The sequence below is a fragment of the Atractosteus spatula genome, chromosome 24 (genome assembly GCF_055471065.1).
Source record: "Atractosteus spatula isolate fAtrSpa1 chromosome 24, fAtrSpa1.hap1, whole genome shotgun sequence".
NCBI lineage: Eukaryota > Metazoa > Chordata > Actinopteri > Semionotiformes > Lepisosteidae > Atractosteus > Atractosteus spatula.
Genome location: NC_142729.1, coordinates 5,061,487 through 5,205,665, shown reverse-complemented (window position 1 = coordinate 5,205,665; position 144,179 = coordinate 5,061,487). Strand labels below are relative to the sequence as shown.

The 144,179-nt window shown below is 41.3% G+C and overlaps 1 gene segment (V, D, J or C); it reads right to left on the bottom strand.

The window, feature by feature from the left end:
* Positions 1–49,894: 49,894 nt before the first annotated feature.
* On the bottom strand, positions 49,895–126,096 carry LOC148815804 (Ig kappa chain V-III region MOPC 63-like). The segment is given in 4 exon segments: positions 49,895–50,448; positions 52,348–52,385; positions 125,391–125,700; positions 126,030–126,096. Coding segments are annotated over 4 exon segments (720 nt in total).
* Between the last annotated feature and the right edge of the window lie 18,083 nt (positions 126,097–144,179).

Genomic DNA, 144,179 nt, shown 5'->3' with positions numbered 1-144,179 from the left:
ATACCAAAACTCAGAGTTACACACATACATGCCGGCACACAAATTCATAAAACACACATACACATCGAGAATATATTTTGTTCTCTTCGTACCACAATGTGCTGTATTTTGTTTCACTTCTACATGAATCCTTTTTCCTTTTAACAGCGTAACTTCTCATAAAACTCGACATCGCTTATTATCCGTCTGTTTATTTTTTTTCTTCACCACTGCTCAGACCAAACACCGTCTGACAGTCTGTACCCCTTTTTCAGCTTTCGATCCTCCTGCACAGCCTCTTTTCGCTTTTGTTCTTACTCTTCATAGCGAGTAAAGTATCTTTTCTTTCATTTATTTCTTTCAGGTTTTTTTTTCTCCCGTAAACACACTTTTTAGTGATCGCATTCCAATTTCTCTTTCTTTTTTTTTCTCATGTATCTGCCACCACTGGTACCGGCCACGCACCAGGGTGGCAGCTACATCCTTGTGCTTTTGCCAATACTGATATGCTTTCTTTACAGGCGTCTTCGCCCCAAACTCCCTCTGACAAACTCAGCTTTTCCCATATTTTTCCTTCTTTTCCATCAACTTACACTTTTCAGATATATAAATGGACCCTTACACTACTTTCTTGCAATAAATAGAAGCTATGGATGGAAGCTGAGGTGTTTACAGAGTTGTTGGGCATCTTTGAGAGGCAAAGATCAAAAGGAATTGAACCCAAGTTAGTTAAGTTTTTGGTAAATTATGAACAGTCCCCAACAGTCCTGAAATGCAGGATAAAAGACATTTAGGCAGAAGTATAAGGACACATATAGAAAGAAGAAGGAGGAAACAAACAGAAAAGGAAGAGAGCAGAACAAGTTCGAATCAACCTCTAAGACTAGATTTTAACTAAGTATTTGAACCTTGTTTAAGGGAGCTTACCATTCTGTTATTGTAAGAAACTGATTTCCTTTCAGAGGATTTCATAGGATAAAAACATTCTATCATGGTTATTGGATGCATTTTTAGAATAGGGAGATAGATTCCCAATCACTTTGGAGCAATCCAAATTTTAGGAAGGGATACTTAGCTCTGGGCTGCATTCTGCTTTATTAGGATGCAGGTTTCTCTCTTGCGGGCCAATTTAGGTATTTTTTTAGAACTAAGGTAGCAGTCTGGTTGGGAACAGTGTAAGCTTCCATGAGGCCTGCAACTTGTATGTCATGTTTTGTGCTTTTTAGTGTGTGTTATTGTCATTGTTAATAAAATTTTGCTTACCCTACCTTGTGTCACGGAAGCTGTGTCAGATTCCCTTGGGGTGTGTTGTAAAGACCCTATGCGTGACGGTGTAATCTGGAAGAGACTGGAGACGGACATCGGGGGAAAACACAGCAGGGTTTATTCGGGTTGACAGATGGTGGGCGGTGACTGTAGTGAGAACTAGGCACTCTGAACCCGGGCACGGAGGTCAGGAAGTCTCGGAATAAGGCCTATGCCCTTGGGCTTCTGCAGAGCCCGGTGGTAGGCGGGCCTTCAGACGTCCATCTTCCAGAGCTGAGCCCGGAACAGCAGAGATGCTAGGCTTATAAAGCCAAATATAAACGAGACACACTGGGAGATAATAGAATCAATAACAAAAACAGGTAGGAGCACCCTCTAAATGAGGAATGTAGAATGTAATAAAGAACAATAGATAAAAAGAATAAAGAATAGTAAATACCTCTTTTATTACTCCTCCGCCACAGAAAAGAAAACAAACTCAAGTGCCTTTAACTATACCAGTCATTCAGGTATATTCTTGGCATATCTCAAACAATAGAGGGTTATTCTTATTTTATTTGAATTATTGATTATCTCACTTAACATTCTATATTTTCTTAACCTTAACCTTTCCATTTTATTTTCTAGAATTGCATTCTATAATATAACAGATATAAAATGACACTTTTTAAGATAAAATATCCATAATACTGTAACTCACCTGTTTGTTAGTTAAGCCTATCTTTTTTTAAATAATCAGGCACAACTCCAACACAAAGTTCAATTCTGTCATCAGCTACAATCCTTTCCTAGATGGTATTTGAAGCCAAGTCGTTTTGTTTAAATAAAATACATGAGGAAATGAGATAGATTCACTCTGAATAGATATTTGAAATCCTTCTCCAAAGTGAAACTGACACACTGCCGAGTCAGGTATGTTTTAGTAACCTTAATTCCGTATGCTTTCAATCTCTAATCATTTTCTTGTAAAGTTCCCATGTAACACATCCAAGTGGAATTATTATTGTATGTCAAGTGAACATCTTTGACATGAAAGTATACCTCACTGTATGACCAGTACCAGCTGATGCTAAATACCTGAGGTTTAACAACCATTTGTCTGTTATGATGAATCAACCTGGAGTCTAACCTGTAGTCCCCTGGAAGTTTACATGAGTAAATAACAAAGAAAGCGTGCCATTGATTTAATCAACACCAGTATTTACAGTACGTACTGTATATATAAGAAGACATACGGGCATCTAGTCTAGGGTACAGATGCAGCCATTCAAAACAAGTGGGCGATACCGCATTATTTTGCGGTGCGCTTGACGCAGCCTACCGCGAGTTACCGTAAATTCTTGTATAGTACCTCATAATACCACGTGGTACCGCAAGTAAAATAATAGTATCCGGAATTTCCACAAGGTGGAGCTAATAAAGCTCAACCTCTCATGTTTGAGCTGTCGCCATCAAAATCTTTACCGAAGATATTACTAATAGTATTAATAATGAATGACCTTGGACAAGCTGTAAACTCAAAGTATTGCCCTGGTCCACATTCTTTTTTTCATTGACCGTCTTTGTAAAAGTAACACCACAGCATTTTGCAATCACGCATTTGTTTCCAATCATGCAAAGTACAGTAATTTTTGAGAATCTCCGATTCACCATGCCTTTCACATGCTCATAAAAGAGATTGATTTAGGAACATAAACATATTACTGTATGCAAACTGTACTGTATACAGTATGTATATGTATATTTAATGTCTTTACTGTGCCCGTTTAAGTATTGAGTATTTATATGGAATTTTACCACTGAAGGGAAATCTTAGTAGCTGAGCATAAAAAGAATAGGAGCATACTGTAACACGTGTGAAGGCCATAAACGATATTAATTTTGGAACATAAACATACAGTATATGGCTGGTCTCAGTACTAATAAAAATACACACCACTATTCCATTTCTCCCTAAACATTTTAAGCATCGAAGTCTTTAACTAACATGATACCGGAGTCAACAAGCATACTTTTAGAATTTGATTAAAAGGGAATATAATATGGAATCGCGTATCTAAAGAAATTAATAATGATATAATTATATTCATGTACCGCAACACAAGAATAGTACACACTGTACGATGTCTGTTGATAATGTTTCTGTAGGGCTTTTTCAACAATCCTCATGTGACTTTGCCAGTGGCACTGTGGGTTAGCTTCCTGACTTACATTTTACATGTTGTGTGTTCGAATCCAGCCAGAGCCATGACTTCGTTTTTAACAAACATTTCTTTGAAAAAATAAAATAGGGTTAGTGTTAGGGTTACTGTCAAACTAAATCAACAATTGATTTAAGGACGATCTGTCAAAGTGCAATGAAATACAATATTGTTGTTGTTGTTATTGTTGTTTTTATCCTGTAAAGCATTTTGAGAAGCCACCTTTAAAGGCGCTATATAAAAGTGCTGATTCTTATGGAATGTGTTTTCTTTCTTCTTTTTTTTCAGCATGGAATAAACCTATTACTTGATTCTTATGGATGCCCGGTTCCGCCGGGGATTCAAAAAAAAAAAACCATGGAATCGCGTATCTAAGGAAATAGCAGTATAACCTTATTCATGCACAAACAGTGGCATGTTACATTATTAATTTGGGTGTCTCCTCTTGCCAGAAAGCTCTAAATTGCATTTTGAGTGCGGTTTTTTACTTTTTTTAAATTACAACCCATAAATAAAGCTGATACTGTTTAGACTTTTAATTATTTAAAACTGTATTACAGCAGCACAATGCACAATGCAACGTAAATCGCTATCTTTGTCTTCTGCGTAATAATGTTCACCTCTCTGTCCAGCAAATTAACAATAGTAATAATAATGAACTTTATTGTATATGTCGCCTTTAAAGGTGGCTCCTCAAAGCGCTTTACAGGATAAAAACAATAACAACAATACTGTTAGGCTGGGCAAACGATTTTTATTTTTTTTTAAAAAGAAATACAAAATGAGATATAATGATGTGTTCCGGCTTAGACATTAACAAAGAGCATAACGAAGGTCATAAAGGTCATAAACGATATTAATTTTGGAACATCAACATATTATGTAAACTGTATGTTGCTGTTATTGGTATTTTAAAGACAAAATACTGTAAAATCCTGGGTTCGGAACAATGTTTCAGGCATTCATGTGAAGGACAACAGAGCTTTCACTGGCCGATTATATATTGATAAAACAAAAACAAAAACTATCTGACCAAACCAGAAAAAGAAAAAAAGAATAACGGACACAGCGCGAGCCTGCATTCTCTCCTCAGCCATCCACACCACACTTTTCCCTGGGTCAGAGATTAAATAAAACTTCACTTGCACCAAACAAATTACCACACACTGAACACTGAACATGTTAAACCAAATATGTCTCACAATACTTTTATGGTACATTACTTTGCAAAAATGTATTTAAAAATAAAAACAATTACAAACGCCAGCAGAGAGAGCGACACACACACAGTTCTTCATTGTCAAAAAGTAATTGTTTTTTACTTTGTCAGCACCCAGACAAACGCAAACGTGTTATTAATGAAATGCTTTTATTCATTCTTAATCGAACTCACAAGTTGTCATCTGCTGTTGAAGCTCTGTGAGACTAAACTCACACATGGCTAGACTTGACTATTTAACCGTGAGATTATGTTTATGTTTATTAATCTTCCTTGTTATGCACTGAGAATGATAAACACCCCAAACACGAGGGCGGCTTAGCGGTCGGCTCTGGCTTTCCCATCTATACCGATGCACTGCAAGTACAACCCCCCCACTCTGCGTGAGTGCTGGCTGTGACGAATTAAACCGGTTTCACAGGTATTTTCAAAGTAGAAGGGGGCGAGATTTCCAGCGAAAGACACCTCCCCCCCCTCCAAAACCCAGTAAGTACAGTTACTTTTTGACAGAGGGCAAAAAACTCTCTCTCTCGCTCGTCCACCCCCCCCACCCCTCTCTCTCTCTCTCGCTTGCCCTCCCCCCTGTGTATTGTCTGTTTAGGGCAAGCGATAGAGAGAGAGAGAGGGGGTGGGCGAGAATCAAAACATGTTTTTCTAGCTTTTAAAGTCGTGCGATGTGTAAGCAGGAACACATCATTATATCTTACATATGAAAAATACATAATATAGCTCCCAAACAAACGCAAACGTGTTTTTAATAAAATGCTTTTATTCACTCATATTCTGACAATTTCAGGAAGACTAAGGAAGGACTAAGGAAATTGTCATCTGTTGTTGAAGCTCTGTGAGCTCGGTGACTCTGAGACCACTTGTTATCCCAAGTTGTTTGAATCGCCACAATTCAAATAGAGAAAAAAGAGCTGACTGACAAGATTTAAGATGTGGCTGTCAATGTTGGATTAAAAAAAACACGTTGCCCGACGTTAGTTACATTGCTTGAAAAATAATTTTATTTCGAGAGACTGGAAAAGCAATTCAAGTGTTTTTTTAACTTCCTGAAAAACAAGTAATAATTTAACAATATGTGCAAAAGTTTTATGATATGTCGCTGTTGTGAATGTCTGTGGAGTGTATCTTATTTGCCTGTCCTGGCTGTACTCTCTCGCTCGCCCTCCTCCCCCTCTCTCTCTCAATTCAATTCAATTCAATTCAATTCAAGGTGCTTTATTAGCATGACAGATGGGTACAATCAGCATTTGGTATTTACTTTGTAATCTGTGGTCCTTTTAACTGTTTTTACATCTACTGTATTGCTTTGAGATGCCACTTTTAAAGGTGATATATAAAATCAAGGCTTTAACTTGCTTTAACTCCGCAAGTCTGATTTCTTGTGTCCGTTCTATCCAAACCCGAAAGTATTACAATATGTATCTTTATAGCAGGTGGTGTACAGCTTTTTAGTATAGATTACACTTTTCTAAAATGTATTTAAAAAATAAAAACGATTACAATCTAATCTTTCCACGTTTGATCCCAAGATCCCAAGAAAAATAAATCTAAACGGGGAGAAAGCTATGCTGAAAGTTTATTAAGATACTTAGAAGACAAAGATATCAATATATGTTGCATTTGTCTGATTGTGAATCAAAAAACACATATATTTAAACACGCGTTTGCGATTTAAATCAAAACGCGATTTAAATCAATATAAATGTTTATATTGTAACGCCTAGGTGACTATTCATTGTTATTAAAATGACTTAAATTCGATCATGTTGTGATATTTAGAAATATAAATTTGTTTGGTGCGAGTGAAGTTTTATTTAATCTCTGACCCAGGGAAACGTTTTATTTTTTCAAAGAAATGTTTGTTAAGAAGAGTCATGGCTCTGGCTGAATTCAAACACCCAGCGTGTGATGTGTGAATCAGGAAGCTAACCCACAGCACCACTGGCAAGGTCACATGAGGAGTCTTGAAAAAGCCCTACAGAAACATTATCAACAGACAATGTACAGCGTGTACTATTCTTGTGTTGCGGTACATGAATATAATTATATCGTTATTCATTTCTTTAGATACGCGATTCCATATTATATTCCCTTTTAATCAAATTCTAAAAGTATGCTTGTTGACTCCGGTATCATGTTAGTTAAAGACTTCGATGCTTAAAATGTTTAGGGAGAAATGGAATACTGGTGTGTATTTTTTCTTTAAAGTACCGAGACCAGCCATATACTGTATGTTTATCGTTTATGGCCTTCACACGCGTTACAGTATGCTCCTATTCTTTTTATGCTCAGCTACTAAGATTTCCCTTCAGTGGTAAAATTCCATATAAATATTCAATACTTAAACGGGCACAGTAAAGACATTTAAATCTTTCTATGACCGACCAACGCACCACGAGTGCCCCTGTCAGTCAACCAATCATGTACCGTGGTATTTTGCATCATCGCGCGTCACGATGCGCGAGGCCGTAGCCAATTACCTCCGGTACGTGTCTGTGCTGCGCACTTTGAATGGCTGCATCTGTATATCCTGCCTTGTGCCCCTGTGACCCTAAATGGGATAAAGCAGTCAGAAAATGTATAGGTTGGAAGTATACTCCACTAACTTTTATTTTCAATATAAACTGCTGCAATGGCTTCAGTCTCCACCAGACTGAGTTAACACAAGGTCTCAGTATGACATCACCGACAATGCATTTGCCCTTCTTTCATCCTGTGCTGAAAGAGAACACCGTCATTTCTTATAGCTTTGCCCAGCCCAGCCGGCGGACAAAGACAGGAACACCTGTGAGACTGCAGTCTTTGCTTAGCATGTATCTGGGAATGGTACATTTCTAAAACCAGTCTAGTTTGTATAAAATACATTGTGTATCCAATTTACACATAAAACATGACCTGGTTTAACAAGCTGAAGAAGGAGCAAATCATTTTAAAGGTAAAGTAAGTAAACATTTGAAGGAGAACTGGAATTTGGTTGCTGTTACATTTTGGACTGAGAATGTCCACAGTCACAGAAGCACTGGTTTGCACCCCTGAAGCCCCATGGCAGCTAACCAAGCTCCCACTTAGCTTTTTGCAGTGACAAAAGATGAGGATGAAGATCAATCCCTGTGCGCAATTAATTACTAGAAAGGTTTTTTAAGACCAGTTATGACAGCGCCTGTCCGCTGAGTTATAGAGTTTTCTCTTGTCTCGGCATTCTCTAGCTTTGTGTTCTTTGCTTAGTTATCTCTGACCTGTGATTGTTTGTTTTGGACCACGTCTTTGTGCTTCTAATTGCTTTTTCTTGGGACTAAGCTGCTCTTGTGTTTCTACTCGGCTGGCTTCATCGGACCTCTCTTGAGGATCACCCTTGGTGCTTTCTCTCTTGTGATTCCTTGGCCTGAATCCTTGCTTGCATAGTTACAGCTTCAGGCTGTCCGTTGGGTCAACCTATGCGTCTTTGCCCTGAGTTTCTTTGGCTTGGACCCCTGCCTGTTTGACTTCGACTTTGGACTGTGTTTTGGTTTGCCTTTCTACAGTACATATAGCCTGCTCAGCTCATGCACCTGCAATTGGATTTAGGCTCCTGCCCCAAAACCTCTGTATTTTCCAGGTCAGTGCAGCGGAGTTACAGGTAACTTACAGTAGATTCACCTTCTGATCCTGTAGTGGGGTCTATGTGGAAAGTCACTTCACCATAATGTTTTTTCTAGATGACAAGCCAAAAGATTCCATAGGCGAAGACAAGTAGTCTCATCTGCTGCATAATTTACATCACTTCATTTTATTAGCCATATACAAATTCTTGCATTAGGAATTCATCTTTTCACATACCCCAGCTTGCTCTCCATGAGACACACAGACAGGGAGAGAAGTTTGGGGTCAGAGCACAGGGTCAGCCATTGTACAGCACCCCTGGAGTAGTTGGGGTTAAGGGCCTTGCTCAAGGGTCCAACAGAGGAGGATTCCTCTACCAGCTACAGGATTTGAACCAGCAACCTACCAGCCACAGGCACAGATCCTTAGCCACAGTGACACCGCTCCACCCCAATTCACATTCACAACACACAGTGTTTCCTCTTTGTACTTTTTAGCATGGAATTCATCTTTGCATATTCCCTTGCAGCCAACACCCCATTAAAAAATCAAAACAAAAATTCGGAATCACATACAATCGCTTTTGTAGCACACATGACTCAGAACTACTTACAGTAATGCTGAGTGGTGTAGCTTACTTGAGAACTAAGTTTTCTTTGGAATGTGTTGACATTGCTAATCATGTCGATGACATTTTTATTTTGTCCCTGCAGCTCAACATTCAGCTCATTCAGCAGTTCAGTCAAGTCTGTGAGGAATGCTAAATCCAGAAGCTACTGGTCATCCTCTAATTGGGCATGTTCACCATGTTTAGATGACTTGAGAAACTCTTTAATGTCAGGCAAAAGCTGTCTGAATCTTGCCAAAAATGTTAGTTTTTGAAATCTCCAATCAGCAAGTCAGCAGCCACAGCAAATGCTTTTTTTATTACTTCTCGATCCCTGAATGACTTGTTGTATTTAGCCAGGACGTGGCTCACACTAAACAATGTGATGATTGCCGCTTTCCCTCTTGTATTAGGCTTTGTGAAAACTGACTGCTGCTAGCTGAGATTTTAATTTTTCCTCTTTTCTTTTCCATAACTCACTATTAGTAGGAAAGTCCACATCATATGTTTTGTGTGCAGTTTTGAAATGTTGTTCTATATTTCCCTTTTTCTAGTAGACACTAGCATTCCAGATTTGAATGCAGTTGTACAAAAAATAATCATGCTCCCATTCCTTGTGGTAACGGTAAGTTTTCGATCTCTTTGCTTCATCATCGCTCAAACACTACAACTATCAAATAGGCAATCAAACTTATCAAACTGCTGGTGAATTTGTCACGGCCAGTCTGTTTTGTTTCTCTGTGCGCTATAATGAATGTGGGGTTTGTGCGGTGATAACCAAGAGAATGTAGCACACACAACACTCTTTATTTACAGAGCTCCTGTATCCTTTTTTTTTCAGTGTCAGCCAGCACTCAGGGAAGAGACTTTTACAACCCATTCGACAAGGGCTAAACACACACAAGGACAGTAAAATGTATGACATTACATGCACAGATCTGAATGAATTTTTAGGCTATGGAAAAAAAGAAATAGTCAAATTGCCCATAAATGTTCTTCCGATTGATTGACTGGCAAGATCGACTGGTTGGGAACCCCTGCTCCAGACCTACCCCTCCATCTGTAATCCAAATACATTTTAAACCCCCACAAACCTGTGAACAGCAGTATGTTAGCCAATATGGCTAATTGCACCACATTTTCAAAACACCTTTCACAATCCAAATAGAAATTTCTGCACTCAAGCAAAAGTGTAGCCTAACCTTACCACCACTGGGATGGACCTTGGCCATTACTGTGGAAAAACAGATGCTAAATTCTATAATAGCTGCAAAATACTTGGATTAGAAATGTTACTTAGCCTCTCAATTTAAAATGCTGACTTCTTTTCTCCAGATCATTCTTCTTTAATGGCTTCAGGATCCCTTCAGTGCTAACAGGTGCAAATGTTTAACGCATTTCAACAGACTACAGAAAAGCTCCCCACACATCTGCTATCAGTGGGGAGGAGAACAGAGTGATGAAGCTAATTTGTAGATGGGAATTGTTAGGAGGCCATGATTGGTAAGGGCCTCGACCTGTTGGTAGCATGAGACTCATAATCTCAGGGTAGTGGATTAGGCTCTCACTATACTGGGACATTAGGACCCACACAGACCTCAGGGTGAGTGCCCACTACTAGCCCCACTAACACCTCTTCCAGCAGCAACCTTAGTTTTTCCCAGGAGGTCTCCCATCCAGGTACTAACCAGGCTCACACCTTTAGAACCTTTTTTTTACAACATAAATCACTGAAAACACAAATTAAGCACAGGCACACAAGTACAACTGCTTTGCTTCACCAAGCCTTGGTATTTTAGGGTAAAGTTAAAAGAGCTGTGTAATTTTCATGCATTTCTAATTTTATTGCAAAATTAAAATACATATATAATTCTATCTTTCAATCTGATTATATATCTTAGATGTAAAGAATTGACCTCCTTCAAGGATTTTTGAAAAGGGTTTTCTGAAACTGCAGTTTCACCTGAGACACAGGCGGAGATGTAGTGTTCATTCACGAGCGAGTGTCCACTCTTGTCTTTCAGAGCAAGACTGGACATGGTCATTAACGATGTCCCTGCTTTTGGACACATTGGAGTGCAGTTTCAGAATCTTCTGCATGAAGTTAATGAATATTCAACAAGTTAAACGGTGTCACGGGAGCCAGTCCTGACTCTGTAGTGCATATTTTGGACCCTATGCCGACAGTATAATCCAGAAGAGACTGGAGAAGGACAACAGGGAAAACACAATGAAGATAAGGATGGGAAGACAGACAGGGGGGCGTGATGACGGTGATCTGGTGCTCGGGGGGCATGGTGAACAAGTCCAAACAGGCCAAAAAGGGAAACTGGAGCACAATCCAGGGTCCAGGTGCTGGGAGATTCATCCAAGACAGACAAGGTTAAAATCCGGAAAGGGATCCGGAACAGGAACAGGGAACCAGGAAGATAAAAGCAGGATGAGCCCCGGTCTCAGACAGTCAGGATGCCATGATGAAGCCTGTGCCATCGGTTGTCTTCTGGACCTGCTGATAGGTGGGCTTCCGGGTGTCCATCTTCCAATGCTGAGCCAGGAATAGCGGGAATGCCGGGCTTAAATAATAACAGGCAAAACAAGGGGCAGGTGCACATAATAAACTAAAATACGAAAGGGTCGGAGCGCCCTTAAGAGGAGGGATGACGATCGTGACAAACTGTGTACAAAAATCCCTTTAACAGCATAATACCATTCAATAATGGCTGCTTCTCAATGAATTCAGTTACACAGATCCGCACGTATTCGTTTTTCTTTATGTGGGAGTTGGGGGTAGTTCAAAGTGAGCAGATCGAACCCACTACAATGTGCATTTTTCTTTGTTGCTAGGCAACAGCTTAATGAACAGGAACTTACACAAGCCTATGTCTGTGTGAAATCACATTGCAGCCTGGCATTAATGACATGGAAAATCAAAGACAGGTCAAGTTAAAATAATATGCATGAAAACACTTCATATATAAGTTAAAAATAAACATTAAGCACATCTCATGGACCTCTCTAAATTCTGGGGCCCTCTTCAGGGATTAATCCTGCCCAGTTCCCCGTTGAGAGACCCAGTGAGTGCAGAACAGACCAGACTGTTTCCTTCCAGCTGTTTATTAGCTATTTATTTTACATTTAATTAATATTTCAATTAATCCCATCACATCGCCTGTTCTTCCCTTACCTCCTGCTTCTCAGGGCTGTTCCACAGTATGAAGAATCAAGAGTGAATTACAAGTTGCTCCCAAATAGACAAGAAATCCAATGTCATGACACTCTGAGCCTCTTAACACAGAAACATGAGGCAGGCAGGAGTCTTGATGAAATTACATATGGATGGAGATCATGAATAAAGGACTTAAAATAACTCATAGGAGCTCAACTAAAGATGATACAGGGCCTAAAAATCTCTCTGCATCAAACCTAAAGTCCTTGGGATTACTGGAGTCAGTGAGGAAACAATGAAATTACTGCTGTTGGATTAACATACTACTACAGAACAGTTCATACTGTATGTCCATTAAATTCTGCATTTAAGATTTGGACTCTTCTTAAGCTACCTCTTGTCCAGGGGGTGCTAATGTCAGAGCTGTTAGTGAACCTGCTGTATCTGAACACACAGCCCAATTACAGAGTCCCCACACTCCACTCCGTTCCAGCTGTGTTGAGTGGAATATGGGCTCAGCTGATTGTGTCTCATCCTCTGCTGCTTATAAAGCTACTCTCTTTCCAGTCCTGCTTTCCTGGGAGTTAATAATGCTAAACTGCTCATCTTGCACCTTGTGGACTTGGACTAAGACAGAGTAGGAAATTAAAATTAATAAATGCATGCTCCCTCATTGTGAGAGCACTGGGAATAGACTGTAATTATAATTTACCAAATCTTCCCTTAATATTTTCAGTAAATTAACATCAGATACCTCTAGAGGGAACACTCCCCATGGGCAGGAAAATAACTCTTCGAATATCAGAGACTGGCAGCACATTGATAGAGTGCCTTGGGTTCAATTCCAGAACAGAGCTGCTATCTGTGGGGAGTCTGTATTTTCTTCCTGCATTTCCTGTTGTTTCCACCCACAATCCAAGGGCATGGGGTAGGTGAATTGGCTTCTGGGAAAATTAGCCCTGCTGTGAGTACGCATGTATCTGTGTTTGTGTGTGTGTCATGCGATGGGCTGGTGTACCTTCTAGTGCGTATCTTTCCTTGTGCTTGCCAGGATAGAGTATGGCTCCCCTGATACTCTGAATTAGAAGTAGTATTTAGAAAATGGATGGATTAATACCTTAAATCAGAGCGAGGAAGGCATTTGGAAGAGTAGCTAACAGTACATGGTGAGAAACCCCTGGTTCTTACTAAACTGAAATATTATGAAAGTGGCCAAAGGGCTGCTAAACATCTAGCTTTCAAAAGAACAAAGAACATTTATCAGGAACAGAATTGGTTAAAGAACATTTTTTTTTAAAAAATCAGGCATTATTATTATAAATACAAGATAAAAGTCAAAACAATCAATTACTAGAAGAACCAAAATAGTTCAAGATTATTTGCCAAATTCTATCAAGATTTATACAGTACAAATGATGTAAAGGGTATGGTTGGTAAAACTAAATCATACTTTTAAAAGCTTAATTAATTTGGAGTATAAGATCAGAATAACATCCCTCTTTCTGCGATAACTAAAGATGAATTTAAAACTACACTTAAAAACATTAAGACAGGCAAATGCCCAGGCAAGTGATGGATATACAACTGAATTCTATAAAGTTCTCTAAATTCTCCAGTAAAAGCTAACTCCCACTCTGTTTACGCTGTGTATAACTAACCTCCTCACTTTTTAGCACAATCTTCCATTTACAATCTGTATTTTGGAACACATTTTTCTAAGCATATGTTACAACCCCACGTGTCTAGGGGTAAAAGGGTGTAACATTTAGGATGGATTTGGATGCAGGTGGGTTTCTGGTGAGGGACTTAGGAAGCGTGACAACAAGGTTGATGCAAAAGAGATTTATTTTAAAGTGAATAAATGACTGGTATAATTACAGGACACAATAACAACACAGGGAAAATGAATTTGAGCAGTGCCAAAGGAAAGAAAACAACAAATAAAATGCAACTGGCTAATAAAGTGAGGGAAAGCTGACCTAACTACCAAAACAAAACCCGAAACACTTGGTCTTCGGCGTCTTCTAATGCCCTAGCTAAACCTTCACTAACTACCCAAAACCATACAAGATAAAAGGCACTCACCCATCCTAAACTAGTGTTACTAATACAGAGACCAACTATGTGTGCACAATGTACCAGACGACCTAAACTACCCCTTTACACAAAAGTTAACACAAATACACAAGTGAACTACGAATACAAATAAGAGAAAACGAGAGTAGACAAGGAATAGGGTACAAAAGAGCACAGAGGTTGATATAATAGGTTTGGGCAAGGTAATGGCGAAGTAAAGATAATACAAACAAACGAAAGTATGAGGAGATGACACAAACCAACTGAAGCTATACGAAAATACAAGAGAAATGAAGCCGAAGCAAAACGAGAAGCGAAGCGAAATTGAAGCGAAGCTGAGACGAGCAGAACCAAAGTCAATCGAAAGGCCCCTTTATTCTGAAAACCTCCAAGTTAAATACTGAAAACGTTGAGTTCTGATTGGCTGAGAAGCTGATTGATGACGTACAGGTATACGGCAAAGTGGATGAATTAATGAACCAATGGGGAGGGAGAACAACCAAAGTAAGGAAGTGTGGAACATGGCAACAAAAACACACATGACACACACTGGGACGTAACAGCATAATTTCTTTCAAAGTCCATATCTGCCTATGAGACATATTGTTATAATATTGTTCCAAATGGGGGGTTCTGAAAATTGTGAAAAATGGGAATTTTTGGGAAGCTGGTCATTAGCGGTGAATTCTTTGACACAGCTTTGGTGAAAAGATTAATAATCCAGACACACTTGGTTGAACAAATATGTATTATTAATGATTATAAAGACAAACACTACACTACACACAACAAAACACAAGTTACTATGTTTACACTATGTACAAACAAGGCATTTCAGAGGCCTAACATCCTAATCACCCAGAAAAACCCCAGACTTCTACTAAGTATTACTTTTAATGCCTACAGAGGCCACATAAAAGATAAGCTGCCTTCTTAAAAGATGCAATACAACCTGCAGTTAAATCTGTCTCAGCACCCCAGTGCCACAAAATAATTGGGACCCTATCTCTCTATTCTAAAAATGCACCCTAAACAGGAAAGACTGAGGTATCTTTTACCCAGGAAACCCAAGTTCCCTAGAAACACAGAATAGCATGCTTTCTCTAGCAAGGTTCAAATACTTAGCTCCAGTCAGGTTTTGTTTGGATGATCATGAAGTAGGGGCTCTCGCCTGTTGCAAGCAAGTTCCAACTCCTCTCTTGTGGTCTCTCCTCTCTCTACTTTCCTGCTTCTCCTTTTCTTGTCCTTCTCCCCTGTCCCCTCTCTTCTTGCTGTCTCTCGCCTCTTCTCTCCTCTCTGTGGTCTTATAAGATGTGTTTACCCATGCCTTAATTACCTAGGTATAACAAGGTAAGCGTTACAATTGTTTTTGATCATTTCAAAAACAAAACGCACCAGAGGGCTCCCTTCTTCAGAGCAGGGAAATGAACAACTTGAATATCAGAGTTGTCACAAGTATTCAGCATCTCACTCTTCACCTCTGCAAACAAAATGCTTTAAATGAGAAGAAATATAATCACTGCTGATGTGAATGCTGTGAGGACATTGATTAATGTCAAATATTGACAAATTAAATATAAAACTATTTACCCCATGTTTAAATCCCTGGTACATAGTTATTCAATTTAGCCTCATAGTCCTGCTGTGTCTGAACACACAGAGCCAAGCGCTGCTTTAACCAGACTCTTGACACCCCATTCCAGCTGTATTGAGTAGAATAAGGACTCAGCTGGTCTCATCCTCTGCTCCATATAAAGCTGTTCTCTCTCCAGTCCTGCTGTCCTGGGAGTGTTAATGCTAAACTGCTCATCTTGCTTTGTCAAAACACACAGCACCAAGCCTGTGTTTCCAGCACTGACTGGCTACAAATGCTGCTGAACCCAGGAAGATGATTTGCATAGAAGAGACACTTTGCATTGGCAGCAAATGCTTCAGTGCTCTGGGAGTGTTTATAGCCCTGTGAGTTTAACACTTCTTGACTGAGAGCTGCGCTTCATGGCAACAGAACCCACAGCAACAATGACCTTCATCACCATCTTCATCTGGACACTCCTCATCTGGGTTCAAGGTATGAATGAATGGGTTTGAAATTATTTTAGAAATAAGATATCTAAAATGAACAGAGTATAGCATGAAAACAGTGAAATCATAAAAAATACCTTATAAAATAATTTTAGTTTTTTCCTCCTCATAGGTTGTTTTATCTTTCCTTTTCAGAATCCAGTGGACAGATTACTGTGACTCAGACTCCACTAATATCTACTGCTCCTGGACAGACACTCACTCTGAGCTGTAAGACCAGTTCTGCAGTGTACATTTATAACTCTAAGCACTTACTAGCCTGGTATCAACAGAAAACTGGAGAAGCTCCTAAACTCCTGATCTATGGAGCAACTAACCGTCAGACTGGGATCCCAGAGCGTTTCAGTGGCAGTGGATCTGGGACTGACTTCACTCTGACCATCACAGGAGTCCAAGCTGAAGATGCTTCAGATTATTATTGTCAGAGTTACCACAGTGGTAATGTTTTCACACAGTGTTACACACCCGTACAAAAACCTCCCTCAGCAGGACTGCACAGTGACTGCACTGCTGCAGCTGGGACCTACTGCAAGTGCTGAGGGTGAAGGCAAAGACACAGGACACAGCCTGTGGAGTTGCACACAAACACACTGGAAATCTCAGACAATTATTTGAATTCAGTTAGGTTAGTGTTGCCGTTTCTTAGTTTCTTGACGGAACTGTTTTTTTCCACTAAAATTATTGAAAACGTAGAGATTATACACTAAATTCCTCCCTCAATAGAAGAATCCACTTTAAAAACCCATCACTCATCCAGTTTAATGTCATTTGTTCTCCACTTTGTGTATCAAAGTCAGTTCATAAACTTTAAAGTAATTGAAATAAGGATATTTTTGTTCTTTTAAAAAATCATCTTGAAGATAATGATGACAAGTGAGCTGCATGTTTCAACCACTTCTTGTTGATTCAGAAAGTTTTCCACAAAGCCTAATGTATTAAAAAATTAGATCTTAGTTTCTAGATACCAGTGTTTCATTCTGATCAGGTGGTATTAAAGCAGGAGATTTGTTACTTTAAGTAATTTAAAGATCAGTTTGGGGAAAAACAATTCTTTCACTCCACAGGGACAGTAGTCCGGCTACACTTCTCTTGTATCTAAATATCTCACAGTCATAACATCTGTTGTGCGAGTAGTGAAGGTCCAACAGCCTTTCCACACAATACAGGCTGATACTGACCTGCAGTCAGCACTGGAGGGCACTGTTTAAGCAGCTTTCACACACACATCTAAGTCTTTCTGGCTGCCCTGTGAAATTTTCTAATGTTTAAGCATAAGTTGACTCAGGTTTTAATGCCTTTTGCAATACTAAGATTTTGCATCATCTCAGATTTTACATCACCTGGACATTTTACAAATATAAACATTACACTATATAGTAAGTCTGCAGATGAGTATTGCAGTTATCATGTTAAAGCCTGCATAGTCAAAGATAGACATGACATTATACAATAGTGATATTAGCAAGTGCATGTTTCCTCAAAAATAAAATGTTTTCTTAAAATTTGATCCTGCTGTTTCTAATTCCTGATGGCAAGCTGAACTGAAAGACCAACAGCTATTTTCATGCCCGATCACTCATCCCAAGAGCAAATACACAACTTCTCTCAGTGAAAGAAGCTGTTAGTCTATCTAGTGTCTGGAATGTGTGGGATGTGAGTGTGTATTTGCGTTTTGTATAGATGTTTACAAGTGTCTATAATCTCTGTGTATCTCTTTGTGTTGTGTGTCTGTGTTGTAGATGGTCTTTTTTTCTGATTCTTGTGCTGGTAGAACTAACATTTTTTTTAAATACTAACACCACCATCAATTTAATATATTGCTTTCTTATTAGTTATAAATCAGTTTTAGGTATGCATCACTCTAGATATTATACATCTATGGGGCAGTATTGTTCTGTAACTGCTGTGCTTTTCTTAAAAAGCTGTTCTGACACTCAGAGAAGCTCATTTCAGGTGTATTAGAATGCCAGACTACTTGATGCCATCAACTCCTCCAGTTCTTCCACACGACAGATGAGTGCTGCTGCTTCTCCTACAGTAAATCTACTCACTCACATGCTTCTCCTACAGTAACTGTGCTCACACACACTCTTCTTCTACAGTAACTCTGCTCACACACACTCCTCTCCTACAGTAACTCTGCTCACACACACTCTTCTCCTACAGTAACTCTGCCCACTCACACTTTTCTCCAACAGTAAAATTCTCATTCACACTCTTCTCCTACAGTAACTCTGCTTACACACACTCTTCTCCTAGAGTAACTCGGCTCACCCACAGACTTCTCACTCAGTTAAGACTACCCCTGGGGTATTTTTGGCTACAAAATCGCAAGATGAGGTGAGAAACTAAAGCTGCTGATGGGAGGATTTGCACAGACAGGATGAGCCCTGCAGGTGGGCCAGGGCAAGACAGCCCAGATGGAGAAGAGTCTCCAGGGGCTACTCTCCCTCTAACACTGCTGTCTTCATCATAACACAAGGGCTGGGTTTAACTCTCTTCTACCTGCTCTGAGAATCTGTCTCTCTTTCTCTGGCACGTAGAACAGCTTACAGGTCCCTTTTAAAGACTCTAGACAATTATTAATATTCATGTGCACTAATTACTCTACTGCAGATTAACTAAACAAAGTCACACTTAGATGGAGACTGAAAGAAACATTAAATCTGTTCACTGGTTAGAAGCTGCTGTCCAGGGTTTGACTGCTGACTCTCCAGCTCAGTATGTATAATCTGCAGCTGATAGTTTGTGCTCTGTCCTGTCATCTTTGAGAAGATGGATAAGACTGATAGGACAGGCGATCTACATTCTGTACTCAAGGGCTCAAATTGAGGGCTTGGCTTTAAGGGAATATTTCCCAACAAATAATAATTAATTATTGTCAATTAATAATTATTGATAACCATCAATAATAGTTTCCATTGTTATTTCACATAAAAAGGAAACACCCCAAAATTACATCAAATTTAATTTAATGCAACACATATAGATGAAGCTCACACTTTTCAATAAAAAGGACAGTGAAGAGAAAGCCAATAGGTTAAGGTCTCAGGAGGAGTCTGCACTTGTACCCTTGACCAAAACTTATCTAATTCACACCCTGCTATATTAACAAGTCTCTTGGTTATCATTGCAAATAGAATTTGTTCTCAATTGACTAATCCTAATACAGGACAAAAGTATTCCCCGCTGGGGAGTCAGAGCCTATCCCAGCAAGCAACAAGCACAAGTCAGGATACATCCCAGATAGGATGCTAGTCCATCACACACAGACACACAGTCACAACAGGGCCAGTTTTCCCAGAAGCCAATCAACCTACCAGTATGTCTTTCGAAATTGGGAGCAAATTTGAGCACCTGGAGGAAACCCACAAAAACCCAGTGAGATCAAACAGACTAACGTGAAGAAAGATGTGAAGACTGGTTTAAATTAAATCCTTTTCTGTATGAGGTTTAGACTTCTAAACAACAAGCGGGATCCAGAACCTTATTCTTTCTGTTAGAACAATTTTGGCGTAGTCGGCGGATGCTCCAGAAGGTGCAGAACTTCCCATCGGCAGGAGAGACGGTCAGCGCTCACATTATTAAGAGGTAAGGACTCCTCTTTTTAAAAAAAAAGTCCCGACTCTCTCTGACCGATTGGGAAGTCTCTGCTCCCCGCGAGAATCGCCCGAGATGACGGAGTAAACGTGAGTTCCTGGATACCTCTGGCCCGGGGAAGACACTGGTGTATGTAATGGGTGGTTTGCTGTAAGCCCAGAATTTGGTCTGGCAGGCGGTGATTCGCGGTATAGTGTACAGGCGTTCGAAACTGGTGTCTGGTGTATGCTTTAATTGCACGTATGAAACTGGTGTCGGGTGTATGCCTTAATTGCACGTATGAAACTGGTGTCGGGTGTATGCCTTAATTGCACGTCAGTATGAAACTGGTGTTGGGTGTATGACTTAATTGCACGTATGAAATTGGTGTCGGGTGTATGCCTTAATTGCATGGGGTTTTTGAACGGGTTTGGAACTTTACTGTGAGGCTCAGGATCGGTGTGGGCCTTAATTGTGCCCCGGGGTTCTGAAGCTGAGTGGTGCCTTAAGGTAGGCACGTAATCCAGGACTGGTGTGGGCCTTAATTGCGCCCGGAGTTCTAAGGCTTGAGTGGTGCTTTGAATGCACGTATAATTCAGGATTGGGTCCTGAGAGTAGCTACGTTTTAATCGTGCACGGATAGGCGTGGCGTGGTTTTGTTTTGTTTTAAAGGGAACAGGAAAGACGTAGATGATACATGTATGTTTTTCGTATTTTCCTCTGTTTAAAGGGAGCAGCAGCGACAAGGATATAGATGTATGTTTCTAGTGTATTTCTTGTTTGTGAACATACTGTATACACACACATGATACATAAACACACCTCATAATAAAAGAGCAAAGCACTAAGTAGCAGGATTTAAAGGACATTGAGACCCGAGAATCGCCCTGATTGAGCTCAGTGTGTAAGTCCACCCCTGGGCAAAAGCAGCGATGCTGGCGTTCTGGGGATGGTAAATTACTGATCAAGGAAGGGGGTCTTCGAGGTCTCGCTCCTTGCCTGTGAACAGTGCAGTGTAAGTCTTCTCTAAAGGCTCTGAGAGGCATTTAGATCTGGAGGTAACAGACGTCCATAGTTGAATAAGTGCAGAGATGCACAGGTTTTTCAAGTGAAAGCATCCCCCTACTGTATGAGCTGTTACCTCACACACGACAAAGTAACTCTTAAAGAGACCGAACATGTGTGCTAACAGGTGGTTTGAGAAAGTGGTGGAAGGGTCCGTTTATATAAGGGAAAAGTGCAAGTTGACAGAAAAGAAGGAAAAATATGGGAAAAGCTGAGTTTGTCAGAGGGAGTTTGAGGTGAAGACGCCTGTAAAGAAAGCATATGAGTATTGGCAAAAGCACAAGGATGTAGCTGCCACCCTGGTGCGTGGCCGGTACCAGTGGTGGCAGATACATGAGGGAAAAAAAAAGAAAGAGAAATTGGAAAGTGATTACTAAAAAGTGTGTTTACGGAAAAAAAACCTGAAATAAATGAAAGAAAAGATACTTTTACTCGCTACGAAAGAGTTTGAACAAAAGCGAAAAGAGGCAGTGCAGGAAAATCAGAAACTAAAGGAAGAATTAGTTCCTGGTCGCACTGTTCTAGTTAATGTGTTACAACTGTCAATTAAATTATATCCTGCTCTCCCATAGGGGAACAAACAGGCAGGAAACGAAAATAACTGGGATCAATTCCCACAGTGACCATATGGAGATGGGGGGTCTGAGTGGGATGACACCTGGTGCGAGTGTGATAGAGACGGAACAGGGACTCCCCTCTTAAAGGGAAGGCGCCTGCAGATCTGTACTCTCACCTGAAGTGGGAAAGGACTTGATGTAGCAGGGGCTGGTGCTGTTGATGACAGCGTCACTCTAACTGTCTCGCACACTGTCGAGGGGATACGCACTGGCACCTACCTTTCCTGATCCCCCATACGATCAAATCCAAAACCGGAAGATATTGACCGGTGGGCTAAAGAAGTACCGCATCCGAAATTAGGAATGCAGCGAACCTGGAGTGCGCTTCAGGAATTAAAATGATTCATGTAGAAGTGAAACAAAATACAGCGCATTGTGGTACGAAGAGAAAAAATATATTCTCGATGTGTATGTGTGTTTTATGAATTTGTGTGCTGGCATGTATGTGTGTAACTTTGAGTTTTGGTATACTAAATGACGGTGCGAGTGTGTTTAGCCAGCGGGACTGGCTAGAGATGTAACTAAAGAGACTTGACGAAAATCAACTTAAAGAGATTGGAAAATATGAGAGCTTCTGAAATGTATAAGTACAGTACAGGTGGACTTAAAAAGGAGTTAGATCAAGTTTTTGTATTTATATACAATAAGTTGTAATAGGTGAACCAAAAGTTGAATTTATTTGAATGGTTTGAAACCAGATACTGCAGAAGGATGCAAGATGAAGGAAGCAGGGACCTGCCCTGTGGTTCAACTGACAGGGAAGAACGGTGAAAAATTGACCACCCTGCTAAGAGCTCTGTCTGGGGAGAATAAACAGTCTTGTAAGAGATCTGTTTACCTAAAGATTAGATCCTGTTAATCCCTTGTAGCCTCCCTAAATCTGTCCCAGTCCAGTGCATAAAAGGAGTTAAACCTAATATGTACTGTAAATGGGATGTCGGTTTCTCTGTTATGGGATACTGGAGCACTACTGTCATGCTTGTTTCACTACTCTGTTCAACAGTGTGCTATAGAGTAATGTACATGGGGAGATGGCAGGAGGCCACAGGAGTATTGAGGCAGCAAGTTTTACTTGCTGTGTACCAGATTTTAACATTCACGTGCACTTATCACGCGAATGTGGGTGGTTTATCCCAAATCTATTGGGTTGGAATATTATGCATTACAAGGAATGACTATCCAGAACAGGGTATTACGTGGCTTCAACTGACTGTGATCACTCAGTATGTTGAGGGTATTCTGAGTGCTTCCCCTGACAAGGAAACCCACAAGTGTGAGTTGCTTCAGGTTTAGAGTGTCTAATAGTAAGCAGTTATGATAAGGCCCTTTTGTGTCTAGCATTGTGTAATTTTAACAGGGCCTGGGTGCAATGTTTTTATGGGGTGAGCACAACTCTTAACAGATCTGCTTAAGAGGGGAGTGCAGTACAACGACAAGATTGCCTTGGTTCCAGCAGCAAAAGCCGCCTGTAATAATTTGAAACAAGCTCTGTTACAGGTGCTGAGACTGGGGTTTCCTCAGATGGATCAACCATTTCTTTGTGTGTAAGTGTGGAAAAAGGGTTCTGGGCAGCTGTGCTTACGCAGGAGCATGGAGGTAGGCACTATTATACCATTAGATGCTGTAGCCAAAAGGTGGGGGACTGTGAAAATTTAAGAAAATGTAATACTGTTTACTGATGGCTCCTCTCTGGTGCATGAGGGAGAACAGAGAACAGGCTGAGCTGTTACAACAGAATTCGAGGTGCTAACGATCAGAAAAATCAGCGCAGCAAGCCAGTTAAGAGCACTGATGGAAGATTGTAAAAAGAAAGATGTTAAAGGGTTACTATATATGTATATAATATATGTATTTGTTGCATGTAGGCCACAATTCTGGATGGCTATGGAGAAATAGGATTCTCTAACAACGGCAGGGACTCCAGTTAAGAATACTGGATTTGTCTCTGAACTGATTTGTAATTCTACAGCTGCCGACTGAAGCAGCTGAAGTAAGGTGTAAATAACACAATAAATAAATAATTCCGGTAACTCAAAATAACAACTGAGCAGATGCAGATGCCAGGCAAGCGGCACTGGGAACGCAGGAGTTTGAGACCTCTGTGAAACCTCTATTGGGGAAAAGGGAGAATTCAGGTTCAGGCCTTTAATAGATGTGGTTAGAAAAAATGTGAAAAGAATGTGGGGTTGTATGATGATGGGATGTGGGGCCGTCAGCACACCAGATGCCCTGCATGCTCTCACAGCCCAATGCCATTTTGTAGCCAGAAATTCATGGTGGCCGATACCCAGGTGTATGACAAAGATGATCCTGTGTTGCGGACTGCCCTGCCCCTTGGATACTGATCTAGGGGCATACTACACTGGGAAGGTGTGACAGGCTGTAATCGCCTCACTAGGGGTGAGGTGGAAGTCACATTGCTCCCATCACCCACAGTCTAAAAGACCAACAAAGGAAATATCAACTGAAGGAACACCGTGGGTAGATGCTCTACCTGCGGTCCTGTGCAGTTTGCGGGTTGGAGCAAACGGAACTGTGAGACTGAGCCCGTTTGAGATCATCACGGGCAGCCAAAGAAACTCCCTGGAGGCCAAGTTTGGTTAATGGACTGTTGAATTTACTAACTCTCTATTACAGTATTGTAGGTTTGTTAACTGAAGCGGTGCATAGGGCTCATGAACAGGTGCTGGACGATTGGGGACCTCCAGTATAGGGGAGACACGACTGGATACCTGGCGAGTGGGTGTAGGTGAAGAAGAGATACGCTGCCAGACGTTGCAATCCTGCTGGGAGGGAATATCAAGTGCCACTAACTACTGACTGTGCCATCTGAGTGACAGGATGAGATCGCTGGACCCACGCATTGCACTTTTACCGAGCCACGGCACCAGAGACTGAGTGAACAGAAAGAAGGATGTTGTTACTGTTTCTGTGTCTGATGCTTCCTAAGGTGGACCAACAGTGTGCTTGTTAGGCCTGAGGAGCATTACTGGGGATATGGTATCAATACATTCCAGGTGTTGGCATATCTATCAGCCAAAAAATGATAATCAGAGTTGGGTCAATATTGCTATTCCAAGATCCTGACGATAGATCTCCACATGGCTGAGGTCTGCGTTTGGGTCCTGGGGTAAGAATTTATTTATTTGTAGGATTAGGATTGTTTCATATGTATGATTGTAACCATCACGTGCACAAAAACATGTATCACATCTTGCTATAACCGTGGAATGCACAATGTCATGGCAATGCATGCCTATTCACCTAGAAAGGAAAGATCTGCCCTGACATTGTTTGTGTAAAAAATAGGCTGCACTGACATATGCCATATTTTATAAGGGGTGAATGAAGAAAGATGTGAAGACTGGTTTAAATTAAATCCTTTTCTGTATAAGGTTTAGACTTCTAAACAACAAGCTGGAGTTTATGGCAGGAAAGGGGGTTAACTGATAAGAATTCCAGATGCGAGCTAAAACCCCCTGGGGACGTAATCTTAAACTGACCATTTGGCCAGGGTCTCTTAACTGGCCAAATACCATGACCCCCCTCTTTACCATAAGAACGAATTACGTCAGAGCAGCAAGGAAGGACTATATAAAGTTAAAGTTTGTACCGGCACTTTGAAGAATACTTCGGTTTTGTTGTTTCTTGCGGGAAACAAGACTTCGGCTTTATTGTTCCTTGCATGCAATAAACTCATCTGTTTAACTTCATCTCGGGATCCAGAACCTTATTGCAACACATGCAAATAACAATCCCAGGATCACATCACTGGAAACTGGGGCGGTGCGGTGGCTCTGTGGCTGAAAGGTTGCTGGTTCAAATCCTTAGGCTGGCAGAGAAATCCTACTTCATTGGGCCCCGGACTCTCAGAGAGCCTGCAGTGAGCTCACTGTGAGGCTCTGTCAGAGATCTTATTGATTCCTAACCTGAACTTCACTGGCTCTTTTACACACACTGGTAGCAGACTGCTGGCCTTGAACACTCGAGTATAAACAATTCACAATTAAATCAGAACAATAAGCATCTATCTATAGGGTGTAAAATAGATTTTTATAATAAAGATCAAGGTGACAATATCCATAATCAAAAAATTCTTTATTACTGATGCGGCACCCTAGTGGGACGCCTTAGCAGCTGCTCACCGCAGTGCAGGTTGGGAATCGCCACCGGGAATGGCCACCCTAACCTTGTGTGCCTTTTCCCATTGCTGCTCTCGTGTATTCAACCCTTTGTTCAATAATTTTTATGGTCTGTGTTGCTCTTGCTGGTGGATGGAGGTCCGAAATAAAGTGGTACCTGTGCATCCAAATAGGAACGTAGTCCTTTATTTCCCGGAGTCACTACATTATTATTTTTATTATTATTTTTCTCTCACTAACAGCAGGTATAACAGGACTAAACATCATGCACACATGGACAGTGGGTAATGGAGAAGCTCAGTGAGATTTCTTCCTGGACTGGTTGTATGTCCCACCACAAACATACAAAAAGGTCAAGGTTGTATTTAGCCCTTACGTTCATAAGGAGCCAGCAAGTAAACATGAAAACATTAAACAACAATGCATGTCAGTGTGGAGTTTTTGAGTAAATTACTGCCTGCTGAGCTCCAAAGAGTGTATGTTAATACAATGCCTGTAATGCACACTGACAGTATGTTGTGCTCCTGTGCCTTTCCTCCCCCTAGTGGTGTGTTGTTAACATAACAGGTACAATCTCCTGCAGGGGGAAATCTGTCCCTATTACACATTTAGTACAGAGGAGTAAAGGCATCTAGATAAAATTTCAAGCATGAAGGAGTGAATGTCTCCTCCTCACATTTACTCCCTGACTGTCATTGATAAGGAGGATGGAGCTGTGCTGCTGTAATTCATATGAGGAGAGATCTTGGGAGGCTGGGTTGCATCACACTGGTTATAATAATAATAATAATAAGAAGAAGAAGAAGAAGAAGAATTGCTTACACTTATAAAGCACTTTTCTAGACGCTCCACTCAAAGCGGTTTACAGGTAATGGGGACTCCCCTCCACCACCACCAATGTGCAGCATCCACCTGGATGATGCGACGGCAGCCATAGTGCGCCAGAACGCTCTCCACACATCAGCTATTAGTGAGGAGGAGAGCAGAGTAATGAAGCCAATTCATAGATGGGGATTATTAGGAGGCCATGATTGGTAAGAGCCAATGGGAAATTTGGGCAGGACACAGGGGTTACACCCCTACTCTTTTCAAGAAACACCCTGGGATTTTTAATGACCACAGAGAGTCAGGACCTCGGTTTTTACATCTCATCCGAAGGACGGCGCCTGTTTACAGCATAGTGTCCCCGTCACTATACTGGGGCATTAGGACCCACATGGACCGCAGGGTGAGAGCCCCCTGCTGGCACCACTAACACCTCTTCCAGCAGCAACTTTAGCTTTTCCCAGGAGGTCTCCCATCCAGGTAGTGACCAGGCTCACACCTGCGTAGTTTCAGTGGGTGGCCACTTGTTGTGAGTTGCAGGGTGATATGGCTGCTGATAATTAGGTTCATAATGTTATGTTATGTTTTAAATCAACATCACCATGCTTATAAATGCACATTTCATCTGTACTTTTAACTCTTACCAGATCAAACCATTCAAACAAAGGATTAATGGGGTTTTTAAGGTGTAACGTTGCCATAGCCAAAATGTAAATGTAGTGGCTCTCTGAAGGCACCAGTTCTGTAGGGTTTGGGCATTTACTGTGACAATTATTAATTGTAGCAGTAAATCACAAAGTTAATTCTTTTGATGGCTTTAGAATCCAACCATGCGACATAACTCAAACAACGCACACACACAGGTACTAATACATGAGGATACATTTATTAATACATAAAATATGCATATAAACCTAACAGATCTTATCGAGAGGGTTATCAGAATACAAAAGGTATATATTCAGTCAGTTACGAAGTGTTACACATATCAAGAGGACATACATTCAGTATATCATTCATTTAGACCGTTTCATAAATGAACTTGGTTATAACTTCTACATTAGATACTCAAAACAAGTACATAACTCTTAGGAATTAAATTGATATCAACTGGTTGGGATAACAATTGAATTCTCGAGCTGTAATGCATTGAAGTTGAATACTCATCCAATTTCTGGGGATTCATATCTCCTGCAGGCACAAACAATCAGCTGCAGGCTTGTTGCTGTCCAATCCGCGCTCTCTGGCTCCGTGCCAGGCTGTGCTGTGCGGCTTGCGACGGTGCGCTGCTGATGCTCACTGACCGGCTAGTTAGTGTTGGCTTTAACTAGCAAAGTTTGTGCACAGGAGAAGAAATGACTGTGGGTCCCAGCAAGTCAGGAAGAGGACCGGTTCGTTCCTGATGAAGCGCTAGTTCTGAATAGTGATTCAGCTGTTCACAGTTCCAACCTGTTCACGAGGCTTGCTGCTGATGCTAACCTTGGGTGGATCCTCTGGTTACTCTCTGGCAACCTCCGCTCTAGACTCTTAGAACAAAGGAAAGTTCTGGCACTCGGACACACTGGCCGTTCTGTGGTTGTCCGGGCTGAGTCTCAGGATGGTCAGGAGGAGCGCTGCCAGAATGTCCTGCCCTTGGGAGCCTTCTGCTCCTGGGCCGTCCTGCCCTGGAATTCTCCTTTGAATTCCCTTTAGAATTGTCTCAGAATTCTCTCCAGAAATCTCTACTGAATCTCCCAGGCTCTCTGTGTTGCCTGTTTTTACCTGGAGAAACTTCAGCTCGTTGATTGGCTGAAAGTTCCATGGGCATCAGAGTCCCACGTGGGTTACTCGGCCCTACCAGTCCCTGATTGGTTGATCAAGGTGAGATATGAGTCACTTACTCCTGACACTTAGGAATGCAGTCCAGATGTCCATCTGGCACTCCCTAGACAGATAGGCGCCAATGGATGACCATTGATCATGATAGCCAGGCTTAGCTAAGTGCATCCCCCTTTGGGAGCTGTCCTAGGAAACCTTATCAAAGGAAACCTTAAATCAGCCTGCATGAATAGTTTCTCTGTGGCTGCACCACAGAGATGAACAGAGAGATGAGGCCTAATTTGGGAAAGCACAGCAACACTTAATTCTGCCTTATTAATAAGCCTCGCCGCTACAAAGGCACAAAGTCAGAAACAAAAAACATTCTGAATAAATGCTGGAATTTTGAATTAAGAGGTTTTCCATTATGGGAGCAGGTTCTCTCAATATGGCAGATTGACAAACTCTGAGCTTCTCTCCAGACATCCTCTGTTTGCTTCTAGCTATTCTTGTGCTTCTGACTCCCAGTGAAGAATTGCTTTCTAAATTATTTACATTCTCCAGTCATAGATTTTTCCAAAAAACAAGACACTATTTTATTGAGTAAATCGTGTTATTAAAGTTATATACACTATACTACAGTATATACTGTAGCTTTGCACAGACATTGGATCATTGTTTGGAAATGTTAATGTTTGGAAACATTAACACATTCTTCACAGGCTTCACACAGACAGAGTCACTGTTACTCTTCTGTTGGAATATCACTGAGAAGGAAGAGCTGCACCAGAATTATTTGCATAAAAAAGCCACTTTGCATTGGCAGCAAATGCTTCAGTGCTCTGGGGGTGTTTATAGCCCTGTGAGTTTAGCACTTCTTGACTGAGAGCTGCGCTTCATGGTAACAGAACGCACAGCAACAATGACCTTCATCACCATCTTCATCTGGGCACTCCTCATCTCTGCTCAGGGTAGGAATGTGTTTGATATAATTTAAAATTATTTTATTTAAAGTGAAAAAGTAATAGTTTAAAGCAAAACAAGAAAACATTGAAATATGTTAGGTGCTGACTCAAACATTTTATTTCATTTTTGATATGGTATATAGCTTTTTGCATCTTATATGAACCAGAAAACTGTAAAATAAAAGAAATGAAACCATTCTGATTTTTAATTTCCTGCATTTACTGTGTTTTTCCAGAGTCCAGTGGACAGGTTACTGTGACTCACACTCCAGAAGTGAAATCTGTTCTCCCTGGACAGACAGTCACTGTGAGCTGTAAGACCAGTCCTGCAGTGAACATATATAACTCTAAGCACTTACTGGCCTGGTACCAACAGAAAGCTGGAGAAGCTCCTAAACTCCTGATCTATTATGCAACTACCCGTCAGACAGGAATCCCAGAGCGTTTCAGTGGCAGTGGATCTGGGACTGACTTCACTCTGACCATCACAGGAGTCCTGGCTGAAGATGCAGCAGATTATTACTGTCAGAGTGAACACTGGCTTAACAATAGAGCTCTGTCCACACAGTGTTACACACTCATACAAAAACCTCCCTCAGCAGGACTACACAGCGACTGCACTGCTGCAGCTGGGACCTACTGCAGGTGCACCTACAAGTTTGTTTTGGTGTTAGAAATGATCATTTAGGACAGTCACAGTATTCAAAGAACTTACTTCTCATTTCAATCAGTTTAAGTGTGAGAGTCACATCTGATACTGTATCTGATATTCAGTGGTTTCTCAAAGCACTTTACAGAATGACAACAACAAGAAATTACACAAGATATGAACACAATGAGAGGAAACAAATGATAGGGATACTGAATACAGTAAATAACAGAACCAGTTAAGACTCTTCTAAAGAAGAAGGTTTTTAGTCTGAATTTGAAAGAGTTTAGGGAAGGTGACTCTCTGATATCCTTACAGATAGAGTTTCAGAGCTTGGGAGCATAACAGGAGATGGCCCTGTCACCCAAAGAGTGTAGAAGGACTTGGGGGACAAATAGGAGAACAGAATTATAAGAGTGAACGTTGTGAGGTAGGGAGTAGCATGATAGTAACTCAGACAAGTACTGAGCTGCCAAGCCATACAGAGCTTTTTTAGTGAGCATGAGGATTTTGATTTTGTCACAGGGAGGGCAGGAGGGGTGCCCTAGCAAGTTCATTCAAAATAGTATGAGAACTTAGGTGTAAAAGTGGTGGTTTATTTGGACAGTGCTTCCCCCAAACCAACAAAACAATTATACAGTATGTAGTGCAAGAAAACAACAAAATAGAACAAAAATACACAAAAAATACACAAATACTTCCCCTGAGAGCCAGGAGTCTCACCACACTCAGACCCTATCAGCTAACCCTCTCTTGGCCTATCGAAGGAGCATCCTAAATAGGTACAGTATAGCACCTGCCCCCTCGGATCCTACCATTGTCACATTAAAATTATTGAACTGCATTTCTCACAATAAACGTATGATTTCTTCTACATAAAAATCCATGCATAATCTTTTAACAATAGAATATACAGAATGTACCAAAAAAACAAAGAAACACGAACAAAACATTTTACTCCTTTTAACTTTATCTGTAAAAATGGTACATCCTATACAGGAAGATGTGCTCATGCACCACTCAGAGTAAACACCACAAAGCCAAGCTGAGAACAGGATTTGAGTTTGGACCTATGAGGCCACCATACCCGGAAGTCAGGCTGCCCAGCATGCACAGGAACCACAACAGGGAAAAAATAAGACAGACAAACAGACAGAGCACTCTCTCCCACAGATAGGTACAAATAAACAAAAAAACTTAATGTTATCCTTGAGTGTGTGTGTGTCTGATTCTCTAAGAATAACAGGAACTGATTTCGAAGTAAAATGTGGTTATGTTCTTGGATGTATGGAATGGGACACTGCTAGCAAAGCCCCGAGTGTGCACCCTTACAAGCTAGCTAACTGACAGGAAAATGGATGCATGAATGTGTGTAACTTAAGTGGGATAACGTGTTGTATACTGTACTGACTGTGGACCTCTCTGTCACAGATGTCAACACGAAACCTGACAGGAAACCAGTGCAAGGAGTAATGTGATCCCTTGTACTAGACCTGGTCTGGATTCTGGCTGCCAAATTTTGAACATACTGGAGTTTGTTCAATGTGGATTTAGAAACCCCAGTGAGTAGAGCATTACAGTAGTCAATTAGGGAGAAGACAAATGTGTGGATCAGCTTTTCAGCAACAGTTAGCAATAACATAGGACATAGTCTAGCAATAAATATTTCTGAGGTGAAAGAATGCTGTTTTGACATGTTTTCCACGTGTGGGCAAATGTTAAGCCTGAATCGAATATCACCCCAAGATTTTTCAATTTAGACTGAAGCTCAAGTACAGTACCATCCACAGACAGGGTTACAGGATTGACTTTACAAAGTTGATGGGAGGTGCCGATAAGCATGACTTCAGTCTTGTCACAGTTAAGATCACCTGTGTCAAACTCACGGCCCGTGAGCCGCATTCGGCCTGCAATCTGTTTTAATCCGGCCCTTGTAAGACATTTCCCGGTATATTGTATGAATCCCGCTACAGCAGGAACTCCAATTCCCATGAGCCCTTGGCTCCAATCACATCATGCAACAACTAAGTTTTAACGTTCTCCCCTCCCCTCAGAAGTAAAAATAATTAGATTGGCTACGTTTACACAGATATCACCGATAATCTAGTAGTAGAAAAAATGTTATCATCTTGCTAGTAACACGTAACAGTGGTGAAGGCAAGTTTAATTGTGGCTGAAGAAATAGCTACAGTACATCAGGGAGACCATTCTTTGAGGGTGATTTTCTAAAACGGTGCCTGTTAAAAGTCAATGAAGTAGTGTGTCCGGAGACAGGGTATGCTTTTGCAAACATCAGTCTCACTAGAAATATGATGGCTACTCGATTGCTAACGATCTACAAGAGCAGCTTTCAGAGAAAGTTACAGAATTTATTGCATATTTATTGGAAATGTATTCACTTGCTGTTCATTGCCGTTCAGGATTTCATGGCCAGATTAGATTTTCTTGCATCAAAGAAAAGAGCTCAGGTTTCCGGCTTGTCAAAGCAACAGTAGGCTAACAGCTTGTGATATAGACCTGTCCTTATTTGTTTTTATTTATTTCAATTCATTTTGTGCAATATAGTTACAGTGCCAAAAATTACCTAAAATATTTTATCTTATTTTAATCTTGAATACATTTTCTTTTATGAAATGTTCCACCACATTCTTAAACAGAGGAATACTGAAGCAATATTTTGTTTGTATAGGCTACATTCACTTGCATATATGGAAAAATTTATAATAAAACTCTAACGAATATTTATCTGCATGTGTCCCGCGACATGATTAAATGTTTTTAGTTTGGCCCCCCTTAAAAATTAGTTTGACACCCCTGATTAAGATGAAGGAAATTTTGAGTCATCTTAGTTTCTATGTCGGAATTAGATAGATTAGAGACAGCCACATCAGTGTCAGGTTTGGTATGGATGTAGATTTGAGTATCGTCAGCACAGAAGTGATAGATTGAGGCCATGTGATCTTAAAAGCTGACCAAGTGGAAACATGTACTGTAAATGCTGAAAAGTAGGGAGCCCAGTATGGTGCCCTGAGGAACACTTGACTTAACGAGTTGAATTCGAGACCTAAATCTGCCAAGAGATACAAAGAGACAGTGATCAGTGAGGTAAGAAATGAACTATTTAAGAGCAGTGTCAGAAACCCCGAACAGTCTCAAGACAAGAAAAATAAAATAGAATTAGGTTAGAAAGAGAACCAGAATCAGAAGCTATTAGAAGATCGTTAGTGACTTTGACCAGGGCAGTATCTGTGCTCGTTCAGAAGCCAGACGAGGGGTTTGAAAAAGTTATTTGGGTATGTAACTGAAATGTGACAGCATGTTCTAGATTTTTTGCAAGAAAGGGTAAGTTGGAGATGGGGCGAAAAATGTTTAGACTGTCCAGAGCCATGTTTGCCTTTTTTTTGACGGGTGTAATTGCAACAGTTTTGAGGATCGTTGGTACAACACCAGTGCTCAAGGATTCATTTATTATATAATATATAAATTAGGACAAAAGGGCAGAGAGAAGTGAAACAGGACTGAAATAAAGTGGAGGGGATGGGATCTAATATACAGATGGTGGATTTCATATGCGAAACCAGTTTACTGATGGATGCAGAGTCAAGAAGAGAGAAGTTGGAGAGAAGGGAACCGCGGTACAGTAAACTACCCACAAGCCACCGCGGGGCACCGCAGGGCACTGCGGTAAGTGATTGGCTGGCCAAAATGACCGACAGGGGCACTCGTGGTGCATTGGTTGGTAGTGAAAAGATTTAATCATTTAATGTCTTTACTGTGCACATTTTAATCCGCTTAGTTTTGAATATTTATATGGAATTTTACCACTAAAGGGAAATTTTAGTAGCTGAGCATAAAAAGAAGAGGAGCATAACGTATCTGAAGGTCATAAACGATATTAATTTAGGAACATAAACATTACTGTATGTACGTAAACTGTACTGTGTATGGCTGGTCTCAGTAGTTTAAAGAAAAAATACACACCAGTCTTCCATTTCTCCCTAAACATTTTAAGCATGAAAGTTTTATGAAACGGTAGCCAAATGTGCGATTGCTGTATAGAATGAATTTTAATTAAAAAAAAAATATTTAACACGAAAATTAAGCTGTTTACATCTTCCGCCTGAGAACAGTCACCCGTTGCTACCCAACACAGAAACACAGCCACTAACTAGCAAAGAGAGGACATTAGCTAGCCAATATGATAAAGAAATAAATTATTATTTTGTTTATTTCTTTTGCACATTTATTTGAACATTTCCATCAATTGTACAAGCACTTGGAAACTGTCCAATCCCTAGTTCATCAGGCATCTTCTTTTACGCTGCGGGCATTCTCCCGGTCTGGTGCCGGTCTGTGTCTTCTAGGATATAATGCCAGCGAACTCTTGTTTTTATGTCCACTATAACAGACAATCTCCTTTGCTTTTAACCGAGTGTTTAATAATTTCCTAAAATGAAAATGATTTACTTTATTTCCCTCACGGGATCAATAAAAGTATCTATCATCTATCTAAACTATGGGACAGAATTCTGGGGTCTCCCCATACCAGAGATTATGGTAGGGCTTCAGAATGGTGATTGGCTGACACCATCTGACACCCCTCTGATTGGAGAAAAAAGACGTGCTGGTTTGCTATACAAACTGTACCAGGAAGAGGATTTCTTTCTATTCGAAACGTGTATTTTAAAGGTTTAAGAAGTAAAAACCTTACAGCGTACACAGATTTCTAAACTGATCAGGATCGTTATCTATGTCTTATGCATAATAATGTTCACCGCTCTGTCCAGCAAATTAATAATAAACTTTATTTTATATAGCGTTTTAAACGAATAAGTAATTAGATTGCTCATAAACCTAATCACTTATTCTACATAAACACAGCGTAATTGCTCTCTGAAAATGCCTTTTCTTTTTATTTAGGCTCAGATTTCAACTATAGATCGTATTATTATAAACTTTCTTGGAAAAATGTCTTTTATGTAAACCATGTTTGCTATTAATTCATTTAGGGCTAGAATATGTTCATTGTCTTCCAATCGAGTCGAGTTGACATTAGAAGCTTGCCACAATTAAAAGAAGCAATTAAACACAGCGTAATTGCTCTCTGAAAATGCTTTTTCTTTTTATTTAGGCTCAGATTTCAACTATAGATCGTATTATTATAAACTTTCTTGGAAAAATGTCTTTTATGTAAACCATGTTTGCTATTAATTCATTTAGGGCTAGAATATGTTCATTGTCTTCCAATCGAGTCGAGTTGACATTAGAAGCTTGCCACAATTAAAAGAAGCAATTAAACACAGCGTAATTGCTCTCTGAAAATGCTTTTTCTTTTTATTTAGGCTCAGATTTCAACTATAGATCGTATTATTATAAACTTTCTTGGAAAAATGTCTTTTATGTAAACCATGTTTGCTATTAATTCATTTAGGGCTAGAATATGTTCATTGTCTTCCAATCGAGTCGAGTTGACATTAGAAGCTTGACACGCCCGGACTTTTACACCAACGCATTAGCATGTTAGCATGTTTCATTGAGGAGCCTAGCTTTCTTAACTAGTAAGTACTGTACTTCCTTGGTTTTGGACGGGGGAGGTGTCTTTCGCTGGAAATCTCGCCCCCTTCTACTTTGAAAATACCTGTGAAACCGGTTTAATTCATCACAGCCAGCACTCCCGCAGAGAGGGGGGTTGTACTCGTTAATGTCTTAGCCGGAACACATCATTATATCTCATTTTGTATTTATATAAAAAAATCATTTGCCCAGCCTTACACTATTGTTGTTATTGTTTTTATCCTGTAAAGCGCTTTGAGGAGCACAGCTTTCTCACCACTTAGATTACTTTTTGATACCATCCTTACACAAAGCAGAAACTTCTTGTATTTTCCGATGACATACAAGTGGAAAGATTACAGATTTTAATCGTCTTTTTTCTGAACCAGGGAAAATCTGATCATGTTTCTCTATAACAATAATAAAAAACTTTATTTGACATATCACCTTTAAAAGTGGCATCTCAAAGCAATACAGTAGATGTAAACCACAGATTACAAAATAAATACCCAGACAAACGCAAACGCGTTTTTAATAAAATGCTTTTATTCATTCAGCAGAGAGAGCGTAAAACCTGGGCGTAACAGCTGTTCCTTTTTCTGATCACTCACTCTCTGGATAAACATCTCACCTGTCCTGTTCTTTGTTTTCCTAATTTGCTGATTATGCCTTCTGCGATCCACTCCTGCCCTCACACCTAAAGAAGGCTATTTTAAATTTCTTTGCGCGGTCCATTGTGCAATTAACCCTTGTATGTGCTGTCCTTAAGGTGATATCACATAAAGGTGATATGTAAAATAATGGGAGAACAAAGGTTGGGAGGGAGGAGGAGTGAGAGGCGGGAGCAGGGGACAGAAAGAGAGGCCAATCAAGAGGTGTGAAGTCAGAATGGGTGCAGAGAGGTGTGAAATGAAACTTCCAATGAATGGAGAAAATTTAAAAGAACACTAGTCTGTCGTTAAGGGAAGGGAGAAGGTGAAGGTTGGAGAAACAGGAAGGAGACTCGGAGACCGTTTCAGAGAACACGTCAGGGCTGTAAAGATTAAAGATCTCTCCAAGCCCATTGTTTCTCATTTCACCTCTGACGGCCACGACCACTCTAATCTCTCCGTCTGTGTTCTCAAAGACGGTTTTCCGAACTCATACATCAGAAAGACCACCGAAACTAAAATTATTCTGCAGCTAGGATCACACCTTCTCCCTTCCCTTAACGACAGACTACTGTTCTTTTAAATTTTCTCCATTCATTGGAAGTTTCATTTCACACCTCTCTGCACCCATTCTGACTTCACACCTCTTGATTGGCCTCTCTTTCTGTCCCCTGCTCCCGCCTCTCACTCCTCCTCCCTCCCAACCTTTGTTCTCCCGCTACTTTACCTTTGCCTACTGCCCTGTCTCTCTCACACCTGAAGAAGGCTCCACGGTCGAAACGTTGTGTTCTCTTTCTTCTTTTTTTCAGCATGGAATAAACCTATTACTTGTTCCTTTGCAGCCTACGCATGCTGACGCAGCTACCCACCTGAACATGTAAAATAATGTTTTTTATTATTGTTATAGAGAAACATGATCAGATTTTCCCCGGTTCAGAAAAAAAGATCTAAAGTATACTAGTTTTTCACAAGTATACTTTTAATACAGTCTTTGCTGTGTTCTTGAGGATCCTTGTGATATTTCGAGCTCTGGTTGAATGATAAGTGTCGCAGTTTAAATAATTTTCATAGTTGGAAATTATGAAACGCTCTGTTAAAAGCAAGGGAGTTTTTGTGTCCGTTACAGTAAAAGAAAATGCCTGACAGAGTAGGGCTTGGACAGATTCCAAGTGCATTTTTGCAATTTACGTTGCATTGTGCATTGTGCTGCTGTAATACAGTTTAAAATAATTCAAACTCTAAACAGTATCAGCTTTATTTATGGGTTGCAATTTAAAAAAAGTCAAAAACCGCACTCAAAATGCAATTTAGAGCTTTCTGGCAAGAGGAGACACCCAAATTAATAATGTAACATGCCACTGTTCGTGCATGAACAAGGTTATACTGCTATTTCCTTAGATACGCGATTAAAAAAAAAAAAATTTTGAAACCCCGGCGGAACACATTCCATAAGAATCAGCGCTTTTATATATCGCCTTTAAAGGTGGCTTCTCAAAACGCTTTACAGGATAAAAACAACAATAACAGCAACAACAACAATATTGTATTTCATTGCACTTTGACAGATCGTCCTTAAATCAATTGTTGACTTTTCTCTCTTTACTACTGTACTTGTTTGGATTGACTGAGCTCCGCTCTGTACCACACAATGATCCCCCCAGAGTCTCTGCCCTGGGTGATTTGGGTTTTTTTGACAGAGGGTAAAAAACTCTCTCTCTCGCTTGCCCTCCCCGTGTATTGTCTGTTTTTTTGTGCTGTCCTTTGACAAAACAAGGCTCGCCAGATAATGTGAATCGAAACCTGTTTTTCTAGCTTTTAAAGTCGTGCGATGTGTAAGCGGGAACACATCATTATATCTTACATATGAAAAATACATAATATAGCTCCCAAACAAACGCAAACGTGTTTTTAAGAAGATGCTTTTATTCACTCATAATCCGACAATTTCAGGAAGACTAAGGAAGGACTAAGGGAATTGTCATCTGTTGTTGAAGCTCTGTGAGCTCGGTGACTTTGAGACCACTTGTTATCCCAGGTTGTTTGAATCGCCACAATTCAAATAGAGAAAAAAGAGCTGACTGACAAGATTTAAGATGTGGCTGTCAATGTTGGATTAAAAAAAAAACACATTGCCCAACGTTTGTTGCATTGCTTGAAAAATAACTTTATTTTGAGAGACTGGATAAGTAATTCAAGTGTTTTTTTTAACTTCCTGAAAAACAACTAATAATTTAACTATATGTGCAAACGTTTTATGATATGTCGCTGTTGTGAATGTCTGTGGACATGTGCTGGCTGGACAGGAGGCTCTACTGTACACAGAGAGGGGCGGGAGGGGGGGACAAGCCGATACATACTCTTAGAGTTTGATTAATAGGAAATATAATATAAAAATATAGTACTAAAAATAAGATACACTCTACAGACATTCACAACAGCAACTGTCAGAAGATAGGACACAGCGGCTCAGACACCCGCTGAATGGAAAGGGGCACTTTAATGTTCTGTATGGCTAATACTAAAGCCAATACTTTAATATTCTTTTCTGTATGTTTAACAATAGTGGGTACTGGCCTAATTCGGCCCTGCTCCCGTTGTTAGGTGTTAATGTGTTGTTGTTAAGTGTGAATTTGTACTTGTTTCCCTGAGGTCTGGCTTTTTTTCTGGAAAACCATAACTCTGGTCTTGTCCAGATTGACTGTCAGCGCCCAGGTCTGACAGTGCTGATCCAGCAGTGCCAGGTTCTGCCGCAGCCTCTGTTCTTTGGGCGACAGCAGGACCAGGTCGTCTGCAAAGAGCAGGAACTCGATTTCTGTAATTAATGCAGATCAGTAAATCAAGGGACAAAACAATTATTGCGCCCGGCTCCTCAATGGGGTTTGACGTGCTAATGCGTTGGTTTAACAGACCGGGTGTGGCAAGCCTCTAATGTCTCCCGACTTCGGCAAAAGGAACCTGCCTTTCATTGGACGGGAAAACAAGAGCCAACCGCTACGCCGCCCCCGTGTTTTGAAATCTTGTGACTTTTGAAATTTACTGGGAGTGGACCACGTCTGTAAATTTCAATGGGTCCAGAGGCAAAAGTGCCTTGCTTTGCAATCTCCAGGAAACCATTAGCAGCATGATGAATCAGAGATTCTCAACCCTTACTTCGTGCGGCTGGAAAAGAATTCGTGATCAGATCAACGAAATGCTTCGTAGAAGGAGGCGCTCTTTTCCTCTAGTCTAACAGTCTGTCCACAAACAAAACATTCCTGTTAGAAAAGAGGAATGTAAAAAAACAATTACTTTTTGTCAATGAAAACCGGTGTGTGTGTCTCTCTCTGCTGGATGTCCCTCTCACTCTCTGCTGAATGAATAAAGCATTTTATTAAAAACGCGTTTGCGTTTGTCTGGTATTTACTTTGGTCCTTTTAACTGTTTTTCCATCTACTGTATTGCTTTGAGATGCCACTTTTAAAGGTGATATGTAAATTAATGTTTTTTTGTTATTGTTATAGAGAAACATGATCAGATTTTCCCCGGTTCAGAAAAAAAAGATCTAAAGTATACTAGTTTGTCACTCTTCTCATCCCCTCTTTGCTAAATGGCTTTTGAATAGAGTCACATGAAGAGAGAGGTGAAAGAGCCCTACACAGCCCTGTCACAGTACACGAATATAATTATATCTTATTAATTTCTTTAGATACGCGATTCTTTTAATACAGTCTTTGCTGTGCTCTAGAGGATCCTTGTGATATTTCGAGCTCTGGTTAATTGATAAGTGTCGCAGTTTAAATAATTTTCGTAGTTAGAAATTATGAAACGCTCTGTTAAAAGCAAGGGAGTTTTTATGTCCGTTGCAGTAAAAGAAAATGCCTGACAAAGTAGGGCTTGGACAGATTCCAAGTGCATTTTTGCAATTTACGTTGCAACAGACAATGTACAGCGTGTACTATTCTTGTGTTGCGGTACATGGATATAATTATATCGTTATTAATTTCTTTAGATACGCGATTCCATATTATATTCCCTTTTAATCAAATTCTAAAAGTATGCTTGTTGACTCCGGTATCACGTTAGTTAAAGACTTCGATGCTTAAAATGTTTAGGGAGAAATGGAATACTGGTGTGTATGTTTTCTTTAAAGTACCGAGACCAGCCATATACTGTATGTTTAAGTTCCAAAATTAATATCGTTTATGGCCTTCACACGCATTACAGTATGCTCCTATTCTTTTTATGCTCAGGTACTAAGATTTCCCTTCAGTGGTAAAATTCCATATAAATATTCAATACTTAAACGGGCACAGTTAAGACATTAAATATACATATACATACTGTATACAGTACAGTTTGCATACGGTAATATGTTTATGTTCCTAAATCAATCTCTTTTATGAGCATGTGAAAGGCATGGTGAATCGATTCTCAAAAATGACTGTACTTTGCATGATTGGAAACAAATGCGTGATTGTGAAATGCTGTGGTGTTACTTTTACAAAGACGGTCAATGAAAAAAAGAATGTGGACCAGGGCAATACTTTGAGTTTACAGCTTGTCCAAGGTTATTCATTATTAATACTATTAGTAATATCTTCGTTAAAGACTTTGATGGCGACAGCTCAAACATGAGAGGTTGAGCTTTATTAGCTCCACCTTGCGGAAATTCCGGATACTATTATTTTAATTGCGGTATTATAGGAGAATTTACGGTAACTCGCGGTAGACTGCGTAAAGTGCACCGCAAAAGAATGCGGTATCGCCTGCGCATTTTGAATGGCTGCATCTGTATGTGTTGTGGTGAGAATGTGATGCCAGATGTTGTCGATCTTGGAGCAAAATAAATCTAAAATATGTTGCAAAATTGCGATGAGGCAAGTAATGTGGTAATGCTGAGGAATAATCTTTTTCCATTTATAGAAGTTGTATAATGTTTAGACTTTTATGAATTTTAAACTGTGTATTACATTATGCTAAATATTAAATTAATATTGTTTTTATTTAAAAAACAAAATTACTCTTTTTGATATATGTATATAAAGTTTATTATTATATTGTGGCTTGTTGTGAACTCAATGTGTTTCTTTCAGGTTTACTACTGCATTTAGATAATTTATATTTTGCCTTAATGCAAATTTCAGCAACACGTAAATTTTGATTATAAAAATATGTGGCATAATTTATTTTCTGTAATAAAGTCATATATGAGAAGAGCCTTATTGTTCACGGTGCAGGTGTTTTGTTGTGCTGATCTGGCCAGTCTCGGGGAGCCAGGGGGCAGCTGAGTGGGGGGTTGCAGGCAGGGTAGAAGTTGGCGCCGATGCGGGATGGTCGTATAGCCTTGCACCAAGAAGCAGGGATAGAGACTCCGCAGGTAGACGAAGAAAAGAAACAGCGTCCTGTGCTGCGATGAAATGTAACGGATTGGTTGCAGGATCCCAATATTATGGCAGCAATCAAATGCATATTTTTCAAGGAAAAAATTCATTTGCAGTAGTTGCAGTGAGCAGAATTACAATGCGACAATGCGACAAAAACCAGAAAGGAAATCCTGAATCATCAGGCAGCAGCAAGTGGTAAAAGTCCTCAGTTGAACAATTCCAGTGATGTGTAGTCGGCTGTAGAAGCAGTGCATTTGTAGAGCGATTGAAGTTGAAGCGACTTAAATAAATAGAAACGAAAAAAGATAAAAGGTAAAAAAAAAAGTAGATTGATAGAAAATGAAAACTGGTGAGAGAAGCAGCAACCAGAACACGCAAGTGTAGCCTCTCAATGGGAATTGAAAGTCATGTTTAGCAACATCAAGAGTTACCTGGATTTACATTTTGAATAACGATATAGAGTAGCGCATCTTCCTAGTGTAGTTCAAGCCAGAGGGCAGGGTCACAGCCAGGAGCTGTGATTTCCCTGTTTCTGACTGCAACAGACTGACAGACACATACATAACTAAAAGACATCACTGTACCCTGACGGCTTATTTTTGGTTGATGATTTCTTCCATAGAAAAACAGTTTGCATTAGTGGCACGTGCTACAGTGCTCTGGGACTGTTTATATTCCTGTGAGTTTAACACTTGATGAGTGAGAGCTGCCCTTCATGGCAACAGAACCCACAGCAACAATGACTTTCATCACCATCTTCCTCTGGACACTTCTCATCTCTGGTCAGGGTTCTAATGGGTTTGAATCAGATTTTATAGTAGTTCAGGTGGGTAGCTGCGTCAGCTTACGTAGGCTGCAAAGGAACAAGTAATAGGTTTATTCCATGCTGAAAAGAGAAGAAAGAAAACACAACATTTCGGCTGTGGAGCCTTCTTCGGGTGGCACCCGAATAAACGTAATGTTTCTGAAGTGCAGAAAAGAAGAGCAGGGTAAACAATCTAAAAATAGAGGTACACCAAATGAATATTTCATTTGGTTTTGAGTCTGTCAGATCCATGTAACTAGCGAATGCTAGATACGCCACATTTTCAAGCTTGGACACATAGACACATAGACTACTTAAGGTGTTTCACTAGAAGTTAACAGATTCATGTTTCCAGCAGTTGTACACAGGCTATGTTGGTCTCCTAGCTAAAAATCACACTGCCCAGGTTAAACAAAAGCATGAAAGCAAATGTACAGTACAAATAATTATTCAGTGATTATATGTAATCAACATTAAAACACATTGTTTTCCTTGATGTTTCACCTGTATTTAATTGAATGTGGGTATTGTAAACTCAACCTGTGTTTCTCTGGATTGCAGTCTCTCTCCCAGTGACGGCAGCAGGAGCAGAGAGGGGCTTTTCAGAGCTCAAGTTTATTAAAACACACCTGAGGTCAGCCCTGGCACAAGAGTATCTCAGTGGACTGTCCATCATGTGCATCAATCACGCCGTGGGTCGACTACTCTGGAGAGAAGATGTAATTGACGATTTTGCCTCTCAAAATCTGGGCACATGTATTTTTAGATTGTTTTTTTAATAAAACTTTCCTATCTCCTCAGCCTTACAGATCTCACCTCCCTTGTTACTGAGAGTCCTTATTTCTTCCTTAAACATTTTTTTCTACAGAGGTTTCAATGCAGTAATTTGTCATTTCTGATTTGCTCAAATTTTGAAGATCATTATTTATTGTTTTTAATAACATACTTTATTACTTTCAATGTTGAAATACGGTACGTTAGGTTTGTAAAATATGTGCTCTTGTTTGTAACTTTTTTATCTTGCTTTCTTTAAAGCTGGTGAATAAAAGTTATATCTTATTTATTTAATTGTTGTAAATAGTAAAATATGTTTGGAATGGGAGCTGTGTATGTGCAAATGTGATCTGGAAGAACCCCTTTCAAAGATCCTGCCTAGGGCCTCCAAAAGCTAAGACCAGCCCTCCTTGACTCCTCTGCAATCCTGTAGTGGATAAAAAGGTTACAGAATGCATGGATGGATGTTAATACCCAGAGAGCTGTGTCTGTGTCTCATTGTTTCAAATGTAAACCCAGAGAGAAGTGTGTGTTTCGAATGTAGACCCTGTGGCTTCTAACAGAGCCAGCAGCCATACAACTCACAACTGGCAGCCCAGTGAAGCTAAGCAGGTGTTAGCTTGGTCAGTACCTGGTGAGGAGACCACCTGGGAAAAACTAAGGTTGCTGCTGGAAGAGGTGTTAGTGGAGCCAGCAGGGGGCACTCACCCTGCAGTCCATGTGGGTCTTAATGCCCCAGTATAGTGACAGGGACACTATACTGTAAACAGGCACCGTCCTTCGGATGAAATGTAAAACCGAGGTCATGACTCTCTGTGGTCATTAAAAATCCAAGGGCGTTTCTCGAAAAGAGTAGGGGTGTAACCCTGGCATCTTGGCCAAATTTCCCATTGGCCCTTACCAATCATGACCTTGTAATAATCCCCATCTATGAATTGGCTTCATTACTCTGCTCTCCTCCCCACTGATAGCTGATGTGTGGTGAGCGTTCTGGCGTATTATTATAATTGTATTATTTATTCAGGATGGGCCACAACAATTATCATCCTGAGGTCAGAAACAGCATTTGATTTTAATTATATTTGTTGATTTGGGACATATTTTCTTTTAAATATTAGGAAGCTCTTTAATTTAAGAAATCATGTAAAACGAGTCACGGTCAACATCCCCTCCTCCAGACGGCGCTCTAACCCTCTCTTGACAGTTCCTTTAATTATTACCTTTGGGGCTCAGCTTTGGAACATGGTTGCCTGAGGGTCTGTTGTAGCTTACTTGACCTTCTGAGCCCGGGTCATGGAGCAGAGCCCCATATTCCTTGGATCCTTGTGCGTCTATGTTCGTCTCCGGATGGAATTCCCGGCAATGGACCTATGATTTGTTTCCTGATTCCCTTTAGACTCACATGGATTTGGTTGCTTTTGGATACCTATCCTTCAGTTTTGCACAGACTTCCCTGTTATCACAGTGAGCATTAATAAACTTTGTGTGTCTTTCCTGTCTTCCTGTTTCTGGTTCTTTTCCAACTTAGCCGCCTCACATAGGGTCTTAACTACACTTTCCACAGGAGACCAACCCGGCATCCGTAACAGAGGCAAGGAAAAGGGTAGGGAAATGCAGCATTGTATTATGATCCATGCAAAAAGACACCTGAGAGCATGCTGAGTCAGCATGCTTAGGCTGCAAAGGAACAAGTAATAGGTTTATTCCATGCTGAAAAGAGAAGAAAGAAAACATAACATTTTGGCCATGGAGCCTTCTTCAGGTGTGAGAAAGAAAGGGCAGTAAGCAAAGGTAATGTAGCAGGAGAACAAAAGCTGGGAGAGAGGAGGAGCCAGAGGCAGGAGCAGGGGACAGACAGAGGCCAATCACGAGGTGTGAAGTCAGGATAGGCGTAGAGAGGTGTTGCTGAGGGCGGTCAAGGGAGCTGTGAACAAGAAGGTTACGCAGATTAGGTGGTCAGCAATATGAGATGATGGGGTGGTCAGAAAAGAGGGTCCCAATGGAGGGATCATCCTGTAGGATGGAAATGTTGTCATTAATAGTCCTGGAGATACGAAGTGTGTTGGGGTGGAAGGGAAGCACTAAAAGAATGCGGTTATTATGGCAGGAGTTCCTGATTGAGTTGATGGTCCGAGGAGTGTTTTTGGCTCGGGCAAGGACCCTGTCAATAATACTGCTAGGGTATCCTCTGTTGATGAAAAAAATAATACATTTCAGGGGTTTGGTTCTGGAAATCGATGTCGTCGCTGCTGTGAAAAAGGGAGAGAGTTTTTAATGTGTTTGGGGTAAAATGAGCTATTCAGGAGATAGCTGTGTGAATCCGTGGGTTTGTAATAGACTGAAGTAGAGAGTCAGGGGTAGTTAATGTAGAAGTTGATGTCTAGAAACGGAAGAGTAGTGGAAGATATGTTAACTGTATATTTAAGGGACAGGTGGAAGTTGGTGAAGTGATGCAGAAAGTGCTCAAGCTGGTCATTAGAGCATGTGGCGGCACCAACACAGTCATCAATGTCTCGCTTGTAGAGGTCAGGGACATAGCCAGTGTAGGAAGTGAAGAAACATTCTTCTACCCGCATGAATTTCTCCTTGGGTGAAGTTGGACCTGTGTTTACTGAGCATTTACTTGACCGCCCTCAGCAACCATCCACAACAGGAACCTTCCCTTGCAACAGATCTTGCTGTATCACCTGCAAGTACACATCTAACAGCACACCCATTCAAGGCCCCTCAGGACAATTCCGGATCACTCAGATGACATCTTGTACCTCCAGCAAACTTATTTACTGCATCTCTTGCAGTAAATGCCCAGCCATCTACATTGGGGAAACAGGAAGGAGACTCGGAGACCGCTTCAGAGAACATGTTAGGTCTGTGAAGATTAAAGATTTCTCCAAGCCTATTGTTTCTCATTTCACCTCTGACAGCCATGATCACACTAATCTCTCCATCTGTGTTTTCAAAGATGGTTTTCCTAACACATACATCAGAAAGACTACAGAAACTAAAATTATCCTGTAGCTAGGATCACATCTTTCCCCTTCTCTCAATGACAGACTAATTTTCTTCTTAATTCTCTCTATTCATTGTAGGTTTCATTTCACACCTCTCTTCACCTATCCTGACTTCACACTAACTGATTGGCCACTCTGTCTGTCCCCTGCTCCTGTCTCTGGCTCCTCCTCTCTCCCAGCTTTTATTCTCCTGCTACATTACCTTTGCTTACTGCCTTGTCTTTCTTACACCTGAAGAAACCTCCATGGCCAAAACATTGTGCATGGAATAAACCTATTACTTGTATCTATGCAGCCTACGCATGCTGATGCAGCTACCCACCTGAAGTTCTAGATATTATACATATCTTTATCCACTAGGGGGCAGTGCCCAACACAGTATTGTCTGACAGTGTCCTGTAAACTCTGTCTGCAAGCTCTTTTAACTTCCTGTTACTCAAGTGTCTCTCTCTGTGGGCTGGATTGCAGAAATGGAACAGTGTGCTTATTCACCTTGCTGGCCTGGGCAGCTGCATTTATTGCTGTGTCTCCGCAGCTTTTAGTTAAGAAGCTCTTCTGACAGTCAGAGAGCAGAGAAGCTCGTCTTCAGGTGTATCAGAACACCAGACTGCTTGATGCTAAGAGCCCCCACAGCTCTTCCACATGATCCAAGCTCAGGCCTGCTGCTTCTCCTACAGTAACTACAGTAACTCTACTCACACACACTCCTCTCCTACAGTAACTCTGCTCACTCACACACTCTCTCAAGTCCTTGTCTCTTCAGTGATTTAACACAAACCAGGACTATTTCCTATGTAGGATTTATGTGTTTTCACTTCTATCCACATACTTTACTTAGAACAGAGTTACACGGGAGCTGGAGTCTATATCGGCAAGCTCGGGGTGGTTTAACCTCTTCATTAGACCATGATAACCAGTAATATAGCAATCATGTGAATAATAATAAACTTCAGCCTTCAGGAATTAATAATATATTTGTACACTGAGGAGAACCTGTGTTGTGTCCATTTTCTCCGGGTGCACCACTAATCAGATTAATCTTCAAAACCGAACTGCACACTTTTTCAAACTGTCAAGCCAGCAGTACAATTGAAACTTATTTTGAGCAGAGTTCACTTCAACACTGAAACAAGTCCCTAAAACTAACAAAAGAACAAAAGACACAAAGTGGTCTTTTAGAGCTCTATTTCACATGTTCACAGTAGGAATGGGGTCTGTCTCTGAAAACTATATATAAACTGTTTAAACTGTATGATTAACTTACGGTTAATAATCTGAGGAGCAGTCTAATTCAAGAGGACCCGAATAAGGAGGAACCTGCTTTACCGCAACATACCTGTGTGAGACTGGATTTGCGTGTTGAACTGTAATAAAACCAAATATAAACAATAAACACAAAACAAACATGCTATAACAATGCAGCTCTACAGCATCATTCCTATTATTGTTTTATAAATTTTTAAAAAGAACATCACATTTTATTTATTTTTTCTTCAATCCCACAAAAGTAATCTTTTTTTTTTAGAGACAGACCCGTGTTTTACTTGCTGCACATGTCACAGAGTGAAAAGGGTGGGTTTTGGGCATCAAGGGTTGCAGGCTGTATCACGTTAAGATAATTTGATGGGTCTGTGACACCCCTGTGTTGGTTCAGTTTCATGCCTTATCCTGTGTGTTTCCTGCTGTGATCAAAGACCCTCTTGAGACAGACACCGGACAATGAGCACACATTCATGGGTAACATGGGTTGTACACAGAAAGACAAACACAGAAATGTAATTAGTACCTAAATCACTGTTATACTGGGGCTATTTGTGAACATTCAGTGCTAATATAGCTACTGTAGCTAACAACTCATAGGAGATGCTTAAAGCACAGAGCTACTAAAGTATCTAGTTAATATTTATAAGCCCTCAGTGACTCTTCATATAAAGTGTTACTGATGCTCAGTTTAAAACAGTCTGACCAGACCAATTATCTGCTCTCTTGCTTTCCTGCTCTTGAACAGGTGCAGCTCTCTGACACCCCCACAGTGTGACACCTCCCTCCACCAGCCCATTCTCCCCTTGCTAGGCAAATCAACCCGGCCATGCTCGGCTCAGACTGTCCCCGGGGTATTTTTGGCTACGAAATCGCAAGATGTGGCGAGAAACTGAAGCTGCTGCTGGGAGGATTTGCATAGACAGGATGAGCCCTGCAGCTGGGCCAGGGCAGGACAGCCCAGATGGAGAAGAGTCTCCAGGGGCTCCTCTCCCTCTAACACTGCTGTCTACATCATAACACAAGGGCTGGGTTTAACTCTCTTCTACCTGCCCTGAGTGTCTGTCTCTGTCTCTCTGGCACCCAGATCAGCTTACAGGTCCCTTTTAAAGACTCTAGACAATTATTAATATTCATGTGCACTAATTACTCTACTGCAGATTAACTAAACAAAGTCACATTTAGATGGAGACTGAAAGAAACACTGAATCTGTTCACTGGTTAGAAGCTACTGTTCAGAGTTTGACTGCTGACTCGCCAGCTCAGTATGTATACTCTGCAGCTGATAGTTTGTGCTCTGTCCTGTCATCTTTGAGAACATTGATAAGACTGATTGGACGGATGATCTATATTCCAGGTCTTGCTCAGGCAAAACAAATACTGGGCTCTGCTGTCCATTACAATGGACAGAGTGAGTGCTTGGATTCAGATATATTTCCCAACAAATATCAATTAATCTAGTATTATTGTTATTGATAATAACCATTTTTATCATATTTCACATACAGTAGCACCTCAACTGTTTGGCATTACAAAAACATTTAAACTATACCAAGCAGGAATTAATTTTCTAAAAGGCCCCAGATTGATCTCTGGTTCTTAGTAGGAGCTTTTCTCAGGGACTGAAACGCATGTCTGCGTTTTGGAAAAGCAAGTGAAGGCAAAATAGCCATCCAGTTTTGTCCAATTCAGTGTCACAGGGGACAAAGCCAGCCTGGCACAAGGCAGGGTATACTCTGGACCAGAAGCCAGTCCATCACAAGCACACACTTATACCAGGGTAAAATCTCCTGAGAGAGAGGATTACCTGTTGATTCTGAACTTGTGGATCAGAGTCTGTCTGTGATATACTGGCATGATTAGTTTATTTTGCAATAGTGGTTATCTTGAATATTGCCAGATTCTGTCAACAGATTAGCCTGCTGCAAGATGATTTACAATTTTAATCAGCTGAAAAATGTAAAGATAGCTTGAAGAGCAATGTGCTGAAACAAGCATATCAGGAAATTCCCTTAAATATACAAAACACATAAGAGTAAACTGAAGGGGACATTTATTTCAAGGTGTTTCATGAAACTGAACTCAGATGCTTGATTGTCACCCTTGTGTCCCAGGACAGGCCTGTTCCCTGTGCAGTGCAGCCCTGTACCACAGCACAGGATAGACAGTGAACACACATGATCATGTAGCTCGGTAGCATCTCAGCTGAAGGCAAGAGAATCTAGCTGGAGGGTTCGGAGTGAGCAGGGAGGTGTGACACTGATAGACTCATAACATCAGCTTTAAGTCCCTGAGTCTGCAGTCTCTGCACCTGAGAAACAACCTCCATGATTCTTCCAAGGATGGATCTCCAACTCTCTTCCTGGAAGATCTGGGGTTTTCTGGGTTTGTTCCAACCTGGATTGTCAATTAAGCTAATTATTTTCTGAGTTAGGCTTTTTGGGGGGGATTTTTCTTTGTGTAACACCCCTGCACTATTCTGACAAAGCAGTGGTATCAGGCAGGGAAGTGAACTCGCATGCAGGCAGACAGACAAGGAGAATGAAGAAACAGCCACAGAAGCAAAGACCAAAAATGAAGTCATAACAAGCATCGATATGCATCTACGGTACATGGTGTAAAAGAGTTTTATAATAAAAAATCAAGACATTGATATCCATGATTCAAAAATTCTTTATTACTATTATTTTTCTTTCACTAACAGCACGTACAACAGGACCAAACAACACACACAGATGGACAGCGGCTGATGGAGAAGCTCAGTGCGTCTAAAACGTTGCTAACAAACATGTCTGAGTACTGAGCGGAGCAATAAGGTCACAGTCACAGAGATAAAGCTAAAACAAAACACAGCCATCAGCAATGCGGCGCTGCCCTCTGTGTGGGCTACTCTGGGCAGTCAGATTTGTTCAGGGTCTTCTGGACAGTAGCCTGGGACCCCTGGCTGGCCTCGCAGGTCACGGAGTGCAGCGATTTCCAGTCGGCCTCGGACAGCGTCAGGGTGCTGCTCCAGCTGTAGGTGCCGTCGCTCTCCAGGATGCCGGGGGTCTTGGTGACGCTGCTGCTCTTGGAGCTGCCGTCGATCTTCCACTGCAGGCTCCAATCGGACGGGAAGCCCTTGTTGGCCAGACACAGCAGCGTGGCGCTTCTTTTGGCACTCAGCTCCGCAGTGGAGGGCGGCAGGAGGGACAGAGACGGCAGCGCGTTACCTGGAGACAGAAACCGGTTGAATGAGACTCACAGCCGCCTGTGAGAGACTCGCACAGACCCACAGGGAATAAAAACCCGAACTGTCGCAAAATAGAGGATTAAACACTACTGACAGAGAGCTGAAAAAGGAAAAGAAAGTTTAAAGTTCTACACGTTGGTACAGGGTTTGAATAGCTGTTTCAGAACATTCAGGACTAAAGTTCTTCAGTTGGAAATACATGTATATAAAATTCATTAAATACAACTCATTTTGGTAAATGTGTTTTAATCATATCTTGCTTATTGAGAACTACAAACTAAAGCTGTATCCCTGCTGCCTCCTGTACTAAAAGCCCAACGTGGCACCTCTCGCCTCCCGGTGAATAAAACTGACCCGTAACGTCTGCAGGACCCATTCGCACTGAGACTTTATAAGTACAAGACGCTACAAATAACTGTGAAATTCGCGAGTGTATTCACCTGGAGAAGAAAAATGTATGCCTGTTATGAAATATAAAGTACAAATAAAACACTTTTTTAATTAAGTGTTTAATAAAACACTTCTTGTTGGATTAAGCATTTTTGGAGCTTAATATGATGACTGTACAGTTACTACAAAAAGTATATTTTCTTGTCTTAATTTCCGCTGTCCCTACAGTTTATTCAAAATCTTACAAAGTGCAAATCCAAAAGCAATTATGAAGCCAAGAGCAGAGATCTTTTAGCGAGACATAAAACAATCGAAAACAATATTATTCCATTTTTAAGCCGTCAAAGCTTCGTGTAGCCCCTGAATTGTAAAATAATTATTAACGTTAACGGGAACATTGAAACGACACTAATCTACTTCAACACTTAGCTGATCTGTACACATTGAATTATGCCTTTTCTGTTCTTCAAAAAAAGATTTAAAAAGATGCTTTATGTTAATATGTTGTAATTGAACAGGAATAACTCGAGTGCATACTGTATATACGAATTCATATTCCTCATATTTGAGTTCGGGTTCTGTCAGCCCCCGGAGTGCAGCGGGAGCGGAGACGCGGCTCTGTCTCCACACAGCCCGCGCCTGTCAGCTCTTCTCCGCCTGAAATGGACCCGAGTCAGCGGCTACACTGCGGTATCACTGGTCTCACTTGGACTGGCAGGGTCTGAACACAACAGTCTCAATCGGGTTTCAGACCATGGGATGTGGAAACATTCCGCTGTGCGCTTTTGACACCGACTCTGTATCTCCAGTATCAGCAGGATTAATGCACATTTAACGTTGAAGCCTACTCAAAATAGAAGCATTCATACTATAAAGCAAATATAAAAAATGGACACTCAGGATTTACACGAGATGAAGCCTGTAAAGTATCAAGCACTGCAGAGGAGCGCTGCAGCAGCTTAGCCGAGCTGAGGCTAACCGAGCTGACACCCCGCTACCGAATCGCTCTTCTCAACACAACACTCTTCAACTTTATAAAGTAAGAACTTAAAAAAAACTCCTAACATGAGCTTCAAAGTTGAAATTTCTGTGACAAAAAATAATTTCAGAAAAACACACAGAAACAGCTCTGAAAAGACGAAGAGATCACTTACTTCCAACGCTCAGTCTGGTGCCGCCGCCGAAAGTGTACCACAGTGATTGAACCTGATTCAGCGCTCGTACAAAAACCTGCTCCCGGACCAGAGGAGCATCTACAGCGTTTCTACAGGTTTATATCTTCGTTTATCTCGCCTGGAAACCCGAGGATCCTGACGTTTAAACTATTTTATATCCAGATCGTGGAAGGTGTTAAGTACAGGACATTAATAATCTCAACATTAAATATGATCATAAAAGCGCCCGTGTTTCTCTAAGAGCCGCGCAGTCCTGCGGGGTTTGTCTGCACGGAGAGCCCGGGAGGAAGACGGCGAGGCTGCGCTGTACTTACTGCCCACACTCAGTCTGGTCCCGCCGCCGAAAGTCCACCACAGTGATTGACTCTGATAGAGCGCCTGTACAAAAACTGCCAGCGCGCCTGGAGCTGCCCCCGGCGCTCACACTGGACAAGCTACCTCCCCGAGCTCTCTGCCCGGTAAAACTGCCTTGTTGCGATTCTGGTTTTAGTGAACCGAATTATTGATACGTTTTTAAAATCTCTCACCTGTCCGTTTTTAGTGCTATTTAGTTTATCCTTAGTGAGTCGCGACGAACCCGGCAATCACAAGTCGCAAACCGAGATGTCTCCCTGGACTGGACGCAGGAGTATTTTACCGCAAACATACAAAAAGGACGAGGCAGCCTTTTTTCCATGAGATTCATAAACTGTGAACAAGAAAACATAAAACAACAATGCAAGTCGGCGTAGAGTTTTTGAGTAAATCACTGCCTGCTGAGCTCCACTGAGTGTATGCTAATACAATGCCGCGCACTGACAGTATGTTGTGCTCCTGTGCCTTTCTTCCCCCTAGTGCTATGATGTTAACGTCACACGTACAATCTCCAGCAGGGGGCAATCTGTTCCTATAACCCAGTGGTTCTCAAAGTTATATGTTCTGCGGACCACTTACACCAAATCACAGATGCGGTGGACCATCTACAGTATGCCTACGTCCACTTCTTCCCCTGTAAAAATCATCACCTATTAATGTACTAAAAATAACTAATATTGAATTAAATTTGATGAAAAGTACTAATATTTTTACAAACAAAGCTGCATATTTTGCAAATGTTTTTGATACTTAAAAAGTTAATGTGAAGAATGGAGCTGCTTTTGTTGAGCAATCAGAGAAGCGATATCTGGATCCAAGCTGGACAACTTTAGTCTCATGTCCGGAAGCAGACGAAGACATCACATCAAGCACACCCAGTTGGCAAAAGACGTATAATATACGTCTATTAAACGCATACCTTAGACGTCTAAATGTGGTCCGCAATTCGTCTAGAATGAAATTCTAATATACGTCTATTGTTATACGTCAATTATATGTCTATGATTAGACGTTCATTATACATAAATGGTTGGAGTTCTATTATACAGATAAATTTAGAGGACTATTATACATATATGGTTGGAGTTCCGGATAACTTTAGAGATCTATTATACGGATAACTTTAGAGGACTATTATACGTATATGGTTAGAGGTCTATTATATGGATAACTTTAGAGGTCTATTATACGTACAGATGCAGCCATTCAAAATGCGCGGGCGATACCGCATTATTTTCCGGTACGCTGTACGCAGTCTACCGCAAGTTACCGGTAAATACCGCAAGTTACCGGTAAATACCGCTAGCAAAATAATAGTATCCGGAATTTCCGCAAGGTGGAGCTAATAAAGCTCAACCTCTCATGTTTGAGCTGTAGCCATCAAAGTCTTTAACGAAGATATTAATAATAGTATTAATAATAAATGACCTTGGACAAGCTGTAAACTCAAAGTATTGCCCTGGTCCACATTCTTTTTTTCATTGACCGTCTTTGTAAAAGTAACACCACAGCATTTCGCAATCACGCATTTTTTTCCAATCATGCAAAGTACAGTAATTTTTGAGAATCGATTCACCATGCCTTACACATGCTCATAAAAGAGATTGATTTAGGAACATAAACATATTACCGTATGCAAACTGTACTGTATACAGTATGTATATGTATATTTAATGTCTTAACTGTGCCCGTTTAAGTATTGACTATTCATATCTAATTTTACCACTGAAGGGAAATCTTAGTAGCTGAGCATAAAAAGAATAGGAGCATACTGCAACGCGTGTGAAGGCCATAAACGATATTAATTTTGGAACATAAACATACAGTATATGGCTGGTCTCGGTACTTTAAAGAAAACATACACGAAACATGGTTTCATTATGACCAGAATCTGTCTTGAGATATTTTGAACTTGATTTACAGTATTTGAGAGGTATGTCTTAACACCGATACTACAGTGCTTAAGTACTGCTCACGTATATGTTTCTAGGTTTATATTATGCATTTCATACGGTCAAATTACTTTTGAGCAACTAATAAGAAGCGCGAAACGGTATGCGTTTTAGTTTCGTTTCGTGCTGGGACTGTGCTGTTAGTTTCCTGACTCCCATGTCACATGGTCTGTGATTGAAACCTGTAATACCGGTTTAATTCGTCACAGCCAGCACTCCGGTTGTAAAGTAGAAGCAGGCGAGATTTCCAGCGAAAAACACCTCCCCCTTCTTCAGGTGTGAGGGTCTTCTGCTCAGAATGAAACGCTAAAATGTAATGTAGGCTCTGAATGGGTTCAGTTGTGATTTGGGCTTGATTAAGGTCGCTGCCTTTCATCTAAAACCCTACTTGAATCCTTCTAAACTAAAAATCAGTGTTTGTGAGTTCTAAATAAAGAGGTATCCAGGTAACAGTGAAACGGGCGGACAGTCTGGGGAGATCGCCCGTTTTCCATGTAAATAGTTCCCTGGTTCCGCACCCCTTGGTGTTTCTCTCGCTCTCTCTTGGGTCACCTGATCATTAGCTCGAAAGATTTGAGTGCTTTGTGTATATTCTAATGGTAGTGGGGGCAGGGTGTGTGGGAACAGGTTTGGTTGAAATTGCATTGGAGATCTATGTTCTTCTCACCTGAAACATTTTCTCTGAAAGCATTTTCTTCGCAGTTTAACCGATCTTGTTACAGCATGTTACAGTTTACTATTATTAACCATATTAATTTTAAGTGCTTAATGTAAAATCTTGTAAAAATATATTTTCATTGTTCAAATATACATTAAGTCTGACTATCATATAATAAGTTAAATACAAAACTAAAGAAAAAATAGGGTTAAATATAATTCAAAATATTTTGCTAACAATGTTAACTGTTTATGAATAATAAAATGTATTAGCTAAGGAGTAGGATGGCACAGTTGTTAGTATGTTTTTTGTTTTGTTTCTTTTTCATAAATACAACAGTAGTACCTGATGTCTCAGTGGCTTTCAAAATTAAATTATGCATGCAAACCTGTGAACTAGAAAGATAACTAAGATATCCATCCATTTATAATGGTGGCAAAGTGGTTAGCATTGCTATCTTGCAGCACTGGGGTCCTAGGTTCAATTCCTGCCATCCTGTGTGTGTGGGGTTTACATGTTCTCTCTGGGTTACATGGTTTTTCTCCATATGTGTGATATGACTCCCTCTCGCACTCCAAAACATACTGGTAAGTTAATTAGTTTATGGGAAAACTGGTCCTGGTGTGTGTGTGTTTGTGTCTGTCTGTCCTGTGATGGACTGGCGCTATGTCCAGGGTGTATTCTGCCTTGTGTCCGTTGCTTACTGGGATAGGCTCCAAATCCTCTGTACTGGATAAAGAGATTAGAAATGGAAGTAAAGGCACTGTGTGGATGGAACTATACAAAGTGTTAGAAACCCACTATGAAATGGCAGCATCTCACTGAGAATAAAATATTTTATACTGCTGGCTTAAGGAAACAGCCTTTCCACCTCTCTTGCACATCAGTATCCATACCTAGTTATTTAAACAACTTGCCTCTAATTATAAACATCTTAATATGCTGGCTGTGTGGATCCGCATCAGCTATGTTTGCCCATTCCTTCAATTCATGTGCATCCAACACACAGTTCAATGCCAGCAACTACACATAATCTAAAATACAATCCTTATTTCAGTATCTATGTAAACATATAGTCTGTTAACTTCATCATCTTCATCAAAAGTATGCCTAACCCCATTAGGAAGTGTTCTTGTTATAAGTGTATTCCTCAGCTTTCCCCAAACTATCTTCTTCTTGCCAACATCTCTAGTCTTTTATCCTGCAATAACTCAGCCAACACTTAAATCTCCAAAAGCTGCTTGTGTTAATTTCTTTAAATCACAAATATCATGTGTAAATACTGGCCATGTAATACTCTGCATTGTGGAATAATAGTTTATTTTAAAGGGAACTAGAGAAACTAAGAACTAGAGAAATCTAGTTTTTTTCTAGAATTAATAAATGCACATCCTGTTCACTGAGGAAATTAAATCCACACTGAGCAATCTTCAATATGTTCAGAATATGACAGCAAGAATCCTATCAGGGATGCATTACACCTGTTTTCAAGTCCTTGCACTGGTTACCTATCAGATTTCGAGTCAACTTCAAAATCCTTATCCTCCTTATATACTGTCCTACAACTGTTATTATTGATCTCCGAATTATTGTACTTGACATGACTTCATTCAGCCTTTCCTGAACGTCTATGACAGGCAGAGAGAGTGCTGTTTCTGGTGCGATCTTTTACAGCTGACATTTCACTGTTTTAAACGAACAAGAAATTAGATTGCTCATAAATCACTTATTCTATATAAACACAGCGTAATTGCCCTCCAAAAATCTTCTTTTTCTTGTTCGTTTTAGAGACCTTGATCGAAACTGATTTTAGATGTCAGAAAGGATTTATTTTCTCTGTATTTCCTACATTGCTTTGTCGAGATTTTAACTTTATATCTAACTTTATATCTAGGCTCAGATTTCAACTATAAATCGTACAGTAATTAATAGCAGTAAATACTGATGTTTATACATAAAAAAGTCATGCCTTGGAGTATAGACCCCCAAAGGAATGCCATAGACTCAAACTGCAAAATAAACACATACAGAAAGAAAGTATTTGTATTGTAATTGCAAATCCTGGTACTGTATGAGTGATTGGTATGACTTTCCTCATTACAAATCTCTTATTAGAATTTAACTTTCTCTGTAACTCCAGGTCAGAACAGAGAAAATGTAACTGCCTTAAGGAGTTTACGATCATGAAAAATAGAAGGATAAGCATGATACGTATGTCTTCTGTCATTTTCTAAGTCATGTTACTGAGCACCAAATCTTATTGAGAATATGAATCCATTTAAGGTTTATACCATTAAAGTAACGGTTTATTCCATGCTGAAAATGTTTGTACCAGACTTTTTTGAGGCCTGTTTAATTGTGTCTGAAGTCTGATGTTGTAAATTTTATTGTTAAAAAGATCCATGAAAATGTCACTACTAAAGTTAGCTGGTACTGTTGGTACTGTAAGTGGCAAGTAGAGCTCATATTTTAGATTTTGTGTAGTTGCTAGCGTTGAACTGTGTGTTGGATGCACATGAATTGAAGGAATGGGCAAACATAGCTGATGCGGATCCACAGAGCCAGCATATTAAGATGTTTATAATTAGAGGCAATTTGTTTAAATAACTAGGTATGGATACTGATGTGCAAGAGAGGTGGAAAGGCTGTTTCCTTAAGCCAGCAGTATAAAATATTTTATTCTCAGTGAGATGCTGCCATTTCATAGTGGGTTTCTAACACTGTGTATAGTTCCATCCACACAGTGCCTTTACTTCCATCCATTTCTAATCTCTTTATCCAGTACAGAGGATTTGGAGCCTATCCCAGTAAGCGACGGACACAAGGCAGAATACACCCTGGACATAGCGCCAGTCCATCACAGGACAGACAGACACAAACACACACACACCAAGGCCAGTTTAAATCTAACCTCAGAACCTTTCTTTTCAGAAGACTTAGTGTCTGTATCTGCTTCATTTTCTAATTTTGGTAGCACCTCTAACTGCTTGTCTTTCTTATATGCATTTACATTGTAATCTGTGGTCCTTTTATCTGTTTTTACATCTACTGTATTGCTTTGAGATGCCACCTTTAATGGTGATATATCAAATAACGTTTTTTATTATTGTTATAGGGAAACATGATCAGATTGTCCCTGGTTCAGAAAAAAAGATCTAAAGTATACTAGTTTGTCACTCTTCTAATTCCCTTTGCTAAATGACTTTTCATACTAATCTGATCAATCTAACTGCCAGTTTTCTGTGCTTTCTCTATCCTGCTAGATTTGCAATTATTCTGAAAATTTTCATCTTGAAATAACTCATTTCTAAATACCTTTTTCACTGTTAACATCTTGCAGCAACTCTGCGACAAAATATACACTCTGACAGTTCATCCTGCTACCAACATTAAATAGAACAAATCTTAAGATTTCTATATTTATGTCTTTATTTAGTGGTTTCATTAGTGACAAAGGCTAAACTTTCTTGGAAAAATGTCTTTTATGTGTTGTGGAAAAAACTGACTTGCTTTAACAAAATATGTTTACAAATCCTTTCACCTGGCATTTTCGTAGTTAGAAATTATGGAACGCTCTGTTAAAAGCAAGGGAGTTTTTATGTCCATTGCAGTTCTTTTGCAACATGAATATAATTATATCGTTATTAATTTCTTGAGATACGCGATTCCATATTATATTCCCTTTTAATCAAATTCTAAAAGTATGCTTGTTGACTCCGGTATCGTGTTAGTTAAAGACTTCGATGCTTAAAATGTTTAGGGAGAAATGGAATACTGGTGTGTATTTTTTTCTTTAAAGTACCAAGACCAGCCATATACTGTATGTTTATGTTCCAAAATTAATATCGTTTATGGCCTTCACACGCGTTGCAGTATGCTCCTATTCTTTTTATGCTCAGGCACTAAGTAAAAGGAGATGCTTCATATTGCTTGACTAATTTTAAAAACTAAGTTAGAAATGCAGACGCTCCCTCGGTGCGCTGCTCTGGTGCGCCGGCTCTTACACAGTGCCTGTCTGCCGTAAGCGTTACAATATACATACCCAACACTGCTTGTACCCATCTGTCATGCAAATAAAACACCTTGAATTGAATTGAATTGAGGGGAGAAGGGGGGGATACTAAAGCCAATACTGGCTCAATGGGCTTTGACGTGCTAATGCGTTGGTTTAACAGTCTGGGTGTGGCAGGCTTCCAATGTCAACTCGACTCGATTGGAAGACAATGAACGTATTTTAGCCCTAAATGAATTAATAGCAAACATGGTTTACATAAAATACATTTTTCCAAGAAAGTTTATAATAATACGATCTATAGTTGAAATCTGAGCCTACTTTAAAAATAAAGGAAAAGCATTTTCAGAGAGCAATCACGCTGTGTTTATGTAGAAAAAGCGATTAGGTTTATGAGCAATCTAATTACCTAATCGCTTAAAACGCTATATAAAATAAAGTTTATTTAGAGATGAATGATCAATGTGGTAGTTTAAATAATGTGAGTCAGGAAACTAACACAGCGCCACCGGATTTAATAACGCAATAAAAACGCTATAAAATAATGTGACACAGTACAGCACAGTACAATAATACTGACCATGACTTTAGAAGCATAAATTACCTTACACTCAATTTAAACACAAGCTGTCTTTCTGTATGAACCTCTAAGCTGGTTCATACAGAAAATGTAGAAATGCATTAGCCTGATTATGATTAAAAACACATAATTAAACACGCGTTTGCGATTTAAATCAGAACATGATTTAAATCAATATAAATGTTTATATTGTAACGCATACTGTCCAGCCTCCATTTCTCTATAAAAATTTACTGTTGCACACACACACACAATAGAAGCAGGAACCGCTGTCAGAAGGGAAGATATGTTCAAAATATCGCAAATATCGATCATGTTGCGATATTTTGAAATATAAAAGTCAACTGATTGTCCATAATATCGCTTACCTATTTTTTCGAAGAAATGTTTGTTAAAATAAAAGTTCAGCAGCAGCTGGATTCGAACACACAACCTGCCAGTTGGTAGTCATGCACCTAGACCAGTAGGCTACAAGAGAGCTCGCATGATCAGGCAGGCGAAACAGCCCTACACAGCCCTGCCGCAGTACACGGATATAATCATACCGTTATTAAATTCTTTAGATACGCGATTCCATATTATATTCCCTTTTAATCAAATTCTAAAAGTATGCTTGTTGACTCCGGTATCACGTTAGTTAAAGACTTCGAAGCTTACAATGTTTAGGGAGAAATGGAATACCGGTGTGTATTTTTTTCTTTAAAGTACCAAGACCAGCTATATACTGTATGTTTACGTTCCAAAATTAATATCGTTTATGGCCTTCACACGCATTACAGTATGCTCCTATTCTTTTTATGCTCAGCTACTAAGATTTCCCTTCAGTGGTAAAATTCAATATCTACAACGGGCACAGTAAAGACGTTTACAGTAAGTCTTTCTACGACAGACCAACGGACCACGAGTGCCCCTGTCGGTCAACCTGCGGTATCTGTACCGCGGTGTCTGTACCGCGCACTTTGAATGGCTGCAGCTGTATATGGTTAGAGGTCTATTATACGGGTAACTTTAGAGGTCTATTATACGTATATGATTAGAGGTCTATTATACGGATAACTTTAGAGGACTATTATACATACATGGTTAGAGGTCTATTATACGGATAACTTTAGAGGACTATTATACATACATGGTTAGAGGTCTATTATACATCAAAGATAGGTTTTATAGGTGTAGAAACAAGTAAACCAAGCCAATGATTTGGTTTAGAAATTTATTCTGAAAATACACATTCACACCTGAAAAATTAAATTGTACATTGTATGCAATCAATCAACAATCAACATATGGGCAATAATCATAAAAAAACACAACTAGTCTTAAACTTCAGCTACAAATTCTGGTAACATCAATATACAGTATAGTAATGACAAACACAAACTAATTACATTAACACACTATCTAACTCAAAACCACATTTTGATTCAAATATAAATTTTAAAATGTACAACTTATATATTTAAAAAAAAACAAATATTACAATGGAAGTTAAGACGATTTTTGTCCACCATTTGCAAACACTGTCTAATTGTCCTAACAGGACCAAAAACCTATTATTTTCAGTGTCCAGATCTCCTGGCCCCCTGCCTTGCATATGCATTCTTCAAGTAACGCATTGCGTGCTCCTTTATATCTTTTTCTGTCGATGTAGGGTGGGACTTCAGCACCGCAGCTAGGAGAAAATTATATAATATTACTACTCAAATAAATGATGGTTAATATCTTCTTGAGTATAATCTCAAAAATGAACCATTAAGGTTTACTAAGCTCAAAGCTGAAATAAACGGATAAAATTTGGCTTGCATCACAGCAATTGAGCAATTAAGTCTGTCCTAATTAAAGAGTACCCAAAGTTGGAAATACAACATAGAATATGAGTACCTTTAATTACTCTATAAAGATTTGTGTCTCCCAGGCCCCTCTTTTGTTGTTTATCTTTTCGGTTTGTGCCAGCGAAGTTGAATTCTGTCATCAGTTCATTTGTCATAAGTCTGAAAACCAAATTTTCATGAGTTTAGACATTTTTTCAAGTGAGTTTCCACTCAACATTTATTTACTCAAATATTTAGGATCAAATGTTGTACTGTAATCCTTATATTTTAAAAGACAATTTTGCAGTTTTACATCTTGCACATTCAGTGGTTAACACATAGGTATCTGTAAGCTCAATTCTGTGGATATGTTAATTTGATCAAAGTAAAAATGTAATGTAAAAACATTTTAAAAAATCAATAAGCAATACCTTGACAAGACTGTGAAAACACTCTCTCTGACATCACTGCCGCCTACTCTCTGAAGTTGGTTTATCTGGAAATAATATTATATTAGAAATAATATTAGAAGTTATTTTTACTACTAGATCTTCATTAATCAACTTATCAGTCATACCCATTTACACATTCATGGAACAAACACATTTTCACATATTAACTGCACTTTTTTGCAGTATTTTCTCAGTCTAAAAATACAAAGTGACCATTTTTCAAAGTAAAAAAAATTGTAGTAACTTTTTAGAACATGAAAACACTTTATTTTGCCATTAAAGGATAAGCAAGATTATACATTATAAACTAAAAATATGAACGTATGCCAGAGATGGATCATATTAATCAGATGTAGGCTATAAAATTATGACCTATCTGAAACCTAGAATATTAGTAGTGAATATTTTCTACACCACAGTGAGAATATAATATCATACCAGCAGGTTTTGATTGTCCATGCTGTCAAGTGCTTGCCCGTATGCACATAACTCTTCCATCGTGGTCAGCCTCCTGATGTGGAATTGGGAGTCCACCGGTTCTGTTGACCTACCCAAACGCCTCAATTCATCCCTCATCTCTATCAGGAGGCCCAATACCCGCTTCTGAAACTCTGAAATAATTTACATTTTATATCAGCATTTAAAAGCTATTGGGTTAGGATTTTCTTACACTATTGTCACATTAGCATTACTGTAGTGTTGCTAATGTGCTACATGCAATTTATAATCTTAAAAATAAAAAATTCCCACATCTGTAGTTCATTTTAACTGTACTTACTTCCTTCTGAAAGAGGATATCTCTCTCTCTTCTCTTCTGGTCTGGACATGGTCTTCTGCCTGGGAGACTCTGAAAAGAATTCAGTTATGGAAAACATTTACTTTATCACATAACTTTTCAATTTAGTCATTTAGTTTGTCATTGAACTAGGATTCTATAAACAATGTCAATTAAACTCCATTGGTGTATTTATTAAAAACATAGCTTCAATTTTGAATATGTTTGTGTCGTTTGTAGCATTGTGGTAAAACACAACATATTTTTATATTGTATACGAGCCTACACATAATTAAAATACATTCTGTGTAAAACTATAATATGGGTAGATTTATTTATTACTTTATACAATAAAAAATACATACTTTTTGACAGTCTTCCAGGATCATTTCTGCCATCTGGCCAATCCTGGTTAGATACTAGAAATTAAGAAGTTAACAATAATCTCATACCTATCAAATCTATCATTTGCAGAGGGATCATAAACTATTCTTAAATTTAATAATTTAATTAATGTGATACAAGTAATGTACTATTGTTCATGTCTACAAAGCCTTGTGTTAAAACATTTATAAAGCCTTATTTCCTCACCTGATCGAGATGAGGGAGAAGGCGAGGGTGAGCGGGAAGCTGAGGAGGCATGGTGACTCTGGGGTTCAGTTGAAGACTTTGGTCTTATAACTTGCTTAGGGCTTCGAACTTTGCGTGGTGAGGTCACAATTTGGACTACCTGGGCTGTTAATATAATATCGCAGATTTATTTAATATTTAAGTATGGACATAAAATGTTCACCAGTCCAATAATCTTTTAATATAATTCACTTATGGTAGACAGTTCTCCAGATTTAGGAAAGTACAGTGACATAACCTCAGATGTAATAAAAAAAAATTAACTTGTGAATTTCATCTCAATTTCATAGAGTAATTAGATGTAGGCAAAAAATGTAGTAATACCTTCAGGAATGTTGAAGCCAGAACTCTGCACCGTTTTTTTCCTTGGGGAGGTTCTCACTTTTGATGGTTGGGCTTCAATAACATAAAAAATGGTGTTAACTTGTCTTTAAATATGATTGATGATGGTTATCTTCTAAGGACATTAAGAAAACATTTTAACTTTAATTCCAATAACCTACCTTTAAGCGTACTTGAACAGCTGAGTGAGGTCTGGGAGACACTCTTCCTAGGAGAGAACCTCAGTTTAGGGGGTGGCACTGGAAGCTTCAGTGGCTTCTTCTTTTCTAAACAGAAAAGATATGGCAGTAAAATATTTCATATCAAATTAAATTATTTAATCAACTTGATTTGTAACTTTTTACAATAAATTTATTTCCTTTATTTTGGGAACTTTGAAGGCAGAGAAATGGACTTACTTGGAGTAGCAGCATCAGAATCAAAGTCTGTAATATAATAGAAAATTATCATATTTCAATATAATACTGAAAATTAGTTTAACATAGAATAAGCTAACCAAAATTCTTAGCAATTTCCATTATCAACAAATCTGATAAGATTTTTAACATTTTCATACAGAACACCTTTCAAAATGACTTATTTTAAAGGGTTGTAAAAAAAATCAATAACAAGGTACAAGCTAAATGAGGCATCAGTTGATATTAATAACTGGTTAAAAATATAACTATTGAGATTGTTACTTTTACATACCATCAACGTAATCAGAGAACACCCGCTTCTTACTTTTGCGTTTTGGATTGGGTGTCTCATCCTCGTCTTCAGCATCCGTAACAGAGGTGGTTAAATCAAAGTGATCACACTCTGATTTCTTGTCTACAAATAATTATATTTACATTACATATGATCAAATATGAAAAAGGTATTGTTGCACTAATACATGTACATAGACAGTTACTGTAAATATTCAATCAGAATTTATAATAATTAACAGGAATTTGCTCTTATTTTCAAAGAAAGCTATACCTGATGTATGTTTAACTTTAATGAGCTTGAAGGTAACCCAAGTATCTTTATTAGGGTTGCCCTTCTCTTGTATAGTTTTGTGGCCTACTTTGGATCATTCGGCCACCACACATACTCTCTTCGGGCATCCACCCAGTTTGAGGGCAAGACTCCCTCAACCTCCCCCTCCTGCTCTATCCAAACAGCACGTGTCCACATCACCTGAAACAGACATACACATTTTAATTTTGAGTCTTAATTCAGATTGTGGTGCTGATTACTACACTTGTGTTCGCTTATAATGATTATACTCAATAAAAACACATAATTCAATAATAAACATTCTGCTTTATTTATACATTTGTAGTTAGATGGTATTCACTACATGCAATTCCTCACAAACTTTAAAATTTAAACTTAACCATGAGAAAAGAGCAGACAAAAGCATCCTGTGTGAATCAAAGTTGCAACTTCTTCATGGAACAGGATTATGTTCTATGCCATTGTAATGTTTCATAGCTGTTCAGGGACGCCAAATATGTAATCATAGCCGGCCAAAATGTAAATGTAGTGGCTCTCTGAAGGCACCAGTTCTGTAGGGTTTGGGCATTTACTGTGACAATTATTAATTGTAGCAGTAAATCACAAAGTTGATTCTTTTGATGGCTTTAGAATCCAACCATGCGACATAACTCAAACAACGCACACACACAGGTACTAATACACGAGGATACATTTATTAATACATAGAATATGCATATAAACCTAACAGATCTTATCGAGAGGGTTATCAGAATACAAAAGATATATATTCAATCAGTTACGAAGTGTTACACATATCAAGAGGACATACGTTCAGTATATCATTCATTTAGACCGTTTCATAAATGAACTTGGTTATAACTTCTACATTAGATACTTGAAACAAGTACATAACTCTTAGGAATTAAATTGATATCAACTGGTTGGGATAACAATTGAATTCTCGAGCTGTAATGCATTGAAGTTGAATACTCATCCAATCTCTGGGGATTCAGATCTCCTGCAGGCACAAACAATCAGCTGCAGGCTTGTTGCTGTCCAATCCGCGCTCTCTGGCTCGGTGCCAGGCTGTGCTGTGCGGCTTGCGACGGTGCGCTGCTGATGCTCACTGACCGGCTAGTTAGTGTTGGCTTTAACTAGCAAAGTTTGTGCACAGGAGAAAAGATGACTGTGGGTCCCAGCAAGTCAGGAAGAGGACCGGTTCGTTCCTGATGAAGCGCTAGTTCTGAATAGTGATTCAGCTGTCCACAGTTCCGACCTGTTCACGAGGCCTGCTGCTGTGGCTAACCTCGGGTGGATCCTCTGGTTACTCTCTGGCAACCTCCGCTCTAGACTCTTAGAACAAAGGAAAGTTCTGGCACTCGGACACACTGGCCGTTCCGTGGTTGTCCGGGCTGAGTCTCAGGATGGTCAGGAGGCGCGCTGCGAGAATGTCCTGCCCTTGGGAGCCTTCTGCTCCTGGGCTGTCCTGCCCTGGAATTCTCCTTTGAATTCCCTTTAGAAAAGTCCACAGAAGTCCACTGAATCTCTCCTGAATCTCACTGAATCTCTGTGTTGCCTGTTTTTACCTGGAGGAACTTCAGCTCGTTGATTGGCTGAAAGTTCCATGGGCATCAGAGTCCCACGTGGGTTACTCAGCCCTACCAGTCCCTGATTGGTTGATCAAGGTGAGATATGAGTCACTTACTCTTGACACTTAGGAATGCAGTCCAGATGTCCATTCGGCACTCCCTAGACAGATAGGCGCCAATGGATGACCATTGATCATGATAGCCAGGCTTAGCTAATTGCATCCCCGTCTGGAAGCTTGCTTCTTATCAAAAGAAAACATCTTAAATCAGCCTGCATGAATTCTTTCTCTGTGGCTGCACCACAGAGATGGAGGATGAGATGGGGCCTCCTTTAGGACAGCATACCAACGCTTAATTCTGTCTTATTAACAAGCATTGCTGCTACACCATGCAGAAGAGGGAAAAGGACATAACCAGCACCATATGGGAGACATACTACTTTTCTGTGCAACTCTTTTACAGAGAGGAATTTCTCCCTTGCATGCACCTCCAGACTATTAACATATACAATATTAAGCAGTTTTGACTCACATGGTTCAGTGAAGAAGTTACAAGTCTGAGTCTGTCGTACAACATCACATAGAAGACTTCTGTCTGCTCTTTTCTCCTTCACAAATGCAAAGTCCTCATTATCCAACAGGAAACAACAGTCTTTTTGTCTTGACGAAATATACATACGTGAACCAGATGCTTCACAGTTGCTCTGAACTCTTTCCTTCTCCTTCATTCTCTTTACTACTTGAGCTATAGGGTTATGACTGTTCCGTACTAGTTTCTTCAAGGACTGTAAAAAGTTTTCAAATGGGAATGCAGATACATAATTTAAGGAACAATTAAATTGTACCACATCCTGATGTAGATGTCTCAAACTGTGCACATTATATACAACAAATGTTGGTCCATACAAATGCTGAGCATTGTCAACAAAGGTATCAAGCAGTTTTTGGGCATAGTTGAGATAGGCATTTCTCTTTCTTTCGTCCGAGTCCAACATAATGGAAAGAGCAACTGTTAGCATCAGAAAATGGGTGTATAGTTCCTTTGATACAACATTACGAAGCACAATGGGGCCTGTATACAAAAGGAACTGGCGGAACTCTGTAGCCTTCCATCTGTCAAGCTCTGAGAGGGATCTTGGCTGTCTAGCAAATTCCCCAGGCATCTTTCCGCTAAGAATTTCCAAATTATCAGAAATTTCTTTCCTCTGCCTGACAGACAGTCGACATTTAAGTGGTCCTTGCTTTAAGAAAATAAGAATTATTTTGCCAACACCAAGACAAGCTAGATGCATGTAGTCAAGGGAGAATTGGCTTATGCACACAATTGCAGCAGCAGCTAAGGGAGAAAGTCTTGTTGGTGTTCCTTGTACTCAAAGTTCTTGAATTGTTCATCTGTATGATCATTACATGCCTCTTCCCCTGTGAAAACAACTCTTCCCTCCCAGCTCCCTTTAATTTTGCATCTTTCGCAGCCAAAGTACAAATTGTGTCCTTTGCAGCATTTCAGATATGAGCTTGCAGGGGCATCACATATAAAAGCCTTCACAGTAACATTAAATACTCTATCTTCAAAGTGAATGCCATTATTGGTGAGTAACTTTAACTCCTCTAAAAAGTCACTCACATAATCATCAACTGATTCAGGCTTGGACCCTCCACAAAATAATGCTACAATGAAAGGCTGGAATTGGTGAAAAGAGCACAAAATAGGCCAAAATTGCACAGATGTAGATTTGAAGAGAGGAACTCCATCAACATTGATACACAGGTCTACAGAATGCATGCCTTCTTGGAATGTTTTAGAAGAAGATATGTTTTTCAGGATTCCTTTCTTTAATCCAAAGTAAATGTACTGACCACCGCATTTATCACTGATTTGCACTTTATTAGGTGTTTGTAGGAGAGTCCTGCAATCCTTTGGAAGCTTGTGCCCCTGACGTCTCAATATCTCCAATAAATCATTGAAACATTGTCTTTTACAACCATGCTTAGCAGACCAAGCTACAAGTTCGGTAGATAGATTTGGCCTTGCTGGGTCAGTCTGTGCCTCATCTACAAGGTCAGTAGATTCAGGACTGGGGTCAGTTACATCAGATTCATCAGAGTCAGAAATTTCAACCTCGTTCAAGATTTCTTCTTCAGAAGTAATAACTTCTTCAGTGTACCCATAGTCATTTGAATCCTGATGTGTAATGTCATCACTGACACAAGCACCCAGATCACCAGACGATTGTTCCACATTCTCGTCCTTGGTGTCATCTATGTGAAAACTGTCATCTTGATCATCACTGCTGGATTCTGCAAGAGCATTTAGCTCTGCACGTCGCTTCCTCCATCGGGATAAATAGTGCTTTGACAAGTCTGATTTGGTGTGCCCCCTGCGTGCTGATGTGCACCTACAGATAATTGTAACACATGCAAATAAACAGTAAATAAACAGTAAACAGTAAATAAACAGTGACTGTTGTATGTAAGGTACTATAAGGACGATGGAATATAAAAGGAAATGGTATCAACTTTTCTTAAGAAAATAAAAATAGAAATATTGTCATTCAAAGAAATTAACATATAATTACATTTTTTTTCAGGCAGGTGGCAAGACCCCCTCGCGAAACCCCTGTATGCAAAGCTGTGTAAATAAATTACATACAGCACTGTACGTTTTAGACCGTACCGTACGCTCGGTAATTTCCCACAATTCCTGTCATCAGTTTTATTTTTGGGATTTTAACAGAGATTTTCTACTGTTTACATTTATATAATCTAATTTGATTAAAAGAACAAAATGACTGCGATAAAATTGTTGTTAACTTTAAAAGGGTGAGTAAGAAAGGTCACACTATGCAGGTATTTCCCGTATATCATTGCCTAGTTAAATTTAGAACAATAACATTATTTCAGAAATCACACAGAAAGGAGTATAACACCGCGATTATTTTTTTCCCATAAAAACATATCGTTATTCCTTAAAGTTGTCTTGCTGAGGCAATTCTAATTTCTAAGAATATCCATATATTTTTAGGAGAATCAGAGAAAATTATCATCACATACTGTAGAAATCCATGGGGTACTATAACATTAAGGGTTGTTTAGCATTGACGTTGTTAATGGTACATGTTACATACTTATTTTCAATGACCCGTTGAACATGTGCTGTTTTTTCTGATTCTCAAATTAGAGAAACGGCAAAACGATTTTGTGTAATCTTCCCCTTCACACTATTTTTATGTGCCATTTTTTGCTTATTAACATACTATTTTAATCAAAATAATATTAAGTAAGATCTGTATGTATTCAGATAGTATTATTATTATTATTTATAGTTACTCGTCAAAAGAGGATTGCTGAGATATTTGCAGACTTCTTCTACGATTGAAAAACGTGGCCAAAATGGCGACCAACGAATACTAGCAATGTATTGTGGTATATAACCGGAAAATATGCTGGGTTAGATATTTTCTCAACGTATGCGTTTATTAATGTTGTTGATATTATGGTTGAAATTTAACATTGATAATACATCGCGGCTATGTGCCCCCTGCTATGTGCTGATGTGCAATTTTAACGCATACAGTTAGTAAGGATCGGTCACTGTTGTATGGTATTATATACAGTATAATGACATTATGGAATAGGATGGGGACAGGCCTGGCGTCACGGGGGGAGGGAGGAGTGTCGCCCCTTCCGTTTTGGGCAAAAGGATTTACTTAACTTAACTTGCGCCCTAAAAAAATAGTTGTAGTTTGTCAATGGTCAGACAACACTAATTGACGCTAACAGTCACTCGGACTGTTTGATGTGCAGGAGGGCTCTCCGTCCAGGAAGGGCACGTACTGTATCAGTGTCGTTATTGAGTGTCAACATTACGATCCTGTTTGCTCAGGTGGACCGATTCCTTGCAGTAGTTTATCATTATACTTAAAATCGTTATATAACTAGGACTAGTTATAGCAGTCTGTGCTTTCTGTTGGTTTTACAACAATTTTTTCTTAACGATTCAGAACCTCCATCGATGTAGCTGCAAAAATGAACGCATGGTACTTTTCGTTTCAGGCAATACAAACCACGAGAGTGACGAAAAATGTGAAACTGAACTTCATCGCAAATACCAGATTGCTAGTCGTCTTCTATCATGAAGCACTAAACAATGGCATAGCTGCGAGATTTCATTTGGGTAGCTGCACCGTACAGCTCCGTTTGAACTGAAATATCACCCCCCCCCTCAGAATTTCAGACACCCCCCTACAGACTTTTCCCGGGTACCGCGCACTGATGTGGAACGGGGTGTCCAGGAAATGGTATCAACTTTTCTCAAGAAAATAAAAATAGAAACTCTATAGGCACTCAAACATTTTACTGTTTTTTTCAGGCAGGTGGCAAGACCCCCTCCGCAAAACCCTTGTATGCCAAGCTGTGGGCAGTGATTCGTCGAATATACGTATATTCACGGCGAAAATACGGCTATACGTATATATATGTCGCCGCGACATATAATCAACGTCGAATTGCAACCGTAAAATCGACGACATTAATAAACGCATATATAACGTCGAAAACACATCTAACACAGTGCCTGAGACTTTTTACTGTATATATCGTGTGTGCCGCAACTAGGAGTATACGGCACTCTGCACAGTGTACGAAGTAAATTATTTTCGCAGTAATTTAATTATTATATTTATTACTATATTTATTATACACGTGTAAATAAATTAATTACTGCGAAAATAATTTACTTCGTACACTGTGCAGAGTGCCGTATACTCCTAGTTGCGGCACACACGATATATACAGTAAAAAGTCTCAGGCACTGTGTTAGATGTGTTTTCGACGTTATATATGCGTTTATTAATGTCGTCGATTTTACGGTTGCAATTCGACGTTGATTATATGTCGCGGCGACATATATATACGTATAGCCGTATTTTCGCCGTGAATATACGTATATTCGACGAATCACAGCCCACTGGGCACCTTCTGCTTCCTTGCACATCACATTTATTAAGCTGTTGGAATTAGAATTCCAGCACTGCTCGTATGGTTCACAAATTACCTCACTCACATTTTCCCTTCTATTCTGCATCTTACTCGCACTTGTGCTGTCACTATCGTCGCTATATTTGCGCTTCAGAGTCCCAGATTTGAGCCAGTGCTCCATGATAAGCCGTCTGCTTCTTTAAATTACACTCAGAACTTTCAAACTCAAAGTAAGACATTATAAATGGAGTTTTTAATGAAAGTTCGGGAGGAATGAAGGCAGCCGCGCTAATTTGACACAGCTGCTGCAATTCTCACTAATCCTGACGTAAGCAACCAGTCTCCATATATATCAAACGTCACCCTCTCCTCTTCCTCGTTCGTTTTCTGCATGGTTCGTTTTCGCCTAGCTTGAATCCGTGCTCCCTTCTCATGGATCTACAAATCCGCCGCTCCGATGAAGACCTTTTCTGCAGCGCAGGAGACTCTCCTACCCCTCTCGTCCAGTCCTCCCCCCACTACTCCCCTCACCTCCGTCTAATTGCCTCCTTCAGCCGCCGTGCCACATCAGCGCCGCTCATCTCCCAGCCAGTCCTCACAAGATCCAACTCCTCGCCGAAGACTGCGTCCCGCCGTTGTAGTCCCTCTCTCATTACAAACCCAGCCTTCCCGCTCCTCCACGGCAAAGTCTCCAAATAACCCCCGCTTCTCTCGAGGATGTCCCTGCCGCCGCGCTTCACAAACATCGGCTCCCCCTTCTCCTGGATCATCTCTCGCGATTTCCAACTGGACCGTAGCAAGCCTCCAGAGGATACTTCGAAAACATGGCATTCATTTTAAAAGAAACGCTTCCAAAAAAGCTCTGTTTTCCCTGTACTTAACCGCAGTCTACACAAAGGAAACATCAGCTCCACAGCTTCCCCCGGCGCCCTCCGATGACATCACCCACGCCGCCGTCACTCATCCCAATGTGAGGACCCCAAGGCCACCCGCGCCTCTGCCTGTCGCGTCTTCTGTCTTGTCTTGTCCTGATATATCCGTGTCTGTGTCTCTTCCCCAAGCAATCCATACCTCTGCTGAACAACTGCACCTAGCCTCTTCCACCCAGCCTCCTTCCCTAAACTCCTTACTGCCAAGTCTAAGGCACCAGGCTCACGCCCCTCCCCCACCCCCTTCTCTGCTTAATCTAACTTCTGCACTCTTCTGTCTCTACCTCCGGTGTCCAACACGGCTCAAGCTCCACCAGCTTGGTGCCTTCAGCCCCGGTTCCTTCTCTTTCGGCCCCTGCTGCTGTCTCCACGGCCCAAAGGCCAGCTAGTAAATGACCCCCAGCTCAGCCAGCAGGCGGCCCTTACCCTCCCCCACCCCCTGGCGTCCAAGACGACTCGGCAGCCTCCTCAGTCCTTCACGCAGCCTCCGCCCCTGCTTCAATTCCTCCTCAACAGTCTTTGGCTTCCATATCCCAAGCCACCGAGCTTCAGGCCCCAGATCCGTCTAACCCCTCCTGCCACAATCTGCTTTCTGCTCTTCTTCCCTCCTCATCTTCTCCCTTCCCCGGTGTCCAACACGGCATCCGTCATCCCATGCCTTCGGCCCTGGATTCCAATCTCCCCTTTACTAAGGACTTTCCTCTCCAAACAGCCGTTCCTCTCTCGGCTCCTCCTAACACACTAAAGTTTAGTCCACCTCCCATTCCCCCTTTTCACTCCGGCAGCAAATTCTATGAGGTGCGGACGTCAATCTAGCTCATCTTCTCTCTTCCTCCACTTACAACTCCGATTCTAGAACAGTCAACTGGGCTCGATTTCCGTTACTCTCGAATCTTCTGACCCTCATTCTGCTTCAGTCCTTCAAATTTCCGACTTCTGCTTGGCTTTCAGCATTTTCCGGAACACCACGTGCTCCGCCTTTCCCAAACGTCGTCAGGAACTCGACGATTACATGCACAGCATCCCCGATCTATCTGTCCTTTTCGAGGGCTCCCTGTTCTACGATTACCATAAGCAGTTCTCGGCCAAGGCCGCTGCCCGCCTACTCCAACGGAACCAGCGCACCTACTAGGGAGCCCTCGACATCGAGCTTTACTGCCGCACTTTCACTGGCGTCCGAGTTCTTTCCTGCGACTTCTGTTCCTCTCGGACACATTCATCAAATCTTTGCCCAGATACCGTCTGCAAGCTCAACCTTGACTCCACCCCTTCTCCCCCACAGCATCTATTCTCCCATCAGGTCTTCTTCAAACCTTCCCTGTCCAAAGACATTTGCAGTCGCCCCATCGTGATGATCAGAGGCCAACAAATTTCCAACATCTCCAATTCCTCGACACATACCTCTCCCCTTCGTCGCTTCCTTCACATTTGCAGCTTCTGCAGCGAAGCTCATGCTCGGTCTGCCTGCCCCCGCCGGCCCTTCCATGCTCGCTCCACCTTCAGCGTTCCCAAAAGACTACTGGCTTTTCCGTCTACCCCAATCAACATCCCCGCTCTTGCTTCCGACCTGCTCTGCCACCCCGACCCCTCTTCCACCCACATCTTACTCGACGGCCTTTCCTTCGGATTCTCACCAGGCCTGTGCACACTTCCTTCTTCCTCCGTCTTTTGCAAAAATTTGCAATCTGCCACCGCTGATCCCCAGTCCATTGATTCCTTGCTAGCATCCGAAGTCGAGAATGGTTTCATGATCGGCCCACTTGACTCTCCCCCATTCCCTGCATACCGCATCAATCCCATTGGTATAGCGGTCCGTAAGTATTCCAGTAAAAAAACACCTTATAATTGACTTGTCAGCCCCTCATGACACGTGGGAGTTAAGTCTCAATAGCCTTATTCCCAGCTCAGACTTCTCCCTCCACTATGCCACAATTGACCACACCATTTCTCTCATCAAAATTGCAGGTCTGGGTGCCTGGCTCGCTAAGGCCAACATCTCCAGTGCCTTTAATGTTATGCCTCTTGACCCAGGCTTCTGGCACCTCTTCGGAGTTCATTGGCGGAACAAGTTCTTCGCAGTCTGCCTTACCTTTGGACGTAGGAGTAGCCCAAAAATTTTCGGTACCTTAGCTGAAGCTCTCTGCTGGATCCCCTTGAATAACTATAGGCTTCCTTTTCTCGTCCACCTTCTCGATGATTTCCTTACCATAGACTTTCCTCACACCCCACCTGCAAGAGCCTCCTCATCACTTTTATTTCCATTTTTAGGAACTAGGGGTACCTCTTGCCACGGACGAAACAACCGGCCCCTCTCATATAATCCAATTCCTCGGGATCACCCTCAATTCCATCAATTTCTCCACCTCCCTGCCTTGCGACAAGATCGGCAGGATCCAGATGTATAACTCTACCTATTCTTCTGCCAAATTTTGCACAAAGAGGGAACTTCTCTCTCTGCTCGGCCACCTCAATTATGCCATGCGTATCATTCCTCAAGGACGGTCTACCTTCTCGATCTCGCCTCTTCCGTGCCCTCTCTTTACCACCACGTAAACCTTTCAGCCGACTGCAAATCTGAGCTCAGGCTTTGGCAGCTTCTCTTGGCCAACTGGAATCACATATCTCTCTCCTACGATGACCTCCTCTCTGACACCGAGGATATCCAGCTTTTCACAGATGCAACCCCCTCAGTCGGTTGCGGAGGCTATTGCAAAGGCCAATGGTTTGCGGCCCCTTGGCCTCCTGAATTCTCTTCAATCCCTCTCGCCAACCAGTCATCGGCCTTGTCGGAAATATTTCCAATTGTCGTTGCCGTTTCTCTTTGGGGCCACAATTGGAAACAAAAATCCATCCTCATCCATTCGGCCATCTATGCAGTAGTTCATATAATTGACAAAGGAAGGTCTTCATCCCAATCTATCATAAAATTCCTCTGCCGCCTTAAATGGATTTCTCTCACACATCAATTCACCCTCGTAGCTGCTCACATTCCAGGCCACCTTAATGAGATAGCTGTCTCTCTCTCTCTCACTTTCAATGTCAGAAATTCAGGAACTTGGCACCAGATGCAAGACTGAGCCCGTGCACAGTACCTCCCTATTTGGAACTCGCATTCCTCTGAATCATCCTTTCCATCACTGTCTCCAGCTGGCCCAGCAAACTATCCTCTTAGGGATTGCCCCTCGAACTCTCAATTCTTACTGGACTGCCTGGAAGGGCTTCCAATCCTTCCACCTCTCCGCAAACATAAAATTCCCTTCTTTCATTATTCTCACCGTATCATCCTTCGTTTGCTATTGTAGAAACTCACTCAAGGTACGAGCATCCACCACCAAAGTATACCTGTGCGGCATCCACTTCTTCCATAAACTCCTTTTCGGCACGATCTGTCCATCCCTTATCCACCCTCAAATTACTCTCCTTCTTAAAGGCTTTCAGCGGCTTGAAAAACCACTTCCGAACCAACGCGCACCACTTACTCCGGACATCCTTGAATCCTGCATCTACGTTCTCAGGTCGGGTTACCACTCACCCTGGGTCAACCGCACTCTTGAATCGTTATTCTTGTTAGCCTTCTTCATCTTCCTAAGGTGCTCCGAAATTACCACTGCTTCCACATCCTTCGATCCTTCTTCTCAACCCTGCTTATCCGACATCTCCATCTTATCTTCCGATACACTGACCTTCTATCTCAAGAAAAGCAAACCAACCTACTCGGATCCACCACTCTCATCTATTATTTCAAACTCTGTTCCTACGTAAGCCCTTACGAGCCTCTATCCCATTACACACATCTTCGCACCTCTGCCGGAGCTTTGCCTACTACCCCTCTGTTCGTAAACGAGAAGGGCCGCATCCTCTGCCGCTTGCCAAGACATCCTCGAGTATCTCATCAAGCAACTCGGCCGTTGATCCTCCAAGGCTTACCATGCATACATTAAAACTAACCCCGGTATCCTCAAGCAGGCATTTTCTCTCCTCGGCTCAATTAGTTCAATAATCTTTTGTTTTGTTTTTTCTGCACTGGTGACTGGGGGTCCCGCTTGGTTCTTTTGGGGGTCCTATCCTCCCCGTCCAACGGCCGGGAGGTTGGCCCTCAGCCAAGCAGGTTACACCAAATCTCTACATCCCAATAAACGATACTAATTTCTCCCAAGCTTTCGGCTGCTGTCATTCCTCGTGAATAATAATTAATAGATGCTTATACTTATATAGTGCTTTTCTTCACACTCCACTCAAAGTGCTTTACAGGTAATGTAATCACCTGCATCCACCTTATAAGAGAAATTCAGGCTCTTAGAGTGGAAAGTGCCCTTTATTCCCAGCACAGCAGGAAAGACACCGTCATGCAAATACAGCGTCATCGGGCTATAACACGCTCGGGACATTTGGGTTACAGATCTATAGGGTGGTTAAGTGGTTACAGGTATAAAGGGGTATAAACCTGGATAACTATTTACATGGCAGCCCAACAGCCCACTTCAATGTGCAACCACACCAGAGGGTCAACCCGCGCTGACCAGTAGCCCTCAGCCCCCCCTTTGTCTCTTCCTCCCATCCTGCACCTCTCCATGCACCTCAGCCGGGCACTCCTCAGCTGCAATGCCAGATGAGGACGCCACAATATTCAAAAGTAAGAACGAAATGGTACGAACAATAAGAGCAACGGTCAAACCACACCCGCATATCAAAACGTAAACAGCGTAACCACGCAGTCATGACGACTAGTGATGCGCGGGTTCACTCGGGTTCAAAAAAAAGATTTTAGATCGGGTTGGGCAGGTGACCCGTGCATCACTAACAACAATACACTGGTGCACGGCGCCAGGGACATCACTGCCAAACTGATTCATTTTCAATGTGTGAGATCATTTCATTCGTGGTGCATAAAACTAAAACACTGAAGTGATTGGCGCTGATGGGGAAAATGAAGAGGCGAGGTGGTCCGCAATAACTCAGGCTTCATTAATACACAAAGGCAACAGAAGGGTACAGCCAAGGAGAATGAATGGAAACTTTGCCCTTTCGGCAGACCCTCAAGCCAGCCAAGCCTACGACTAGGCTGGTGCTCACCACATTACTGACACACAGTCCCCTTAATGGCTGGTGAAACTCCGATACCTAGAATCAACACACAAGTCCCACCTCCCACTTTTTACAGTTTGCAGTTCTTAACAGTGCTCCTAGGGGGAGCCCCTTAGTAGCAAACACTACAATATTCTTTCCTCTGACTTAAACTTAAACAGCATAGACTTGTTTTAAGAAAGATGATTAGGTCAGCCCGTGGACCACCTGGCGCACGCTCCTGGATAACTGGTGGTCTGCGGACCACACTTTGAGGACCACTGCTATAACTAATGTAGTAGGAAACTAGCAGGTTGTTAAAGGTGGAACATAAAGATGAATTATCTTTTGTCATCTACTGTCATCTTTTACCCCATTTTAAGAAGTTTAAAAGTCCCCTTTGCAGCAGGGATAAGATTCTGTGATTATGGCTGAGGCAAGGATGCAGCACCGACTGCTCATAGAAAACCTGTAATCCTGTCTCATGGGGATTCAGAGCTACAGGAAAGACATCTGGATGTTTAAGCTGATTCTTCAGGGTTATCAGGACAGTCTGGGGTAAAACACTGACAGACAGCGTCTGTATTCAGCACAAAGAGTGGAATTTAAACCCAGAGTAAATCTTCAATGCACTAGTAATACCTGATGCAGAACAGTCCTCTGTTTTACTCAATACACCTCAAAGTGATTTTATCCTTAGAAAGAGCTGAAAGAACAATGATCCTTGGTCTCTATGGATAAACCATCAGTCAGTCGGTTGCTATAGAGACAGGTTAAAGGAACATAATCTCTTCATTCTGGAACAAGGCAGACGTAAAGAAGGTTTGAACAATCTCAATCCTGACAGGGGCAGCTCAAAGGGCACTTCAGACTCTGAAACTCATTGAGGATGGAAGATCACATTCAGAAAATAAAATGCTCCACCCAGGTGGTTCAGGTCCAAGGTCTGGTCTCTCCTTCAAGAAGCTTCTAGATACAATTTGAGATTCACTCATTTGAAATGTCACACGAGCAAGATGGACCAAATGGCCGCCTCTTGTTTACAACATATTTCCTGTTTAATGTTCATAATGTCACTGTTTAGAATGAAATTAAGAAGAGGATGTAAGAGAGAAGATGAATCCATGCCCTGGGCAGAAGAACAGGACGAGACGCTGACGAGAACAGGAGACTTCAGACAGTGCAGATAGACAAGGCCAAGCTGTGGTGAGCACGCACGCATGTGTGGTGCAGTACAGGCTGGGGACACAGGCAGAGACTGGTGCAAGTAAACAGTGCAGATCTGTGACCAGAAGCACGTGTGGCTCAAAGCCAGAGAGACACAGAGAAGGCACCGAGGAGCAAATCAAGAACCACAGTCAAGATAAGCAACCAAGGTTGAAATACACAGGACCAGATCACAAAGGACAAATCCAGGTGACTCAGAGCAAAGCAAGGGTTAAATATCCAAGACACAGCACAAGGCAGGGTGCTAGAGAACTAGGAAACTGAAGATCCTGAAACAAGGAATACAAGGAGGCTCCAAACAGTCTTAATCACAGAGCACCATGTATTGTCCCAGCAGTCCTTAAATATTCTGCACCACCTGGTGAGGTTGTGGATGTAAATTGCCTGCAGGTGATACAGGTTTCCAGTCAGAAAGCCTTTCCTTGGTAACAGGCACTGATCAATAGGAGAATGGAGGGTTGGCCAGTTACCATACCAAATCCCAGCTCACTCTACAGAAGTGAACCTGACACATTATTGACACTTTCAGAGCCAAACCAACTTTCCTTCAGTCTTTTAGTTAGAGAGACATTGGACAATCTAAAGCAGAGATCTGACACTCTACTCCTGAACAGATACACTGATATCTGGATTTCAATCTGACTGTAACTGTTGAGTTCTGACTGACTCAACAAGTTGAGTTCTGACTGACTCAACAGGTACAACCAGTTCACTTCAGGAGTAGTTAAGGTAATTTCCCAAAACTTTTGCTTTAAAAAGGACTGACGACCTTCAGGCAGAGTAGCTATCAGAATTAAATCTGTCTTCTGTTCTTCTATCTTCTGTTGCAAACCAATTTTCATACCTCCTTACCAACAAAAACTGCTCCCAATTACACCCCAGTCTCCTCCATCACCTATTCCACCAAACATCCATAAAGACCTACTTTTAAACATAAGTAAATATCCTCATTAAACCCCCCAGATATGAAAGTTCACATTTCAAGCCATTATTCTATTACACAAGTAGTGACACCAGGTGACATTACTTCAAAAGTTTTTGAAGTCATTCCTATGGCGACACCTAGTGGCATTTCCATTGTAATTCCCTAGGAAGACAGAAGGCGGCGTCTGTCAGATCAGAACTGATCTTCCTCACATTTACTCCCTGAGTGTCATTGATATGGAGGATGTGGCTGTGCTGCTGTAATTCTTATGAGGACTGATCTTGGGAGGCTGGGTTGCATAACACTGGTTATGTTCTAAATCAACATCACCATGCTTATAAATGTACTTTTCATCTGTACTTCTCTTACCAGAACAAACCATTCAAACAAAGCACAATTAGTAAGGTGGGTTTTAAGGAAAAAAATCTTAAAAACAGAACCACAGATTACTTTTTTTCTTAAAGCACATAAGGAGGATGGAGCTGTGCTCTTAATTCTTATGAGGACAGAGCTCAGGAGGCTGGGTTGCATAACTGTTCTAAATAACTGTTCTAAATCAACATCACCATGATTATAAATGTACATTTCACCTCTACTTTTAACTCTTACCAGATCAAATCATTCACACAAAGGATAAATTAATAATGGGTTTAAAGGCACAAAGTCTGTAATGCAAAGACACAGATTACTTATTTTCTAGAAAAACATTCTGAATAAATGCTGGAATTTTGAGTCTGTTTTCCATTATGGGAGCAGGTTCTGTCAATACAGCAGACTGACAAACTGAGCTTTGCTCCAGACCTCCTCTGTTTAATTCTAGTTCTTCTTGTACTTCTTATTATTGTGCTTACAGACACAGGCATCACAAGAATGTTTTCTTCATTTCCAATGTCCAGACAAAGATTAAAAAAAAACATCACTATTTTTTTAAGCCAGTTTATTAAATGTATTTACACTACACTATATGATTTTGTACAATCATTAGTTCACTGCAGTTCCATTGAAAATGTGATGTTTGGAAATGTTAACACAGTGGTGATTGCAGAGTCACTGTTACTGTTATGTTGGAATATCACTCAGAAAAAATAATTATAACAGAATTATTTACACAGAAAAGTAATTTACAGCATATGCTTCAGTGTTTTGGGAATGTTTATAGCCCAGTGAGTTTAACACTTCATGACTGAGAGCTGCCCTTCACGGCAACACAACCCACAGCAACAATGGCTTTCATCACCATCTGGACACTCCTCATCTCTGCTCATGGTAGGAATGGGTTTGGAAATGTTATAGGTTTTAAAGATTTAAAGTAATTTATTAAAAGAGATCAAAATTACAAAAGTAAAAATAATTTCATATCCTCTCTTTGCATATTTTATCATTAACTTGTTGTTGATTTTCAGAATCCAGTGAACAGATCACTGTGAATCAGACTCCAGGAGTGAAATCTGTTTTCCCTGGACAGACAGTCACTGTGAGCTGTAAGGCTGAATTAGCAGCAGATTATTACTGTAAGAGTGAGCACTGCCTGAGCAGTAGTACTGGGTACTTTGACAGTGTCACACAGCTGTACAAAAAAAAACCCTTATTAGGTCCTGCAGGTATTGAGGATGAAGGCAAAGACAGAGATCAAAGGGAAAAAAAAATCCAAACCTACATGGCCCTGTGTGAAAAAGTGATTGCCCCCTAAACCTAATAACTGGTTGGGCCACCCTTAGCAGCAACAACAGCAATCAAGCGTTTGCGATAACTGGCAATGAGTCTTTTACAGCGCTGTGGAGGAATTTTGGCCCACTCATCTTTGCAGAATTGCTGTAATTCAGCCACATTGGAGGGTTTTCGAGCCTTAACCGCTTTTTTAAGGTCATGCCACAACATCTCAATGTAATGGGACACACACCTTCCAAAAAGTTCAACTTTTGTCTCGTCAGTCCACAGAGTATTTTCCCAAAAGTCTTGGGGATCATCAAGATGTTTTCTGGCAAAACTGAGACGAGCCTTTATGTTCTTTTTGCTCAGCAGTGGTTTTCGTCTTGGAACCCTGTCATGCAGGCCATTTTTGCCCAGTCTCTTTCTTATGGCGAAGTCATGAACACTGACCTTAACTCAGGCAAGTGAAGCCTGCAGTTCTTTGGATGTTGTTGTGGGGCTTTTTCTGACCTCTTGGATGAGTCGTCGCTGCGCTCATGGGGTAATTTTGGTCGGCCGGCCACTCCTTGAAGGTTCACCACTGTTCCATGTTTTCGCCATTTGTGGATAATGGCTCTCACTGTGGTTCGCTGGAGTATCAAAGCTTTAGAAATGGCTTTATAACCTTTTCCAGACTGATAAATCTCAATTACTCTGTTTCTTATTTGTTCCTGAATTTCTTTGGATCGCAGCATGATGTCTAGCTTTTGAGGATCTTTTGGTCTACTTCACTTTGTCAGGCAGGTCCTATTTAAGTGATTTCTTGATTGAGAACAAGTGTGGCAGTAATCAGGCCTGGGTGTGGCTAGAGAAATTGAACTCAGCTTTCCAAAGATGTGATAAACCACAGTTGATTTATGTTTTAATAGGGGGGGCAATCACTTTTTCACACATGGCCATGCAGGTTTGGATTTTTTTTTCCCTTAATAATAAAAACCTTCATTTAAAAACTGCATTTTGTGTTTACTTGTGTTCTCTTTGTCTAATATTTCAATTTGTTTGATGATCTGAAACATTTCAGTGTGACAAACATGCAAAAAAATAAGAAATCAGGAAGGGGGCAAACACTTTTTCACACCACTGTATACTGTATGCTTTCTTACATTGGGAATTTGTCTTTTTGCATACCCTAGCTTGCTCTCCTTGAGACAGGCAGGGAGAGAGAAGCTTGGGCCAGAGCACAGGGTCAACCATTTATACAGCACCACTGGAGCAGTTGGGGTTAAGGGCCTTGCTCAGAGGCCCAATAGAGTAGGATCCCTCTGCCAGCCACAGGATTTAAACCAGCAATTTTCTAGCCACAGGTTCAGATCCTTAGCCACAGTGCCACCGCTCCACAGCAAATGGTTGTCATTCAGGTTTGTAATCAACAATATATAAAAATAATTTGGTTATATATGGTTCCTACTAAACATTTCTGAATTATACTGTGATACTGAAGAAAAGAGAAAAAACAAAGACCCAGGACACAGCCTGTCACGATCAGCTGCACACCAATACTCAGAGCTTCAGTAACAAGGCTTGTGATGATCAGATCAAATTACATCTCCTTATTGGCTTTAGAAATGAAGAATCTGAACTGGAGGCATTGTTCTCTACACATTGGAAAATACAGTATTCTAATCTAGATTTAGGTTGCAGGTTTACAAAGATATTTCTATACTTAGGAAAAGAACAGGGAAATAAAATCCTAGTACAAAGTACAAACTGATAAAAACTGAACCAGTTACATTTCTGTCCTGCAAATTAATAAATCTTTACAGCTTAAAATGTGAAGGAAACAGTCCTTAGCTTTCACATCACATCTCTTTCAATAACTACTTATCCAATTCACAGGAAAGCCAGATCCTACCCCAGGAAGAAGTAGGACCAAGGCAGCATACACCCTGGACCAGACATGAGTCCATCACAGTGCACACACAGCACAACATAGACACACATACGCAGTCCTTCCTTTTCCTGGCAGTGGATCTGGGGCTGACTTCACTCTGACCATCACAGGAGTCCAGGCTGAAGACACAGCCGATTATTACTGTCAGAGTTACCAGAGTGGTGTGTACTACACACCCGGAAACAAAAACTGCTCTAGGATCTCAATCTGACTGGTCGGAGCTGCTAATTGGAATCCTCCACACAAACGGTCTCGCCCCAAACAAGCACCAGCTGGAGAAGATCCCTTCATCCAATCAGAGCGCCTCACTTGTTAACACACCCTCCATTTCCAAACATACTTGAACCTGCTCTGTTTCACTGAACATTGCTTGATATTGTTAGCTTCCTCAGAACTCCTTGCCTCGCATTTATAACTACAGATGCAGCCATTCAAAGTGCGCGTTACAGACACGTACCGGAGGTAATTGGCTACGGCGTCGCGCATTGTGACGCAAGATGATGCGCGGTACCGCGGTACGTGATTGGTTGACCGACACGGGCACTCGTGGTCCGTTGGTCTGTTGTAGAAAGACTTACAGTAAACGTCTTTGCTGTGCCTGTTGTAGATATTGAATTTTACCACTGAAGGGAAATCTTAGTAGCTGAGCATAAAAAGAATAGGAGCATACTGTAACGGGTGTGAAGGCCATAAACGATATTAATTACCGGAGATACCGGAGTCAACAAGCATACTTTTAGAATTTGATTAAAAGGGAATATAATATGGAATCGCGTATTTAACGAAATTATAACGATATAATTATATTCATGTACCGCAACACAAGAATAGTACACGCTGTACATTGTCTGTCGATAATGTTTCTGTAGTGCTTTTTCAGCACTCTGCATGTGACTGCGCCGGTGGCGCTGTGGGTAAGGTTCCTGACTCCCATGTCACATGGTCTGTGATCGAATCCCACTGGAACTATGAGTTTTTTTTTAACAAACATTTCTTTGACAAAATGAAACGTTTCCCTTGGTCAGAGATTAAATAAAACCTCACTCGCACCAAACAAATTTATATTTCTAAATATCACAACATGATCGGATTTAAGTCTTTTTAATAACAATGAATAGTCACCTATGCGTTACAAAATAAACATTTATATTGATTGGAATCGCGTTTTGATTTAAATCGTAAACGCGTGTTTAAATATATGTGTTTAAAGGCGATATATAAAAGGGCTGATTCTTATGGAATGTGTTCCGCTGGGAATTCAAAAAATTTATTTTTTTTAATCGCGTATCTAAGAAAAATAGCAGTATAACTTTGTTCATGCACATCATTATACAGTATCTCATTTTGTATTTCAATAAAAAAAAATCGTTTGCCCAGCCACTATTGTTGTTATTGTTTTTATCCTGTAAAGCGCTTTGAGGAGCACAGCTTTCTCACCACTTAGATTACTTTTTGACACCATCCTTACACAAAGCAGAAACTGATTGTATTTTCCGATGACATACTGTACAAGTGCAAAGATTACAGATTTTAATCGTCTTTTTTCTGAACCAGGGAAAATCTGATCATGTTTCTCTATAACAATAATAAAAAACTTTATTTTACATATCACCTTTAAAAGTGGCATCTCAAAACAATACAGTAGATGTAAACCACAGATTCCAAGGTAAATACCCACACAAACGCAAACGGGTTTTTAATAAAATGCTTCCATTCATTCAACAGAGAGAGAGCGTAAAACCTGGGTGTAACAGCTGTTCCTTTTTCTGATCACTCGCTCTCTGAGATACATGGGAATCCAGGCTTTTTTATCAACGCTTTCTTTTCCGTATACCAGATCTTATGGAACCACTTCAGAAGGGTGTCAGCCAGTCAGATTCCAGGAATCGGTACTTTAAAGGAAAAATACACACCGGTATTCCATTTCTCCCTAAACATTTTAAGCATCGAAGTATTTAACTAACATGTGAAATAGCGTGTGAAAAAGTGGTAGTTTTAAGCTTTTCTGCTAATATCATATGGAATCGCGTATCTAAAGAATTTAATAACGATATGATTATATTCTTGTACTGCAACAGGGCTGTGTAGGGCTGTTTCGCCTCTCTCTTCATGCGACTGTACCAGGAAGAGGTTTTTATTTCTATTCGAAACGTGTATGTTAAAAGTTTAAGAAGTAAAAACCTTACAGCGTACACAGATTTCTAAACTGATCAGGATCGTTATCTTTGTCTTATGCATAATAATGTTCACCGCTCTGTCCAGCAAATTAATAATAAACTTTATTTTATATAGCGTTTTAAACGAATAAGTAATTAGATTGCTCATAAACCTAATCACTTGCTTTTTCTTTTTATTTAGGCTCAGATTTCAACTATAGATCATATTATTAATAACCATAATAACAACCAACCAACAAAAACAACCATATAAACATAATACCAACCAAAAACATAGATAACAACCACAATACAAAATCAAATATATCAAACCATAATACTCTCGCAAATTCCTCCAATTATCATAATCCCGCCCCTTATGCAAAACCAAACCCTCCTCCCATCCCAGTTTATCCTCTTTATCATAAACAAAATCCACCTCAATTTTCAACATAAAGCATTACACAAAATCAATACCTCAACACTCCATACTCAACAACGATAATTCACAAACAGCCAGAACATGTAACTCCACATTCCCAAACAGACCTCATTTACATAGCCCCGCCCCTTATGCAAAACCAACATCCCTCCCCTGTTCTCTCTCTCCCCTGGCGTTTGTAATCGTTTTTATTTTCAAATAAATTTTAGCAAAGTCATGTATTTTAAAAATCTTAAGATTTTTATATTTATGTCTTTATTTAGTGGTTTCATTAGTGACAAAGGCTAGTTACCTTTGTTTCATTAGTGACAAAGGCTAAACTTTCTTGGAAAAATGTCTTTTATGTAAACCATGTTTGCTATTAATTCATTCAGGGCTAAAATATGTTCATTGTCTTCAAATGAAAGAAGGGTTCCTTTCGCCGTGGTCGGGTTGAAATTAGAAGCTTGCCACGCCCGGACTGTTACACCAACGTATTAGCATGTTAAAGCGATTTCATTGAGAAGCCTAGCCTTTCTTAACTAGCACTGTACTTACTGGGTTTTTGAGGGGGGGGAGGTGTCTTTCGCTGTGAAACCAGTTTAATTCGTCACAGCCAGCACTCCTGCAGAGAGGGGGGTTGTACTTGCAGTGTATACAGTAGATGGGAAAGCCAGAGCTGACCTCTACGCCGCCCACGTGTTATGCTCTTCCTTAATGTCTAAGCCGGAACACATCATTATATCTCATTTTGTATTTCTTAAAAAAAAATCGTTTGCCCAGCCTAACAGTATTGTTGTTATTGTTTTTAACCTGTTAAGCGCTTTGAGGAGCCACCTTTAAAGGCGCCATATACAATAAAGTTCATTATTATTACTATTGTTAATTTGCTGGACAGAGAGGTGAACATTATTACACATTATTACACAGAAGACAAAGAAAGCAATTTACGTTGCATTGTGCATTGTGCTGCTGTAATACAGTTTTAAATAATTAAAAGTCTAAACAGTATCAGCTTTGTTTATGGGTTTTAAATAAATGCGATTTAAACGCGATTTAAATCAATATAAATGTTTATATTGTTACGCCTAGGTGACTATTCATTGTTATTAAAATGACTTAAATTCGAACATGTTGTGATATTTAGAAATATAAATTTGTTTGGTGCGAGTGAGGTTTTTTTCCCCCAACAACTTTCCAGAGGAGCTATAAATATTTTAAATAAATACACACAGTATTGCTCATAAGGTCTGCTATTTGAGGTCCAGTTATTTAAATGCATACATCTTATTTTATCTCAGCTTTTCAGCTGAGATACACAGATCATACATAAACAATGCAGTAAAAAAATGTCTCATCAAGTATTTAATCATTAGGTATAACAGTTTCCCTTTAGGCCTCTGAAAACACCACCTTCTACCTTGTGAATACCAGTACCTCCTAATTGTCTAAAGGCTTTATTTAAAAAATTTAAAAAAAAAACTGATGTGCTGAAACAGTACAATTAAACACGCTCTGCAGAAAAGGGGATGGTTGTTAGGTCAGCTTCAGTTTTGCACGTACAGTACACATTTGATTTCATTCAAATTATGAGGTACCCTGTATCTGCAGAGGCTCTCAGTCATGTCAGTTTGCAGTTGATGTCTCCTAGAGGTTCCTAGATTCTTATTGTAAATAAAAGGATCAGCATACAGTGGGACTTTTTCAAAAAAGGGGAACAAATTTCAACATCCGACTGCACTGAGCACACAAATATTGGTTCTAGGCTCCTGAATCACCTTTGGTCCCTGGATCATTGCTTTTAACCATTTACACAAGGTTTTTACTGTAAAGCACTTTCACAGCTCAACATAAATGGACCTTCTGGGGCACAGGCTTTAAAGGAGCTTTTTAAAAAAAACAGACTTTGCCTATCCTGTTATAAGCTATTCTTTTAGCATATGACAAGCATGCCCTTATTATGGCGATATCCTCCTAAACATTGGAGAAATAACTCTAGAAGTTCAATTAAAACAGAAATGCTTCAAATCACTTGGGATACAACAAAAAAGTGGTGTATTATGAAGTGTGTTAAAAATGTAGCTAGTTTGTTTTCATACCTTAGATTATAATAAAACCTCACCATCTAACACCAACAGGTGTTTTCTTGAAGTCTGCTAGCTTCAAAGTTTATGGTTTGGCTTTTGTGTATAATGATAGTGAACTGCATTGGAAATGTAGGAAAGTAAGCATTAATAAGCAGGAAAATTAAACCAAGAAACACCTAAAGTACTGGACTATATTGCAGATAAACTACCGATCTACCTTTTAAGCCTGTACAACCTGCAGAACTCCAGCTTTAATTGATTGGACTCAACAGCCTAAGTTTTAAGGTTATCCTTACAAGTGTGGAAAAGCATGGGCGTAATGTTGCAGCCTTCACTGTTGTTTTAGAAGTTGTTTTTTCCAGCTGTACATGAACATTTCTGTCTTGAGCCTTTCTTAACAATATGGTGTAAACAGTGTCTGGTTTCTACTGTGATCATTATTTCATTACTGAAGTAGCCTTTTGATATTTGCACAGTATTTTTTGTTGCTATGGCTGTTTTCATATTCGTAGTTTTCTTCTGTTAAAACTTAAAATCTCTCGCATTAAATTGGCTACAAATGCAAGAATTCAACCAGATATTCTTACTTGTAAAATGTCTACTGTTGCATTGCAGTTAGTTAATGTAGTTAGTCCATAGTCAGCAATCTAAACTTTATTGTTAAGCTTTAATGATTGATGTTGTACCAGTAATCTTTAGAAATACTATAGTACTTCACAAGTGCTTTGTGTGTTTGGAAATCTTTTGAGTAAAAGCCTTTTAAAAATAGGTTTAGTTTTTACAGGACATCACAAAGAAATAGGATGGTATAATTCTCATAATTGCTTAGTGATTGTATTTGGAAGATTATGGACTAAACAGACTTCAGGGATGCCAGTGGATCATTGTGCTATTTGGAATTATTCCAAAAATCAAGTGACCTCTTTGCTGTAGTATTTTTAGTATTATTTATTTAGTATTAATAAAGAATAGATTTATTAAAGCCGTGCGATGTGTAAGCGGGATATGTAAAATAATGTAAAATAAAGTTTTTTATTATTGTTATAGAGAAACATGATCAGATTTTCCCTGGTTCAGAAAAAAGACGATTAAAATCTGTAATCTTTCCACTTGTATGTCATCGGACATTAACGAGTACAACCCCCCTCTCTGCCGGAGTGCTGGCTGTGACGAATTAAACCGGTTTCACAGGTATTTTCAAAGTAGGAAGTACAGTGTTAACTAGTAGCTAGGCTCCTCAATGAAATCGCTTTAACATGCTAATGCGTTGGTGTAACAGTCCGGGCGTGGCAAGCTTCTAATGTCAACTCGACTCGATTGGAAGACAATGAACGTATTTTAGCCCTAAATGAATTAATAGCAAACATGGTTTACATAAAAGACATTTTTCCAAGAAAGTTTATAATAATACGATCTATAGTTGAAATCTGAGCCTAAATATAAAGGAAAAGCATTTTCAGAGAGCAATCACGCTGTGTTTATGTAGAAAAAGCGATTAGGTTTATGAGCAATCTAATTACCTATTCGCTTAAAACGCTATATAAAATAAAGTTTATTTAAAGATGAATGATAAGTGTCGCAGTTTAAATAATTTTCGTAGTAGGGCTTGGACAGATTCCAAGTGCATTTTTGCAATTTACGTTGCATTGTCCAATGTGCTGTTGTAATACAGTTTAGAATACAGTAAGTCTAAACTGTATCAGCTTTATGGGTTGCAATTTAGAAAAAGTCAAAAACCGCACTCAAAATGCAATTTAGAGCTTTCTGGCAAGAGGAGACACCCAAATTATAATGTAACATGCCACTGTTTGTGCATGAACAAAGTTATACTGCAATTTCCCTTAGATACGCGATTAAAAAAATAAATTTTTTGAATCCCCGGCGGAACAAATTCCATAAGAATCAGCGCTTTTATACAGTATATCGGCTTTAAACACATATATTTAAACACGCGTTTACGATTTAAATCAAAACGCGATTCAAATCAATATAAATGTTTATTTTGTAACGCATAGGTGACTATTCATTGTTATTAAAAAGACTTAAATTCGATCATGTTGTGATATTTAGAAATATAAATTTGTTTGGTGCGAGTGAGGTTTTATTTAATCTCTGACCAAGGGAAACGTTTCATTTTTTCAAAGAAATGTTTGTTAAAAAATAAAGTCATAGTTCCATGGGATTCAATCACAGACCATGTGACATGGGAGTCAGGAAACTAACCCACAACGCCACCAGCGCAGTCACATGCTGAGGGCTGAAAAAGCACTACAGAAACATTATCGACAGACAATGTACAGATTTGATAAAGCTATAAAATAATGTAATTAGGCACAGAACAAGTTTACAGCACAGTACAATAATAAATGCTGACCATGACTTTAGAAGCATAAATTACCTTACACTCAATTTAAACACAAGCTGTCTTTAGCCCTCTAAGCTGGTTCATACAGAAATGTAGAGAACCAGGCTCAGAACACACAGCTTCATTAGCGAATACATATGCAGGACAACTAGAGAAGACGTTTTACAGAGGATGGATTTTTAGAAACATCCCATCAGTGACATCACTGAAGTCAACTCCTAGGTACTGTAACTGTCGCGTGGATAGTTTCACAAGAATCAGACAAAGGTTTAAGCATCGCTTGTTCTAGATAAAACTGCAAAAAAAAAACAACAACCCATAATGTACTTCTTTGCGGCTCTGTTTGCCCAAATCATATATTCACAACGTGAAATTAGAAAATAATATTACGTAACCAAAATCCGCAATATGGAAACAGAACCTGTGTAATTGTTGACAGATGATGTACTCGTAATATTTTTACAAGACGAACTACAACATTTAAAAAATGACTTGTATGTATTTGATATCTCTAATCAATCCACTGCACTGCATTAAAACAAAACGAAAACTAGAACGCCCTGGGCATACCGTTTCGCGCTTCTTATCAGTTGCTCAAAAGTAATTTGACCGTATGAAATGCATAATATAAACCTAGAAACATATACGTGAGCAGTATTTACGTAGTATCGGTGTCAAGACATACCTTTCAAATACTGTAAATCAAGTTAAAAATATCTCAAGACCGATTCTGGTCATAATGAAACCATGTTTCGTGTATGTTTTCTTTAAAGTACCGAGACCAGCCATATACTGTATGTTTATGTTCCAAAATTAATATCGTTTATGGCCTTCACACGCGTTGCAGTATGCTCCTATTCTTTTTATGCTCAGGCACTAAGATTTCCCTTCAGCCGTAAAATTCCATATAAATATTCAATACTTAAACGGGCACAGTTAAGACATTAAATATACATATACATACTGTATACAGTACAGTTTGCATACGGTAATATGTTTATGTTCCTAAATCAATCTCTTTTATGAGCATGTGAAAGGCATGGTGAATCGATTCTCAAAAATTACTGTACTTTGCATGATTGGAAAAAAATGCGTGATTGCGAAATGCTGTGGTGTTACTTTTACAAAGACGGTCAATGAAAAAATAATGTGGACCAGGGCAATACTTTGAGTTTACAGCTTGTCCAAGGTCATTTATTATTAATACTATTAGTAATATCTTCGTTAAAGACTTTGATGGCTACAGCTCAAACATGAGAGGTTGAGCTTTATTAGCTCCACCTTACGGAATTTCCGGATACTATTATTTTGCTAGCGGTATTTACCGGTAACTCGCGGTAGACTGCGTACAGCGTACTGGAAAATAATGCGGTATCGCCCACGCATTTTGAATGGCTGCATCTGTACTTGTTCTTGCTTTTGGATACTCGAACCCAGAACTCACCTTTGACTTCGATCTTGCCTAGTGTTTTGGATTTGTTTGCCTTCTCCTCCTGGATTATCTTTAGTATCGAACCCGGAACTTGTCCTTGACTACGCCTCCGCATTATGTTTTGGATGTACCTTTAATCTCTCCTGACTCGCCTCCACAACTCTGCATAGGGTCCATCATTCAATCTACACGTAGTTCAGGAGTTAAGGAGTTTCTCCAGCTTTCTATTGGTAACAGCGGATGTAATTATTATTATACTCTGCAGGTTTGGTCTGAGAAGGACACAGAAGACAGTTCATTAGAGAGAGAGATGAGGGATAGATGTGAATATCTGATCATAGACAAGCACACACTCAGTCAGGCCCTCTGAAGCCCTGTTTATTCCAGCGGACTGAAGCAGAGCCCAGTGAAGGAGAGATGTCTGTAGTACAGGGAGAAATAGTAACACCTCAGAGAAAGAGTGAGGCAGGGAGAGAGAGATCAGGTGTAAAGCACCTTCTATTACACAGCTCATTCACACACAGTGAGATGTGATCTGAGCTTCAGACAGTAGTGGCGCTGGATTTGTACATTTATAAAGACTTACAGCTTAAACCTCTTATAATCTTTATCCTGTAAAGTCTTATTGATTTGCAGGACAGTAAAGTCATCGTTACTTTTAAAGATTGAGTGTCCAGTAATTTTTTCCCCAGTAAGGAATGTCTTGTGGTCACTTTTTTCAGCAAGTGTGAGAGAGGTACTGGGTCCCAGCCCTGATCCTTGAGGAAAGTGGTTTGTTTATGTCAGGTTGTACCTCAGCATCAGAAAAGAAATGTATTTCCCTTTGTCTTTTCCTGAGCAAAGAAATATCTCTGTCAACATACAGCCTAAATACTGATAAATAATAGGATATTTTCATTTCCAAATTGTGGAGAACAGCACTTAATGCCACCATTTAACTCATGATTATGACTTCCGGTTCCAGCTGAGAGGGAACGCTGCCGCTCCTCTCACCAGTTTTCATTTCTTTTTATTTTCTTTTTTCTTTCTCTGCCACCCTGGTTTCTAATTACTTTTATCCGCTCCACATTGCAATTTACTAACATGACTTCCACTTCCATTGTGACTGCTGCTTCTACTGCCAACTACTCCCCGATGGAATTGTTAAACTGAGGACTTTTAGCTACCTGCTACTGCCTTGATTCAGGATTTCTGTTCCCTTTGTTTTGTCACATCATCACGGATTCCACAAATATGCTTCTAAGGTACACCTCACTGCAACTACTGAAACTAAAACAGAATTATTTCCTCGTAAAAACCACATTTGATTATTGCCATAATATTGGGATCTTTCTTACATTCATTGCAGCACAGGACACGGTTTCTTTCATTCATCTACCTGCCAAGTCTATCCCTGCCTCTCGGCGCAAGACTGCAAGACCATCCCATACCAACCTCAAAAATTTACTCTCACTACCACGCTTGGAACCCACCCTGCTTCCCCTTGGATCCCCAAGACTAGCCTTTATTACAGATAAAATATGGACTTTCTGTGCTTAACCAAAACCTGGCACAGAAAAAACGATGGTCTCCTGCTTAACCAACTAGTCCCTCCTGGGTACGGGTTGTTTGACCTACTGTGTCTTTCAGGCAGAGGTGGGGCCATCATTGTTATTTACAATCTTCTTTACAATTTAAGTCCTGTACTGCACCTCTTCTCTCTTCTTTTTAGTGTCTTGTTTTAAATTTCTCTGTTCCCCACTTTACCATCATTGCCACAGTTTATAGACCAACCAATCTAACAAAGCCGTTTTAGGTGAGTTTGCTGATTTACCTTCATTCTTATGCCTCAGATTTAACAGGATCCTTATTCTCGGGGACTTTAATATAAATTTTTATGGATAGGGATATAGGCTCCCATTTATTTTATGGCATCCAGGGTTAGAGAGAGAGAGATTTAACTGCAGGTTGTATTGTATTTAGTTAGAAGGCAGCTCATCTCTTATTTGGCCTCTGTAGGCATTAAGAGTTTAATGCTTAGTAATAGGTTTTCTGGGTGACCAGAATGTTAGGTCTCTGAAATGCCTTGTTAATACTGTACATACAGTAAAATAACATGTGCGTTGTATGTTTGTCATTGTAATAAATATTTGTTTAACCAAGATTATTACTCCTCTCAACAAAGCAGTGAATTAAGAATAAAGAATTCATGTGGCTCTTGGGTATACTCTGGAAAAACCACTTACAAGTAGGAGGTGATTAATAATTATTTCACTGATAGACTAAACCGTTCAGTCTTTTCCTGATTTCCACCTTTTTTGTAACCCCCCATTTGTAACAATATAAAAGATATATACTGTATATATGTGTAGATATTACATAAAAAATAGCCATTTAAAAAGAAACTCATTCCTACCCTGAGCAGAGATGAGGAGTGCCCAGATGAAGATGGTGATGAAAGTCATTGTTGCTGTGGGTTCTGTTGCCATGAAGGGCAGCTCTTAGTCATGAAGTGTTAAACTCACAGGGCTATAAACACTCCCAGAGCACTGAAGCATGTGCTGCCAATGCAAAGTGTCTCTTCTATGCAAATTGTCTTCCTGGGTTCAGGAGCACTTGTAGACAGTCGGTGCTAGAAACACAGGCTTGGTGCTGTGTGTTGTGACAGAGGAAAATGAGTTTAGCATTAAAACTCCCTGGACAGAAGGACTAGACAGAATAGATTTATAAGGAGCAGAGGATGAGACATAATCAGCTGAGCCCTTATTCCATTCAACAGAGCTGAGAGTCTGTTTAAATCAACCCTTGTATTTGGTCAGGGTAGGATAACTATGCAGGTATTGACAAGCTTAGAACAGCAGAGTCCAAGTATTACATATAGAATTAGAAAAACCCTATAGATATATTGTTATAAACATGTTATAGATAGATAGATAATACTTTATTGATCCCATAGGGAAATTGATGTGTTACAGCAGTCCAGCCCAAGACAAGCAAAACAGACATCAGAATAGTTATAAAACAAAAGACAAACAATATAAGTAAAAATAAATAAATACATAGGTGTGTGCAAAATGTGCTGATCAGACTCACTGTAAAAACAATAAAATATGTGCAAAATGTGCATAGGTTTATACAGACTGATTGTCCAAAAAGTACAATGGAGTAAACATGCTGTCCATAGAGGAGCAAATGAAGGGCTAAAAGTCCTAGCCTAGGGCAGCGTTATACACCCTGACAACTGCCGGGAGGAAAGACCTGCGGAAACGTTCCCTTGAACACCGTAGCTGGAGCAGTCTATTGCTAAATGTGCTCCGCTGCCCAGTAACAGTCCCATGAAGCGGATGAGAGGTGTTGTTCATGATGGCTGTGAGCTTGGTCAGCATTCTCCTCTCAGCCACCACCTCCATGTGGTCAAGGCTCATCCCCAGCACAGTGCCAGCCTTCTTGATGAGTTTATTGAGCCTATTTGCATCTTTTGTCATGATGCTGCTGTCCCAGCACACCACAGCATAGAAGATGGCCGCCGCCACCACTGATTCATAAAAAATGTGTAGCAGTGTTCCACACACACCAAAGGACCTGAGTCTCCTAAGAAAATAGAGTTGGCTCTGACCCTTCTTGTACAGGGCATCAGTGTTACCAGACCACTCCAGCTTATCATCCAGGTGTACCCCTAAGTACTTGTAGGAATGTACGCCCTCTATGTCCTCACCCTGGATGGAAACAGGGTTCAGCGGAGACTTATTCCTTCGAAAGTCAAAGATCATTTCCTTGGTCTTGCTGGTGTTAAGCTGGAGATGGTTAAGATGATACCACTCCACAAAATTGGTAATCAAGCTCCTATATTCCTCCTCCCTCCCCTCTCTAATACACCCCACAATTGCAGAGTCATCTGAAAACTTCTGCAGATGACATGTCTCAGAGTTGTACCTGAAGTCAGAGGTGTAAAAGGTGAACAGGAATGGAGCAAGGACAGTCCCCTGTGGAGCCCCAGTACTGCTAACAACCTGTTCGGACACACAGCTCTGTAGCCGTACATACTGTGGCCTGCAGGTCAGATAGTCTATAATCCAGGACAGCAGGGGAGTGTCCACCTGCGCCGCCCTTAGCTTATCTCTCAGTAAAGGTGGATGGATGGTGTTAAAGGCACTGGAGAAGTCAAAGAACATAACTCTCACAATGCTCCCCATCTTCTCCAGGTGAGAGTTAGCTCTGTGTAGCAGATAGATGACTGCATCCTCCACTTCCAGGTGTGACCGGTAGGCAAACTGCAGGGGGTCCAGTGCTGTACTCACCCCTTTTTGGGTACTAGCACCAGGCAAGATGTCTTCCAGAGCATCGGAACCTTTTCTAATCTCAGGCTGAGGTTGAAGATGTACTGCAGCACTGAACCCAGTTGGTCCGCACAGATCTTTAGCACCCTGGAGCTGACACCGTCAGGGCCCGCTGCCTTCCCTGCATGGAGTCTCCTCAACTCCCTTCTGACCTGGTCAGCTGTGATGGATAGGCCGAGGAGGGCAGGGGAAGATGGAGTAGGAGTAGGAGTAGGAGGGATCACATGATGGGGTGCCTGAGGACATGAAGAGGGTGTCTGGGGTGAAGGCTTGTGAGGTGAATGGATAGTGGACCCTGTATCGAATCTGTTGAAGAAAAGATTCATCTCATTGGCCCTCTCCAGGCCTCCCTCACTCTGTTGGCCGCCGGACAACTTGTATCCGGAGATCTTCCTCATGCCATTCCACACTTCTCTCACATTGCTCTCCCTCAGCCTGTCCTCCATTTTCCTCCCATAAGCCACCTTGCTCTCCCTAACTCTCACCTTCAGCTCTTTCTGTGTTCGCTTCAGCTCCTCCTTGTCACCTGCCTGGAAAAGCCCTCTTTTTCCTATTTAGGATGGCCTTCAGATCACTGGTGACCCAGGGTTTATTATTGGAGAAGCAGCACACTTTCCTGGTGGGCACTGCACTGTCAACACAGAAGTTTATGTAGTCAGTGATGCAGTGGGTAAGACCATCAATGTCATCTCCATAAGGCTCACAGAGTATCTCCCAGTCCGTTGTTTCAAATCAGTCCATCAGTGCATCATTAGCCTCAGCTGACCATCTCTTCACTGTCCTGGTGGTTACTGGTTGCTGTAGTACAAGAGGCTTGTACAGAGATAGGAGGTGAACAAGGTTGTGGTCAGATCTGCCGAGGGGGGGGAGTGATGTGGAGCTGTAGGCATTCTTGACATTAGCATACAGCAAGATATAAGATATAAAGTCCTGTTATATCTAGTAGGGCATTTAACAAACTGACTAAAAGTAGGCAGGGTAGAGGAGAGCAAAACATGATTAAAATCGCCAGTTATCAAGAACATGGCTTGTGGGTGACGAGTCTGTAGTCCGGCTGTAACAGTGTGTATGACGTCACACGCTGAGGCTGCGTCGGCAGAGGGCGGGACATATACCAGCAACACAAATATGGCCGCAGGCTAACTGCTAGTAGCTCAATGTCCGGGGTGCAGAGCTGTTGTTTTACAGTTATATGATTACAGTTACACCATCTGTTACTCACAAACACTGCTAGCCCTCCTCCTCTCTTTTTACCGCTCTCCTTGATTTTCACACACCATCTGAAAACCCTCTATTGTAGCGTTAGCGTCGGGAACCAGTTCATTCAACCAAGTCTCTGTGAAGCACATAATAGAGGACTCACGATATTCCCACTGGCTCCTCGTCAGCGCCGCTAGCTCCTCCATCTTGTTGGCAAGAGATCGTACATTCCCCATTATGATGGAAGGTAAAGAAGGTTTATACCTTCTTTTTTTAGCCCGATACGTTGCTCCGGATCTACAGCCTCTACTCCGTTGAATTAGTTCTCTGGGGATCTCCAATCGCTCACCCGAGAACACTGCCGGCTTACGTAACATGAAGAGTTGGTCTCTGGTGTAAACAAAGTAGCCCGGTTTGCCCGTAGTACACGCCGATTTAAAAAGTTGCTCAGAGACCGTCATGACTCCGAGAGAAAAAAAACAACACAGAAACAAAAACGAAAGTAAACGATATCCCAACCTAAAACTAATGTAACTACCGGTAGTAACAACAAAAAGGACACACAAATCACAAACTAACTGGAGCTGCTGCAACAGGCTGCCGCACTCACTGCGCCATATTGAATAAATTATAAACGTGTTAATCCGGCAGCTGCCTCACTAACTCCTGTTACGGTATATAGAGAGATTTCCAGTCCTGTTTGGTCCTGAGTTGAGCAGCTATGGTTCTGTAGATCCTTCATTCATGATCTCCAGCTGTGAGTAATGCTATTATTAACACTGCCTGTCAAACTGCTCTGTGTTAAGAGGGTCAGAATGGCAGGAGAAATGCTATAACACTGATATTGCCATCAGTCTAGTGATTCTATAATAATAATAGTTTTTTCATATTGTGTTTCAAACATCAGTGGGTCTCTATCTCTTGCTCTTAGACTGTAGAGATTGAAATATTTTTAGGAGTTTTTATGTCTGGGACTAGTAAATCTCATTCTGTGTGTTGAGTTTTCCCTTCTGAGTGCTAACAGCTACAGTACAGTATATGACACCCTATGTGTTGCCCCAGGTGTTGTAAGTCTGTTGTGCTGAGGACACGCTGACTGACCCCTGCACAATCCCTGTACACTCCTGTCCTGGTGTGACCAGTAATCCTCCAGGGCATGACCATGGGCAGGAACCTTACTGAAACTCACAGATTCTTAATTCAGTACTCTGAGCTCGCAGCAGAGTGTAGAGAAGTTTAGGTACCCTTAATCTATCCTTTGGAAGTGGAATGCAGAGGCTTTTTAAGGACATTAATGTTACCCTTCCTTAGGAATGTAGGAGTGGCTAGTAAGACTCTGAAGAAGGCAATCATAGAAATGTGGGAGTGGCTAGCGAGACTGAAGAGGGCAATAATAGGAAAGTGGGAGTGGCTATCGAGACTGAAGAGGACAACAATAGGAACATGGGAGTGGCTATCAACACTGAAGAGGCTGAGGAGAATAAAGGATCTAGCGGAAGAGGTGAGAGAAGGAAGCTAGCTATGGCTGAAAAAGAAGAAGAGATGGGAGTTGGGGGCCAAAAACCCCTATGTAAGAAAGGCCAGCTGCAGGGGGTGGCAGGGAGAAACCCCTGTTACTGTCCCGCCACTAGGAGATGCAGCAGGTTAAAGGGGTACAATATTGATGAATTGTGATCTCCTGGCTGAAACCTTGTAGCTGGTCTCTTGGCACAGTAAAAGGTGTGTCAGGCGAAAGCTGTGCAGGTTAACATACACCCGTATGAAAGATGACATCACATCACAATCTCATGTTATGTGCTCTGCTGTGTTTGATACTTGTTCCAAGAATTCTAGCAACTTACACATGACCGTCCTTTTTTACGTCTGTGGTAGATTCTCTTAAAATGCCTTTATTTTGTAAGTATTCTTCTGTTTTAGCAACGACTTCACCTGTAACAACCGAGACAGATTGTTTTTTAGCTTTCTGCTCACTGTAGTACTTCAGTGCCAGTTCTGCTATCATGACCGAGTACTGAAGGAGCTCCTCCTGTCACAGGGTCACGATCATGTGGTTCCTTCTGCTGTGTGTGAAAGATGTGCACCTGAGCTTCAGACTGTAGTAGTGGAGTCTCCTCAAAGACATTGTACTTCCTGTCTTTATTTCTCCTGATCACATGCACTGAGTGCCCAAACATAGATCAGAAGTCTGCACTGGTAAGGAAGACCTAAATAGATTCAACTGTGTATTGATTTAATTCAAATGCAGATTACTAAAATTAAAATCAACAGCTCTCTCACTAATCAGGCTAGTTTTTCACTACTGCAATGTCATCATTTATTAACTGAACTAGATGATGTAATGTCACAACGCTATTTTTATGCTCTTCTTTCTGTATCTGGAGGTAGAAGCTGTTGTCACTGAACATTATACTGGCACTCAGTTGTCAAGTTACCTGCATTTACATAATAACTGCCAACATACAATAGCGCCACCTTCTGGTGCAGTTCTAGGGTCTAACAGTCATCCACTACTCTTGCAAATGTCAGAATTTTTTATTGTTCCAGCAAATTAAAATCCCCAATACCCCCAGTATTTGTGTGATGAACAGAACATTATTGCTTTAATGCCATTAAATGTTTAGTTCAGTTCAGTTCAGCTTTATTGTCCCCTGGGGGAACAGTCCAACAGAACGCAATGACAAACAAACATCAGTATCAATATCAATACAGTCGAGTTACAGTAGGTAAGAGACAAAAGACAAGGTAGTTACTTTGCATTGTTTAAGAGTGTGATTGCAGTGGTGATGAAAGATTTCCTGAGTCTGTTGGTTTTCTACCTGGGGGCACAGAGGCGTCTCCCAGATGGGAGAAGTGTGATTTCACAATGGAGGGGATGAGACACGCACTCCCTGATGCTTTTGGCTTTCTTAGTCACCCTCTGTTTGTAAAGGATACTTAAGTTGATTTGATTATCTGTGATTATTTTGCCACTTATATTCACTAATTTACCCAGCTTATTACAATTACCGGTACTTATGTTGCCAAACCAGGAAGTGAAGCAGTATGTTAAGACACTTTCAATGAATGCTTTGTAGAAAAGTGTAAGAATAGTTTTATCTACCTTAAAGAAGCTGAGTTTTCTAAGAAAGAAGAGTCTCTGTCGTCCTTTGTTATAGATAGTGTCACCCATTTGTCTCATAGCAAGCTCTGTTATTGCATCTGACCTGGACCCACTGGAGGTAGTGGCTGAGAGGAGAATGGTGTCCAAACTAGAGGCCATCATGGACAATCTCTCCCATCCCCTCTATGATATGCTTGAGAGAATGAAGAGCACGTTCAGCAATTGGCTGTTCCAACCATGGTGCAACAGGGAGCACAACAGAAGGTCATTCTTGCCTTCTGCTATAAGACTGTATAATGCAGGGCAACATTGACATTGAGCTGTTTGTGGACTAAACAGTAAACTCTCTGCTACATCTGGCTTTTCCCGTTTACAACTGTTTTTTTTTGTGCAATTTATGCCAGGGACTTCCTCACGGGATCAATAAAGCTGGCTAGCTAGCTATCATCTATCATCTATCATCTATCTATCTAATCTATCTCAGGTAGTTGTCAATGACCAGTCCCAAGTATCTGTTGTCATCCACAATTTCAACAGGATGACAATCAATTATAGTGGGTTGGAAGGGGTGTTGTGTTTTTCCTAAAATCAGTAACCAGTTCCTTTGGTTTTGAAACATTTAACTTTAGGGAGAACCCGTTGCACCAGTTAGTAAAATTGTTTACAATGGACCCATGATGGTATTCTGTGTCCTTTAATAAACTAACCAGGTCTGTGTCATCAGCAAACTTAATGAGATGTCTATCTGTGTGTTTGCTTATCCAATCATTAGTGTACAAAATGTACAGCAGAGGGGACAAGACACAGCCCTGTCCCTGAGTCAGGACCTTGGTTAGGTCTCATCTGAAGGACAGCGACTTTTTAAAGTGACCCACCCAGACCACAGAGTTAGCTCCCCCTACTGGTTCAATTATCAGTCCTTCCAACAGCAATCTTCTTCTCCCTCAGGAGTTACAGGATGATATAGCTGATATACTGTACCTCAGACTGTGTCTAAGTGTACATAAGGTAAACCCAGAGAGCATCATATGTAAGTGTGAGTGTTTCTAACATAATAAGCTTAGAGCTGACAATGCTAATGCTGGTGCCCACTACTTTCAAAACTGGTCCATTAGCTCCAATAACTAATTAAGTATAAGAGGAATGATGGTTTATGACACAGAGCCCCTAGTTGGCAATAGAAAACTGTGGAGAGGCTATAATTACAGTGGTTAAACCACTAGGGGTTGCAGGGATACTCATTGAAGGGCTGACAGAGGCAAGATGTTCTTTCAGCTGGGTGAATCAGCAAGGCCAGACTAATCTTTCTCATCTGAACAGATCTGAGGCACAACCCTTGATAAACAAGCTCATTTCAGGACTATTGTTTTTCATTCCTGCTGTATTGAGTGGAATAAGGGCTCAGCTGATCGTGTCTCATCCTTTGCTCATTATAAAACTGCTCCTTGTCTACTCCTGCTGTCCTGGGAGTGTTAATGCTAAACTGCTCATCTTGCTCTTCTATAACAAACAGCACCAAACCTGTTTCCATCACTGACAGGCTACAAGTGCTGCTGAACCCAGGAAGACAATTTGCATAGAAGAGACACTTCGCATTGGCAGCACATGCTTCAGTGCTTTGGGAGTGTTTATAGCCCTGTGAGTTTAACACTTGAAGTAAGACACAAGATGTAAAAAGGGTTAACTTAATTCAGTTCTGCTTGAAAATTAGACTTCTAAGCAACAGGGGTTTATGGCAGGAAAGGGGGTTAACTGATAAGGATTCCAGATGCGAGCTAGGAACCCCCTGGGGGCATAATCTTAAACTGACCATTTGGCCAGGGTCTCTTAACTGGCCAGATACCATGACCCCCCTCTTTACCATAACACTGAATGACGTCCGAAGCAGCAAGGAAGGACTATATAACCTAAAAGTTTGTACCGGCACATTGAAAAATACTTCGGTTTTATTGTTTCTTGCGGGAAACAATACTTCGGCTTTATTGTTCCTTGCATGCAATAAAATCATCTGTTTTACTTCATCTCAGGATCCAGAACCTTATTCTTTCTGTTACAACACACTTCATGACCGAGAGCTGCCCTTCATGGCAACAGAACCCACAGCAACAATGACCTTCATCACTATCTTCATCTGGACACTCCTCATCTCTGCTCAGGGTAGGAATGGGTTTGGATATTTGATAGATTTTATAATATTTTTATATTAAGTGAAAATGAAAAATGAAAATGTTAATTTCTTTGAAGACCAGAAACTTACAAAATCAGAAATACTTAATATTGTAATATTGTTTCTTGTATGTCTATCATATTGTGTTTTCTTGATTTTCAGAATGCAATGGACAGATTTCTGTGACTCAGCCTCCAGTAATATCTACTGCTCCAGTACAGACAGTCACAGTGAGCTGTAGAACCGGTTCTACAGTTTACAGGAATAATCACCTAGCCTGGTACCAAGAGAAAGCTGGAGAAACTCCTAAACCCCTGATCAATTATGCAACTACCCGTCAGACTGGGATCCCAGAGCATTTCAGTGGCAGTGGATCTGGGACTGACTTCACTCTGACCATCACAGGAGTCCAGGCTGAAGATGTGGCAGATTATTACTGTCAGAATGTACATAACATTAACTGTTCATGCACACAGTGTTAAGTAGTGCTGTGACTTTAACACTTCATGACTGAGAGCTGCCCTTCATGGCAACAGAACCCACAGCAACAATGACTTTCATCACTATCTTCATCTGGGCACTCCTCATCACTGTTAAGGGTATGATTTAATACGTATTTAATACTTATATTGTAACAATATAGATTCTTGTAAATTAGGTGAACCAGGTGTACAGAAAGGTGTACAATTACTCAATGTCTTCAAACATTTTAATTATCAAATACCTGCATTTACTGTGCTTTGTCTTGTTTCCAGAATCCAGTGGACAGGTTACTGTGACTCAGACTCCAGCAGTGAAATCTGTTCTCCCTGGACAGACAGTCACTGTGAGCTGTAAGACCAGTCCAGCAGTGTACATATATGACTCTAAGCACAGACTAGCCTGGTATCAACAGAAGCTGAGAAGCTCCTAAACTCCTGATCTATGATGCAACTACCCATCAGACTGGAATCCCAGTACGTTTCAGTGGCAGTGAATCTGGGACTGACTTCAGTCTGACCATCACAAGAGTCCAGGCTGAAGATGCAGCAGATTATTACTACCTGAGTCACTACTACCTCAGCAATACCCATGTGTTCACACAGTGTTACACACCCGTACAAAAACCTCCCTCACCAGGACTGCACAGCGACTGTAGTGCTGAGGCTGGGAACTACTGCAGGTGCGCTTAGAAATTTATTTTGTTATTATATTAGATCGTTTTAGACAATCATGTGAATAAAAAACTTCTCTTTTGAATCATTTTAAGTGCAAAATTCTGACATCTCTGATATTTAAAATGTTTTGTTTTCCTGCTTGTGAGAAATTTTTACCTAGACTAAAAGTCTGCCAGTCCATCAATCCAACTAAATGTTTTATCCATCCATCCGTGTATTTTCTTGCTGTTTTATTCAGCACGAGGACGCAAAGGGCTCAAGGCAGGATACACCCTGGACACAAAACCAGTCCATCGCAGGGCAAACACACTCAAACACTCACAGCAGGACCAGTTTTACCAACAGATGATTATTCAAGCATCATGTGGGAGGAAACTTGAGCACCCATAAGAAAGCCATGCAACAGTGGGAGAATGTGCAAACTCCACATACAGTAGATAGCAGCCGAGGAATTGAAGCCAGGTCCCCAGCAATGCTTTAGCCTAAGAAATAATCATATTTGTAGGTTAATAATAATAACAACACAAACTACTTTTAGATTGACTCATGAGTATGGAGCTCTTCTCAGTTCCAAAATGAACTTGAACTTGAACTTTATTGCCATATGTAACCGATACATGTACTGGTACAATGGAATTCTAACTTACAGAAAGTCTCTCTATCGTTAATAAAGCGTAAAAAAATGCAAAGTGCAGACAGTGTATCAAGACAATACACAAACGGACAGTAGACAATGTACAAGTAAACAAATAAATAGTTTGAATGTAAAAAATGCGGACATGTAAAAAATGATTGCAGAAGTGCAATAAATAAGAAATTATAATGAGGTTGATGGTATAGGTGTGGTCCGAGGGGCAGGGACAAATGTGTTCACCAATCGCACTGCTTCTGGGTAGAAGCTATTGAAGAACCTGGTGGTAAGTGTCCTTATGCTCTTGTATCTCTTGCCTGAGGGCAGTGGGATGAAGAGCTCATGACCGAGGTGGTGACTGTCCTCTGTGATGGCCAGAATTCTACCACAGCAGCAGTCCTCATAGAGTTGTTTAATCTCTGTGAAACCACGGCTGATGATCTTCTGGGCCACATTCACTGCTCTCTGCAGTGTTTCTCTCTCGAGAAGAGGTGTTGCCATACCACACAATGATCCCGTTGGTGAGGACCCTCTAGATGGCGCAGTGGTAGAAGTTTACCAACACAGATACTAGCATCCCCCATCGTTTGAGGCACCTCAGAAAATAGAGGCGCTGCTGACACTTCTTCAAGATAGAGTCCATGCTCACAGTCCAGGTTAGATCATTAGAAATGAAGCTGGTGACTGGTTCCACTTCTGTTCCATCAATACTGAGTAGGCTGTGAGTGTACAGCCTGTGTCTCCGAAAGTCCACCATTAGCTTTTTTGTTTTACTCACGTTCAAGTCCAGGTTATTGCTATGACACCACCTCAGCAGCTGTACGACTTCATCCCTGTAAGTGGACTCATCATCATCGCTGATCAGGCCTACTATAGTGGTGTCATCCGCAAATTTAATGATGCGGTTGCTGTTGTGTCTTGCTTTGTGAGTGAATAGGGAGTACAACCTTGGACTCAGACAGCAGCGTTGTGGGGTGCCAGTGCGCAGGGTGAGTGGTGTTGATGTTTTAATACCTATCCGCACCACCTGTGGTCTCTCGATTAGGAAGTCCAGCAGCCAGTTGCAGACAGAGTTGCACAGTCCTAGTTCCCTGAGCTTTGTCACCAGTTGGCTGGGTATGACGGAATTGAATGCTGATTTGTAGTCCACAAACAGCATTCTCACATATGAGTTCTTAGTGTCCAGGTGGTCCAAGACTGTATGTAGAGCTAGGGAGACAGCATCATCCACTGATCTGTTGTTGTTCTGGTAGGTCAGTGGTTCTCAAACTTTTTGGACCAAATACCACCCCTGATCGAACCAAAGCATCCAAGTACCACCTTCAACTCATCTTCTCATAGGAACCCCAGAAATTCTCAATGACCAACATGAGCGTGCGTGCGCGCACACATCACATATACATATAATAAATATTATAATAATAAACTTTATTTGATATAGCGCCTTTAAAGGTGGCTACTCAAAGCGCTTTACAGACAAAAAACAGGAACAATAAACAATAAAAAAGCACCATTTCAGTGAGAAGGGTGAGGCTGTTTAGTCGAGCAAAGCAGATGTGAATTCATTTTTCGAGCCTTGATACAATTCACAACAGAGTCTAACAGATTTAAAATTGTCAGGCATTTTCTTGACGGAAAAGGTCTCGCGGTGGATGTTGCAATGCGTCCATTAACTTCTGGAGCAACCTCTCTAATTCGTGCAACTACACAGCTGTCGGCTTGTCATTGCTCTAGCACCGTCTGTACAAACTCCGACGCATTTTATCCAGTCGATGCCATTCTCTTCTATAAATTCATTCAGAAGCTGAAATATGTGCTCTCTTGTAGTTCCTGTTGGTAGCGGCTTACAGAACAGAAAGTCCTCATGGGACTCATATCTAGCGTAAACGAGCAAATTGGCCAAATCGACTACAGACTCAGCAAATTGCAGTGAAAAACATCTGCTCATCTTAATGCGCTCTATCAGCGTACTTTTGATATCATCCGCTAATAATTTTATGAGTAACTGTGTCTTTCAGAGGGGGCAGCAGGTCGAGCTGTTTAGCAGCTTTTTCTCCAAACATAATATGTGTCAGCTTTTTTGCCAATGGTAAATAAGGTTCTTCAAAAATAGTGTGGGGCTTACCTGCTTTAGCAATCTGCAAGCTTGTATTTTTCCCCATTTCCGTTTCAGGACTCTGTCTTAGAAGATAAAATACGTTTTTATTTCATGCGCAGGGTAGTGAAACGCAGAGACGCTTGGTGTATTTTTCTCAAATTGACTTAGAACAGTTCTTAAATATTTTTCTGTTATCTATCACGCTTTCCTGTGCTCACAAGATTACCAGCATTCGTAACACGCATTTCTATGCATTCCTGTGTTTACAACAGTGGCATTGTTCCAAAATAACGCACATTCTCCTACCTTGTAGCACGCATTCCTATAGAGTGGTATAGAATTACATAATATCTCTTGTGTCCACTCAAGTATTAGCATGCACTGTATCGTAGTACGTAGGCTGCGTATTTGACATGTATTAAAATAGAAAATATGAAAACCCGTCCCAATTTATCAGCGCACACAACAAAGTTCCAGGGTCATATGGCGTACCAGCTGGTGGCGCTCTGCGTACCACTCCTGGTAGGCGTACCACAGTTTGAGAACCACCATGGTAGGTGAATTGCAAAGGGTCAAGGGACTCTGAGATGGAGGAGTTGATGTGTGAAAACACCAGCTTCTCCAGGCATTTCATCACCATAGATGTTAATGCTACTGGGCGGCAATCATTCAGGCATGTCATTTTTGCCGAGTGGAACAATAGTGTTTTTTTTAAGCAGGTGGGGACAATGGACTGCGGCAAGAAAGAGTTAAAGATGTCCGTAAACACTGTGGTCAGCTGGGCTGCACATGTACTAAGGACGCGGGGTGGTATCCCATCAGTCCCTGTAGTCTTATGAATTTTCACCCTACCCATTGTCTTCTGCACGTCCTGCTCTGAGAGTTTCAGAACAAACTTGTCCTGTACACTTGGGGTCTTCTCAGCAGTGTCTGTGTTCAAAGCATCAAAGAGGGCATAGAAATGATTCAGTTCGTCAGGCAGGGATGTGTTGTTCGTGTCAATCTCCTGGCTGCAGCCCTTGTAGCCTGTGATTGACTGTAATCCCTGCCACAGCCTCCGGGTGTCAGTGCACTGCGTTTCAAGCAGCACTCTGTAGCTCCGTTTAGCGCGTTTTATGGCTTTCTCTAATGTGTACTGTGATTTCCTGTACAGCTCTTTGTCCCCCGATTTGAATGTGGTGGATCAATCTTTTATTTTATTGCGAATATCGTTGTTGAACCACGGTTTCTGATTTGGTCTTTTCTGGTACACAAATGTCAGTGCAATATTTAATATAGCTGGTGACCGCATCCGAATACTCACGTGTCGGGAGCTCTGAATGCGTCCCAGTCTGTACTATCAAAGCAGTCTTTTAACATGCTTTCCACCTCCTCAGACCAACAGTGCACTGACCTGTTCGCAATGGGGGAGGTCTTCAGCTTCTGTTTACAGTCCGGAAGCAACAGGAGAGTGATGTGGTCCGACTTTGGTTTTTGAATTTGGTTTTGGAAGTGCTATGTACTGTATGCTCCAGGACACTGTGTCCTGTGTCTTTGCCTTCACCCTCAGCACCTGCAGGAGGTCCCAGCTGCAAAAGAGCAGTCGCTGTGCAGTCTTGCTGAGGGAGGTTTTTGTACGAGTGTGTAACACTGTGTGAACACCCATTTACTGTTTGGGTAGTGTAAACTCTGACAATAATAATCTGCTGCATCCTTAGCCTGGACTCCTGTGATGGTCAGAGTGAAGTCAGTCCCAGATCCACTGCCACTGAAATGCTCTGGGATCCCAGTCTGACGGTTCGTTGCTCCATAGATCAGGTGCTTAGGAGCTTCTCCAGCTTTCTGTTGATACCAGTTTAACCAATTGTTACCATACACCACAGGACTGGTCTTACAGCTCACTGTAACTGTCTGTCCTGGAGCAGTAGATATTACTGGAGGCTGAGTCATAGAAATCAGTCCATTGCATTTTGTAAATCAATAAAAGACAATATGATAGACATAAAATAAACAATATATTCATAAGATATTCACAATTCTTGATTTTGTAATTTTGTTGTCTTCAACTAAATTAACTTAACACCCTATTTTTCCACATGAAATAAAAATATTGTAAAATCTTTAAAATATCCAAGCCCAATCCTACCCTGAGCAGTGATGAAGAGTGCCCAGATGAAGACAGTGATAAAAGTCATTGTTGCTGTGGGTTCTGTTGCCATGAAGGGCAGCTCTCAATCATGAAGTGTTAAACTCACAGGGCTATAAACACTCCCAGAGCACTGAAGCATGTGCTGCCAATGCAAAGTGTCTGTTCTATGCAAATTGTCTTCCTGGGTTCAACAACACTTGTAGCCAGTCAGTGCTGGAAACAGACGCTTGGTGCTGTGTGTTGTGACAGAGCAGGATGAGCAGTTTAGCATTAACACACTGAAGACAAAAAAAAACATCCATGTAAAATGTGAAATACACGCCTTGTGAATAGAGCTTTCACTCTGTTTTACAGACCCGGGTGTGCCATCATCAGAAGAATGAAGAATTTCGAATGTATACGTCTGAATTCTTACAAAGAGTGCTTTACACACTTCTTTCTACAAAGCTTGATATGAAAAACAAAGAGTCAAATGCTAATGTGTTTAAATTTGGTAAAGAGATAGATGTGTATGTCAAGAACATGAGTGACATATTTCAATTAGCTCCTACCCAAACAAGCATCGAGAAAAGCTTTTACATAGAAGTTCCAACCCTCACGGCCCTAACAGAAAACGCACCTCTGGAGTTCTACATCACAGGCAACGGAGAAGATTATTTAGATTTAAACAACACGCTGCTCTATTTGACCTGTAAAATAACGGAAGCAGACAGCAGGGACATTGATGCAGCAGCCCATGTGAGTCTGATGAATTACCCCATTGCTGCCATCTTCAGCCAGGTTGACATCACCGTAGGAGACCGGTTGATCAGCCAGAGCAACAACTGTTATCCTTACAGAGCCTTTATAGAGTCTGTCCTGAACTACAGTGAAGAGACGTTGAAGATGCAGTATTCAACAGGGCTCTTTTACAAAGACACAGCCGGGCAACACGAGTCCACAATTTTGGATGGACCCAATCAGGGGTTCCGAAAAAGAGCATCATACACGACACAAAGCCGAAAACTGGAGCTCCTGGGTCACATTCACGTAGACCTGTTTGTTCAGGACAAACTACTACTGAATGACGTTGACCTGAAAATAAAACTCACGCGCAACAGAGATCCTTTCTGCTTAAAGAACAACGTCGGAGAACACAAACTGAGCGTACTCTCTGCATCTTTGTTTGTGAAAAGAGTGTCACCAGGGGTCGGACTGGGACACGCCGAAGCACTCCTGACGGCCAACGCTAAATACCCCATAGACCACGTACAGATGAAAGTCTTCAGTCTGCCTGCAGGGAGCCGCGTGTGTAACCAAGAAAACCTCTTTCTCAGGCAGTTACCCAAAGTGGTAATTTTGGGGTTTGTGGACAACGCAGCATTCAGCCGCAGTTTTACACAAAACCCCTTCAATTTTAAACACTACAACGTTTACTTTCTGGCTCTCTACGCTGACGGTGAACAAATCCCCACTAAACTGCTTCAACCAGACTTCCAGAATGGACATTGCGTCCGTGAATATTTTAATCTGGTGGAAACATCCAGGAAGCGTCTGAAAGACAAACCACTTCTGGTGGACCGCGAGGAGTACGCGCATGGTTACACATTGTTCGCTTTCAATCTCAGCCCCGACGACGAGTGCACAGGTCATTATTCACGTATCAAAACGGGTAATCTGAGAGCTGAAATACGCTTCGCACTACCGCTACCCACTACAGTTAACACGGTTGTGTACGTGCTGTTCGACAACATGATAGAGCTTGATATGAGACTTCAAGTCATTTACGACTTCAGCTAAAAAGCACGGGAGGCCACACAACCTACACATAAAGATGAACACCAAACAGCTGGAAGACATTCTAACCCGAGACCCCTACACCCGAGACAGTTTTCTAGGTGTGTTCCCCAGTGATGCCCTACCGAGCGAGAGACTGGCGCGGCGCCCTCTGAGTTTAATAGTTAATACTCACCCACACGACCGCCCCGGTGAACACTGGCTTGCTATTTACTTACCCGATGACGAGAGAGCAGAATTTTTCGACTCCTACGGATTTTCACCCGAAGACTTTTTCTTTCCCAAAAACATTATTGATTTCTTAAACAGAAATGCTAATTCCATATTTTACAACAACAGACAATTGCAAGATTCTTTTGCGGTAACCTGCGGACTACATTGCGTCTTTTTTCTATACCATAGATGTAAAGGCTTATCTTTTAGAAACATTTTAAAACTTTATTCTATGAATGCAATCCAGAATGACCGCATGGTTGAAATGTTTCTGAAAAACCGACGACATGTGAAACGGAGACCCCTGTACCCTTTCAAGCCATTTGAAAATACAAATGTTCAATTATGCGGGTGTTTACGCCAATTTAAAACATGTCATAAATATTAATTGACCGTCTAAAATAAAAATGAAATCGAACCATTTCATTGTCTGTGTAGTTATTATTTAAAAAAGAACACAAAATATGAATTAAAATCAATACAATATTTTTATTATACATTCACGGTTATATAAGGTTATATTGCTCAAGCTTTTTTTAATACATGTTACATCCAAGCCATTTTATTACAAACATTTTTAACTATATTGCGCATGCTTTTTAATTTACATTTCAAGTCATTTATCACAAACACACATACCCACAGATGAGAGAAAAAATGTTACAAAGACAACCATGTGGCTCTAGGTATTAATGATCGTCTCCTTTCTACAGTTATCTAAGAGACCGGGTCGGGCGTCGACATCTCTACCGGTGCTTTTAAAGTTTTGACAGACGATGCACACCCCAGCGGGGCAGCCTTGAGTTTTTCAAGTAGCTCTCGGTTACCAGCGTTGGCTAGCAAAGTGCCCGGCACGTTGATTTCGGCCATAGCCTCCATGAACACATCCCAACCTTTTGGTTTCTTACCGACCGCAACTGCTTGCTGCTGCGTGAGAGCCCTGAGAAGATCAATCATGTGAGAACCCTTGTACACAAATTCTCCTTTTTCATTCCAGGCTGTTATCGGTTCATTGCGGGCCATAGTCTTTAACAATATCTTGGCATTTCTCTGGAACCGCTGAGACACGCTGTCCAAAATATACCCAAAGTCAGCGTCGCTCGATGACGGCTATTGTGCTAATGTGCATGATAGCTCAGCGGGTGCATTTTCCGGTAGTACAACAGTTAAAGTCCCCTTTTTGGAAGTCTCCTGGCGTACTAATGTCAAATACCATTGTAGCACCTGACTGTACAATTTCACTTTTTCATATTCGGCCAGATGTGAGTTCTGAAGAATGTCTTTCATTTCATCATCCAACCGGCAGGTTGATTTCATCTGTGAAGGTCTGTTCATATCCCTTCTCAAACACTCCCTTTATTTTGAACACCCGCACACGATCACCCACATTAAATGAAAACTTTGACGGTTTTCTCTTAAAGTGTTCGTCATAGACCGTTCTCCACACCTCAAGGGAGTTGTCGGACGTAACAGAAGCCGGGGTTCATTTAATAGTCGTCGTGTGGTAACTATGGTTATAAGAGTAAATAAGATCTGATAGGACGTCGATATATCGAAAGGTGTTTTTGTGTGTCAGGTACCTCCACATTTTTGTTTTAATAGTTCTGTTAAACCTCTCGACCAAGCTAGCCTTCACATCGCTGGCCGTAACGAAATGTTCAATATTCTCAGTTTTGAGAAAATTTTGGAAGGTCCTGTTAAGAAATTCTTTACCCTCATCCGTTTGTAGCTTTTTAGGAGCACACCCCTCTTGCAGTATATTTCGGAAGGCGCCTGTCACGGCACCTCCAGACTTGGTTTTCAGCGGCACAGCCCAAGCGTATTTAGACAACCTGTCTATACATGATAAGATGTAACAGAAACCGTCGTTGAACTCGCGGTGTTCTCTCATGTCCACCAAGTCGGCCTGCCACTGCCAGTCCATTTCGGACACCAACGTCCCGTTTCTCTTAAAACGTACGCGCGCCGGCTTGTGCAGTGTATAAGCAGCCTGGCCGGACAACCACTTGGCCACCCGGCCACGGCTAGCGCCGCTCATACCCCGGGATCTCGCGGCCCTCACCAGACTCCCCACGCCGCCGTAACTCCCCGATTCCCTAGGTTTATAATAGAGCACACTCAATCCCGCAGAAGATATGGTCCCCTTCCAAACCAATACACGCTTTCACACACATAAATCGAGGGATGCGGCGGCTGGGGCTTTTGGACCCTGAGGCTCTGGCCCGACCGGCAGGGGGAAGGCGGGAATTCAGACCCTTAACGACACACCATTGGCTCCTGAGGGGGCGGGACATGCACCCATAACAACCCACCATTGGCTGTCAAGGGGGCGGGACATCCACCCACCGCGGACTCCCATTGGCAAAAAAAAAGTTTGACGAAAGGTGTCGCTTTATACTACTTAGGAAATAAGATTAACTGAGAATTACTTATTAAGGACAAAAGGGTGTTTTTTCTCTTCTTTCTTGGAAGACTCCAGTGGAGGCCTCACAGTTGCACTTCCACCTTCTAGCCTGATCTAATCAGTTTTCAGAAATTCAGCAAGTTTAGACTGTCAGTAATGTGATTAGAGATCTCCAATCCAAACCAGTTTGCTGCTGTGAGAGGTGTTGGTGGACCAACAGGTGGAACAGGATTCTTGGACCAGATTTCCAGGAATTTGCAGTAATCCTGCTCAGTACGAGAGGAACTGCAGTTTCAGACGTGTTGTCTGGTCTTGGCTGAGGAGCCAGTGGTGTGAGGCTGTGTTCTGTAGGATTACGACTGAATGCCTCCGAGTCAGAATCCCCTATAAAAGGTGACAGAAGACACTGTACTGTGGGAGATACTGTCCACTGGATGAGCTTTCACACTGAGGACCTGACTACCTGGTCATTAAAGATCCCATCATGGTGTTTGAATGAACAGAATAACCCTGTGATAACCCTGGTGACCTGGATTACCTTTAATTCATTATACAGTATGTTCTCTGGTCTCAGAAGCAGAAAACTACAACTTCTGTTGCCATGACAGATATTCACAATAAAAATGAGAATGCATAGAGATGTGTTTATTTTTGAATCTATGGCTCTATATAGAATATAAAATTCTTGTAAAATTATTCACCCCCTTCCAATGACATCCCATTGTGTTGAAATACAAACAATCTCTTCCCATCAGTCCAGTGAATTTTTTAATCACAATTTCAATACTCAATCTGTACTTTTCTATAGTGGTTTTGGAGACCTATTGACAAATTTCAGTATGAGATTTGTTTTTGCAGTTTTTGCAAACAATGTATTTTACCCATTAAATTGTTCAATTTTCCAAGTTTTGTTGTAACACTGGTAATGGTGTAACTACCCCACTCTCCTGAAATTGCTAATATAACAATGCTAAAGTCATCTACAGGTGAATGTTAACCTGCATAGCTTTTGCCTGCTGTATCTCCTACTGGCCTCTCTCTTGATAGGGTTTGTGGGCCTCCAGCTCTTCTCCTCAGCCACAGCTTGAACCTTCCTTTTTCCTCCTTTTCCCACTTCCACGGGGTAGACAAAGGGTCTCCAGCCACATTCTCTACATTCCGGCAGCCTCTTCCTCTCAAATGAGCTTCCGTCTCCTCCTCTCATGGGACTGTCAATTCATGAGCACTACAGTCTTGGTCTCTACTGCCCACACCACTTTATCAGGACACAATGCCGTGCTGCATATTTCCCTAGTGGGATAGGAGCTGCCTGACAAGGTCCACCTCCATTTATTCTTATTATTTAATTTATTTGGTGCTTCGCTGGACACTCAAAGCACTTTACAGGGAATGGGGACTCCACCAGAGTGTAGCCCCACCTGGATGATGCAACAGGAGGAGGACATGTTGGGTAAGGGCCAATGGGAAAATTGGCCAGGACGACAGGATGACACCCCTACTCTTTTTAAAAAAACATGCTGGGATTTTTAATGACCATATAGAGTCAGCACCTAGTTTGGGTCTCATCCGAAGGACTGCAACTTTTTACAGTATAGCGTTCCCATCACTATACTGGGGCATGAGGACCCACACAGAGTGCAGAGTTAGAGCCTCCTACTGGTCCCACAAAACCTTTTTGAGCAGCAACCTTCTCTTTCCCAGGAGTTACAAGATGATATAGCTGTCAGAGTGTATATCTCAGATTGTGTCTAACTGTACATAGTGTAAACCCAAAGAGAAGCGTGTTTAAGTGTTAGTGTTTCTAATGTAATGAGGTTAGAGCGGATAATGCTAATCTTGGTGCTCAAATTGTTCAATTAACTTCAATAGCTAATTAACTATAGTATAAGTGGAACGATGGCTTGAGATATAGAATCCCTAGCTGGCAATAGGAAACTGTGGAGAATCTGTTCTGTGAAATCAGTTCTCCCTGGACAGACAGTCACTGTGAGCTGTAAGACCAGTCCTGCAGTGTACATATATGACTCTAAGCACATATATGTGAGTCATTCCTGGGAGAATGTGCAAACTACACATACTGTAGGTGGCACACCAGGAATTGAACCCAGGTCCCCTGCAACGTGAGACATAATGCTTCAGCCTTTGGTCTGTGTCTTTGCCTTCACCCTCAGCAGCTGAAGTAGGTCTCAGCTGCAGCAGTGCAGTCGCTGTGCAGTCCTGCTGAGAGAGGTTTTTGTACAGGAGTGTAACAGTGTGTGAACACCCATTTACTGTTTGGGTAGTGTTGACCCTGACAGTAATAATCTGCTGCATGTTCAGCCTGGACGCCTGTGATGGTCAGAGTGAAGTCAGTCCCAGATCCACTACCACTGAAACGCTCTGGGATCACAGTCTGACGGTTAGTTGCTCCATAGATCAGGAGCTTAGGGGCTTCTCCAGCTGTCTGTTGGTACCAGTTTAACCAATTGTTACCATACACCACAGGACTGGTCTTACAGCTCACTGTGACTGTCTGTCCTGGAGCAGTAGATATTACTGGAGGCTGAGTCACAGAAATCTGTCCATTGCATTCTGTAAATCAATAAAACACAATATGATAGGCATACAAAATATATTCATATGATATTCAGAATTTTTTATTTTGTAATATTGTTGTCTTCAACTAAATTAACTTAACTCCCTATTTTTCCACATGAAACAAAAATATTGTAAAATGTTTAAAATATCCAAGCCCAGGCTTTGTGCTATTTGTTGTGACAAGATGAACTGTTTAGCATTAACACTCCCAGGACAGCAGGGCTAGATAGAGAGCAGTCTTATAAGGGGCAGAAGATGAGACATCAGCTGAGCCCTTATCCCACTCAAGACAGCAGAGTGTTTAGAGTCTGGTTAAAGTAGTACTTATCTCTGTGTCTTCATATACAAAACAAAAATGTCTTAACTTACTCAATGATCATGTAAGCCATGTAATCATGTATACTATCTGTCATCGGGGTATATGTTATCATTTCTTTCTAATAAGTCTGCAAGCATTCATCTTTGAATAATGGGACATTTGTTATTCCTTGTGGCTCCTCAAAGGCCAGAAGTACTGTGAACCTGTCTCTCAAGGAGAAATAAGAATTGCACAGACACAGCCATAAAACCTTTTGGCCATGAACAAAGTAGGCCTTTTGATTCTCACATCATGAAAAAAGACCCTCTACTCCAGAGACAAGGAATGCAAGACAAATACCTGTGTTAAGGTTGAATTTTAAGAAACAGGGCAAAAGTACCTTAATATAATTCATATAGACACCAATGTTTCCCATTCTGTAAATGTAAAAATTCTGTAAAAATCACATTTTTATACTGAAAAGAAACACAATCAACTGCATTAATCCTCAAGCCACAAGGAATATAAAAGAAAATGCCAATAGAGATCACTTGTTTGATCTGGAATTACAAGTTGATTTATAATAGAAACAGATGACACAGTCAGAATTCTGATTACAAGAAACATTACTGAGAATATTTAGACTTTAATCAACAAATTGTGATTATTCTGATCCAACTTCATTGATTGAGGACCTAAGGCTGGAAAGAGTCCTACCTCTAGTGGCTAAATGAGGTACAACCCCCTCCCATTGCCAAGAATGGATGAAGCACTGGATGAGTTTCCACATCACATACTCCATTCCCTTAGAAAAACGGTCAACTCAAAATAGTCCATTAAAAATAAAATTCAGGGTCGTAAATATTCAAGGAGACATGGGCTGTGATTGTTTGCTATAAAATGAATGGGCAAAACATGGGCAGTCTGATGTGTCGGTCCTGCTCTGGTGTGGTCACTTAACGGCAACCAGACCTTGGACCAAACCTTCTCTGCATCCGGGACACAATGGTGCAGCTTGCTCCATAGTGTCTGGCAACACTGACACATGACATGCCTGCCTGCAGCATGCCAATGGCCCTCTCCCTTGCTTCTGGTGACATTCTAGGCATTATGTAATGCACAGAAAACTGAAACAGTGTGGCCCTTTCTTGCAGTGACCTAAGCTTTGAATTAATGCCTTTTTAGAGGTGACCTGACTAGGCATTGTTCCACCTGGACCTCGTTGGATAAAAGTGCAGCTAACAAGCTTTCCTGTGATTGGCAAGTTGCAATGTCTCACTGCACAAGCTATATTGCTGGTCATAGGGCTTGACAACTTTTGACAACTTTTTGTGAAGTACATAAGCTATAGCTATAACTATAACTATAGTATTCTACAACTATATTCTATAAAGCTATATATATTATATAAACCACTACCTCCGTTCTCGACTCTTAGAACAAAGGAAAGTCCTGCACTCAGACACACTGGCCATAACGTGGTGGTCCGAGCTGAGTCTGAGGATGTTCAGGAGGTGCTGAGTCTGAGAAATGTCCACGAGGCGCTGAGTCGAGAGAAGTCCAGGAGGTGCACTGAGGCAGAATGCGCTGCCTGTTATACCTGGAGGAACTGCGGTCTTTCATTGGTTGAAAGTTTCATGGGCATCCGAGAACCACGTGGGGTTAACCTGCCCTACCAGTTCCTGAGGATGAGTAACAATGCACTCTGACCTTAGAGTTGTAAACAACTTTGAATAAGACTCTCCCAGAATCTCACAGACTTTGAGGCGCCAGATATGACCGTTTGTTAGGGTGGTTGATGTGTCTCAGCCTTGGGAGTTGTTCCTTATCAGGACACTCTATCAGCTATAAAAACACCTAAATTGTGAACCAAATGGAATGGCCTCCCTGTATCAATCACCACTGAGATGAAGGAGAGAGGGACTGGCAAGGGAGTAGAAAACGTAATTCCTGTATTTTAATAAGCCTTGCCGCTACATATATATAGTTATATATATATGTAACAATGCATAGGTCAGGACACTATGCAGACGGTATAATCCGGAAGTAAGTGGAAACGGACATGGGGAGGCGACGATGAGGAACGGGGCAGGTTGACAAACAGGGGGGGCGTGACGACTGTGCACTGGTGCTCGGGGGGGCGTGGCCATGGCAAACTAGTCCAAGGGAGTCCAAAGGGTAAATCCAGGGCAAAGTCCAAAAGTCCAGAACCGGGTGATCCATCCATGACAAAACAAGACAAGGTTTAAAAACCGGAACGGGATCCGGTGCAGGGACAGGGAATAAAAACGGGTTAACGAGACCAGGCTCTCTGAGCCCTGGGCCCAAATGGTCAGGACACAGTGGTGAAGCCGTCAGGTCACTCTAGGTCCTGCTGGTAGGTAGGCTTCCGGGCGTCCATCTTCCAATGCTGTGCCTAGAATAGTAAGCATCTAGCTTAAATAAGGAGGGGCAGGATAGCAGGCAGGAACACATAATGAGCTAAAATGTGAAAGAGCTGGGATTACAATCATGACATATAACTATATTCTATAACTACAGTATTCTCATTCCAGAAAATGTTGTGTTTCTTTTTCTGTCAGTTTAACAATCCTATGTGTATTACAAAGAAGAAGATATAAGTTTTCACATTTTATCCTGTCTCTCCTGATAGAAGCAATAAAAATTTCTAAAGGAATCACAGATTCGAAATGGCCAACTAGAACCCTGGCAGATGAGACTTTGGAATGTCTTTGTCTGAGGCTAATTAACAGGGCAAGCTAAGAACCACAATTTGGATGTTTGGTCTAGGAGGACAGGAAGTTAGGACCAGGGACGACAAGACACAAACCTGTACGCCAAGGAGAAGAAGTACCAAACAGCTTAACTGGACCAGGGTTTCAAATTCTGATATGCTGCTCCACCCTCTCCAGCCAGCAGCCCAACGACAGCAACACCAGATCAGCTCCTGAGCTGTGTCACACAGCTCCTTTCCATCACAAATCCACACAGTTTGCATACCTCCCAAAGGAATAGTTCACACTATATAGGTTCCATGTTTGATAGGGATAGTGTAAAATCTTTATCTTGATAGGAATCTAATGTAACTTTTTGCCTCAAATTAGAATTTGAGATTATTAAACTGTTCATTTATTAGCTGTTAAATATTGTATCTTTGCAACTTTCACTTTCTAATTCTGTACTTTCCAACCATTTCCTCATCTCATTCCATTAGCCTTTTTGTTTGTACTATTTTTATTACTAATAAATTAATCTATTTTAACAAAATTATGTAGTCCTGATCTGATTACACGCAGATCAGCCTCACCGTTATTTGAATTTGGGTTGTTAAGAATTGTGCTACAGTAATTACCACATTAATGTGTTTTCAAAGGACACAGTCTCTAAAGGGTTGGTGCGCTGATCACCTCTTAACCAAAAGTCCAGTCTTATACCTTCCCTTGGTGTTTCAGTAACGTCTCAGACATGGTTTCAGTCTTGCAATCGAAAGAGCTTATAACAGAGTTTAAGGTTTAGTCACAGTCAAGGAACCAATAGGTAGAATGGGAGGATCGTTATTCATAGCCGTGAATCTTGCAGAATGTAGAGTAGCACAGGGATAATATCCGAAACACGTAATCCAGAGGCGTGGTCGACAGGAGAAGCAATGAGTCCGGTAACCAGGGAAATCCGAAAAATGATATCCAAAGAGCATGTTCGAAATATGCAGGAGCAAAGATTAGGAACCGGAAGATCAGTCAAGAAGGTTTAAACGCGCACAAGAGAATACTACGGGAGGCTTCTCAATAGTGAGCATGGGTTGGTGCATGAGGGAACTTTGAATACTGAAGGGAAAGGAACGTGGTTGGGCAATTGGTCAGGGAGTGAGAATCTGTGGAATCTGGTGCATGTGAGAATGCGATGGTTCAGTTAGGAATGAGGTCGATAAACAGGTTTAAGAATGTAACAGCGATTGCGAGGGAGAGTGGGGGGTGTGACAGTTCCTCCCCTTTAAAGTCGGCTCCTGATGACCCCATGAAGTATTCATGGAAGAAGTCATCAATGAGGCTGTGATCCAAAATATCACCCTTGGAGACCCAGGAACATTTCTCAGGGCCATAGCCCTCCCAGTTGACTAGAAACCAGATTTCAAGGATTCTTGAATATAGTCCTCCATAGCCTGAGTTTCTTCATGGGAAAGTGAATAGATATGGCCCTTAGGGGAAGAACCCTTGGAATCAGTTCTATGGGGCAATCAGTCGATGAGAAGGGAGGGATAGAGCCTTCTGTTTACTGAACGCTAGGTGTAGATCTGAGTAGTGAAAAGGGATTTCAGAGAGGTTATCTTGAGAAATATAGAAAATGGAAACTTTCCGAGGGAGCTGACAACAATGCGAAAGGCAGTGGGATCCCCAGGCTGTGAGTTCCCATTGTGACCAGGAAATGTGTGGGTTGTGCATCTGTAACCAAGGGAAACCAAGAGCCAGTGGGTGAGAAGGGGATTGGTTGTTAAGGAAGTGAATGACTTCCTGTTGGGTGGCGCTGATGTGGAGAGTGAGGGGAGGGGTCTGCCACTTCACCAGACCAGGGGAGAGAGGGAAACCATCAAGAGTGAGTAGCCCAATGGAAGGGGTGACGGGCAATCAGAGAATGTTCCAGGACAAAGCGAGTCCAGAGTCTAGGATGTTTTCTTTGGAGCCTGAATCGACAAAAGCAGAAAGAGTCTGTCCTTTATTCCATGAAAGGATAGCTGGGAGAAAAAGCCGGACCCAGAAGAGGAAGAAGTAACACTGACTGTAGCTATGGGTGGATAGGAACGGAGAGGGCGACTGGGGCAGGAGGCTCGGAGGTGATCAGGGGAACCTTCATGTCCTCAGTCAACCAATCATGAGATTCCTCCTACTGCTACTCCATCTTCCCCTGCCCTCCTCGGCATATCCATCACAGCTGACCAGGTCAAAAGAGAGTTGAGGAGACTTCATGCAGGGAAGGCAGCGGGTCCTGACAGTGTCAGCTCTAGGGTGCTAAAGATCTGCGTGGACCAACTGGGTGAAATGCTGCAGTACATCTTCAACCTGAGCCTGAGATTAGAAAGGGTTCCGGTGCTCTGGAAGACATCTTGCCTGGTGCCAGTACCCAAAAAGGGGCACCCCAAAGTCTTGAATGACTACAGACCAGTGGCATTGATATGACACCTGATGAAAACTCTAGAAAGGCTTGTACTAGACCACCTCAAAACCCTGGTGAGTACAACACTGGACTCCCTAACGGTCACACTTGGGAGTGGAGGACAATGTCATCTATCTGCTATACAGAGCTAACTCTCACCTGGGGAAGATGGGGAGCATTGTGAGAGTTATGTTCTTTGATTTCTCAAGTGCCTTTAACACCATCCATCCCCCATTACTGAGAGATAAGCTAAGGGCGGCTCAGGTGGACACTCCCCTGGTGTCCTGGATTATAGACTATCTGACCTGCAGGCCACAGTACAGTATGTTAGCAGTACTGGGGCTCCACAGGGGATCGTCCTTGCTCCATTCCTGTTCACTTTTTTCACCTCTGACTTCAAGTACAACTCTGAGGTATGTCGTCTGTAGACGTTTTTGGATGACTCTGCAATTGTGGGGTGTATTAGTGAGGGGAGGGAGGAGGAATATAGGAGCTTGATTACCAGCTTTGTGGAGTGGTGTCATCTTAAACATCTCCAGCTAAACACCAGCAAGACTAAAGAAATTGTCATGGACTTTCGAAGGAATAAGTCTCCGCTGAACCCTGTTTCCATCCAGGGTGAGGACAATACAGGTGGAGCAGTCCTACAAGTACTTAGGGGTACACCTGGATGATAAGCTGGAGTGGTCTGTTAACACTGACGCCCTGTACAAGAAAGGTCAGAGCCGACTTTATTTTCTTAGGAGGCTCAGGTCCTTTGGTGTATGTGGAACACTGCTACACATTTTTTATGAATCAGTGGCCATGACATAACAATCATGACAAAAGATGTAAATAGGCTCAATAAACTCATCAAGAAGGCTGGCTCTGTGTTGGGGCTGAGCCTTGACCCCCTGGAGGTTTTGGCTGAGAGGAGAATGCTGACCAAGCTCACAGCCATCATGAGCAACGCCTCTCATCCGCTACATGGGACTGTTATTAGGCAGAGGAGCACTTTTAGCAACAGAGTGCTCCAGCTACGGTGTTCAAAAGAACGTTTCCACAGGTCCTTCCTCCCGGCGGCTGTCAGGGTGTATAATACTGCCCTAGACTAGGACTGTTAGCCCTTCATCTGCTCGTCTGTGGACAGCATGTTGCACTATTGTACTCTTTGGACACTCAATCTGTATATACCTATGCACATTTTGCACATATTTTATTGTTTTTACAGCGACTGTGAGCATATTTTGCACACACCTAACTATGTATTTATTTTATATTTATTTTGTATTACTGTATGTACTGTATTTTAATTTGTCGTCTATTCTGATGTCTGTTTTTGCTTGTCTTGGGCTGGGCTGCTGTAACACCTCAACAGTCTTGCTTCCAGAATCCAGTGGACAGGTGACTGAGACTCAGACTCCAGCAGTGAAATCTATTCTCCCTGGACAGACACTCACCAGTCCTGCAGTGAACATACTGTATGTGACTCTTAACACAGACTAGCCTGGTATCAACAGAAAGCTGGAGAAGCTCCTAAACTCCTGATCTATGATCAACTACCCATCAGACTGGGATCCCAGAGTGTTTCAGTGGCAGTGGATCTGGGACTGACTTCAGTCTGACCATCACAGGAGTCCAGGTTGAAGATGCAGCAGATTATTACTGCCTGAGTCAACACTACCTCGATAATACCCATATGTTTGCACAGTGTTACACACCCATACAAAAATCTCCCTCATCAGGACTCCACAGAGACTGAAGACCAGTACTGCAGGTGCACTTAGAAATGTATTTTGTAATTAAATTGGATCATTTTAGACAATCATGTGAATAAAAAACTTCTCTTTTGAATCATTTTAGGTACAACATTGAAGAGAGAGTTACTGATCACATATGAAATCTCTGATATTAAATGTTAAATTTAAACATTTTATTAAATGTTTAACATATTAAATGTTCTGTTTTCCTGCTTGTGAGAAATGTTTACCTAGACTAAAAAGTCTGTCAGTCCATCAATCCAACTAAATGTTTTATCCATCCATCTGTGTCTTTTCTTGCTGTTTTATTCAGCACGGGATCGCAAGAGGCTCAAGGCAGGATACACCCTGGACAGGACACCAGTCAATCGCAGGGCAACACACACACACACACACACACACACACACACACACACACACACACACACACACACACACACACACACACACACACACACACACACACACACCAGGGCCAGTTTTACCATTTTACCAGCAGATATTTATTCTAACATCATGTGGGATGAAACTGGAGCCCCCATAGGAAAGCCATACAAATTGTGGGAGAACGTGCAAACTCCACATAGATAGCACCCCAGGAATAGAACTCAGGTCCCCAGCACTGTGAGGCACAATGCTTTAGCCTAAGAAATAATAATATTTGTTTGTAGGTTTATAATAATAACACAAACTACTTTCAGAATGACTCATGAGTATGGAGCTCTTCTCAGCTTCAATATGATTTTGACCTTGAACTTGAACTTTATTACCATATCTAACCGGTACATGTACTGGTACAATGGAATTCTTACTTACAGAAAGTCTCTCGATTGTTAAAAAAGTGTAAAAAACACAAAGTGCAGATAGTGCATCAAGTCCATGTTAGATCATTAGAAATGTGATAACCCAAAAACCTAAAGCTGGTGACTGTTTCCACTTCCATTCCATTAATACTGAGAGCGATGTGAGTGTGCGGCCTGTGTCTCCGAAAGTCCACTATTAGCTCTTTTGGTTTATTCACGTTCAAGTCCAGGTTATTGCTCTGACACCACCTCAGCAGCAGTATGACTTCATACCTGTAAATGGACTCATCATCAACGCTGATCAGGCCTACTATAGTGGTGTCATCTACAAATGTAATGATGCTGTTGTTGCTGTGTCTTGCTGTGAAGTCGTGAGTGAATAGGGAGTACAACCTTGGACTCAGACAGCAGCCGTGTGGGGTGCCAGTGCTCAGGGTGAGTGGTATTGATGTTTTATTACCTATTAGAACCACCTGTGGTCTCTCGATTAAGAACTCCAGCAGCCAGTTGCAGACAGAGATGCACAGTCCTAGTCCCCTGAGCTTTGTCACCAGTTGGCTGGGTATAATGGAATTGAATGCTGATTTGTAGTCCACATGAGTTCTTAGTGTCCAGGAGATCCAAGGCTGTATGTAGGGATTCTGTGATGGAGGAGTTGATGTGTGACAACACCAGCTTCACAAGGCATTTCATCACCACAGATTTTAATACTACTGGGTGATAATCGTTCAAGTCACTTTTGCCTTTTTGGAGAGTGGAACAATAGTCTTTTGTTTTTTTTACAGGTGGGGGCAATGGACTGCGACAGGGAGGAGTTAAAGATGTTCGTAAACATTGTGGTCAGCTGGGCTGCACATGTCCTAAGGACGCGGGGTGGTATCCCATCAGGCCCTGCAGTCTTACAGATTTTCACCCGACTCAGAGTCTTCTGCACTTCCTGCTCTGAGAGTTACAGAACAAACTCACCCTGTACACTTGGGAGTCTTCTCGGCAGTGTCCGTGCTCAGAGCATCAAAGTGGGCCTAGAAATGGTTCAGATCGTCATGTGTTGTTCTTGTTAATCTCCTGGATGCAGCCCTTGTAGCCTGTGATTGGCTGTAATCCCTGCCACAACCTCTGGATGTCAGCGCATTGCATTTCAAGCCACACTCTGTAGCTACGTTTAGCACGTTTCATGGCTTTCTGTAATGCAGACCGTGATTCCCTGTACAGCTCTTTGTCCTCCGATTTAAACGCGATGGATATATCTTTTATTTTAAAGTGAATGTCATTGTTGAACCACAGTTCCTGATTGGGAAATGTCCTAATTTTATTTTCTGGTAAACAAATGTCGGTGCAATATTTAATATAGCTGGTGACCGCGTCCTAATACTCATTTAAAACTGTGTTCGGAGCTCTGAATGCGTCCCAGTCTGTACAATCAAAGCAGTCTATTAACCTGCTTTCCCCTCCTCAGACCAACAGCGCAATGACCTGTTTACAATGGGGGAGGTCTCAGCTTCTGTTTTTAGTTCGGAAGCAACAGGAGAGTGATGTGGTCCAGCTTGCCGAAACTCGGTTTGGGAAGCTGTCACGATTGTAGTCCCTCCTCCTTAAGGACGCTCCAGCTCTTTCCACTTTGGACCTAATTCTGTGCACCTGCCCCTTGTTACAGCCTCCTTCCCGTTCCCCTTAAAAGCCAGACACTCAGTCAGTTCTGGGCTCTGCATCTGATTTCCATATCATGCGAGCTCGGGTCCTGATGCGTCTGGCTCCATCATGTTTTTAAGTCTTTGTTCCTGTTCCCCTTGCCTGTTCCGACCCGGTTCCTGTTTTTAATCCTTCGTCGTGGATGGATCACCTGGCCATAGACTTTTGTCTGTTTCTTGGATTCGCCTATGGATTTATTCTTTGGATTGTTTGCATCGGCCACACCTTCCCCATACACCTGCGCACCATGGACACGCCCCCTGTCTCCAGTCCCGTCTCCTGCATGACTTTTTCCCCAGTGTTTCCTCACTACTTCGGATTGTGTTGTCCGCATAGTGTCCGGAAAGAACTGTGCCTTTACAGAAGCGCTTTGTATGCTCCTTTTACTGTTGTGTAGCAGTGGTCCAAAATATTGCCTCCCTTTCTCAGTACAGTGACATGCTGAATGTATTTTTGCATATTTATTGAACTAATATCAGTGTATGTGTGCAGTTGATTTGCTCCACAGGCTGTGTCCTGTATCTTTGCCTTCACCCTCAGCAGCTGAAGTAGGTCCCAGCTGCACCAGAGCAGTCACTGTGCAGTCTTGCTGAGGGAGGTTTTTGTACGAGTGTGTAACATTGTGTGAACACCCATTTACTGTTTGGGTAATGTAAACTCTGACAATAATAATCTGCTGCATCTTCAGCCTGGACTCCTGTGATGGTCAGAGTGAAGTCAGTCCCAGATCCACTGCCACTGAAACGCTCTGGGATCCCAGTCTGACGGTTAGTTGCTCCATAGATCAGGAGTTTAGGAGCTTCTCCAGCTTTCTGTTGGTACCAGTTTAGGTGATTATTGTTGTAAACTGCAGGACTGGTCCTACAGCTCACAGTAACTGTCTGCCCTGGAGCAGTAGATATTACTGGAGGCTGAGTCACAGAAATCTGTCCATTGCATTCTGTAAATCAATAAAACACAATATGATAGACATACAAGAAACAATATATTCAAAAGATATTCACATTTTTTGATTTTGTAATTTTCAACTAAAATAACTTAACTCCTTATTTTTCCACATGAAATAAAAATATTGTAAAATCTTTAAAATATCCAAACGCAATCCTACCCTGAGCAGTGACGAAGAGTGCCCAGATGAAGACAGGTATTTGATAATTAGAATGTTTGAAGACTTTTAGCAATTTCACACCTTTCTGTACACCTTGTTCACCTAATTTGCAAGAATCTATATTGTTAAAAAATAAGTATTAAATAAGTATTAAATCGTACCCTGAACAGTGAAGAGGAGTGTCCAGAGGAAGATGGTGATGAAGGTCATTGTTGCTGTGGGTCCTGTTGAAGTAAAAAAATGTTAAACTAACAGGGCTATAAACACTCCCAGAGCACTGAAGCATGTGCTGCCAATGCAAAGTGTCTCTTCTATGCAAATTGTCTTCCTGAGTTCAGAAGCACTTGTAGCCAGTCAGTGCTGGAAACACAGGCTTGGTGCTGTGTGTTGTGACAGAGCAAGATGAGCAGTTTAGCATGAACACTCCCAGGACAGCAGGACTAAATAGAGAACAGTTTTATAAGGGGCAGAAGATGAGACATCAGCTGAGCCCTTATTCCACTGAAGACAGCAGTGTTGAGAGTCTGGTTAAAGCAGCACTTATCTCTGTGTCTTCATATACAACAACAAAACTGTCTTAACTTACTCTATGATCATGTAAGCCATACTATCTGTCACCAGGGTGTGTGTGCTCATTTCTTGCTAATAAGTAAGTCTGCATGCCTGCATCTTTGAATAATGAGGCATTTGTTATCAATTGTAGCTCCCCAAAGGCCAGAAGAACTGTGAACCTCTCTCTCAAGGAGAAATAAGAGATGCACAGACACAGCCATAAAAGCTTTTGGCCATGAACAAATTAGACCTGGTGATTCTCAAATCATGAAAAGAGACCCCCTACTCCAGAGACAAGGAATGCAAGATAAATAACTTTGTTAAGCTTCAGTTTTAATAAACTTGGCAAACATACTGTAAATGTAAAAATTTGATAAAAATCACATTTTTATTTTGAAAAGAAAAACAACCATCTGCATTAAACCTCAAGACGCAAGGGATATCAAAGAAAATGCCTATTGATATCACTTGTTTGATATTGAATTACACGTTTATTTATAATAGAAACAGATGGCACAGTCAGAATTCTGATTACAAGAAGCATTACTGTAAGAATTTAGTGAATAGATTATTCTGATCCAACTACATTCAGTTCACACTTTACACAAATGATTGTACAATCAGTAGTCAAAGCAACTTCATTTTCAAATTCTCAGCTGTTCTTGGCTTAATGCATAGAGGTAGCTGCTCATCTGTATACTTGTCAGAAATCCAAAGGTTTGTGCAATTGTGTGACAACAATCACTTTATTTTGAATGTTTGCTCCAAAATTCAGCAGCACTTATATTTCCTGCGAAGACTAAGAATGTTTGGGGTTAGACAGGAAGGAATGCTACTCTTTTACCGTGCTGTAATCCAGAGCATTATCAGATATGGTATTACAGTGTGGTTTGGTAATCTATCAGTTCATTTAAAATCACAAATTACCTGCCTCATCCAGACAGCTTTGAAGGTCATGGGAGTGAAACAGCATCCCTCCCTGCAGACAATCTTTGAAAAATCCATAATCAAACAGGCAGGAAAAATTATTTCAGATCCTTCCCACATCCTCAACTCTGAATATCAACTTCTTCCTTTTTGCAAACACTTTAGGGTTCCCAAATGTACAGCAAGTCAAACAGATGCAAACATTTCTTTGTTCCACTATCCATTAAAGGCCAACGCCAATGTCAAGGATAAACACAATTTTGACTCTTACAACCCACTTGAGGGCAATATGTGATATGATGTGTTATAAATGTTACATGTTGTTATGTGTTATACAGTACTGTACATGTGCAATAAGGTGATGTGCAATGTTTTTGTTATTTTTTGTAATAGAATAATATGCAATGTTTTTCTTTTCTTCTTTTTTTGTTTTTGTTTTTGCATTCTTTTTAAATGTACAGGAGTGCTGGGTGTCCATAAAAAACTCCCTCAGGGGACAATAAAATCTTATCTTAACTTACATTGATTGAGGACACAAGGCTGGAAAACCAAGTCATCCCTCTAGTGGCTAAATGAGGTACAACACTATCTCATTGCTGAGAATGGATGAAGCACTGGATGGGTTGCCACATCACATACTCCATTCCCTTAGAAAAAAAGATCAACTCAAAATAGTCCATTAAAATTAAAATTCAGGACCATAAGTATTCAAGGAGGCATCTACTGTTGTTGTTTGGTATAAAATGAATGGGCAAAACATGGGCTGTCTGATGTGTCGGTCCTGCTCTGGTTTGGTCACTTAATGGCAACCAGACCTTGGACGGTCATCTGTCCTGCCAGTCTGCTGAAACCAGCATGCCAATGGACCTCTTCCTTGCTTCTGGTGGCATTCTAGGCATTATGGAATGCACAGAAAACTGAATAAGTGTGGCCCTTTCTTGCAGTGACCTATGCTTTGAATAATGCCTTTTTAGAGGTGACCTGATCAGGCATTGTTCCACCTGGACCTTGTTGGATAAAAGTGCACCCAACGAGCTTTCGTGTGATTGGCAAGTTGCAATGTCTCACTGCACAAGCTGTATTGCTGGTCACAGGGCTTGACTACTTTTGACAACTTTTTGTGAAGTACATAAGCTATAGCTATAACTATAACTATAGTATAATATAGTGTCTGTCCTACTCTGGTGTGGTCTTTCGACGGCGACCGGATCTTGGACGGTCATCTGTCCTGATGATCTGCTGAAACCTACTTTGCAGTTGGGACACAGTCTTGTTAGATCAGGAGGACAGCTGGTGTGCTGATTAAGTTCTAGGGCACATCTGATTCAGTGGTGGAAATGCAAAACGTGTTATACCACAAGGCCATCTGGCCCAGTTTCTTGAAAGACGTGGAATACTCATGGAAAATATATAATGTATACTGATGGAAAAAAGAAAAAGTCCTCCACACTTTGGCCCTCCCACCTCCGTGGAACAGGCTGAAAAGTGACTCATCCATGAAGTGACCTGATGGCTCTGCTGGCGAGTACATCACAGCCTCTATCTGGCCCACGCCAGTCAGGTGTGACGTCAAGGAGGTGTGAGCAGAGGGTCTCTGACAGGTCACCTTGCTCTAAGACCAGCAGAATGGGGTCTCACTGTCCTTTCACTGATGCATTGTGTCTGCCGGCAGTTTCAGCAGCAGTACGGGTGGCAGATCTGAAATGATTTCTCAGATGGACCAGTCTGATGTGTCGGTCCTGCTCTGGTGTGGTCACTCGACGGCGACCGGATCTTAACATCACTTTATTAACCCTTTACAATTTCTTGCATTAGGAATGATCTTTTCACATACCCCAGCTTGCTCTCCATGAGACACACAGATAGGGAGAGAGCCTGGGGTCAGAGCGCAGGGTCTGCCATTGTACAGCGCCCCTGGAGCAGTTAGGGTTAAGGGCCTTGCTCAGGGGCCCAACGGAGTAGGACTTCTCTGCCAACTGCGGGATTTGAACCGGTAACCTTCTAGCCACAGGTGCAGATCCTTAGCCACAGAGCCACCGCTCCACCCCATCTTGGACGGTCATCTGTCCTGCCGGTCTGCTGAAACCTTCTCTGAAGTCGGGACACAGTGGAGCGGTTTACTCCATAGTGTCTGGCAACACTGGCACATGACATGCGTGCCTGCAGCATGCCAATGGCCCTATGCCTTGCTACTGGTGACATTCTAGGCATTATGGAATGCACAGCAAACTAACTAAGTGTGGCCCTTTTCTTGCAGTGACCTAAGCTTTATTAAGGCCTTTTTAAAAATGACCTGATCAGGCATTGTTTGACCTGGACCTTGTATAGTGAAGTGTAAATCTCAGATTCAAATTGGCCAACTAGAACACTGGCAGATGAGACTTAAATGTTTCAGGACTGGTCTGATTGTTCATAGCCAAATAAAAACATTTGGCCATGAACAAAGTAGACATGGCAATTCTCACGTGGTGACACGATCAGATTGGGTCCATTACTGAGCAAGGAATGCAAGACAAAAGGCTTTGTCAAGTATCAGTTTTAATAAACTGGATAAACATATTGTAGCGCCCTCGCCCAGTGGTGAGGAGGAGATGCACCTTGGCGCTCAGGGGGTGTATGAGGGTCTGTAAGCAGCTGACCCTGCTCATGTAGATAGATTTATGTTAGTTTAAGTGTCCTGTGCAGCTTAGCAAAGTGTGTAGAGTCTATTAACGAGTTACCACCCTAAGCCTGTATACGTGTTCCGTCGGTCCCCTAATGTGTGTGTGTAAATCCTGTGGTTGGTGTTGTTATAAAGGAGAATAAAAGTTGTTGTTTGTTTTCCTATCACGTCTCCACTTGCCCTTTGTCCTGTACGAACCTGTAAGCGCTACATTGGTGTCAAAAGCTGGCAGGATGGACAACCTCTAGCAGATGCAAGCACTGGCTGACCCTGCAAGAAACCAAACCAGGGGGAAGCGAACACCAGGAGCCTGAGCAACTCCTGGGTCCAACAGGTGGCCACAGCCCTTACAAGGGCTACCAAGTAGTGGTCCCGCCGGTGGAACTGGAGCAACTACCCGCTACTCACGTCCTGCAGATGCCATAGAGAGGAGATGCCCTTCCCACCAGAGCTGACCAGCTGTTCCCACACCTGTCGGTCACTATGACAGGGAAGCGCCGTGGGAGACATACGAGGCGCAGTTCCAGCTCGCGGCCCGGACGAATGGCTGGAGCCGGGCAGAGATGGCCGGCCACCTGGCGGCAGCGGTGGAAGGAGCGGCCTGCCAGGTGCTCCTGGATGTCTCGGAGGAGGACCGAGGCAACTACGCGGCTCTGGCAGCAGCTCTCCAGCTACGCTTCAGCTTGGAGGAGGCACCGGACCAGATGCGGGAAAGGCTGGCCCTGCGCTGCTGATGTCATGTTCTTCGCCCACCGGGGATACCCAGCCTTCCCCCAGGAGGCACAGCGGGAGATGGCTCTCCAGGCATTTCTCAAGGCCCTCTCACCCGAGGAGCTGCGGCGCCACGTACAGCTGGCCACGCCGGCCTCTCTGGAGCAGGTCTTGGCCCTTGCTACGTGGGTCGAGGCCATGTTCGGGGTGGCTGGAGGCACCAGCAGACGGATTGCACCCTGCCGGCTGACCAAGGCAGCGACAGAGGAGTCCAGTGAAGGGGAAGAGGAGCCAACTCACGCAGTGACCCTTGCGGAACAGCCCCGCAAGCTGTTTTACTGACGCTGTGAGAAGAGGGGACACCGAGCCCAGGACTGCCAGGCCCCGGAGCCTCAGACTCCGAGGTCGGCATTGGGAAACAGGAGCGAGAAGGCTCAGCGTGGGGACGGCCGCCCCTGGAACACCTCAACCCCTGCTCCGGAGAGCACCGTGAAGACCGGCACCCCGCACGCCTCCATGGGGCGAGTATGCTGTAGCCGGGGCCTGTACCTCCACTGCCGATCAAGGACCAACCCTGCCTGGCCCTGCTCGACATCGGTCCATCAGTAACCCTCCTCCAGCCCGACATCCTCCCCGACTCCTAGGGCTCCAACCCCCCAGGATGGGAGGCCTCAGGCCTGTGGCTGAGGACCGTGACGGGACAGCTTGCTGTGGTCCGTGGGAAACAGATGCTTGCCATCCGTCTGGATACAGCAACAGTGCGCCACCCCTGCTACTTCGCACCCATTCAGGAGGACTGCATCCTGGGGCTGGACCTGCTGCAGCGAGTGGGGGCCACTTTGGACTTGGGCCGGCAGGAGTTGGTGTTGCAGGGGGAGTAACTTCACCTGGTGGAGGGCAGGCCTGGTGAAGACCAAGGGACAAAGGGGAAAAAAGGGCAGTGGTGGCGGCAGTCGCCGGGGCGGACTGGGCCTGGGAGCCGGGGACCGAGCATGCCGAATCCTGCCCCTGAGTCGCCCGGGGGCCAGACAAGATGGCGTTGGCGGGGGACGAGCACTGTGTGGAAGCTAGACACGCCATTGAGGACCTGTACTGGCGCAGCTGCGAGGGCCTCGATCAGGACCAGCGGCAGCAGCTGCAGGTGCTACTCGCCGAGAACGAGGACCTCTTTGTGGCAAGAGATGAGGACTACACCTGCACTACCCTTGTTCAGCACGACATTAACACCGGCAACGCTCGGCCCATCCGCATCCCACCAGGACACATGGCTCACGCCAAGCAGACCACTGCCGAGGAAAAGAGCCAGGAGATGGCCACAGCGGGGGTGATTGAGCCCTCCGCGAGCCCGTGGTCAGTGCCAGCTGTACGGGTCTGAAAAAAAGACAGCTCGTGGAGGTTCTGTGTCAACTACCGCAAGCCGAATGAGGTCATCTGGAAAGACTCCTACCCCCTGCCGAGGATAGATAACGCCCTAGATTACATCGCCGGGTTGACCTGGTTCAGCTCCCTTGACCTCCGCTGCGGCTACTGGCAGGTACCACTTGCTCACGACGCTCGGCTCGAGAAAACTTTTTGGAAAAAAAGGCGCAGGGGTGGAGGTACTCTTCTCTGCATGATGTTGGGATAATACAGCGCCGACTCCGTTGACTGAAGCATCCACCTCCAGAACAAATGGAAGGTTTGGATCCGGGAGATGGAGGAGGGGGTCTGTAGTGAACTGTATCTTGAACCAACAAAAGCTTGGTCTGCCTCAGGGTTCCATTTACCTTGATCAGTACCTTTTCGGGTCAGGGCGATAATAGGGGAAATGACAGAGCTGAAATTCCTTATAAAAGCGGTGGTAAAAATTGGTAAACGCCAGGAAATGTTTTAAATTCCTGGAAATAGGCCAGTTCTGTATGGAGTCGGTCTTGGCAGGGTCAATTTCAATGCCCAGGGGTGAGATGGAAGGAAGTTCTGGAATTCTGGAAACATGGAAAGTACATTTTTCTAGTTTGGCGTAAAGTTTGTTCTGTATCAAACGGTGAAGCACCTCACTCAAATGAGAGACATGCTAAGACTAAGAGAAAATATTAGGAAATCATACAAGTATACAAAGATATATTTGTGTAAGACATCCCTAAAGATGTCATTCATGAAACCCGGAAAGATAGCAGGAGTATTAACCAGTCCAAACAGAATTACTTGGTACTCATAATGACCGTGGGTAGTAATGAATGCCGTTTTCCATTCGTCACCCTCCTGGATGTGGATGAGATTATAAGCACCGCGTAAATCCAATTTGGAAAAATAGCAGTGCCCTGGCGTGATTCCAAAGCCGATGAAAACAGCGGAAGGTGATAACTGTTCTTGGGTGAGTTTCCCGAAAACGATGAATCTTAGAGACTAACAAGCAACTTTATGATGTAAGTACATAACATACGTGCTACTTTTTCGTGCGTTTCCCACAACCCCTCTTAATCGGTCATTTAACAAGAGAGTATAAAGTACTTCTTTGTTAGCACCGCCCCTGAAGTTGCTTAGCAAAAAGCATTACAAGTTGATAGAAAAACAATCGATTGACAATACTTTCATTATAAGGTGTCAGTTTTGGTCCTTCAGTGCGATTAAATAAAGCTGTAAAAAGTAATAAGAAGTAAACATGACATCATTTAATTACTAATTAAGCGAAAGTGTACAGTATAAATAGGCACAAAATTGGCCACCTATTGTTTCTAGGACAAATACAAAAAAATGACAGATACACGGCATAAAAGAAAGCTATATTTTTCTAAGGAACAGCTTGCTCTTATTTTAGATTAAATTGACAACAACAGAGTGTTATTGTTGACGAAGGCACGCAGAAGCCTATCCAACACTGAGAAGCGAGTTAAGTGGAATGAAATAGCAGAGAGAATAAGTGCCTGCACGTCCCAACCTCGGTCAAGCTCTGATGTGCGAAACAAATGGCAAGACTTGAAAAGAAGAGCAGCAGAATTGAGGAGAGAGGGCCAAGACTGGAGGCGGGCAGATGACAACATTGCCCATTTCCCTAGAGGAGGAAAGAACCCTGGCAATCCTCGGGCCTGTTGCTGCAGAGGGAATATCTGGAGGGACAGATGTCTGTGGGAATGAGTTTCCATCATCACCACCCCACGCTTCCTCACCCCAGCATCCATCCCCCTGTTCAGTGAAGATTCCACCCCTGGGCCATCTCAGACACGCCCCAGTCGATGGCCACCTCCTGAACTACAGACACAGGTGAATGCCCGTGCCTGTAGTCAAGAGCAAATAGCTCTTGAAAGAGAGAGTCTGAAACTAAAGAGAGAAAAGCTCAAACTCCAACATGAACTTCTGGAGCAGCGAAAAAGCCACCACACAGAGCTAATGTAACACAAGAAGAGAAAACTTAATGTGATGGTGAGACAGCTACAGTAGCTGTGTCAGAGGCACAGTATGACCGGCTCTCTATATCGGTAACAATAATACTGCCTTCTGAACAGGAGGAGTTACAGTGAACATGTATGGACTATACTCTTCTATTGTAGTTTTCTATTTGCAACCTAATGTATACAGTATATTCATTACTTTACTTTCTTTTCAGGCACTCAGACACCACCTGGAAGCAATATATAAACAAGTTACAAATGTGTATATATATATTCAATTTATAAAGAATTTCCACACTCCTTCAGACTATGCAAAGTGTGTTTATTTCTCAAATATAGTTCAATTACAATTACAGAGTATTTGAACCTAGGAAAAAAAAATATGTGAAAACAGTAGTGATGATGGCCTGCCTAGCCACCACACCAGCGTCATATACACCCTGCGCTGTAAGATCAGGAATCTGGACATTTCCAAACTCCATCACTTCTTCCTTGTCATCATTGGGCAGAGGTACGCGTGCTCTAACAGCAATGCTGTGCAGCATTGCACACACAACTATCAGCTGTGATAGACAGTGGAAGCGCATTTTCCATATACCTTTAATGCGTTCCACCACGCTGCGGGTTCGCTGATGTGCTGAGTTGTATTGTTCTTTGGCTACCATCTGGGTGGTTACAGGTGTCAACAGGTGTGCACGAAGGGGATACCTGCTATCACCCAGTAGCCATCAAGCACCAAACTCATCGTTTCTTGCCTTCTGACACACTGCCAAATTGGACCAGATGAAGGCATTGTGGGTACTCCCAGGCCACTTTGTCACAATATCTGTAAAAAGTTCTTGGTGATTGCAAATCACCTGTATGTTCAATGCAGAGAACCCTTTACGGCAGGTGTAACTAGGCTCCAAGAGGCTGGGAGTATGAATGGGTATCAGTGTACCGTCCACTGCTCCCACAATGTGGGGGATGTGGCCGATTGTGTGGAACCCGTTGTTAGTTTCACGCAGTGCTTCAGGGGTGCACAGAAATGTTATGTAGGTGCTTGCATGGCGTAGAAACAGTCTGGTGGCTTTATGGACACACTTACACACAGATGCCTTGCTGAGCGTGTGCATCTCCCACAGTCTGCTGGAATCCTACAGTAGCATAGTATTGCAGTGCGATGAGGAGCTGCACCAGAGTGGTTAAAGTGTAGTTTCGTCAGGTGGGTCTGGAAAAGTCTTCCTCCACTAGATTGAGAAGTGCCATTATTTCTGCTCTTGGCAACCTGTATCATTCAATTATTGCCTCCTCACTGGAATGATCAAGTCGATTGAAGTTTGTCCAAACCACAGCATTAATTCGCACAGTTTGACTGTGCGGTCGGCGTGTGTATCCTGGAAGGCATCTTTGATTTAAAGCAAACGTTCTTTGACGCGTTGCCATTGTTAAGATTCACAGTGTTTCATGACAATATGCTGCTGTTTTTTATAGTTATTGGATTTATTGGAACTACATTTTAATTGGTCTAATTAACATGACATCTGGAAAAATGAACTACTAAGCCTGACATGTGTCACGTGCACAAATTAGGATGGTCTCTCATCACATACAGGACCTACAATCAAATTTAAAAGCAAATAGGTATAAGCATTACCGTCAACAATCACGACAGAACATAAAACGGTATTTGAAATTTAAATATAAATAAATATTAAGTCTATAAATCACAAATAACAATAACCCTCTGCTATTGTAGCCTGTATAGGCTATTGATACAAGCCACCGCTACAACCCAATGATTTAAGTAAATAATGCATTACTGCATTTCAGCATGACAATGCTGATATAATCTAGTCAAATATTAAGTTTAGTCTTCCAAATTTCTGTCTGGCGATCTCTGCCGCTAAGGTTGGTTCAAGAGGTAGCCAGTTTAAGAAGCACTTGGTGATTAACGAGTGGGTCGGGGAGCACATACAGATGCAGCCATTCAAAATGCGCGGGCGATACCGCATTATTTTGCGGTACGCTGTACGCAGTCTACCGCAAGCTACCGGTAAATACCGCGAGTTACCGTAAATTCTCCTATAATACGACAAGCAAAATAATAGTATCCGGAATTTCCGCAAGGTGGAGCTAATAAAGCTCAACCTCTCATGTTTGAGCTGTGGCCATCAAAGTCTTTAACGAAGATATTACTAATAGTATTAATAATGAATGACCTTGGACAAGCTGTAAGTGTAAACTCAAAGTATTGCCCTGGTCAACATTCTTTTTTTCATTGACCGTCTTTGTAAAAGTAACACCACAGCATTTCGCAATCATGCATTTGTTTCCAATCATGCAAAGTACAGTGATTCACCATGCCTTTCACATGCTCATAAAAGAGATTGATTTAGGAACATAAACATATTACCGTATGCAAACTGTACTGTATACAGTATGTATATGTATATTTAATGTCTTAACTGTGCCCGTTTAAGTATTGAATATTCATATCTAATTTTACCACTGAAGGGAAATCTTAGTAGCTGAGCATAAAAAGAATAGGAGCATACTGCAACGCGTGTGAAGGCCATAAACGATATTAATTTTGGAACATAAACATACAGTATATGGCTGGTCTCGGTACTTTAAAGAAAACATACACGAAACATGGTTTCATTATGACCAGAATCGGTCTTGAGATATTTTTAACTTGATTTACAGTATTTGAGAGGTATGTCTTAACACCGATACTACAGTGCTTAAGTACTGCTCACGTATATGTTTCTAGGTTTATATTATGCATTTCATACGGTCAAATTACTTTTGAGCAACAAATAAGAAGCGCGAAACGGTATGCGTTTTACTTTCGTTTTGTGCTGGGACCCGTGGATTGATTAGAGATATCAAGTACATACAAGTCATTTTTTAAATGTTGTAGTTCGTCTTGAAAAAATGTTACGAGTACATCATCTATCAACAATTACACAGGTTCTGTTTCCATATTGCGGATTTTGGTTACGTAATATTATTTTCTAGATTTCACGTTGTGAATATATGATTTGGGCAAACAGAGCCGCAAAGAAGTACATTATGGGTTGTTGTTTTTTTTATGCAGTTTTATCTAGAACAAGCGATGCTTAAACCTTTGTCTGATTCTTGTGAAACTATCCACACGACAGTTACAGTACCTAGGAGTTGACTTCAGTGATGTCACCGATGGGATGTTTCTAAAAATCCATCCTCTGTAAAACGTCTTCTCTAGTTGTCCTGCATATGTATTCGCAAATGAAGCTGTGTGTTCTGAGCCTGGATCTCTACATTTCTGTATGAACCAGCTTAGAGGGCTAAAGACAGCTTGTGTTTAAATTGAGTGTAAGGCAATTTATGCTTCTAAAGTCATGGTCAGCATTTATTATTGTACTGTGCTGTAAACTTGTTCTGTGCCAAGTCACATTATTTTATAGCGTTTTTATAGCGTTATCAAATCCGGTGGAGTTTCCTGACTCCCATGTCACATGGTCTGTGATTGAAACTTGTAAAACCGGTTTAACTCGTCACAGCCAGCACTCCGGTTGTAAAGTAGAAGCAGGCGAGATTTCCAGCGAAAAACACCTCCCCCTTCTTCAGGTGTGAGGGTCTTCTGCTCAGAATGAAACGCTAAAATGTAATGTAGGCTCTGAATGGGTTCAATTGTGATTTGGGCTTGATTAAGGTCGCTGCCTTTCATCTAAAACCCTACTTGAATCCTTCTAAACTAAAAATCAGTGTTTGTGAGTTCTAAATAAAGAGGTATCCAGGTAACAGTGAAACGGGCGGACAGTCTGGGGAGATCGCCCGTTTTCCATGTAAATAGTTCCCTGGTTCCGCACCCCTTGGTGTTTCTCTCGCTCTCTCTCGGGTCACCTGATCATTAGCTCGAAAGATTTGAGTGCTTTGTGTATATTCTAATGGTAGTGGGGACAGGGTGTGTGGGAACAGGTTTGGTTGAAATTGCATTGGAGATCTATGTTCTTCACACCTGAAACATTTTCTCTGAAAGCATTTTCTTCGCAGTTTAACCGATCTTGTTACGACATGTTACAGTTTACTATTATTAACCATATTAATTTTAAGTGCTTAATGTAAAATCTTGTAAAAATATATTTTCATTGTTCAAATATACATTAAGTCTGACTATCATATAATAAGTTAAATACAAAACTAAAGAAAAAATAGGGTTAAATATAATTCAAAATATTTTGCTAACAATGTTAACTGTTTATGAATAATAAAATGTATTAGCTAAGGAGTAGGATGGCACAGTTGTTAGTATGTTTTTTGTTTTGTTTCTTTTTCATAAATACAACAGTAGTACCTGATGTCTCAGTGGCTTTCAAAATTAAATTATGCATGCAAACCTGTGAACTAGAAAGATAACTAAGATATCCATCCATTTATAATGGTGGCAAAGTGGTTAGCATTGCTATCTTGCAGCACTGGGGTCCTAGGTTCAATTCCTGCCATCCTGTGTGTGTGGGGTTTACATGTTCTCTCTGGGTTACATGGTTTTTCTCCATATGTGTGATATGACTCCCTCTCGCACTCCAAAACATACTGGTAAGTTAATTGGTTTATGGGAAAACTGGCCCTGGTGTGTGTGTGTTTGTGTCTGTCTGTCCTGTGATGGACTGGCGCTATGTCCAGGGTGTATTCTGCCTTGTGTCCGTTGCTTACTGGGATAGGCTCCAAATCCTCTGTACTGGATAAAGAGATTAGAAATGGAAGTAAAGGCACTGTGTGGATGGAACTATACACAGTGTTAGAAACCCACTATGAAATGGCAGCATCTCACTGAGAATAAAATATTTTATACTGCTGGCTTAAGGAAACAGCCTTTCCACCTCTCTTGCACATCAGTATCCATACCTAGTTATTTAAACAACTTGCCTCTAATTATAAACATCTTAATATGCTGGCTGTGTGGATCCGCATCAGCTATGTTTGCCCATTCCTTCAATTCATGTGCATCCAACACACAGTTCAATGCCAGCAACTACACATAATCTAAAATACAATCCTTATTTCAGTATCTATGTAAACATATAGTCTGTTAACTTCATCATCTTCATCAAAAGTATGCCTAACCCCATTAGGAAGTGTTCTTGTTATAAGTGTATTCCTCAGCTTTCCCCAAACTATCTTCTTCTTGCCAACATCTCTAGTCTTTTATCCTGCAATAACTCAGCCAACACTTAAATCTCCAAAAGCTGCTTGTGTTAATTTCTTTAAATCACAAATATCATGTGTAAATACTGGCCATGTAATACTCTGCATTGTGGAATAATAGTTTATTTTAAAGGGAACTAGAGAAACTAAGAACTAGAGAAATCTAGTTTTTTTCTAGAATTAATAAATGCACATCCTGTTCACTGAGGAAATTAAATCCACACTGAGCAATCTTCAATATGTTCAGAATATGACAGCAAGAATCCTATCAGGGATGCATTACACCTGTTTTCAAGTCCTTGCACTGGTTACCTATCAGATTTCGAGTCAACTTCAAAATCCTTATCCTCCTTATATACTGTCCTACAACTGTTATTATTGATCTCCGAATTATTGTACTTGACATGACTTCATTCAGCCTTTCCTGAACGTCTATGACAGGCAGAGAGAGTGCTGTTTCTGGTGCGATCTTTTACAGCTGACATTTCACTGTTTTAAACGAACAAGAAATTAGATTGCTCATAAATCACTTATTCTATATAAACATAGCGTAATTGCCCTCCGAAAATCTTCTTTTTCTTGTTCGTTTCAGAGACCTTGATCGAAACTGATTTTAGATGTCAGAAAGGATTTATTTTCTCTGTATTTCCTACATTGCTTTGTCGAGATTTTAACTTTATATCTAACTTTATATCTAGGCTCAGATTTCAACTATAAATCGTACAGTAATTAATAGCAGTAAATACTGATGTTTATACATAAAAAAGTCATGCCTTGGAGTATAGACCCCCAAAGGAATGCCATAGACTCAAACTGCAAAATAAACACATGTAGCGGCGAGGCTTAATAATAAGGCAGAATTAAGTGTTTCTGAGCTTCCCAAATGAGGCCCCATTTCTCTGTTCATCTCTGTGGTGCAGCCACAGAGAGACCATTAGTGCAGGGTGATTTAAGGTTTCCTAGGACAGCTCCCAAAGGGGGATGCACTTAGCTAAGTCTGGCTATCATGATCAATGGTCATCCACTGGCGCCTATCAGTCTAGGGAGTGCCAGATGGACATCTGGACTGCATTACTAAGTGTCAGGAGTAAGTGACTCATATCTCACCTTGATCAACCAATCAGGGACTGGTAGGGCTGAGTAACCCACGTGGGACTCTGATGCCCATGGAACTTTCAGCCAATCAACGAGCTGAAGTTCCTCCAGGTAAAAACAGGCAACACAGGCCTGGAGATTCAGATTCCGGAGATTCAGTAAGATTCTGGAGAGGATTCTGTGGACTGTTCTAAAGGGAATTCAAAGGAGAATTCCAGGGCAGGACGGCCCAGGAGCAGAAGGCTCCCAAGAGCAGGACATTCTCGCAGCGCGCCTCCTGACCATCCCGAGACTCAGCCCGGAAAACCACGGAACGGCCAGTGTGTCCGAGTGCCAGAACTTTCCTTTGTTCTAAGAGTCTAGAGTGGAGGTTGCCAGAGAGTAACCAGCAGCAGGCCTCGTGAACAGGTCAGAACTGTGGACAGCTGAATCACTATTCAGAACTAGCTCTTCATCAGGAACGAACCGGTCCTCTTCCTGACTTGCTGGGATCCGCAGTCATCTTTTCTCCTGTGCACAAACTTTGCTAGTTAAAGCCAACACTAACTAGCCAGTCAGTGAGCATCAGCAGCGCACCGTCGCAAGCCGCACAGCACAGCCTGGCACGGAGCCAGAGAGCGCGGATTGGACAGCAACAAGCCTGTAGCTGATTGTTTGTGCCTGCAGGAGATCTGAATCCCCAGAGATTGGATGAGTATTCAACTTCAATGCATTACAAGCTCGAGAATTCAATTGTTATCCCAACCAGTTGATATCAATTTAATTCCTAAGAGTTATGTACTTGTTTTGAGTATCTAATGTAGAAGTTATAACCAAGTTCATTTACGAAACGGTCTAAATGAATGATATACTGAACGTATGTCCTCTTGATATGTGTAACTCTTCGTAACTGATTGAATATATACCTTTTGTATTCTGATAACCCTCACGATAAGATCTGTTAGGTTTACATGCATATTCTATGTATTAATAAATGTATCCTCGTGTATTAGTACCTGTGTGTGTGCGTTGTTTGAGTTATGTCGCATGGTTGGATTCTAAAGCCATCAAAAGAATCAACTTTGTGATTTACTGCTACAATTAGTAATTGTCTCAGTAAATGCCCAAACCCTACAGAACTGGTGCCTTCAGAGAGCCACTACATTTACATTTTGGCCGGCTATGATTACATATTTGGCGTCCCTGAACGGCTATGAAACATTACACACATACAGAAAGAAAGTATTTGTATTGTAATTGCAAATCCTGGTACTGTATGAGTGATTGGTATGACTTTCCTCATTACAAATCTCTTATTAGAATTTAAATTTCTCTGTAACTCCAGGTCAGAACAGAGAAAATGTAACTCCCTGGACATAGCGCCAGTCCATCACAGGACAGACAGACACAAACACACACACACCAAGGCCAGTTTAAATCTAACCTCAGAACCTTTCTTTTCAGAAGACTTAGTGTCTGTATCTGCTTCATTTTCTAATTTTGGTAGCACCTCTAACTGCTTGTCTTTCTTATATGCATTTACTTTGTAATCTGTGGTCCTTTTATCTGTTTTTACATCTACTGTATTGCTTTGAGATGCCACCTTTAATGGTGATATATCAAATAAAGTTTTTTATTATTGTTATAGGGAAACATGATCAGATTGTCCCTGGTTCAGAAAAAAAGATCTAAAGTATACTAGTTTGTCACTCTTCTAATTCCCTTTGCTAAATGACTTTTCATACTAATCTGATCAATCTAACTGCCAGTTTTCTGTGCTTTCTCTATCCTGCTAGATTTGCAATTATTCTGAAAATTTTCATCTTGAAATAACTCATTTCTAAATACCTTTTTCACTGTTAACATCTTGCAGCAACTCTGCGACAAAATATACACTCTGACAGTTCATCCTGCTACCAACATTAAATAGAACAAATCTTAAGATTTCTATATTTATGTCTTTATTTAGTGGTTTCATTAGTGACAAAGGCTAAACTTTCTTGGAAAAATGTCTTTTATGTGTTGTGGAAAAAACTGACTTGCTTTAACAAAATATGTTTACAAATCCTTTCACCTGGCATTTTCGTAGTTAGAAATTATGGAACGCTCTGTTAAAAGCAAGGGAGTTTTTATGTCCGTTGCAGTTCTTTTGCAACATGAATATAATTATATCGCTATTAATTTCTTGAGATACGCGATTCCATATTATATTCCCTTTTAATCAAATTCTAAAAGTATGCTTGTTGACTCCGGTATCGTGTTAGTTAAAGACTTCGATGCTTAAAATGTTTAGGGAGAAATGGAATACTGGTGTGTATTTTTTTCTTTAAAGTACCAAGACCAGCCATATACTGTATGTTTATGTTCCAAAATTAATATCGTTTATGGCCTTCACACGCGTTGCAGTATGCTCCTATTCTTTTTATGCTCAGGCACTAAGTAAAAGGAGATGCTTCATATTGCTTGACTAATTTTAAAAACTAAGTTAGAAATGCAGACGCTCCCTCGGTGCGCTGCTCTGGTGCGCCGGCTCTTACACAGTGCCTGTCTGCCGTAAGCGTTACAATATACATACCCAACACTGCTTGTACCCATCTGTCATGCAAATAAAACACCTTGAATTGAATTGAATTGAGGGGAGAAGGGGGGGATACTAAAGCCAATACTGGCTCAATGGGCTTTGACGTGCTAATGCGTTGGTTTAACAGTCCGGGTGTGGCAGGCTTCCAATGTCAACTCGACTCGATTGGAAGACAATGAACGTATTTTAGCCCTAAATGAATTAATAGCAAACATGGTTTACATAAAATACATTTTTCCAAGAAAGTTTATAATAATACGATCTATAGTTGAAATCTGAGCCTACTTTAAAAATAAAGGAAAAGCATTTTCAGAGAGCAATCACGCTGTGTTTATGTAGAAAAAGCGATTAGGTTTATGAGCAATCTAATTACCTAATCGCTTAAAACGCTATATAAAATAAAGTTTATTTAGAGATGAATGATCAATGTGGTAGTTTAAATAATGTGAGTCAGGAAACTAACACAGCGCCACCGGATTTAATAACGCAATAAAAACGCTATAAAATAATGTGACACAGTACAGCACAGTACAATAATACTGACCATGACTTTAGAAGCATAAATTACCTTACACTCAATTTAAACACAAGCTGTCTTTCTGTATGAACCTCTAAGCTGGTTCATACAGAAAATGTAGAAATGCATTAGCCTGATTATGATTAAAAACACATAATTAAACACGCGTTTGCGATTTAAATCAGAACACGATTTAAATCAATATAAATGTTTATATTGTAACGCATACTGTCCAGCCTCCATTTCTCTATAAAAATTTACTGTTGCACACACACACACAATAGAAGCAGGAACCGCTGTCAGAAGGGAAGATATGTTCAAAATATCGCAAATATCGATCATGTTGCGATATTTTGAAATATAAAAGTCAACTGATTGTCCATAATATCGCTTACCTATTTTTTCGAAGAAATGTTTGTTAAAATAAAAGTTCAGCAGCAGCTGGATTCAAACACACAACCTGCCAGTTGGTAGTCACGCACCTAGACCAGTAGGCTACAAGAGAGCTCACATGAGCAGGCAGGCGAAACAGCCCTACACAGCCCTGCCGCAGTACACGGATATAATCATACCGTTATTAAATTCTTTAGATACGCGATTCCATATTATATTCCCTTTTAATCAAATTCTAAAAGTATGCTTGTTGACTCCGGTATCACGTTAGTTAAAGACTTCGAAGCTTACAATGTTTAGGGAGAAATGGAATACCGGTGTGTATTTTTTTCTTTAAAGTACCAAGACCAGCTA